This window comes from Macaca thibetana, chromosome 13 (genome assembly GCF_024542745.1).
Source record: "Macaca thibetana thibetana isolate TM-01 chromosome 13, ASM2454274v1, whole genome shotgun sequence".
NCBI classification, from domain to species: Eukaryota; Metazoa; Chordata; class Mammalia; order Primates; family Cercopithecidae; genus Macaca; species Macaca thibetana.
The window spans coordinates 105,578,825-105,696,603 of record NC_065590.1 but is presented as its reverse complement, the minus strand read 5'-3'; the positions used below and the strand labels follow the sequence as shown (position 1 = coordinate 105,696,603).

The 117,779-nt window shown below is 49.1% G+C and overlaps 1 protein-coding gene across 6 annotated transcripts; it reads left to right on the top strand.

Moving 5' to 3' along the window:
* The first annotated feature begins 889 nt into the window (after positions 1-889).
* On the top strand, positions 890-112,811 carry TPO (thyroid peroxidase). Of its 6 annotated transcripts, none has more exons than XM_050753198.1 (17): positions 890-971; positions 1,837-1,931; positions 9,061-9,145; positions 18,490-18,659; positions 20,962-21,094; positions 34,472-34,601; positions 36,826-37,032; positions 56,441-56,959; positions 64,466-64,724; positions 68,561-68,731; positions 73,863-74,100; positions 75,897-76,105; positions 76,490-76,660; positions 83,945-84,076; positions 96,789-96,888; positions 110,752-110,881; positions 112,577-112,811. In XM_050753198.1, exons 2-17 carry the CDS (start codon positions 1,838-1,840, stop codon positions 112,628-112,630), a joined length of 2,802 nt encoding a protein of 933 aa, XP_050609155.1. In that variant the 5' UTR covers positions 890-971; position 1,837; the 3' UTR covers positions 112,631-112,811. The 6 variants fall into 6 exon arrangements, with proteins under 6 accessions (XP_050609155.1, XP_050609156.1, XP_050609159.1 ...); XM_050753199.1 differs by having other exon boundaries at positions 890-976; XM_050753202.1 differs by lacking the exon at positions 68,561-68,731.
* Positions 112,812-117,779: the final 4,968 nt, after the last annotated feature.

The following is a 117,779-nucleotide window of genomic DNA, read 5'->3' as shown; positions in this document are numbered from 1 at the left end:
GACTTAATATTTGGAAGCCTTTGCATCATGTTTTAGCATTTACTTTCAAATTACCTAGAGGAAGCATCAGTCACATTTGGAAAGGGGGAAAGAGAAGAGAAAGATGAAGACGATGTTCACAAAGTAGACACCCAAAGGACTTCTGGACGCGTGAAGAGGCTCAGAGTCTCAGGAGCGGGTCATTGAAGACACATGTTATTTTATCATTTTCATGATGAGATACAGCCTGAAAGCAGATCAACTGTGAAGACACGTCATCTCCCAGTGTTGAGAATGCAATTGTGGTGACCTTCCTACTGGGTATCTCTGTCTTTGTGGGGACTCTTTTGATGGGTGTGTGATGTGGATTAAGGGGAGAATGTCTGTGTGCTGGTGAACACAGGCTAGACTGTGCTCATTTTTCACCTCAACAAATTGGGAAAAAGTGTAGTTTATTCACCTCTTAATGATAAGAAAACTGGTTTTCAGGGACAGAAAGCAATAGGCTCAGAGCTGTAGAGTGAGTCATTGGTGGGCCTGGGAGCTGCACCCAACCCAGTCCTCGGGAGATTAGCAGCCCCTTTTTTACAGGGTATTTAACTGCGAAAGTAAGAGGGAGGAAAATGCGAGTGTCACAAGGTTGGATTTAGTTGGTTTATTCTTTCTCCCTGTATAATTTTTTCCCCTCTTCTTCCTAACTCATACGGCCAGAGGTTGGACCACCTGTGCACCCCGATGACATGGCAGTTTGTTTCTGACCAGTCAGGACACACAAGAAGCCTGGTGCAAACACAACAAAGCCCGCAGACATTCTGTTCCCACGAAGAACGGGCGCCACTCCACTTCCTAGCATCTTGACGGGGTATCAGAGCGTGGAGTCGGTTTATAAGGTGGGTAACCAAGTCCCTGGAAGGCAATTGAGGCACTCATTTCAGAAGAGTTACAGCCGCACAAAGTGCCCAACACTGCAGCTGGCTGAGAAGAGAAGAAAGGTCAGGTTGTAAAATTTTTATGTTTCCATTTTCTAAGAGAAATCCATCACTGGAACTTGTAAACTGGTCCAAGAGAGGCTGTAATTTGGGCCATTATGGCAGGTGCGGGTGGCATCTCCCAGCAAGGCGGACTGACTGACTGATGAGTGCTGTTTGCAATGACCTCCGCTGGAACATGTGGGTCCCGTAGGGTCAATTCCTAGATCATCGTCTGCGGAGACACGTTCCCGCCAGCACAGACTCACTGGTGCTATCCTGCTTAACGAAATTAGTGGCTCAAAAATAGTCACAGAAAGCCTAAGAGAAAAAAACCAGGATTTGAAAGTAGAAATGACGAATTTTGAATCTTCTGTTTTGTCTTAACAACTATAATTCTGAAATCATTTTATGGACATAAGAATGCTTCAAGAAATTCAGTAGGCATCTAGGGGTTTTATTTATCACTTTTATAAAGGCTAGATTTCTAATAGTATTCACTTTTTGCCAGATAGATACATTAGGGGAAACAGATTTTTTTCATTCCCAATAATTATTCCCAGTAATGTTATACTATTTGACATTACCAAAAATTTAAATAGGTTGTTACTGAGATATTTTGGCAACTGGAGCTGCCAAACATAAAAATTCTGTTTTTGAATAATCAGGGCCTGGGGAGGCCTGCTCAGCACTGCAGCTTCTGTGCACCTCCTGACATGAAGGGCGGCTCTGGCCTCGCAGACCCCAGGCCTGTAAGGGTCGCTCACCGCCATACAGGCTGTGTGGAGTCAGCGGCGGGAGCCTCTCAGCAAGGAGACGCAGACACAGTGGTTCCCATGGCCTCATTGGTGCTTATGTTGCATACTCTGTTTCCTTCCCTTAATTTTAGAATGAGAGCGTGGGCTGTCCTGGCTGTCACGCTGATTATGGCCTGCACAGAAGCCTTCTTCCCTTTCATCTCAAGAGGCAAAGAACTCCTTTGGGGTAAGTAGCAAATACATTGTGGTCTTCTGGCCTTATAAAGTTATTTTTCACACTTACTAAAATAGAGGGCATGATGGTAGCTCCCGAGAGTCAGTTTAGGCCCCTGTAGCGTATGCTTTGTTATACTTAGAAAAAAAATTGTAATTCTTGATTTTAGAAGGATTAAAATACTGTACATTTCTTTCTTTTAAAAAGAGCTGATTTTCCTTGGATAACACAATAGAAAATTTTCACTTTTACCTATTCATATATTTGAAAAAAAAATTTCTTTGGGAGTGTTTTTCTTCCTTTGCTACAGAATCATTTTTTCTTAAATAACTTCTGTGATGTATTTTCTGGAATCAGTGTGCTACTATATGAAAACAAGTTAAGAAAGCTACTGAGATGCAGTGGTTAAAATAATCACAGATCAAACTCTTTGCTTTTCTTTTGATAAAATAAATGAAGTCCCAAACCCTGAGAACAGGTTTCACTGGAGCGAACACTGCAGGGGCGTTTGCCTGGACATTTCACCCCACAGACACTCCTGGCCCCGCGAGCGGGTGACACCTCACTGGGCAGGTCCCTGGGCTTCTGGACACAGTCCTGAGACACCTGGAGCAGGTGACACCTCACTGGGCAGGTCCCTGGGCCTCTGGACACAGTCCTGAAGCCCCTGGAGCAGGTGACACCTTGCTGGGCAGGTCCCTGGGCCTCTGCACACAGTCTCAGGGCCGTGGCACAGCACTAGCACCTCTGCCCTCGCCGGCCTTTCCCAGGACTGGAGACTTGTCTGTAGTTCAGGGTCACAGACTCTGGAGTCCTCACTGCTCCCAGCCACACCCAGCCCAGCCTTCTGCTGGGGGCCACATTTTATCCCAATGTTTCTGCATCTCAGGACTTCACAAACCATATTAGGAGCTGCAGTGAAGTCCATAACAGACTCGTAGACTCCTTAAAGCACTCTCCCTCCACAGCTCCCAAGAAGTGCCAGTCACTGCCCACTCTGAGATCAGGGAAGCCGTGGGGCCTCTCCCTGCCAGCTTCCATCCATGCCCCAAGGATGGGCTACTCACCCCCAATTCCTGTCCCTCACCTGCAAGTGGAGAACGCTGGAAAATTACCCATCACAATCGTTATTCATGAGCAAGAATGAGATACTCCATTTAAAGCAGCGAATGCAGTGCCCTGGCAAACACACACACACACAAAAACTGAGTCACAATATAAAGAACCTCAGGAAAAAGTGATTTTGCATCTTCCAATAATAAATCAGTCACTCTATCACCCAGAACATGCTAGATGTTCAGCCAATGGTTTGTAAATTAATTAATTTGTTATTTTATTTCATACTTACTAAGGACCTGGTTGTATAAAACCAAAGTAAAATATGTTAGAAATCAAGAGCTAGTTATGAGCAAGTCGTTATACATGGGAGCTGTTCAACGAAATATTTAAAACTCTGTAACATGTTTTTTAATTTAAAAAATCACATTTAAAAAGCTATCAGGAATGCAATATCCACAACTTTTGCTAAAGCAGTTTTTAAAAATTATTTTTCCATCTCTGAGAGATTTGACCTTTTCCTTTTGCTTAAACTTTTGGTTGATACGTCGCGAGTGCACAGGATGGCAGCTGCCGGCTATGCCACACACTGGGCACATCGTTCTGCCCGCTCCAGTGTTTCCACGCTGACTTATTATTTGCTTGACATGTAAATGAGTTACTGAAAAAACATGTGTCTCACAGTACTTCAGTTTTCCATCCTTTAATAGTTGTTTTGCAGCTTTAAATCCGTTTGGAAAATGATGATACCCAATGATTGCGTGTGGGTTTATGTCACCTGTGCTCACAGCCATGTGAAGCAAAAACCTTGGCCTGCTCCCCAGCCTCTGTGCAGGACAAGCCAAAGAGCAGCCAGTGGCAGGGCCAAGAGGATCCAGGCTTCCCCGGACCACACATGGTCACACCATAAGCAGATGGTGCCCGGGGGACCCCGGGGGGTCCTGCTTGGTGGGTGGCTCACCCATTATGTGTCAGGCACCCCTTTTATGGATCAAAACGTAGAAGTCTGGAAGTCTCAGAAGCAGCAAGGCTGTGGCCACTCAGCCTCAAGTCCCAGGTCTTTACAGAGAACCAACACACATCCTCATACTTGAAGCTTGATGATAAGTACTCAGTGAAAAGCATCAGGCCAGTGCCATGACTCACATCTGTAATCCCAACACTTTGGGAGGCCGAGGCAGGAAGATCACTTGAGGCTAGGAAGGAGTGCAAGACCAGCCTGACCAACATGGCAAATCCCCATCTCTACTAAAAACGCAAAAAAAATAACAACTAGCTGGACGTGGTGGTACCCACCTGTCATCCCAGCTACTTGGGAGGCCGAGGCACAAGAATCAGTTGAACCCAGGAGGTGGAGGTTGCAGAGTCGAGATCACATCACTGCACTCCAGCCTAGGTGACAAGGTGAGAATCTATCTAAAAAAAACAGAGAGAGAAAGAAAAGCATCAGTCCTGGATAGAGTTTAGGTTGTATCAACTTGTCTGTGAACCTTAGGAAGGTGGAATAAGAAGGGAACGATCTCGGCGGGTGCTCAGACTGGGTGGGTGCAGGAGGGACTCTTGCTCCAGAGCAGGATCCCCTAGGGTCAAAGCACAAAGAGAAATAAACTTCAGCACCTGAAAATTCTGTAATCAGAGTCTTTGAAATTGGAAAAAGATTTCATTTTCCCTCCAAAGTCTGTGCATGACCATTGTTGTCTAAGAGAAGTTTGCTACCAGTCCCTCCTCTAAAACCCTGAACAGAGTGTTCATCACCGGAGCCCTGTGTATTCATCCCCTCGCAGGCTGAGCGGCATTCCAGCATTTGTGCAAAATCAAGATTTATGTGCAATTAGCTTTATGGCAAATGTTCCACAAGTTATAGCTGTTAAAAGAAAACAAGATGCAAATGAACAACGGGAAGCAGAGGCGCTGCCTGCAGACTGGGAAAATTTGGGAAGCTAGCCTAATGAGTGGATTTGTTTTAAAAGGAAAGTTGGCAAACCTTATTCCAGTTCATTAAATTTCAACAGACAGCAATGATTAAAGTGAGAATCAACACACGACTCTAAACAGGAATCCAGCGCTTAGAGTTAGGGGCAAAGCTCTGGCCCTGGGGGCTTAGGGTTTTGGAGAAGAATTTTGGCTTTCATATAAATATAGATATGTATTTATATATATATAGGTTTTTTTACATAAACAGCCTTTGGAACAAGGCAACTTCCTTCTTCTTTCTGAAATATAGTATGTTCTTGCCGAATGTGTCCCTGAATCCCACCTCTTTTATGAACAATATGAATATGCGTAAAGGAGAATTTGGGGGAACCGTGCCATGCACCTCTCAGAACAGGAGCAATCTCGAGAAGGCGCAGGCAGAGAGCAGTGGGCAGCTTCTCCAGAGCAAGTAATTAAGTCCCGTGACTCCCTAGAATTCAGTGTTCAGTTCTGAAAAAAATAAAGTTCAGGTTCAGACTCCCTAAGTCTATGGTCCTTGCATCCGACGCCTCTTCCCTGGGACTGCTGGGAACCGAGGAAGGAGGGGCAGCTGCAGAGCTAACGATGGCAGGGGGGTCAGAGCCAGCTACCCCTGCTCCCTGGTGGCAGGAAAGCTAACGTGAGCTGATGGAAACTGAGAAGCAGCAGATAAAGGAAAAGCCATCTGCCCTCCCTCTGTTTGGCTAAAAGTAGAACATAAATCCTTTCCCTGTCCAGCAGAGAGGACAGAAATCACCATGGGGGACCCGAGGCCTCAGCCTGGGACCAGTCCCAGAGGCATCTGTGTGGCAAACCTCTGCAGCCCTGGCCTCCCTTCCTGTAGCTGCCCCAGAGAGACCTCCTCACAGTATGTTTCCCGGGAGCTCAAAGCCCTTTGCTTTGGTCTTGCAGCTTCTTGGAAAATGATTGTCCTTTTGTTGAGGGGCTGTGTGGCCGAGTTCTAACTGTCCGTTCAAGTTTCCATCTTGGGGCGCTCAGGGGGCTCCCTCGTGGAAGCAGGAGGCCAGGTTGATAACCCCCTGTGTGTTTTCCCTTGGGACTCTGCCTTTTGTCAGTATAATTTACAATGCCCCAGAAAATTAACCTAAGATGCAGGGAGAGAAAAGGTTTCTTCCTCCCCTACAGATGGATGTCAGTCACCTCTATTCAGCCAAGAAGTAGTTAACCTAAACAGTGAAAGCACTACCGGTTCCAGCAGACACTTAGGACCATCTGATGAGAATTATGTGTCTCTGATGGGAGTTTTCAATACAAAAATGGATTTATTTTATGAAACTTAAAAGACAATAATAATCTGCAAGCCTATAAAAATGTTTTAATTTTGTGAAATATTTCACAATAAGAAAAGAAACTAGAGACTAAGCAACATGTGATCAGTTAAACTTAAATAACAATATATTAAATTTGTCAATAACAAGGAATGATCTCTCTAGAAACTGCCATTTCCAAGCATAGTAGGGAAAGATAAGCATGTTTCTTTATATTTCATCAGTTGGTTCTTAAATAATTGTCAAGTTGCCTGCTGAAAACCAGCCTTTGGTCTTGGCTGTGAATAGCGCAGAAGTTTGCAGAGTCCTGAAGAAACTCTCAGTGACAGGTGCATAAACACAGGTGGTGTGAGTGACAGAGCTAATTTGTTTTTCTGGTACCTAAAGATCAGCAGGATCAAAATTTCATAAAGGAAGAGCTGGGAGCTTGAGATTGACAATTTCATGAGATGAAGGATAAATTGCATTTTACATCCACAGCTCTGCAACATGGAGATGGGTTTTGGGCGGGTTGTGGAAGTCCTGGATTCTGAGGAGGACCTGCACGCAATTCCGTGGGCATCAGGAGCCTTCAGATGCTTTCATCAAAGGCACAGGCACAAGCAGGCCTTGTTTTAGAAAGGTCACTTGGGTGACAGCAGGAGGGACAGAAGGCTGGGGGAGAGATCAGTGCCGGAGACAGTCGAGAGTTCCTTCTACTAAGGCAGTAGAAAGGGAGACTAAGGCAGTAGAAAGGGAGACTGGCAAGGGCCAGGCAGGAGCAGAACGTTCTACCAGAGATATTATGGGGAAATCAGCACAACACGGCGAATGAAAGGCAAGGAAAGCCGTGGCTGGGTTTCTGGCTTGGGGACCTGAGCTGGCAGGGTGGTTATTTCAGGTTGTTAATTCCCCCGAGTGGGGAACAGAGGAGGATGGCGTGACTCGGGAGAGAAGTTCAAGTGAAAACGGGCATTTGGGTGAGGACGAAAGGAGGGTGAGAGGAGACGGCAAAGATCAGAGGAGCCAGAAATGCACCCATGGTGACATTCACGGGAGGGAGACCGTGGAGGGAAGAGAGCCACGGTGACCGAGGCTGGGAGAGGGAGCGGCCAGAAACTGAAAGCAGAAGGCACGACGGCTGGGAGCACTGAGGCTTGCCAGGCCCTCAGCCAAAAGCCGTGCGAACTTCTCTCTAAAACCATCCTAAGACGTAATTCTGCGCACTTGCCAGGCCCTCAGCCAAGAGCTGTGCAAACTTCTCTCTAGAACGATCCTGCCAGGTAACTCTGCCGCTAGGAGAGAAAGCCGCGCCAGGTGAAGGGGTCCGCTGCGTCACTCGGAGATTGATTTGTCTCACTCCAGAGCTCATGGCCGTCACCCCTCTGCCACCTAAGAATGCCGGCAACATCCCAAAAGCACCAGAGTCCTGGGGGGTGGTTACTGTGTTTGGCAAGTGACTGACCTCAGAATACTAAATGTGAGTTGAGTTGCCCAGGCAGTTGCAGTGGGTTTAGAAGGAAATACGAGGAAAATAAACGAAAATTCCAAGTGTCTTATATCTCAAGCTTTTGTGGGAACAGGAAGTTCCCTTGCTCTTGAGAGCTGAAAGAAATCTCCATAAAGCCCAGAATGCTGGTCCTTGAGGTCCACACCTGCCACTGGTCCTGCGATGCCCAGGCCGCCCCTCCTTTTTCGGCTCCTACTCACTCCCACTGGCATCTGTTCCACATCGCACTTTCCCAAGCATGCACATGCTGGCGCGAAACCGGGTCCCCTGTTCAGACTCCACACCCAGAGCCCGCAGCTCTGACGACTGTACTGCGTGGCCCTGGTGGAGCTGTGAGCCCATGCTGGGTGCCCCCCTCCCTCCTGCCCTGGCCCCAGGGAGCCCCACACCAGGGGGGCTCTGTTCATTGCTCTCTGCCCAACCCTGAGAGGTCACCCTCTGCCCCAAGTGCTTAACCACTGGTTACTCATCCCAGAACCCAAGAGAGATCCATCATGGAGGTTTTCTTAACTTTGTTGTATCGCACTGTAAGAAACCGGGTAGACAACGGAACAGACGGAGCAGGGCAGAGTGAGCAGGAAGAAGGGATGGTGGGGAATTTGTGTGCTCCTTGGGTGGGGACGAGCATGGAAGGCACTTGGGGCTGAAGCCTTGAGAGGCGCTGCAGTCGCCTCTCCTGGACTGACCTCGTGCAGGTTGGGCCGTTGGGAGAGTGAGAGCCTGGTGTCCCCTTCAGGGACTTCTATTTGCTTTTAGGAACCAACGCATTCCTTTGGTGGAGTATTGATGCTACACAGGTGAATTTAGTGACAGGACTGACGTGTGAACATGGCCGGAAGCACTTGCCATCTTCTGTTACCCGTCTGGAACTTCACGTTGTTACCCAGAAATGGGATTTTAACCTCTTAAACATTCCAGGTGCTAAAACAAATAACACAGGAGTGTTTTCATTGGAAACTGCTGGTATATTGGAATTATTTTATCTTTTATTAAGTACACAAATTAAGATAGGCAAATTATTACCAACTTTACCACTAGCTCAGGCGACCAGTGATAAATGTTCAGAACGAAAGTTATTCAAAATCATTTGAAGTGGTTTAGACAAGAGAGAAATTAGGTGAGCAGCTCTCTCATCCCATTCTCCAGGCAGCTTCATGCAGGGGGGTGGACACTTCTCCATAGCAAGGAAGTGAAGGCCCGTGGAGGAGAAGCCTCCCGCAGACCTGGTCGCCTGCCTGCCCTGGAAACCACGTGGGCATCACCACAGCCAGATGGGCTTGAGCGACAAAGCAACACCGTCAGTGAATCCCCGAACCGTCACTGTGCTCTGACTGTGTGGTGTTCTCTTCTGTAGGAAAGCCTGAGGAGTCTCGTGTCGCCGGCGTCTTGGAGGAAAGCAAGCGGCTGGTGGACACTGCCATGTACGCCACGATGCAGAGGTGAGCCCTGGGGAGGGGCCACCGCCCCGAATGCCACCTACGGGCACGTCCTCTCCGACATCCGCACACGTGTGGCCTAATATTCACAATTGCAAATGAAACCCTGAAGCTTCCCATTGTTAATTTACTTCCCCAGTGTCATGTGCAAGCAGAGGATAGAAATGGTATTTAATATCCAATTCTTTCTTTAGCAAGACACAGAGGAAAAGCACCATGATCCAGTCAGCAATTACATATATCCTGGTTAAAAGACAGTAGAGGCTGACGTCCTGATAGTGAAACCAGACTCTCTCCTCAAGGACTAGGACAGATTAAAGAGGAAAAGGGAGACCTAGATCCCAGATCTTTGGTGGTGTGATGTAACTGTAACATAACCTGGGGCATAGGATAAAGAATTAAATGGGGCTCTCCTCCATTTTTGAAATAATTAGCATTTGTAATTATATAACAGACACCACTATTAAGAATATTGTGGTCTCATATTACCTGTCTAGAAAAAGAAAAGTAAAACAAACCTGTAAAGCAGTTTGTCCTCCCAAGCTTATTATTTTGTAGGAAGTTGACTAATAATTATATAAGTTCTCAAGATACAAAATATCAAAAGACAGCAGTTAATTTATTCCAAATTTCTATTATTCCAGCCAGAAAAATACCTTATTGTTCATAGTGGCTGAAAACAAATTATTATTTATTTTCTAAAAATTGAATCAAAGGTAAAAGAAAGAGAATCACTATTTCTTATAAACTCACGCACACTTTAGTAAGTCTAAAATGGACAGGAATTCCTGGAAAGACATGGCAGTGGGGGTGGATACCAAGTGCGTAGTAACAAGTGTGTGCTGCTCTCTCAGTAACAATTTGTGAACCCAAGTATCTAAGACAGATCTCAATCCGTGTAGAACGTTTATTTTAACAAGGCTAAGGATGTGCCTGTAACGCAGTGTCAGGAGGTCCTAAGGACACCTGCCCAAGATGGCTGGGGCACAGCTTGCTTTTACACATCTTAGAGAGACAGAGGACGTCCGTCAAAACGTGTCAGATTTGCATGGTGGGGAGTCTCTGGGTCATAAGTAGATGTAACAGTTTTCTGATTGGCAAAAATCAGTTGAAAGAATTATTATCAGTGGGAAGGAATGTCTGGATGATGTGAAGGGGTTATGGACACCAGAGTTTCATGAGCTTCATAGAGAAGAGATCGTGAATGTTTCTTATCAGACTTAAGGTCTGTGACGATGTTGATGCTGGAGGGGCAGAAGGAGGCGTGTCTGACTCACCACCTTCCATCACCGTCTGAACCAGCTTTTCAGGCTAACTTTGGAATGCTCTTGGTCGAGAGGCGGGGTCCACTCAGGTGATTAGGCGAGGACATTAGAATTTTACTTTTGGTTTACAAATTATATGTTAACAGGACCCTTTTGAAATCAATGCCTTGATCCTAAGGATGCATTAGAGTGAGGGAAGCCCAGGAGAGATGTCAGCTGGGGACACTATTGGAAAAATTTGCCTTTTGATATCGCTCAAAAAATACACTATACACCTATTCCAACTATGTTTCTTTCCTTAAGAAATACTATTTCTACTGTGGAACAGTCATTGTTCTGGATGCCGGGATACAGAGATGAGTTAGATTGTTTCATATTCTCAGAAGTCCGTGCTCCTTCTGTAAAGACAGATACCTGAAGGGGACACCTCATTTAGGGATGAATTTATTATGGATCATCAGGAAATACAATGGTTGGTTGGTTAGAGAACTGACTTTGAGTAAAAGTTTTAATAATAATAAAATACTTTTATCCTTCAAAACACATCTAGTTACTTTAGAGCCGAAAAGAAAAAAAAAATAACTTCTCCAAATCATAATATCAGAAGCTAGAGTGTGCCTAAGTCATTTCTTCCACTCACTCATGGGCAGTGGTATGGCCCCAGGCTTTTGGAAAGTGATAGGAAAGCACAGAGCCTGCCCATGAAAGTGTTTACAAAAAGGGAGCCTCTGAGACCCCCTACCCCCTCACTCATCACTTCGCTTACCTGGATAGCACGGGGCCAGGGACAAAGGACTTTGCTCCCGAGGTAGATGGAGTCAGAGTTTTAGTGTTTGCACTTGTTCCCTGAGACCACCTCCCACAGAGCAATGGGAAGGAGACCAGGGCAGGCTGCACACAGGAGGGGCTGCGTCTGGGGGGCGGGGGGTGCCCTGTGCCTTGGGACCTGGATCTTTACGCTGTGCGGCGAGCGTGCCCACCCGGGCTCTGGGGAAGGGGGCCCTGTGCCTGGGGACCCGGATGGAGGGGCTGCATCTGAGGAGGGGGGCCCTGTGCCTTGGGACCCGGATCTTTACGCTGTGCGGCGAGCGTGCCCACCCGGGCTCTGGGGAAGGGGGCCCTGTGCCTGGGGACCCGGATCTTTATGCTGTGCGGTGAGCATGCCCGCCCAGACTCTGGGGAAGAGCACCCCTGTTTGACTGGAGAATCTGGAGAATGTGCAGTGTATTCTGGAGGAAGATACAACCTCCAGGGAGGCAGCGGCGGGTTCCCGGGCCTGTGGCCCAGGCTGCATCAGCAACCAGGTTCACCTGCAGCAGCCAGACCCTGTGAAGGAGGCAGGCAGGGGCAGGATCTGCCCATCCATTGTGTCTGGGCCACCTGGCCAGGTGTGGCTGGTAGTGTGGGGGCAGGGGTGAGTGTGACCCATGAGTGTGTGGGGGTGGGGGTGAGTGTGCCCTCGACCTGGCAGGCACCCCTTGGACAGGGCAGTGTGCTTTTCTCCCACCATGGCAGAGAGCAGGCACTGCAGATCTGCCCCCTCCACCTGCCATGAGAGTGGGAGCAACTCCCTTCCTTTCTGCACTTCGTAATTTTATAATTTCGGCATAGATGGAAGAAGTGTCTGCGTGAGGCTCTGGGTCCGGTAGACCAGAGGCCGAGAAACCAAATGTTCCCATCAGTCTCAGTTATTCACCCCAGGGTCTGTCCAGGCTCACATTCCTTGAGCAGTAAACTCATTCCTTTTTAGCATTCAGGGACCGTTTCCAGTATTCACAGTTCGCTGTGAGGTCCAGTGTGTATTCAGCCTGGAATATCTGTACCTAGATTAGTGATACCATTTTAGTCTGTTTACTGTTCACAGTGGAACGCTCTGGGCATTCCTGGGGTGCCAGACAGAACAGCTAAAGGAGTGTTATTATTTAATCAAATGAAGCTACTGGAAGGTGTCCCCGAACCAAGAGCAATCCGCAGAATTCGTGGGAACACACATATGATGCATGGCTCTGTGTGGGCTCTTCACCTTAAGAATGCAAAACCAGCTAGAGTCAAAGTTCCCCTAATTTGAGTTTGATTTTCAGATATTTTGCTGCAGTTAAGAGCCTGCAAGTGTCACCTAGTAATACCTTGCTTATGTTCTGAAGCTGAGCTCTTAAAGTAACATGCAGCCCTGACCTGGGCTGCAGATTGCATCTGTGTCCGGAATGAGCCATGGCTGCGGCCCCTGGGAAATAGCAGCAGATGAACAGAGCAGACTGTGGCTTGTTGTGGGGGTTGAAGCACCTCTCCAGGCTCTTCTGAATGAGCTGCCTGCAGGCTGGGCTCTGCAGAAAGTGGACATGATGGGAAAGTGACCAGCCAGCGAGGGAGAGACCTCTGAGCTTCACGGCAGCTGCAGGGACAGGAAGGGCTGATGTGGGCAGCGTGGCCTGGGGACCCACCCAGGGGACCTGCTGGGCGATACCCTCCAGGTCACGCTCAGGAGCTAGGATCAGTTTCCCAGACCCCTCCAGGTCACGCTCAGGAGCCGGGATCAGTTTCCCAGACCCCTCCAGGTCACACTCAGGAGCTGGGATCAGTTTCCCAGACCCCTCCAGGTCACGCTCAGGAGCTGAGATCAGTTTCCCAGACCGCTGCTTTCCTGATATACCTCTTTTGGGTCCTGATTGTGTTGTCCCATGGGTGCCAGGCAAAAGAAGGGATGAGACAGTGAGCCCTCGAGTGGGTGCAGGTGTTCTAGGAGGCAGGAGTAGATTTCCTCAAAAGGAGCACCCTTGGCCTTCAGATCTCCAGAGAATTCTCATTCTTCCTGTTAACCAAATGTCTTGCTCAGATAGATTTTAGATAAATGTCTGCAAGGAAAGCATGCGTTTTGGGAGGGTTGCTATCCTCTCTACCATGGCGAGTCCTGGGGAAGCTGCACAGGTGCCTACGCTCTGGCTCTGCCACAGCTGCTGCGACTGACAACGTCACTTGCATCTGGGCCAGGAGTCTCCTGTCTTCGGCTGGCATCCATGAACTGTGGCTGGCTAACGTGTTAGTTATAAGTAGCTACAATCTCAGTGTCCTCAAAGTTCATGACTATATACTACCTTTTACAAACATGTCAGCAGATCTAAAACACATATATTGTATATTTTAAGTTAAATATCACATGCATTTGTATGTACATAAAGTTATTTCTAAGGTACATGATGCATGTGTGTAATTTTTGTATCTTACTGTTGTCTCTATCATTTACTGGATGTCGACGTGGTGCAAGCTAGTTAGTTTTCAATGAATTAATTTCCTCACCTATAAAATGGGCGTAATTGTTGTATTTATCTCACAAGCTCATATGGTTTGGTGCGTCCCCCCAAATCTCATGCGGAAACGGGATTCCCAGTGTTGGAGGTGGAGCCTGCTGAGAAGAATCGGATCATGGGGGCGGATCCCTCATGAGTGATTGATTTGCCCCATCCCCTTGGTGATAAGGGAGTTTTTGCTCAGTTAGTTCACATGAGATCTGGTTGTTTAGAAGTCTGTGGCACCTCCCCGACTCTGCTCTCTTGCTCCGGGACCTGTCTACTCCCCATCCAAGTTCTTGCATAGTTGTCAGCTTCCTGAAGCCCTCACCAGAAGCCAGGCAGGTGCAGGAGCAATGCTTATATAGCCAGAAGAACCATGAGCCAATTAAACTTCTTTTCTTTTCTGCATACATTACCAAATCTCGGGTATTTCTTTATAGCAATGTGAAAATGGCCTAACACAGAAAATTGGTACTGAGGAGTGGGGTGTTTCTATAAAGATACCTGAAATTGTAGCAGTGGCTTTGGAACTGTGTAATGGCAGGGGTTGGAAGAGTTTGGAGGGCTCAGAAGAAGACAGAAAGACAAGGGAAAGTTTAGAACTTCCTAGAGACTTGCCAAATGACTGTAACCAAAATGCTGCTAGAAATAAGGACAGTGAAGGCCAGGCTGACATGGTGTCAGATGGAAATGAGGAACTTACTAGGAACTGGAGGTAGAGGTCGCCTGTGTTATGCCTTAGCAAAGAGCTTGGCTGCATTGTGTCCAAGTTGTGGGGATCTGTGGAAGTTTGAACTTCAGAGTGATGACTTGGAGTATCTGGCAGAAGAAATTTCTATGCAGCAAAGCATTCAAGGGGTGGTCTAGCTGCTTCTAACAACCAACCATCAGATATGAGAGCAAAGAAATGATTTGTATTTGGAACTTATATTTAAAAGGGAAGCAGAGCATAAACATTTGGAAAATTTGCAGCCTACCCACATGATAGAAAACAAGATCCTGTTTTCAGGGAAAGAATTAAAGGGAGCGGCTGGAGTAACCATTTGCTAGAGAGATTAGCATGACTAAAAGGGAGCTGAGTGCTACTATCCAAGACAACAGGAAAAGGGCCTCGAAGAAAGCATGTTGTAAGTCCTCAGGACAGTCCCTCCCATCACAAGCCCAGAGATCTAAGAGGAAAGAATGGCTTCAGAGTCTAGACCTTGGGCCTCTTTGTCCTGTGCAGCCCGGGGACACAGATCTCTATATCCCAGCTGCTCTGGCTCTGGGCTTGGCTCAGAAGGGCCCAGGTACTACTCAAGTCACAGCTTGAACAGTCCAAGCCATACGTGTCTACAGCTTTCACATGGTGTTCAGCCTTCAGGCTCACAGAATGCAAGAGTTAAGGAGACTTGGTGGCTTCCCCTAGATTTCAGAGAATGCATGAACAAGCCTAGGTGCCCAGGCAGAAGCCTACTTCAGGGGCAAAGCCCTCTCAGAATGACTCTACTAGGGCCATGCTGAGGGGAAATACGAGGTTGAAGCCCCCACACAGAGTGCCCACTGAGACACTGCTTAATGGAGCTGTGAGAAGGAGGCCCTCACCCTGCAGACCCCGGAATGGTAGATCCACCAGCAGCTTGCATCCTGCACCAGAAAAAGCCTCAAGTGCTCAACTCCAAACCATGAGAGCAGCCAGGTGGGCTGTGTTCAAGGAAGCCACAGGGCAGAGCTGCCCAAGGCCTTAGGAGTCCATTCCTCACACCAGGGTACAGGACACGGAGTCAAAGGAGATTGTTCTGGAGCTTTAAGATTTATCGAATTGTCTACTGAGCGTAGACTGGTGTGGGGCCTATAAACCCTTTCTGTTGACTGATTTCTCCCTTTTAGAATGGAAAAATATACCCAGTGCTGGTGCCACCGTTGTATCTTGGAAACATGTAACTGTTTTTTTATCTCAGAGGCTCATAGGTAGAAGGACCTCATCTCCAGGTGAGACTTTGGACTTGGGACTTTTGAGTTAATGCCGGAATAAATTAAGACTTTGGGGGACTGTTGCAAAGGCATAATTGTATTTTGGAATGTGAGAAAGACATGGGATTCGGGGGAACAGGGTAGAAGGATATGGTGTGGATGCTTTTTCCCTCAAATCTCATGTTAAAATGTGATTCTGGATGTTGGAGATGAGGCCTGGTGAGAGGCAAGTGGATCACAAGGGCAAACCCCTTATGAATGGTTTAGCCCCATTCTCTTGGTGATGAGTCAGTTCTCGCCCAGGAGGTCCATGTGAGACGTGGTTGTTTTACACTATGTGGCACTGCCCGCTTGACCTCTTGCTCCTTCTCTTACCATGTGAGGCACCTGCTCCCGCTGCACCTTCCACCATGATTGTGGCTCCCTGAGGCCTCCCCAGAAGCCAAGCAGGTGCTCGGTCCGTGTTTGCGCAGCCTGCAGAACCTTGAGCCAATTAAATCCCTTTTCTTTATAAATTACCCAGCCTCAAGTATTTCTTTAGAGCAATGCAAAAATAGCTTCACATGTAAGCTTTAACAATTTTTATTTTTGTTGTATATGTTTCAGATTTGCAAAATGATGTTTTGATACGTAATGAAGTGATCACTACCATCAAACAAAATTAACATACCCATCACCTTCCATGGTGATTGGTGTCTACGTGTGGTGAGAGCACTTAAAATCTCTCGTAGCACATTTGTTTTTAGTATTCAATATTATTAACTATGGAAGGAATACAAGTGCTTAGCACAGCACCTGAAACTTTACTTTCACTAGTAAGCACTATGTATTTTGGGATTATTATTAATAAACAAAAATATAAACAATCCATTTAATTATTGGCAGAACAACTGAAGAGAACAACTAGGTCACTTTTCCCAAAGCCACAGTGGGTGATTCTGAGTCCTGAGCCTCATGTCTAACTTGCAGAGGGAAGGAGGTTCTCCTGCCAGCTCCGTAGTTCTGCCTGGCCTCTGACACTCTCACACCTCCCCTGGTCACTTGGGCAGTGCTGGCCTCCTGTCAGCTGGAGAGGCCCCACTGCAGATGACTCAGCCAGGGCAGCTGTCTGCAGCCCCCAGAGCGCAGTCCGCTGTGGTCACTCTGCTTCTCCTTTGGGGCCTGGCCCTGCCAGCTTTGCTGTCAAAGGTGATTGACTCAACCCTCAGGCAAGAAGGATGGTGAACCTGATGTAGTCCTCCCTTGGGCCCTGGGGACTCAGTAATTCCACTTGGCAGGTGCTTGGACAATGCTCTGATCCACCCAGGTGTTGGCAGCATTGTTGCAAAGGTCACCTCTGTCCTTTCTCTCCAGGTTCCCCAGGTTCCCAAATGCTAGTAGGCAGGTCAACTGTGAAACCTTGGATTGGTTCCCTGTAGCTGCTGCTGCTGCTGGGAATCTAAAAAGGTCAGGTGCCTGTGTGGGAGGCCAGGAGTGAGGGGAGGCCTGCAGGTGAGGAGAGGCCTGCGGGTGAGGAAAGACCTGCAGGTGGGGTGAGGCCTGCGGGTGAGGAGAGGCCTGCGGGTGAGGAGAGGCCTGCGGGTGAGGAGAGGCCTGGGGATGAGGGGAGGCCTGCGGGTGAGGGGAGGCCTGCGGGTGAGGAGAGGCCTGCGGGTGAGGGGAGGCCTGCGGGTGAGGGGAGGCCTGCGGGTGAGGAGAGGCCTGCGGGTGAGGGGAGGCCTGCGGGTGAGGAGAGGCCTGCGGGTGAGGAGAGGCCTGCGGGTGAGGAGAGGCCTGCGGGTGAGGAGAGGCCTGCGGGTGAGGGGAGGCCTGCAGGTGAGGTGAGGCCTGCGGGTGAGGGGAGGCCTGCAGGTGAGGAGAGGCCTGGGGATGAGGGGAGGCCTGCAGGTGGGGTGAGGCCTGCGGGTGAGGGGAGGCCTGCAGGTGAGGAGAGGCCTGCGGGTGGGGTGAGGCCTGCGGGTGAGGAAAGACCTGCAGGTGGGGTGAGGCCTGCGGGTGAGGAGAGGCCTGCGGGTGAGGAAAGACCTGCGGGTGGGGTGAGGCCTGCGGGTGAGGAGAGGCCTGCGGGTGAGGAGAGGCCTGCGGGTGAGGGGAGGCCTGCGGGTGAGGAGAGGCCTGCGGGTGAGGGGAGGCCTGCGGGTGAGGAGAGGCCTGCGGGTGAGGGGAGGCCTGCGGGTGAGGGGAGGCCTGCGGGTGAGGGGAGGCCTGCGGGTGAGGGGAGGCCTGCGGGTGGGGAGAGGCATTCAGATGAGGCAGGCTTCACATGTTTCTTATTCTATGAGGGCGTGTTTAGCTCTCACTGTGAACAGCTTTGCTGCCCCATTGTGGGGCTGCACTGAGCAGACGCTCTGCACTGGAGTGGGAAGCGAAGAAGTTGGAGCTGGGACACAGGCAGCCTCGGCCGGCATTGGCTCTGAGATCAAGGCAGGGCCGTGCACTGCCCAGTCTCCTGTTTCATTAGCTGGGACATAAACAAATCATGTCTTGGTTTGGATGTGACGGCCTGTCAGCAATTGTTATGAGAATCCAATTGACTCTGATACGACAGTTTTGTAAAGGGCAAGGATTTGCCATTTTCCTCATCATTCAATACTGAAGCATCACCTACACCCTATTCCTGTTCCTAAACCCGACAACCCCGTGGACAGCGGTGACCCCGTGGACAGCGGTGACCCCGTGGACAGCGACTGCGCGTGTTTTCCCTGTGCACACCCCACAGTGCCCGGCACATTGTCTGGAACACAGTAGTTACTCAATAAATGTCTGCTTAATTAATTCGTAATTAAGTGCCAAAGCTACCGCAGACAAATAATCTCTTTTATATCTTCTTTATGTGCCATAGAAACCTCAAAAAAAGAGAAATCCTTTCCCCACATCAGCTTCTGTCTTTTTCCAAACTTCCCGAGCCAACTAGCGGAGAGATTGCCCGAGCAGCAGAGATAATGGAAACATCAATACAAGCGATGAAAAGAAAAGTCAACCTGAAAATTCAACAATCACAGCATCCAACCGGTAACGGGCTCCCCCTCCCCACTGAGAAGCCGCAACTCCCCAGGGAGGATGCCTTGATTTTTGTCCAGGGGCTGCTTGTTCAGGGCGTGTTTTTTACTTGAGACCGAGCAGGATGGGACTCCAGCTCTTTCAAAACATACAAGCTGCAATTTTTAAAATGCTTACCGAACAGTCTCAGTATCTTATTTTTGTTACTCCGGAAAATAGCTGTTTCTCTCCAACTCAAATCAAATTTGAAAACGAGCTCAATAAGCTAAACATCCGTTTGTATGGTATAAAATAATTTAGGAATTTTTCCCACAGCCCCCCTCTTAGTTAAAACTTGGCAAGCTCATTCATAAAACCTCTTCAATGAAAGGACTTCATGTGTGAGGCAGCATGTTGCAGGGAGCCCCATCTTCCCCGAGTTGCTGTTGCCTTAGCAGAGCTACCTAGGACCTTTGAGAGCCAATTGACTCATCTCTAAAATGAGGACAGTAGCACTGCTCACTCCGCTGGCTATCGGAAGACCAACGCATAAACCAGGAGCAAATGTCATTATTTCTTCAGCTCTAAAGCACTCTATGGACATAAGATACTGAGATGGTGATGCAGGCAGCCAAAAGGCATATTGGTGCTTCTTATGATGGGGAGCGAGTAAGCGAAATGTCTTTTTAATTAATCAATAATTTTTTCTGTGCAGTGCCATGAGCTACTTGGCCTCTGAGTTCTTCCTTCTAACTAGCTATAGATCAATTTGGTGCTGGTTTACTTAGCTTTTAGAATAAGACAAACTTGGCTAAACCAGTATTAACCAGAATTCTCAAATCCTAAACTTAACAGTGAAGTTTAATTAACTTTATAGCAAGCTAAGATTCATTTGAAATGTCCTTTCTTTCAAACCATGTGACTGAGCGATGTTTCTAAGAACTCTTGGTCCACTGTCCTGTCCACTGTCCTGTCAGGCCTCCTATGGAAATAGCAGTTCCTGACGTCAGAAGATATGGGTCTTTCTGGTCCATGCTTTAGAGCCACATGCTCATTGCTGGGTCTGTAGACATAAATGTTTAGGAGAATAGGCTGAGGTATGTGGTCCAGGCTATAACATAGAACTTAAGGACTCTATAATTTAGAATATTTTAAAATGATTTCCATTGTAAACATAGCCCATCTAGAAAATTTAGAATGCGAGGAATGTAAAAAGGTTTCCCATTACTTCATCACCAAGGCAGGACTCCATTAAATGTCAGTGCCTGTCCTTCTAGGCTGCTGCTTCACGTTGGTCTTGTGTATTATGTGACTATAACCTAATGGTTCTTTTCTATTGCACATGATTTGTTGTCTGCAAGCACCTGCTTGAGGACATTCCTGTCAAGAAGAATCTGTGCTCAGCTTTTTGAGGAATGCCTATTCCTGCACTAACTGAATGCACACTGCAGTCCGAGGTTTGCTTAACTGTTCCCGTAGAGCCATTCCCATTGGCCTATTAGTGAGCATTCATGATTGAAAGACTAGTTTGTTTCTCTCATATCTGAAAATGGAATGAATTCCTTCCTGGCTTTTTTTCTATTGAATATCTCAATTTCACTGGTATCTGGTTAATCCAAGTTTTGTAGCATTATCCTCAAAGATTTATATAAACCGTCTTGGAGAAGTAATCCATGATTACCTCTACTAATGGACAGTAAAGTCACTCTCACTTTGATTTGTTGAATAACATATAAATTATAGTGACAGAATTGATCCAAAAAAAAACAGGAAATTGTTTCGTGGGCTCTCGTCTCATCTGGAAAGATTTACAAGGGAACCAAAAATCAATACAAAGGAAAAATAAAAGGTTTTATAGATAAGCGTACCATCTTCATCAAGGCAAGATTTTTTTCTACATTAGGGTTCGGGATAAATTCTACTCCTCACTGTCTTCTAAAGCACTGGGGCCGTTACTAGGCACACATGCCTCACTGTGCAGTTGTGCTGAATGAGCCCTGGAGATGTGCTCAGTGAGGGTTGATGGTAACTGCGAAGTTACTTGCTGGCTTATCCCCCTGGGGGCTGAGAGCTTTTGGATTGCTTTTCTGAAAGATCACAGAGCAAAAATAAATTTAAAAAACCCCACATTTCTAGCAATAAGGAAGCTCAAGAGAATTAAATGAGTGAGTACTTGATGTAAAGGGAGAAAGCAGATTTTCTCAAAAACAATGACTCCAGTTACATATGAATCCCAAATTCAGATGCTGGAGCCACTTTTGAGACTGCCATAGAATATTTATTGGGTGGATTTGTGGTTACAAGCACAGAATTCACGGTTTCCCATTTTTCACAGATGCTTTATCAGAAGATCTGCTGAGCATCATTGCAAACATGTCCGGGTGTCTCCCTTACATGCTGCCCCCAAAATGCCCAAACACGTGCCTGGCGAACAAATACAGACTCATCACAGGAGCTTGCAACAACAGGTATTGTTTGTGGATTTTCTTAATCTTCTCATGAAAGTTGCATCTGAACATGACTAGGTGCCATCATAAAGGAGCCTCTACCATGACTGGTGGATCCGTACCCCCCCCGAGCTCCTGGTTCCTGTCCTTGGCCTCCCTGACGTGGCCTCTTGCACACCTGGTGGTGCCTCGAGCAGCGTGCTGAGCCACACCGTCATTCCCAGCCACAACGCCCCTTCCACAGGTGCTTCTAGGTCACTCTTAACTTCCTAACCCCACAAATTCCACCGCCGTTCACCTAATAACTCAAGCCATACGTTTAGGTGCCATCCTTGATTTCACTAACTCCCCTACCCATTGTTTCCAATGCACCCCCAAGACTGTCACTATTACCCCCAAAGTGAGTGCTCTCCACTCCCTGTCACCTTAGCTGAAGCCAAAATAACCAGCCGGCTGCCATCACGTGGTGGCTCCTCACTGGTTCTCCTAGTTTAACTGTTGCTTTCCCCGTTCACGCTTCCTGTTGTGGCCAACACCATCTCAGCACCCTCCTTCTCAGTGCCCCCCACCCAAGTCCCCACTGCACTCAGAGTGAGTTCAGATCTGCCCAACAGTGGCAACTGCCCACCTCCTCTGGTCCACGGTGGCAGGAGGTAGACAGGAGCTTTGGCCACACACACAGCCATGTGATTCAGTCTGTGGTTCAGACTGGTTTTCTGAAGAAGGTGATACAGAAGTGAGCCAAATCTTAAGGGATGAGTGGGGATTTCTCAAATGGGCCACAGGGTAGAGGAGAGGGTTTTGCAAAGGCCAGAAAGAGCAAGACACGTTTGGGCAGAAACACGCAGCCTTTGGCACACAGAGGGGCAGAGGGAGAGCAGCTGCGACTGTGGCGCCTGTGGGGTCTGGGGGCAATAATACGCCCCGTGGTCACCTGGAGGCTTTGTCAGGATGGCCGCAGGCTTGATGTCCACCGATGCAGGCAGCAAAGGTGCTTAGCATGGAAGAGCTCCTCAAAGGGACTCGAGCTCCTCGCTGCTGGGTGTGCTGAGGCCAGAAGGAAGATGCCCCGTACCCGCTGACCCCGTGAGAGAGGGATCAGCAGGACCCAGGCAGAGCCCTGGCCTGGACAGGCAGTGTCCTGAGACAGAGGGCAGGGGCTCTGGGACAATGAACAGGAATCGGTGTCCTGGGTCAATGATGGTTAAGAACAACAGCTTTGCAAATGGACAGCCCTGGATTTGAGACCTGGAATCACCACTTATCAAAGGGCAATTTGTTTCCATTCTTTGAGCTGTAAGAGCTTGTTTGTAAAGCCCACAGCAGGAACGCATAACCTGGCTATGTGTAAGGACCGGATCTTAGGACCGTGGAGCCCCAGCTGGAAGAGGCAGCCTGTGCTGAACGCGGAGATGGGTCAGGACCACACAGGAGGCTACTGTCCACCCCTCCTCCCCTGAAGCCTGGGGTGCCTGTGCTCACGCATGGAAGCAGGATCAGAGGTGGAGACGGCACGTGTCCTGTCCTCAGAGCTCGGTGGAAGACATAGGTGTAGACAAGGGATGCGCAGGAGATGATGCCTGGGAGTATGGGGACACTGAAGTGGCTGGTGGGATGCATAGCTGGAGGGACCGGGCCTGGATGGAGGAGGGGATGGGGCAGGTGCACTGTTGAGCCAGAGGCCAGAGCAGAGATGGCTTGGACTACACGGGGAGGAGCAGGGTCTTCAGCAGGGCAGGGTGGGGTCTAACCTGCAGATGCACGTTCAGGGTGGGGATTCCTGGGGACAGTGGTGTTGGAGATGTGGGGGCGGGGCTGCTCTCTGAATGGATTTCAAAGCCTGCCCCTGGGTCCTGCAAAAGAGCCTGAAACTTTCTTTGGTTTGGTGCTTCCTCATGCATAAATCAAACAACAACAACAACAACAACAACAAAAACTCTTTAAAAAATATATTGTGCTTCAGTTTACAATTTAACAACCTCAAGACCAGAGCCTCAGCCAGCACCAATGAATTCCTGCTCGGCCCTTCCTAGAGGCCTTGCTGCTGTCTCGGGCGCCTCTGCCCCTGCTGCTGGGCGAGCTCCACTGATGCTCCTGGGAGAATCTCTGTTGACCGTACAACGACGTTGGCACTGGCAGCCGTGATCTGGGGACACTTCGATCTGAGCTGGTTTCTCTCTTTCTGTGGTGACGGCTACAGTTTTCATTAAGAATGTACAGCATCTGGATCTAAAGTCCCCTATGTTCAAGGCTTCACACATTGTATTCCACCAAAAATAAAACATCTGCTCAGAAATCGTTAGTGTCTCACTTGTTGTTACAAAAGTGAGCCACAGAGGACCCCTGCCCCTTGGCCCCTGGGTGGTTTACTTTTTCTCTGCAGGCTGAGACCTGTTAGTGCCAAAGCCTCCTAGGATCAAGCTCAAATTTATTCATGCCCAGTTGTGAAAAAAACAACCCAAACGAGCAGATTTTTAGCCACTTGGAGCCTACCTCTTTGTGTCTTCCACAAAACTTCTCCCAGTATCTCAGGTCATTGGTAAGATACAGCCTTGTGGTCATCAGACCCCAGGTCGCTGCTGCCGCTGGAGTTGCCTGGCCAGAGACTCCCCCTCCACCTCACCATGTTGCTGAGTAAAGTCATCAGACACAGAGACCCTCTGATGCCCCACCGTGAGTTCCTCACCATCCTCCCCATCTGCGTGGCGGTCCCTCACCTTAGCCTCTGGATGGTCCCCTGCCTTGAGGGATGTCCCCTCTTCTGCACCTGTGCCCAAGAGCCACCCTAAAGGCATGTGTGTGTCTCTGCCTCCCCTGGTCCTAACTTTTGCCTTGCTCAGCCCTGAGTTCCCAGAGCTTCCCCACACCCAGTAAGTTGCTAAGTTCCCCTCCAGTGGTCTCCTAAGCCACGTTAGCGTCCCTCTCAGTCACCAGCACCTGGTTCCCCACCCACACCTTCCCATCCTTGCCTGGGCTGGTGCCGACTCACTAGGACCCTCCCTGCCCAGGGGAGGTCACCTGGCCTCTCCAGAGAGACTGTGACCGTGTCCTTGCATGGCACTAGCTCTCTGGCCTGGGTTTGGTTGCGTTTCTCTTTATTGTTTCTTGACTAGTGTGTCGGCCATGTCAGGTGAAATTTTCAGATTAACAGCTTAACACTCCATGCAGGAAGTCCCTACTCAATATTCTCAGCACATCACCATATGGCTGTCCTGATGGTCTATATTATATCTTATAGAACACATTAATCTTATAGACCGTATTAATACGTGGGCTTCATTACGTGATCCTAAAAATCCAAGTATGTTTTAGAATTGTCATTGCAACTTCCAGTCAACATGTTTAGCATTTGTTTTGGTTAGGTTTGCTTTGGTTTTTCACATATGGGATTAAAGAATTAAGGCAGATATTTGTTTCTGATACATCATTTTTAATTTAGAGAATTTATATTCCTTTTGATTAATTCTGGTGATTAAGCTGTGCCTCTACATCCTTGCTGGGTCAGATGATGCAGTTTTTATTCCAATTATGAAGGGCATGTGGGTCCTCTGCAGTGAGTTTGGATTTTTATGTTCGAGGCTCACCAACATTCCTCAAAAGGTTTCGGATAACTAAATCTCGCATTAAGCATTTCCCTTTTATTGTCTAAAATTTCACCCATGTTTCTTTCTGATCGTGTTTGGCTTTTGTTTTCGTTTTGTTTTTTCCTTTTGTTTCTAACTTGAAGGCGCCGCGCTTTCTTTTCCTGCTCGCTTGTTCCTTCCTGAAGGTCGTTTCTTGTCCCTCACCCACCACTGCTGCCCACCGTGCTGTATTTCCAAGCAACCTTGGGGTGTTGGCTGCAATGACATATCTAAGACAAATGTTATTTGGAATTAACTTTTGAAATTCTAAATGTCGAAACGGTAGATTTTAAAACTCATTCATTTCTACTAGTTCTCTTGCTTTATGGTGTGATGTCTGCATGTCACAAATGGATGGCAGGGTTTCTAAGGCTTGCTTTTCCTTTGTTGGTATTTTCCTAATTGCTTAGGACATATCACATAAAATTACTTAACAAGTAGTGGAAAAGAATGATTTTTCTTTTGCCATTTCACCTGGACTTTTTGTTTGTATGGTGTAGTCGGTGCTGCAGGAACTACCTTGTTGAAAGAGGAGGGGGCAGGTTGCTTCTCGTTTGTGTGGTGTAGCTAATGCCACACCCGGACGTCTTGTTTGTACGATGTGGTCAATGCCACACCACCTACCATGTTGGAAGGGAATGGGGCGGGTTCCTTCTTGTTTGTATGATCTACTCACTGCCGCAGGAACTACCATGTTGTAAGCGAATGGAGCAGGCTCCTTCCTGGTTTTATGGTGTAGTCAGTCCCGCAGGAGGCACTACGTTGGAAGGGAACGGGGCAGGTTCCTTCTTGGTATGGTGTGGCCAGTGCTGCAGGACGTACCATGTTGGAAGAGAATGGGGCAGGCTCGTTGTGAATTTTGAGTCTTTTTGTCTTTTCACTTTGTCCTAAAGGAAATTATCAGGTCTCTGCATAAGCCCCGATTTTTTAACAGGGAGGGGGTGTGTGCATGCATGGCAAACTAGTCCCTTTAAAAATTTTAGAATCTCTAAATATAAAGCTTAAGATATTAGTAATGCTGTTGATAACTGTGTGTTTGGGGTGATGATGTTTTTGTAGTATCATTTAAAGGATTTCCAGCTTCTTTCTGTTTCTGTTACCAACCTGTGGAGACCTCTTCATCATCCTGGACTCAGATCCAGTCCTCAACACTCCTGTGCTCCCAGCCAGCTGAGGCTGTTGTTCCCGCCCGTGTGTTTTTATAGAAGTCTAGGAGTTGGGGGTAGGAGGTGGGTGTGGGCAGGGGTCACGTCGCTTACAGGTTACGTTTGCTAGAAGCAGTCACATTGGCTGAGAACAGAATCCCCAGGGCCTGAGGATATCATGCAGGAAACTGGGTTTTAGTTTGTAGCTTGGCATCAGCCTAGAGATCAGACAAATTCTGATCAGACAAATTTATTTTAAAAATCAAGTGCTCTGGCCGGGAATGGTGGCTCACGCCTGTAATTCCAGCACTTTGGGAGGCCAAGGCGGGTGGATCATGAGGTCAGGAGATCGAGACCATCCTGGCTGGCACGGTGAAACCCCATCTCTACTAAAAATTTTTTTTAAAAATACAAAAAACTAGCCAGGCGAGGTGGCGGGCGCCTGTAGTCCCAGCTACTCGGGAGGCTGAGGCAGGAGAATGGTGGGAACCCGGGAGGCGGAGCTTGCAGTGAGCCAAGATCGCGCCACTGCACTCCAGCCTGGGTGACAGAGCGAGACTCCGTCTCAAAAAAAAAAAAAAAAAAATCAAGTGTTCCGTGGTGGGATGGTGATATGGTTGGCTGTGTCCCCACCCAAATCTCAGTTGAATTCCCATGTGTTGTGGGAGGGACCTGGTGGGAGGTAATTGAACCACAGAGACAGGTCTTTCCTGTGCTGTTCTCATCATAGTGAATAAGTCTCACGAGATTTGACAGTTTTATAAGGGGGAGTTCCCCTGCACATGCTCTCTTTCTGCCTGCTGCCATCCAGGTAAGACATGACCTGCTCCTCCTTGCCTTCCACCATGATTGTGGGGCCTCCCCAGCCACGTGGAACCATAAGCCCATCAAACCTCTTTTTCTTCCCAGTCTTGGATATGTCTTTATCAGCAGCATGAAAACAGACTAATACAGATGGAGTAGGGGAGGGCTACTGAAGAATTGAAGCCTCTTAGCTGCTGCTGGAAATAGATGCAGTCGAGGTGCAATTACTCATGGCCAGTCCTCCACAGGCAGCGGGGTCATTGTGAAGACCTGTGTGCCACAGTATCTAGAAAACAAAGGAGCCATGAGCCACTGTTTGCTTGTCGTCTAAATCAATGGACTATCTTATCACATGCAATGTTAGACAGTGTATTACATACGAATATTCATAAGCAGAAATATAAATATAGACTGTATACTGTAAGATAGTATTCATTATACAATATGATTAATTCACCTAGATACTTCACATAGAATTTGCCTTCAGTTTTACATTGATACGTGTGATAATAACTGCTCTGTGTGTTCTTGAGAAAGTGCTCACATTCCTGTACATAATGGAAACGCCATCACATTTTGAAATAGAGCATGAGATTCTGGCCACCACGTTGTCAGTTACAAGCTGCTTAGACTTCATGTCTTGCTTAGATTCTCAAATTCTCTGCATCTGGAAAATGGCAAAGATAGTGATGCGCATTTCTAGGGTTGTCATGAGGCTGAAGTGAGATAATGGCAGCAGAAATACTTAGTGAGCAATAATGCTGCAAAGGTCAGCGACTGTGTATGTAAATAATGGGCACCTTTGAAGCCCCTTTCTTCAAAGAGTCTCAGTCTTGATTCTTGAAGAGGTGTAATTTATCTCTGAAAAACTGCATTATTTCTTGCTGGGCATGTTGGCTCACGCCTATAATCCCAGCACTTTGGGAGGCTGATGTGAGGGGATCGCATGAGCCCAGGAGCTCAAGACCAGCCTGGGCAACAAAGCAAGACCTCATCTCTAAAATTAAAAAAAAACTATGGTATTTCCTGAGTTTTGACGTGATGAACTACTGCGGTAAACCGCTGTGTCTCACAGTGTTGTAAGCGAATGGAGCAGGCTCCTTCTTGTTTGTATGGTGTAGTCCATGAAGCAGGAACTACCATGTTGGAAGGGAATGGGGCAGGCTCCTTCGTGCTTGTATGATCTAGTCATTGCTGCAGGAGGTATCATGTTGGATGAAGTACCATGTTGGATAAGTGGCACAGTGGATAGAATCCATCTCCATTGTGACCATGAGTGGATTTCTGCTATTAAATTGGAGTACGACTTATGTAGGGCTTGGGGGTGAATCTGGAGGCACAGGTGGCCAAGTCTCCCATGGGCCTGCACCCCCAGATGAGGGGCCCCCAGATGCAGATCAAGGACTTTACACCCCAGAGGGCTGCCTTCTGGCCCCTCCCAGATTGTGCTGTCTCCCCAGAGGTGACCACTGTTTTGATCTTCGTCACCATAGTCAGTTTTCCCTGACCTGGCTTTTATAGGAAGGAAGTTAGATGGTAACCCCTGGGCCTGGCTTCTCCACCTCCACTCACCTTGGAGATGTAGTTGCTCCTGCCTTGCGGAGGGAGACACTCATCGTTACAGGACAGGCAGGGTGAGTGCTGAGCGCTGGTCAATGCTCCCGAGTGGCTGCTCTAATCTGCACTCCCAGGAGCAAAGTGTAAGGGCCCCACGCCCTCCCCAATCCGCGCACTGCGAGCCCTTTCATTTTAGCCCTTCTTGAGGGGAGGGTGGCATTTCCTGTGGTTAACTTTATATTTTCCTGGTGACTAAGCACTTTTAAAACACATTCATTGGCCATTTGGAGACTTTTTGGGGGGATGTGCCAGTTCAAACATTTTTGCCATTTTTGATGAGTCTTTTTTGATTTATAGACGCTCGTATTTTCTAAATATGTCTTCAGTGAGAAACGTTTTACAAATGTCTTCTCCCACCCGAGATTGGCCTTTTCACTCTCCATGCTGTCTTTTGGAGAAAAGTTGTTCATATTTTTAATGAAGTCCCATTTATCAATTACTTATTTCGTGGAAAGAAAACTTTTTTTGTTGTGTTTAAGAATCTTGGTTTCTCTGAAGGATGTGAAGGTATTTTTCTTGTGTTTTCTGCTGAAAATGTTATTGTTTTACATGTCACATTTAGATCTGTGACCCATCTCATTTAATGTTTTGTGCAATATATGAGGTGGCAACCATGGTGTGTGTGTGTGTGTGTGTGTATGTCTGTGTCTGTGTCTGGGTGTGTGTGTATATATTGTAAACCAAAAATAAAATTCTAAGTCCTGCGATCATCTGAATTGACCCCTCCTCTCAGCAAGGGCGTTCCAAAGCTAACCTGAAAAACTAATTCAGACCATGATGGGGAGAGCGAGGTCAGATGTGCCTCATGACACCCTCCTCCCTTTTGGAATTACTGCTAGAACAGACTTAACTCTAGAAGAAACATTTACAATCTATTCTCTCAGAGGTCTGCTGCCTGGAGACTTCACCTGCATGATGAAACCTTGGTCTCCACAACCCCGTGTCTTAACCCAGACACTCCTAAGTCCTTAGACAATAACTTTACTCTTTCAAAAAATTGCCAATCAGAAAACTCTTGAATCTACCTTTGACCTGGAAGCCCCCTCCTCCGGATGTCCTGCCTTTCTGCACTGAGCCAATGTACATCTTACATGTATTCGACTGATGTCTCGTGTCTCCCTAAAACATATGAAACTAAGCTGTGCCTCAACCACCTTGGACACGTTTCTCAGGATCTCCTGAGGGCTGAGTCATTGGCCATTGGTCACTCATATTTGGCTCAGAATAAATCTCTTCAACTATTTTACAGAGCTTGACTCTTTACTGACAATATCTGTAGGTGTGTATGTATATATAGAGGCATGTATATGTAGGTAGATTTGTATGTGTGTGTGTATATATATAATAGAGAGAGAGGTCTGTATTTATAGAGGCATGGGTGTGTGTATGTATAGATGTGTGTGAAAGCATATGTATATGACATTTAATGTATTCTGAACCATCCTTTACCCAGTGAACTGCACCAGTGCCTGTATCATGAATTGAGTAGCCATATGTGTGTGGGTGAGGACTGCTAGACTCTTACCATCATGTATATAATTATGAGAGAGAGGGAGAGAATGTGAGTTAGGCAATTAGCCACACTCGTCTTTACGCCTGCTGAGAAAACGACATAGGGACCCAGCGGCATCAGAACACCTTGTTGGGGCAGCTCTGCACTGGGGCGCAGGTGACAGAAGCCTCACGGGATTCTGTCCAGCAGGAAGAGAGGCCGGCTTCAGCCCCTCCCGCCTGACAGCGCATGGGTCCTGCCTCGCCTGGGAGGAGGAGCCCAGGATTGGAGGCAGGGGCTGCTCCCGCCTCCAGAGGTTTCCAGGAGGCCACATGTTGTGCCCTGCCGGCATCCACGCATTTGGGTTATACCCACTCCCAGACAAGGACACTCATGGACTTGAAGACACTTGGTGTCTTAGGAAATCGCAGAACATACAATGGGTGTAAATGACGCCAGAATAAACAAGATTTTCAAAGTTTTTGGAAAAAGCTGAGCTCATGCCGATTATAGAAAGCATTTGCATCTTTTGAAGGGCTTTCCTCTGAGGGTTCAGATATCCCTCAGGGATCGTGCTGGTGACAATCCCAGCTTTTTGCAAACTATCTGGTCTTAATTGCCTTCAATCAAGTCGCTCCAACCGAGATGGGAAAAATCACAGCTGAGTTTCCTCATACTTCCGGCCACCTGACAGGGCATCAGGCGTCTTTGGTGACAAGCTGGATTCTCGGGCACCTGGCCCAGCAGGACTGCAGGGTGTCGGCTGCTCCTGGGTGAGCACCTCCCATACAGAGAAGCAAACCCCCTCATCCCATGTCCCGCCGCCGCCCAGCTGAGAAAGAGGTGTGGTTGCAGAGGAGTGGAAAGCTGACTTCTTCCACTGTTTCTCTCCCAGCGTGTCACACTGCATTGCTGTGTGCTTCTTTTCACGGGCGGCACACGCCTCTGGCACTGAGCGTGCCTGTGTGCCGTTACGGGACGGCCACACCTGGCAAACATATTGACCCGTGTCTCTCAGCCTCAGGCCGCAGCTTCACGCTCCAGCTCTCTTCAAGATGGAAGTTTAGAATTTATTTTCTCTTTGGAATTCAGAAATCACAAAGTCTCCATTGCCAGGTGCCTGGGAGAGGGGAGCTAGTGTCCCAGGGAAACCAGAGTGACTCGGAGCCTCGGTGGGAGCACAGACCTCGGTCTCCCTCCTGAAACTCTCCTCCAGAAATGTTTCTCTTTGCTCATTTTGTCAGCTTTATGATCCTTTTTCCCATGCTGCCGTTAATCCAGATCTAATGAAGGAACAGTGTGGTGCAATAGGTGTCCACTGGGAAAGGGTCTTTCCAACAGGAGCTGAGCAAAGTCTCAGAGGGACCCTCTCAGTCCTGCTGACCTGCTGACCATGAAGGTGACACATCTGCGGAACGTCCACAACAAACATCTGTGAGTGCTCTTGGGCTGTTGTGATGTCCTAGTGAACTGCTGAAATAGAAAAGTCAATCAGCAAAAAAAATCACCACTTAAGCAGTTAAATTAGCATTTCATTATTTTTAATTGAGTGATCTAGCACCTCTCTATGAGCCACACTTTATGGAATTTCAATAAAGACCAACCAACCGTAAACGAATCTGAACACTTTATGAAAGCGATCTTTCCAGTCTCCAGATGCTGATGTATTGCAGCTAATTATATGCATTACTCTCCCACACATTTGTGCAAATTGAGCCACTTTGGTGTGCTGGAGATTAACAAAGTATTAATAATAGAATTATTCTCCCCTTACGATCCTTGTAGACATAGAGAAGTAACCATGTCCCCAAGCCACCTGCCGCTGCTGACCACTCATCCTCGAAAGTGTCCTAGATGAGGTAGCAGCAGGTGCACGACAGTAGGAATAAAACCTCCTCTCCTCTAATGTCCGGAGCTGCACGGTGGCCTTAGAGGCTTTTAAACCGGAAGTCTCAGCTCTTCAGTCTACCTCAAGGACAAAACGAATCTTTCCTTCACACATGTTGCCCAGGTTACAAACAGTTCTGAGCAGAACCTTGGTCCCTTCATTCCTGTGCAGAACATCTAAATCAGTCACATTTAATATGAATGACTAATGTATGTTATAACCATAAAGGCAATGGTAACTTAGTGACAAAACCACAACTAATTTTTAAATATTTATATTCCCAAACACTCCATATGTTTTAAAAAGTTGCTTATCTTGTCATGATTCTTGTAGACTTCACTCCTTGTATTTTCTAAGTGCGTACACATCAGATACATGGAAGGATTTTCAAAGCCTGCATCCTGGTCACGCCTGACTCTTTCGTCGTGTGCCTTGCAAAGTCTTCCAGTACCAGTTGTCCACGATGCAGCTTCAGACTCTGCAGACTCAGCCCTGCTTGTGTTGCATGACTCTGCAGCTGCCACACACAGAACCCCAGTGCCGGTTATTCCCACAGGGCTTGACTGACAGACACCAATGGAACCCGGATATCATGACAATGTTAGACCCAAAACAATCTGTATTTATTTTTAACAAAAGGAACCTACTTTTTTCCAACAAAAAATTTCTGTGTTTTTCTCTTTGAATTGACTTTTATATTCTAATTCCTCCATATTTCCTTCCAAATCCAGAATAATTTATGCCTTGTAAATTGAGCCATTTTATTCCAAATGTTGAATATTTTATACTTGAAAGTCCTTTATTTTTAATATGTTTTACATAGTTCTTTATTTTACCTATCCTCTACAGATATTTATGCTCATGTCATATATTTGGTACATTCATTTATATATTCTTCACATTCTTATAGTCTTACCATACATTTACATATTTGAATATGTATTTTATTTTGTATGTTACATTTTTATATATGTTATAAATTTAAATTTCATATTTAGAAAATGTTCAGTGAGGGCCGGGCGCGGTGGCTCAAGCCTGTAATCCCAGCACTTTGGGAGGCCGAGACGGGTGGATCACGAGGTCAGGAGATCGAGACCATCCTGGCTAACACGGTGAAACCCCGTCTCTACTAAAAAAATACAAAAACAAACTAGCCGGGCGAGGTGGCGGGTGCCTGTAGTCCCAGCTACTCGGGAGGCTGAGGCAGGAGAATGGCGTGAACCCGGGAGGCGGAGCTTGCAGTGAGCTGAGATCCGGCCACCGCACTCCAGCCTGGGTGACAGAGCGAGACTCCGTCTCAAAAAAAAAAAAAAAAAAAAAAAAAAAAGAAAATGTTCAGTGAGTACAAGGGTCTCAGTGTTCATGGTTTTCTTCAAGATTGAGTTATTTTGTACACATTATTAGAACATAATCGATTTAATCAGCACGGATCTATGACAGATGTTGGTAATTATTATGCATAGAGATAAATATTTGATGGAATTAGTTTATTGATGAGATGGGTGGAGTTTCCATTAGTTTCTTCAGCAGTTGGCTGAACATCAGCTGTTGGCCGAGGGGCCATGCATGCTGGTTACCCGAGATCCTTCCTATTTATGCCTTCTATCCCAGGAAATTATTAATAATTAACAGTGCTCCTGTCTCCTCAAAAGTATTCCACTGTGGTTAGGAATTATATGATCGTCCTGCGTACTATAGATCAGACAGTTCAGCCGCAACCCTGTGATTATTTTTACCTTCGCAGATGGACATGCCTAGAAACCGACCGCGTGACTATGTCACTGGGAAAAGCTCTGCCATCTGGCCCTCAAAACCCCTTCTGAGATGTAGAAGAAAATGAACATATGATGAGCTATCATTAAAATGATTTTTATTCATGTATCAGCAAACAATTCAATAACATTGTCCTCCAAATTTCTAAACAAAATATTGGAAAATACCTGATTCACACAAGGACTAGTTACGAATCTTTAGTCTTTTATTTCCTCAATTTCTAGAAAATGTTCCAAGACACATCAAGTGACTGTTAATTGTGCCTACATCCCTTCAACTTAGGGGCACCTTGCTTAACACAGTACACTCGGAACTAGGTGTGAAATCAAAGTGTTCAACACACCTTTACCTTATCATGCACTTCAAATACATTTTTGTCAGAATATATTTTGACCAGTGGAAAGAAACTGCAAACCAGCCTACTTATGGGAAACTTCACCATCTAGCTTACTGGCTGAATCCATTCTCATCCCCAAATCAAACAGCCAAATACAACCGACTCTCTCTCTCAGGAGAGACTTAACTTTATTTTTAACTTATTTTATTTTTAATTCATTCCCGCAAGCTCGCCTGGACAATCACACGGGGCAGGAACAGGCATGACACCCTGGTGGCTTCATGGTGCTTTGATTAAAGGATGTTTTATGCCACAGGATTTAAATGCTCTCTTTGTTTGGAGCACCAGAAGTTTCTGTCCTCCCGAGAACTGCCGCTGGTGCATTCTAGAAGGGTGGGAGACCCTCCTTCAGAAAACAGTAGGAGAAGCTTTCCTGAAGGGCAGTGGGAAGGAACCCTGTAGGCAGCCACCTCCAGACAGCATGTGCCGCGCTCGGGAGAGGGCGCCTGTGGGAACCGAGCCTCTGGGATGACCTCCCTGGAATCCAGCCATGACCTGGGCCTCCAGGAGGCATTTCGGGTCTTCTGGGGAGCTGTGCCCCTTGGGCCTCCGGAGAGACCCCACTTATTCTCCCTGGGAATGGTTCCTTATACCTGGGACTCTCTGCTTCTGCGTTCTTCTCCGCCATCTCAAACACATCCTTGCGTTTGTCTCCGCAGAGACCACCCCAGATGGGGTGCCTCCAACACAGCCCTGGCACGATGGCTCCCTCCAGTCTACGAGGACGGCTTCAGTCAGCCCCGAGGCTGGAACCCCAGCATCTTGCACAACGGGTTCCCACTGCCCCCGGTGGGTACTCGGGACGCTGCTACCCTGGACGAAGATTGGGTCCTGTGATGCTGAGGGAGGGAAATAGCCTTTTACTGGGTTCTTGCTCGTGCTGGGTGCCACGTGCAACTCCTTCAGATCCTCCCGCCCTCCCTTTGGTGTAGCAATCACTGTTTCTGCCCTATGGCTTAGGAGCCAAGGCTCAGGGAGATTAAAATCTCTTAGTGAGTGGAACCCTGCAGATTTAAATTAAGTTTTATCAACCCTAACATTTCTGTTCCTGAAAATCACTTCAGTGTTTTCAGATAAGTTCCTTTACCCATCATGTGGGCTCGGTACATCCCAAGATGCCTTTGAGTTCAGCAATCCACTCACTGATGTAAAGATGATCACTTTACTCCCAGAGGTGAATTTATTTGCTGAACAGTCATAGCCTAGTAGAATCTACTGGTCTATGTGGTCAAAAAATGGGTCATTTTGCTTGTAATTTAACTACTCATTTCAATGAATCAGCCAGTCTGTTTGCTCTTGTGCCATGTTCAGTGACGAAATTATGTAGAAATACAGCAGTGGATGTTCTGTTTAGCCCAAAGAGGCCAGGTGGTAGGACTCAGGTCTGACTCAGACCAGCCGTGGGCAGATACACCAGCACAGAGTTCCCCTACGAAAGCCAGCAACTTTACCTCGGCAATTTTCCCAGGCGGGCTTTTAGTAAGAGGACCCGGTGTGCCCAGAAGCCATGAGCAGCCCTGGGTAGAGCTGGAGGCTGAGTCACTGAGGACGGCTCAGTGCTCCCAGCAGCAGGGACGAGGGGATTGGGCTCACGCTCCGCTCCCACTGGCTTCCTGCAAGTCACTTGCCTTCTTGGCCAGTGACAATACTTAAAATGGGATAACACTGTCTTACCCACCTTGTGCTCAATGGTAGAGACCAGGTCAACCCCCGAGGCTGCTTAAACGCTCAGTATTAGGAGCCTGTGATTCTGTAAACCCATATTTGCTCAGAATTATTTCACTGTTGAGAAAAATCAGAGTTCAAGTGTCCTTAAATGTAAATTGTGTTAGTTTTCTCCTCAGCTGTGACAAATTACTCCAAATTTAGTGGCTGAAAACAACATAAATGTGATCTTCCAGTTTCGTAATCAGTGTCTGATGTCTCACTTGGCTCAAATCCAGGTGTCGCAGAGCTGGTTCCTTCTAGGGGTTCCAGTGGAGAATCCCTTTCCTGGCAATTCCAGTCCTGGAGGTGCCCGCATCCCCTGGCTCGTGGCCCCTCCTTCAAAGCCAGCAATGTTGTGTGTCTGTGCCGTTGTTTAGAGTCACAGCTCCACCTCCAGTCAGGAGAGGGCCTCCAACTTTAAGGACTCAGGTGATTGGACTGGACACTCGTGGAGACCCAGGACAACCTTCCCATCCAAGGCCCTTAATGTAATTGCATCCGCAGGCTCCAAGGATTCGCGAATGGATGTTGTGCGAGAGGCATTTTTCTGCCTCCACAAATGACCCACTGACCCTCAAAGATTCATGGCCTGTCCTCATGCATAACATACTCACCCCATCCCAAGGTTCCCCCAAGCCCCATCCCATGACAGCACCAACTCCAGGCCCAAAATCCAATCCAAATCTCACCATATAAATCATCCACATCAGGTAGGGCAGGCTCAGGGTAAGATCCATCCAGGACAAAATTCCTCTCCATCTGGACCTAGCCTGTGAGACAGGGAAGCCTGTCGTCTGCTCTCCAGATGCCCTGGCAGAACGGTGTTAAACGTAACAGCAGCAGACATCTGGGTGGAGAAAGGAAAGGAAAGGGAGTCGCTCCTCCCAACCCACGTGGAAATCCAGCCAAGCAACATCCCTTAGGCTTCAAGGCCAAGGAGTAATGCCTGTGGCTGGAGGCTCTGCCCTCTGAGTCATGGACTCAAAATAGACGACTCTTCACTTAATCCTGACAACAACCCTGAAAGATCAACCTTTCTGTATTAACTTAAAGATGAGGAAGCCGGGGCTGAGGGAAGTTAACGCCAGGCCCTCCAGCCACCACAAATCAAGGCAGGGGTTCGAGTCCAAGGGCCTCTGTCTTCAAAGCTCACGCTCCTCCCGCCCTAACTCCAGGGCACAGATCTCCTAGGGGTACCTGGAGCTCTGTGAACAGGAACCACACCAGGAACTGCATGATCCCAAAGGTCATCTTTCTTCTCCCACAGGGTCTCCTATATCCTGACCAATGGTCTCTTCCTACCCAGGTCCGGGAGGTGACACGACATGTCATTCAAGTTTCAAATGAGGTTGTCACAGATGATGACCGCTATTCTGACCTCCTGATGGCATGGGGACAATACATCGACCATGACATCGCGTTCACACCGCAGAGCACCAGCAAAGCTGCCTTCAGGGGAGGGGCTGACTGCCAGGTGACTTGTGAGAACCAAAACCCATGTTTTCCCATACAAGTAAGTTTTAGAAAACGTTTTTATGTTTATTATGAAACTAAGTGCTATTTAAAATGTCAAACAGAACAGTATAAAATAAAATGTGAAAGTCTGTTTCTGTTGTCCTAGTCCCAGGGGTAACAGTTGTGAATATCCCAAGCATCTCACTGGAAATTATCTGGATACACATATATATAGCATATAAGATAGCGTGTGGGCAGATGTGTATATGGCATATATGATAGTGTGTGGTCACGTGTATATAGCGTATAGGATTACGTGTGGGCACGTGTATTAGCATATATGATCGTGGGTGGGCATGTGTGTACATAGCATATATGATAGCGTGTGGGCACTTGAGTATATACAATCATGTGTGGGCACATGTGTATATAGCATGTAAGATAGTGTGTGGGCACGTGTGTATATAGCATGTAAGAGTGTTGGGCACGTGTGTATATGGCATATAAGATTGTGGGCACATGTGTATATGGCATATAAGAGTGTGTGGGCATGTGTGTATATAGCATATAAGACAGTGCGTGGGCATGTGTGTATATGGCATATTGGCATATAAGATACTGTGTGGGCATGTGTGTTTATACATATAAGAGTGTGTGGGCACGTGTGTATATATCGTATAAGATAGTGTGTGGGCACATGTGTATATAGGATATAAGATAGTGTGTGAGCATGTGTGTATGTGGCATATAAGATACTGTGTGGGCACATGTGTTTATAGCATATAAGAGTGTGTGGGCATGTGTGTATATATCGTATAAGATACTGTGTGGGCACGTGTGTATATAGGATATAAGATAGTGTGTGGGCACGTGTGTATATGGCACACAAAATAGTGTGTGGGCATGTGTATATGGCACATAAGATAGTGTGTGGGCATGTGTGTATATAGCATATAAGACAGTGTGTGGGCACATGTGTATATGGCATATAAGACAGTTTGTGGACTTATGTGTATATGGCATATAAGATACTGTGTGGTCACGTGTGTTTATAGCATGTAAGTTAGTGTGTGGGCACGTGTGTAAATAGAGCATGTGATCCCATGTGTACCTGCGCTTTTTCTCATCCTCTGTGTCACATCATGTGCATGCTCAGTGCCTGGTAAGGACCACTTAGCAATAGTTCTTACACATGTCTGCATAACATTAAGTGAACAGAAATGTTAATTGTTTGTGACTTCTTAATATTCCATTTGTGTGTGCATTATAATCTGTCTAACCACTTCCCTTATTAATGAGCATGAGTTGCTTTCTGCTTCATTGCTGTTTTTATGCTGTCACAAATAATGAAGCAAAGAGCACACTTGGCCCTCAGTCTTTGTGCACATGTGTACACCTGATGGATCCAGGGGTAAGATTGCTAAGTCATGGTGGAGGTGCCTGTGGAATTTTGATAAATATTGCAGAATTACTCTCCATTAATATTGCACAAATGTTCACTCTTACCCAAAAGAAAGAGACAATATAGGTAGGATTTTAATTTTATTTCTCTCTGGAAGCCAACCTTGAAGTTAACAAGGGACATTTTCTTTATTTTCTTTTTTCTTTTTTTTTTAAAGATAGGGTCTCATTCAGTCACTCAGGCTGGAGTGCAGTGGTACAATCTCAGCTCACTGCAACCTCTACCTCCCAGGTTCAAGTAATTCTTCTGCCTTAGCCTCCCGGGTAGCTGGGACTACAGGTGCATGCCACCACACCTGGCTAATTTTTGTATTTTTAGTAGAGACGGGGTTTCACCATATTGGCCAGGCTGGTCTCGAACTCCTGACCTTGTGATCCACCTGCCTCAGCCTCCCAAAGTGCTGGGATTACAGGTGTGAGGCACCGTGCTCAGCCAACAAGGGACATTTTCTACTTAAGAGCACAGGTGGTTTCAGGCTCATGTCCTCTCTAACATTCATTCAATAAAACTTCACTGGTAGTTATTCTGTGCCATGCTGTGCTGTGTGCTGGGCAGACTGAAAAGGAAGACAGGCTGGTCCCTGGAAGATGGGCAGGACAGTTACATAAACCAGCAGTTATAAGATTCTGGGCATCTGCAGAGGAAGTCCCAATGGGCAAAATCAAGGTATTTAAACCAAATATCCCAAAAGGAATAATATTGGGGGAAAGGAGGAAAAGGAGCACCATAAAGACTGTGTCAATCATAGAAACTGAATTTCAACCAGGTCCAGCCTGTCCCTGGGAGGAGGTCACACTCTCTCTCACATGCTGGGGCTCAGACCCTGGATGACGGGGGGGTCCCTCGCTCTTCTCTGCAGAGCCTCCTCACCAGCCATCCCTGAAGTGACCCCCGCTGCAGCATGTCCCTCTAACCTGGGGGTTCATTCTTTTTTTTTTTTTTTTTTTTTTTTTTTTTGAGCTGGAGTCTTGCTCTGTTGCCCAGGCTGGAGTGCAGTGGCACAATCTCAGCTCACTGCAACCTCCACCTCCCAGATTTAAGCAATTCTCCTGCCTCAGCCTCCTGAGTAGCTGGGACGACAGGCGTGCACCACCATGCCCGGCTAATTTTTCTATTTTTAGTAGAAACAGGGTTTCACCACGTTGCCCAGGCTGGTCTTAAACTCCTGACCTCAACTGATCCACCTGCCTCGGCCTCCCAAAGTGTTGGGATTACAGGTGTGAGCCACCGCGCCTGGCCCTAGTGTTCATTCTTCATACCCAGGACCCCAAAGTTCTCATCTGTTAACATTGGAGCTATCAGATCTTGCAGAAGTACCTGTATCTTCAGCAATGAACGGTCCGCCAAGCAGAGGCCCTCATTCCCAGCTAAGAGGCTCCCGAGCAGAATCTCTGCAAAAACGACTGAGTTGTGCAGCCTGGAGAAGCAGTGGAGACGGGCACCTGTTATCTGTCAGGTCTTGGGTTCCAGGCTTGCCTTGTAACTTATCAGCTGCTTGTATATAGGTTTGTTGTCTGTAAAAAGAGTCTATTTCCCACCTAATAGTGTAGCAATTAAAATGAAATGAGATCGAATTTGCAAAACCAGGCTCGGAGAAGGAATTCGATGAATGTGCATTGTAATTGCTGTGTTGCTGGAAGCCTAGCTGGAGGGATGTGAGGTGATTAGGGAAACTCAGCAAGGAGGGAGCACGTTGGGTGGGGAGCTGCACTGAGAGAACCACTCTGTGTGGGGGTTCCACCTTTGGGGCTCCCCTGGAGTTTAGCTGGTTTGGGCAAGAGCTGGTCAAAAGCAGCCTGGAAGAAGGAGGGGTTGTTCGTGCAAGTCTGCAGCTGCCATTGGGGTAATCTGTGTTTGCCCGTCCAGACAAGTGGGACAGTTGGGGGCCACCACCTGGGTGGGAAGGACACGGGTGGCACTGAGGCCAGACAAGAACCCCAGGAAAAGCCCAGCCCTTCAGGGCCACACACACTGTGGGGGAGGTCGGGGGCCTCCAGCCAGGGCATCATCCCAGGCATGTTCCGCTGATATCCAGGGCCACATGATGGTTGGGGTGAGCCCCACACACCTGCCCACAGGGGCTCCTTCCTCCATCCACAATAATCAAAGCTACGTGGATGGCTGTGTTCATATAGAGATAAATATATTAATGTAGGTTAAAACTTTTTCTTTGGCCTAAATGTTTCTTATTTTCTTCTGATTTTAAAATAAATTAAGCATTTTACGAGCACACTTACTCCTGTAGCCGTAGGCACTGTAGCTATGGTGCCTCCTGGATAAGTTGGCCTTGGGGAAACTGGACTTCCACCCACTTTAGGAGAGAAATTGGCCTGTTGTCCTAAGAAAAGTCTTCTCAGAAGAACCTGAGCGGGAGTGAAAAGCAAAAGTGAGTTGGGCCCCAGGGCCCCCCGCACGACCAGGCATAAACATACCCACGGGCACATGTGACCACCCATACACCTGTGTGTTCACTCTTGTGCATACATACATGCACACCCACCCACACCCACCCACACCCATACACACACGTGCACACACGTGCACACAGGCACATGCACCTAATCATGCTCATGCACACACAGACCCACACACACACCTGCACACACCTCACATGCACACCCACCCACACCCATACACACCCATACACACACGTGCACACAGGCACATGCACACACCTCACAGGCACACAGCTGCTCCAGGCTCCTCCTGCTGCCATGGGGTTCTAAGAGGACCCTGTGTAACTCAGGAGTGTGTTGGACAAGGGCAGGGGAGGCCGTGGAGAGGAGCAGGATGCTGTAATGTCCATGGAGATCCCCGCAGACGTTCTGGGGGGTCCGGGCACTGGCTCCTTGGGGGCTCCCTACTGGATCTCAGGGAAAGGCGGGTGTCCTCATCAGCCATGTCACTCTCCAAGCTCCTCCTTTCTTTTTAGGGCTCAGTTATAGTGAGCCCAGTCACACCAGGTACCATCTCTCTGCCCTGTTTCAACTTTCTGTTCTGGCTGTTCTGGGCCAGCCTATCTTCCATGGTGCAGGACTGGTGTTGACGGCACTTCCCTTCCACACGGAGCACATGCCTGTGGGGCCCTGAAGGCAGAGAGGCTGGGGCAGGTGCTGTGGGCAGCAGGGAGGGAGGGGCTGGACCATCTCAGGTGGGAGCCTGCAGGGCTTGTTCCAAGGAGCTAAGGAGCTGAGACTCCAGACCTCAGGGCTGTGTGCTAAGGGCTCTGGACACAAACTCAGTGCATGGACAAGAGGCAAACCCTCGGGACAACTTGAAAATACGGAATGACAAGGAATTGTTATCTTCATTCTATAACGAGCTCTTATAAAGCAACGAGAAAAAATAAACACCCAATGGAATAAACCCCTGATGTGAACAGGAAAATTACAAGAAAACTCAAATGTGTATGTACACACACACACACATAGATATAAATGAAAGATAAATTAACAGCAAGATGCTGTTTTTAAACATACAAACTGGAAAGAAATTATGAAATTTTAATTTAGTGTCGTTGAGGGTATTGAGAAATGATTTGTATCCATACATTGCTGTGCAAATGTAAATTGGTGAATGCATTTGGGACACGATGTGACATAAAATATGAAATGAAATCAAGCCCATTCACACCACCACAAGAATCTTTCCTAGGGACAATGTCAAAACTGCCCATAAAAGTGGGTGAATATATTTGTTTGTCACAATTTTTATATCACCAAAATACTGGAAAACTTTAAACACTGATCACAGGCTAGGAGCATGAGAAACACAAGCAACTTTAAACAATCATGTTATACAGTGACACTATGGAAATGGTGAAATGTTTCCCGGGTTAGTAAAATTTTAGATGATATTCTCCTTGTCACTTCTTATTTCAAAATGTTCATTATTGAGCATATATTATCTTTGTACTTAGAGAAAAATAACAATTAAATTATTTGTAAACAATTTTTAAAATAAAAGGCAAGACCACATCTGGCAGAGAGGACACCTGTGTGCCTGTGGGTGAGAATGTGGGAGAGGCCCCAGGGTGGGTCTCCAAGGCACTTTCCAGGGCTCTTGGTCTCGGCGCGAGCCTCCTGGCTTGTAGTTAAGAGTGTTCGTCAATTATCCAGATCCTGTCCATCCCCAGGGCAGCCTTCAGTAGTTGAGTGATTGAGCTAATAGTCACTCCAGTGAGATGAAAAATATATGGTATACTCTAGGAGTAGCTCCGTAAACCCAGTAGATGACACATCATAAATCAGTGCTTTTAAATGTTTGATGTCCTTTGCACTGAAACCATCCAGTTTGGTCTCTGAGTATTTACGGTGGAGTGTGAGGTTAAAAGTTCTTAGTGAGCTTGGAGCAAGTTAGGACTTTAGAATCTCAAAGCAAAACAGAAAATGATCCACACAATTTATCATATCTATGTTTATTCAATTTTCCTTAGAGAAACATGTTTCCAGCAACTGCATGAGACTATAAATTAAAGTGTTTTGAGTCTCTGACTACTGCCTCACTCAGCCCAGTAGCTTCTAGGGAGCTGTGAGAGCTTCGCAGCATCCTCTATTTTAGGACCAGGCTTTTCTTCATGCCCTCGCTCCTTCTGGTCTCAGCTAAGTGGGGATGCAGCCAGCCCGATGATTTCCACTGGGTGCTGCAAACCCCCCATCCACTGCAGAAAACATGTAGCTATGAATGTATCGAAAACCTAAAAGCTACCCAAGCCTTCTCGTGCACACCAATGTGTATCTCTAGGTACATAATACAAAGTGGAGTTAGTGGATGATGAATTATGTTCAGGATGGAATTTTGTTATTTCCATAAGTTATTGGGAACAGGTGGTGTTTGGTGACATGAGTAAGTTCTTCAGTGGTGATTTGTGAGATTTTGGTGCACCTGTCACCTAAGCAGTATACACTGAGCACAATTTGTAGCCTTTTATCCCTCAGTCCCTTCCCAACATTTCCCCCTGAGTCCCCAAAGTCCACTGTGTCATTCTTAAGCCTTTACATCCTCATAGCTGAGGTCCCACTTATGAGTGAGAACATAAAATGTTTGGTTTTCAATTCCTGAGTTACTTCACTTAGAATAATAGTCTCCAATCTCAACCAGGTAGCTGCAAATGCCATTAATTCATTCCTTTTTATGGCGGAGTAGTATTCCATCATATATATATAATCATATATATATAAAATCATATATATATATAATCATATATATATATATTTATATATTTCACAGTTTCTTTATCCACGCATTGATTGATGGGCATTTGTGCTGCTTCCACAGTTTGGCAATTGTGAATTGTGCAGCTATAAACGTGTGTGTGCCAGTATTTTTTTCATATATGACTTCTTTTCCTCTGGGTAGATACCCAGTAATGGGATCGCTGGATCAAGCAGTAGTTCCACTTTTAGCCCTTTAAGGAATCTCCATGGTGTTTTCAGTAGTGGTTGTACTAATTTACATTCCCACCAGCAGGGTAGAAGTGTTGCTCCCTTTTCACCACATCCACACCAACATCTATTATTTGTTGATTTTTTTTATTGTGGCCATCCTTGCCAGAGTAAGGTGCTATTGCATTGCGTTTTGATTTGCATTTCCTGATGATTAGTGATGTTGAGCATTTTTTCATACGTTTGTTGGCCATTTGTGTATCTTCTTTTGAGAATTCTCTATTCATGCCCTTAGCCCATTTTTGATGCGATTGTTTGGTTTTCCTTACTGATTTGTTTGAGTTCATTGTAGATTCTGGATATTAATCCTTTGTCAGATGTATGGATTGTGAAGATTTTCTGTGAGGTGTCTGTTTACTCTGCTGACTGTTCTTTTTGCTGTGCACAAGCTCTTTAGTTTAATTAAGTCCCAACTATTTATCTTTGTTTTTATTGAATTTGCTTTTGGGTTCTTGGTCGTTAAATCCTTGCCTGAGCCAATGTCTGGAAGAGTTTTTCCAATATTATCTTCTAGAGTTTTTATAGTTTCAGGTCTTAGACTTAAGTCCTTGATCCATCTTGAGTTGTTTCTGTATAAGGTGAGAGATGAGGATCTAGTTTCATTCTCCTGCACATGGCTTGCCAGTTATCGCAGCATCATTTGTTGAATAGGAGGTCCTTTGCCCACTTTTTGTTTTTGTTCGCATTGTTGAAGATCAATTGGCTGTAAGTATTTGGGTTTATTTCTGGGTTCTCTATTCTCTTCCATTGGTCTATGTGCTTATTTTTATACCCATACTATGCTGTTTGGGTGACTATGGCCTTACAGTATAGTTTGAAATCAAGTTATGTGATGCCTCCAGATTTGTTCTTTCTGCTTGATCTTGCCTTGGCTATGCAGGCTCTTTTTGGGTTTCATATGAATTTTAGGAGTTTTTTTTTCTAATTTGGTGAAGAATGATGGTGATATTTTTGATGGGAATTGTGTCGAATTAATAGATTGCTTTTGGCAGTATGGTTGTTTTTACAATATTGACTCTACCCATCCATGAGTATGGGATGTGTCCGATTTGTTTGTGTTGTCTGTAGTTTTTTTCAGCAGTGTTTTATTTTGTAGTTTTCCTTGTAGAGGTCTTTCACTTCCTTGGTTAGGTATATTTCTAAGTTTTTCTTTTCTTTTCTTTTCTTTCCTTTTTTTCTTTCTTTTTTTTTTTTTTTTTTTTTTTTTTTTTTTTTTTTTTTTTTTTTGCAGCTATTGTAGAAGGGGTTGAGTTCTTGATTTGATTCCCAGCTTGATTGTTGTTGGTGTATAGAAGAGCTACTGATTTGTGTACATTAATCTTGTATCTGGAAACTGCTGTATTCTTTTATCAGTTCTAGGAGCTTTCTGGTAGAGTCCTTAGAGTTTTCAAGGTAAACGATAATATCTTCAGCAAACAGTGACAGATTGACTTCCTCTTCGCTGATTTGGATGCCCTTTATTTCTTTTGTCTGATTGCTCTGGCTAGGACTTCCAGTACTATGTTGAAGAGGAGTGGTGAGGGTGGGCATCCTTGTCTTGTTCCACTTCTCAGAGGGAATGCTTTAAACTTTTCCCTATTCAAAATTATGTTGGCTGTGAGTTTGTCATAGATGGCTTTTATTACATTGAGGTATTTCCCTTGTATGCCTATTTTGCTGAGTTTTCATCATAAAAGGATGCTGGATCTTGTCGAATACTTTTTATGCATCTATTGAGACAATCATGTGATTTCTGCTTTTGATTCTGTTTACATGGTGTATCACATTTATTGACTTGTGTATGTTAAGCCATCCCTGCATCCCTGGTACGAAACCCACCTGATCATGGTGGATTATCTTTTTGATATGCGTTGGACTTGGTTAGCTAGTATTTTGTTAAGGATTTTAGCATCTATGTTTGTCAGGGATATTGGTCTGTAGTTTTCTTTTTTGGTTATGTCCTTTTCTGGTTTTACTATTAGGGTGATACTGGCATCATAGAATGATTTAGGAAGGGTTGCCTGTTTCTCTGTCTTGTGGAGTAGTGTCAGTAGGATTGGTAACAATTCTTTGAATGTCTGGCAGAATTCTGCTGTGAATCTGTCTGGCCTGGACTTTTTTTGTTGGTAATTTTTGTGTTACCATTTCAATCTTACTGCTTGTTATTGTTCAGGGTATCTAATTCTTCCTGATTTAAGCTAGGAGGGTTATATCTTTCCAGAAATTTATCCATCTCCGCTAGGTTTCCTAGTTGATGTGCATAAAGGTGTTCATAGTAGCCATGAATGATCTTTTGTATTTCAGTGGTGCCAGTTGTAATATCTCCCATTTCGCTTCTAATTGAGCTTATTTGGATTTTCTGTCTTCTTTTCTTGGTTAACCTTGCTAATGGTCTATCAATTTTATTTATCTTTTCAAAGAACCAGGTTTTTGTTTCATTTATCATTTGTATTTTTATTGTTGTTGTTGTTTCAGTTTCATTTAGTTCTGCTCTGATCTTGGTTATTTCCTTTCTTCTGCTGGGTTCGGGTTTGGTTTGTTCTTGTTTCTCTAATTCCTTAAGGTGTAACCTTAGATTGTCAGTTTGTGCTCTTTCAGATTTTTTATGTAGGCATTTAGGGCTATGAACTTTCCTCTTAGCACGGCCTTTGCTGTATCCTAGAGGTTTTGATAGGTTGTGTCATTATTGTCGTTCAGTTCGAAGAATTTTTTTTTTTTGAGATGGAGTTTCACTCTTGTTGCCCAGGCTGGAGTGTAGGGACACAATCTCGGCTCACTGCAACCTCTGCCTCCCGGGTTCAAGTGATTCTCCTGCCTCAGGATCCCGAATAGCTGGGATTACAGGCTTCCACCACCACCCACCACCACGCCTAGCTAATCTTTTGTATTTTTAGTAGAGATGGAGTTTCACCATGTTGGCCAGACTGGTCTGGAACTCCTGATCTCAGGTGATCCACTGGCCTCGGCCTCCCAAAGTGCTAGGATTACAGGCGTGAGCCACTGCACCTGGTCCCAAAGAATTTTTTAATTTCCATCTTGATTTCATTTTTGACCCAGTGGTCATTCAGGAGCAGGTTGTTTCATTTCCATGTATTTGCATGGTTTTGAAGGTTCCTTTTGGAGTTGATTTCCAGTTTTATTCCACTGTGGTCTGAGAGAGTGCTTAATATAATTTCAGTTTTCTTAAATTTGTTGAGGCTCATTTTGAGACCTATCATATGGTCTATCTCAGAGAAAGTTCCATGTACTGTTGAATAGAATGGGTATTCTGTGGTTGTTGGGTAGAATGTTCTGTAAATATCTGTTAAGTCCATTTGTTCTAGGGTATAGTTTACACTGTTTCTTTGTTGACTTTCTCTCTTGATGACCTGTCTAGGGCTATCAGTGGAGTATTGAAGTCCCCCACTATTATTGTGTTGCTGTCTATCTCATTTCTTAGTTCTATTAGTGATTGTTTTATAAATTTGGGAGCTCCAGGGTTAGGTGCATATTTATTTAGGATTGTGATATTTTCTTGTTGGACAAGGCCTTTTATCATTATAATGACCCTCTTTGTCTTTTTTAACTACTGTTGCTTTAAAGTTTATTTTGTCTGATATAAGAATAGCTACTCCAGCTTGCTTTCGGTGTCCATTTACATGGCATGCCTTTTTCTACCCCTTAAGTTTATGTGAGTCCTTATGTGTTAGGCATGTCTCTTGAAGGCAGCAGATGGTTGCTTAATTCTTATCCATTCTGCAATTCTGTATCTTTTAAGTGGAGCATTTAGACCATTTACATTCAATGGTAGTATTGAGATGTGAGGTATCATTCCGGTCATTGTGCTATTTGTTGCCTGTACACCTTGGGTTTTTGTGATTTTGCTGTTTTTCTAAATTGTATTTTTGTTTTATAGGTCCTGTGAGATTTATGCTTTAAAGAGGTTGTGTTTGGATGTGTTTCCAGGATTTGTTTCAAGATTTAGAGCTCCTTTTAGCAGTTCTTGTAGTGCTGCCTTGGTAGGGGTGAATTTTCTCATCATTTGTTTGTCTAACAAAGATTGTATCTTTCCTTCGTTTATGAAGCTTAGCTTCACTGGATACAACATTTTTGGCTGATAATTGTTTTGTTTGAGGAGGCTAAAGATAGGGCCCCAAACCCTTCTAGCTTGTAGGGTTTCTGCTGAGAAATCTGCTGTTAATCTGGTAAGTTTTTCCTTTGTAGGTTACCTGGTGTTTTTGACTCACAGCTCTTAAGATTCTTTTCTTCATCTTAACTTTAGGTAACCTGATGACAATGTGCCTGGGCAATGATCTTTTAGCAATGCATTCTCCAGGTATTCTTTGAGCCTCTTGTATTTGGTGTCTAGGTCTTCAGCAAAGCCAGGGAAGTTTTCCTTTATTATTCCCCAAAATAAACTTTCCAAACTTTTAGATTTCTCTTCTTCCTCAGGAACACTAATTATTCCTAGATTTGGTCATTTGACATAATCCCAGACATTTTGGAGGCTTTCTTCGTATTTTATTATTCTTCTTTGTCTTTGTTGGATTGGGTTAATCTGAAGACCTTGTCTTTGAGCTCTGAAGTTCTTTCTTCTGCTTGTTTGATTCTATTGCTGAGAGTTTCCAGAGCAGTTTGAATTTCTCTAAGTGTGTCCAATGTTGCCTGAAGTTTTGATTTTTTTTATTTATGATATCTATTTCCTGGAATATTTCTTCCTTCACTTCTTGTATCATTTTTCCGATTTCCTTACATTGGGCTTTGCGTTACTCTGGTGCCTTCCTGATTAGCTTAGTAACTAATCTTCTAAATTTTTTTTCAGGTAAATCAGAGATACCTTCTTTGGATCCATTGCTGGTGAGCTAGTATGATTTTGGGGAGTGTTAAAGAGCCTTGTTTTGTCATATTACCAGAGTTGGTTTTCTGGTTCCTTCAAATTTGGATAGTCTCTGTCAGAGGGAAGGTCTAGGGCTCAAGGCTGTTGTTCAGCTTCTTTCGTCCCTGGGAGTGTTCCCTGGATGTAATTAGTGCACTTCCTGTTTCCTAGGGAGGTGGTTTCCTGAGAGCCAAGGTGTAGCGATTGTTACCTCTCTTCTGGATCTAGCCACCCAGTTCAAATTGTTACAAAGTTCGCTGGAGGTTTCCTTCTTCCTGTGGCCTTTTTCAGGTGCCTCTGGCAGCCCTCCTGAAGGATCCCTGTGAGGCAGGGTGGAAGTGGCTACCTACGGGACTTGGAGAGCTCACAGGGCTTTTCCCACTGCCTCCTCTACCCCTGTATTCCCCTCGGCTCTCTAAATTGACTCAGCTCCAGGTGAAGTCAGAATCTTCTCCCGTAATCTAGACCTTCCGGTTCCCCATTGGGGGTACGTGTTCAGGGTGGGTGATCTCTCCCACTTCTGCAGTTTGGGCATTCACAGTATTTGGGGTGTCTCCTGAGTCCTGCAGGAGCCATCCGCTTCCTTTAGAGGGTTTGTGGGTTCTCTTGGCTTTCCTAATGTATTCCTGCCGTCATTCTGGAGCAAAAGTTCACGACATGAGCTTCCACACACCGCTCTGTTTGTCTGAGTGAGAGCTGAAATCTAGTCCTACCTCTTGTCCTCCATGATCTGTCACAAAAAAACCTCCTCATGTTGGAATTTTAATAGTTACTCCCAAATTTCTCTGCAGCAATGAGATGGCAAATTGTATTTTCTATGATTATTTGTCTGCAACAATTATTCTTACATAATTCCTATTATTTTCCAATGCACTAAGGAAGAAAATCTTCAATTTTCATTACTGGCATTAAAGCCTCTGTCTATCTTTTGTTGACCTAAAGCAAGAAGCTGAGGCACAAAATATCATTTTAAAGAGTTTACTTGAACCAAAATGAGAATAGCTGCCCAGAACACTTAGACCCAAATAATCTTGGACATGAGCTTTGTTAGATCTTTGTTGCAAACAGGTTTCAAAGGCAAAAAAGGTGGACAAAGAGTGAGCCTTGGTCCTTCACTCTATATAATTGTTTGGCTTTTCATTTTGTTTACAGTGCCATTATTCATAAGATTTAAATTTCGGTCGATTTTAGTCAATTTTTTTCCTTCTTTATGACATCTAAATTGTTATCTTACTGAGCAGGTCTTCCTTATCTGATATATATTATAATAATATATATATAATAAATAGATTTTTCTATATTTTATTTTAAACATATTAAAAACTGGGTTTGATATACAACTTTGTTTTATTAGGAATCAATTTTATGTACATAAAATACTGCTTTAGCGAGTAACATTTTAAAAAGCCATGGTGAGAGCAGTATCCTGGCTCTGTTTCTTAGGTAAAGGGCATGATTCTGATGTTTTTCCTCCCATATTGTGTCTACTAGGAATTTCTGCTAGACAACTTCAGTTAGAAAATTGAAATTTTTTTATTTGTGATTTCCCAAGAATTTCAGTGAGGCTCGTGGGTTCCAGCTTTACTCAATGTCGGCGGAGGAGGCCACAGGGCTTCCACTTCACTTCATTACTGTGTGAGCTACACTGGTAGACTTCCAACGCAGTGCCACCCTTACATGGCCTGCAGGATGGTGATGCAGGTTTTCACTTATTCTTGGATTGAATTTGCTAATATTTGATTTGAAATGTTGCATCTCTCTTCATAAGCAGAGTAATGCTACAGTGCTCTTTTCTGATGCTGCACCCGTTTGGGTGTTACAGACACACCAGCATCTGACAGTGATCAGGGTTGCCCATTTCTTTCACTATGCTCAGGATTACCTTGTCTAGAATAAGATTTGGGTTTTTTGTTTTGAATAACTGGTAGATCTTATTTGTGACTCTGGTCCTGATAACCTCTGGGGTGGCAGATCTTTGGTTATGGGCTCAGTTCTGGGTGCAGTTAGTCTATTCGGGCCCATAAGTCTTTCCTGTTCTTTGTTTTCTACTGCCTTCCTATTATGCCTTTTCATCTGCTTCACATTTCTCAACTTCTTATGGTAAAAGCGAATTGAGTTACGTTCACTGCCTCATACTTTTCGACAAGTGTAGTTAAGACTATTTTCCTATGACCTGCCCCCGCCCCCACAAATTTTGATGCATGGTCCTTACGTTGATGCTAGTTCAAAATAGGTTTTAATTCAAATAAGAATTTCTTACATTACACTGGAGCACCCACATGTAAGTGTAATTTCACATAAATGTAAAACTTAAACTGTGCCTGACTCTCCTGACATGTGGCTTTTCCTCTCCCTCCCTTACTTGCTAGACTCTCCTGCTTCTTACTCCCATGTTCTCCACTCATGCCCCTGTCACTTGACTCCCAAATGTTGATATTTGAAGTGTGTGTGTAAGGGGAAGGGGGCGTGATAAATGAAACTAGAATAGTGAGAAGTTGGTGTAGACAGCATAGTGGGCTCAAAGGGATTCACTGGGCACCCCGTTTTAATCAGCACGCCCTTGCTGTGATCTGAGCGCTCATGGCATGGCCTTGCCATGATCCTGATGCTCATGGTGTGCCCTTCCCATGATCTGCATGTCCATAGCATGCCCTTCCCATTATTTGAGTGCTCATGGTATGCTCTTCCTGTGATCTCAATGCTGATATCATGCCCTTCCCATGATGCAAATGCTCATGGCATGTACTTCCCGTGATCTGAATGCTCATAGAATGCCCCTCCTATGATCCAAATGCTCATGGCATGCCCTTTCCATGACCTGAATGCCCACGGCATGCCCTTCCTGTGTTCTGAATGCTGATGGAGTGCCCTTCACATGATCTGAGTGCTCATGTGTGCCCTTTCTGTGATCCAAATACTCATGCTATGTCCTTCCCGTGACCCAAATGCTCGTGGCGTGTCCTTCTGATGATCTGAGTACTCATCACGTGCTCCTCCCGTGATATGAGTGGTCATGGTGTGCCCTTTCCATGATTTGAATGCTCACTCGGCTACACCTAAAGAAGTCACGCACAAGCATTTTCTTTTGAATGTTGTTAATAAAAACAGGACTCTGCTGAGTACACGTTCTGTATCTTGGGTTCTCAATCAATAGTGATACATCCTGGAAATCCCCCCGATGGAGCTCCGAGCCCTCCCTGCTCACGGCTGGACTGTTCCATGCTCCAGGTCACAGCCATGGGTGTGCCCTTCCGTGTTGCAGCCTCTGCCCCAGCGTGGATCACCAGAAGTGACACTGCCAGGTTGGAAGGCGGCTTTAGCACTGCTGTGCTGGTACTAAAATGTCTAAAAATTCTGTGCCCTCACAGCAACAACTGAGTTCACCCCTTACCCACATCCACCATCCACACTAGTAACAGCCTTAATTGTTTTTTTTCTCATTTTTTTCTGCTTGTTTGGCAGCAAAAAAGAGATAGTTCATTGTTACATTAGTTGCTTTCCCTGAATGTTAGTAAATTTTAAACTTGTCCTTTTTTTTTTTTTTGGCAATTTGTATTTGTTCAATGAATGATCTATTCATAACCTTTGTCCATTTTTCTACTATTTGACTGTTAATTGATTTTAATTGCTCCTTTCCACTCTAGATGTTAACTCTCTCTCACTTTTCTTACAAATATTTTTCTCCAGCCCCATCAACCCAGAACTCTCAGCATGGAGCACTTTTATATTTTATGAGGCCAGGTCTCCTTATGTGTTGATGGCTTCTAGGCTCAGTTGTGGTTCAGGAATCTCCTTTGCTCAAAGTCAGCAGTGACCTCCTGGGTGGGACTGCAGCACGGGTTTCCATGCATCTTGCACAGTGGACAGTCGGGTGCGTTTTGTTCCCATCCAGATGGAAAACCAGCTGGTTCCACCCTCCTTCTCCCCATAGGCCTAGATAACGCTTTGTCACAGGAGAACTGGTGTCTGGTTCTGGGCTCTCTGTCTTCCTTTATTAACAGATGCATCTATTCTTGTTGACAATACTGTGTGGACTTGATCATAGCAGCCTTATAGTGTATCCTATTGTCTGTCAAGTCAATACTGCGTCACTATTCTTTTCCCTAGTTGATTAAGGAATAGATAATGGAATTGGTGTCTTCATATAAACTTTAAAATTAATTTATCCTTTCAAAATGAAAACATACTATCATTATTCTAAATGAAATTGCATTTAATGTATACACTCATTTAGAGAGAAATGATCTTTTCTCAGATTTTCATATATTTAATGATGTTTTATGATTTTCTTTTTGTATGTCATGTGATTATTTTGTTAAATTTACACACCTGATTTTGATCAACTTTTTTGTCATTATGAAAGGGATATTTTTTCTCCATTACCATTCGTGGTACTTTGCTAAAGAACAAAACAAAAAGAAAAAAAGGAAAAGAACAATTTTATACTTTTCCACAGATTGAAGACACTTTTTAAAAAATTTGATCAAATTTTTAGAATTTTTAGATGTTGTAGACATCTAACATAGCATTAAGAAAAAAGATAATTTTATTATGGTTTAAATCTTATTTTCTCTTATAGTAGTTTTACCAGCTCTTGTTTAATTTCTAGACTTTGGTCTAACAGAGATAGTACTAAGTACCAACAATGATAGTGGTTGTTTCTGCTAGTCCTTAATTTTAAATTAAATTGTTCCATTGTTTAACTGCTCAAGATAATATTTGTTATTGCTTCTACATTATATTTTAGCAATTCCAATCTACTCTATTCCATTTCTATTTAACCAGGAATGGTAAGTAATAGTACCTTGTATTATTGCATTTTAAGTACCTGTGATATTAATTTTTCTTCTTTAATTTGTCGACACCCTGGATAATATAACCCTATCCAACACGGAACCATTCTGTGAATAGATTCTATTTGACTCTGGTAATTGCCTTTTGATTGGCTGCCCTATCTTTTATTATTTTATTTAGAAGGGGATACTGACCTGTATGCCCCATCCTTGTCCTGTTTTCATCAGAGGCCAACACAAAAGTTTCGCTGACTCTGTAGAACGCACTGGGGCCCTTTCCATCTTTTCTGTGGCTGAAATAGTTTAAGCAACCTTGGAGTTACCTATCCTTTCGAGATTTGATGGAAGTTCACTGTCAATGCCATCTGATCCCTGGATTTCTGATCACCTTGTCTGTCTCTTCCATCCTCATTGTCCTTTGGGGTTTTACATTTCTTCTTGGAAACATTGTGGTTATTTCCATTTTGTTAGGGAGTCATCCATCGGCTCTTCAGTTTCCAGTGTGTTGCCATGAAACTGCATAGACAGTCGCTCCTGATTCTTCTCGTCTCTCCTGCGCACCTGAGCCCTGCTCCTTTCTCCTTCCAAATCCTGCCTCACTCTGTGCCCTTTCTTTGTTTTCCACACTGGGTTGTGAAGCAGAGCTTTATGTTTTCTTCCCACCAGTTCTTTTATTCATAGTTAATTTTAACTTCTGCGTGTATTAATTTAACTTTCTCATTTACTTTTGCTTTAGCTCTCTGTTCCTCAACTAAATTCTTAAAATAGCTACTTAATTTCTTTGTTTTTGTTGTTTTGATGAAAGCAATTTAAAGACTATAAATTTTCTTCTGAGGGAGGCTTTGCTGGTGTTCTTGAATTTTCTTAACAAGCAAGTTAACCTTTCATTGATTTCTAGAGAGACTTTCAGTTCTTCTTAAGAGTCTCTTTGAATCAGTTATTAGGAGAATTTGCAGCTCCTTGTTATTTATTTGTAATTTTATTATTATTTGTGCTCCTCAATTTGATTCCTCTATTTCCTCTTATTCTTGGGGCCGCTGGGCCTGTATAATCCGAAGGGCGTGCACTGAAGTTCCCGCTATCATGATTTTCTTGGCTTTCTTACTCTCTTGCTGAATTTCAGCTCCTGCCTGGGTTCCCTGCTGGCCCTAAGTTCTCACATCCTCTGCTCTGAGCCTTGCAGGCCTCCCTAAGGGCTCTCAGTAGAAGCGCTTTTTTTTTTTCTTTTTCTTTCTTTTCTCTTTTGAGACAGAGTGTTGCACTGTCACCCAGGCTGGAGTGCCGTGGTGTGATCTCAGCTCACTGCAAGCTCCACATCCTGGGTTCACACCATTCTCCTGCCTCAGCCTCCCGAGTAGCTGGGACTACAAGTGCCCACCAGCATGCCCGGCTAATTTTTTGTTAGTAGAGATGGGGTTTCACCGTGTTAGCTAGGATGGTCTCGATCTCATGACCTCGTGATCTGCTCACCTTGGCCTCCCAAAGTGCTGGGGTTACAGGCGTGAGCCACCTTGCCCAGCTGGAAGTGCATTTTTTAATGCACGACCTGTGGATCCTGTGCTGTCTCTGAACCAGGGCTGGGGCGTCCTCGCTGCCCCCACCCCCCACCCCCACCTGGCCTTGGGCTGCACGGCTGCCAGGCCAGGGTGCTGCCCAGAGGGGTTCTCACAGCATCTGCTTTGCTGCTTCACCACAAGGCTGACTCCCTGTCACCTGCATTCTTTTCACTGCACCTCCTGTGCCTGAGTCCATCAGGGGCTGGGCCTGTCTCCCTGCACAGCACTGCATGCCACGGCTAACTCCTGAGTGGCTGCTGCCTCGCTGGGTGCATTCCCCCACGTGACCCCAGGTCCTCTGTTCCTTCCTACTCCTCAGTGCCTGGGCTGCGCTTTGCCCTGAGAGGAACTTTTCCCTTATTTTCACTGGTAAAAATAATGTCCTATTACAAGAAGACCATGATCTTCAGGAAGAGTCTCTTTCGGGGTCTGTCCAACCTGGTCGATCTTGTGATTCTGGATGAGCGATTTAACCTCCTAAATCTAATAACACCCAGAGTAAGCCCTGACCCTGTGACACCTCCCCAGGGAGGAAGAGTTGCCAGGGAAAGGGCACGTGCTCTCTGCAACCCACAGAGCTTGCCCGACATCCAGCACAGGCGACTCTTCCCAAGAAACCTGTAAATCTGGAAAAATGTTTTAGATCTCCATGTTGTAGAAGAGAAGATGGAAGCTGGCCACAGCCAGAGTTGGAAGCCCACCCAAGGTCTCCTTACTCCCCTCTATCTGCCTTTACACTAAACAGTGATGCCCACAAAACTCTGAGACTGTTTGCTCATTGGGCTCCTAAACCAAGTCCATGGCACTGGAAAGAAAGAGGTCAGCCCTTAATTAGCAGGGCGCGGTGGCGGGCGCCTGTAGTCCCAGCTACTCGGGAGGCTGAGGCAGGAGAATGGCGTGAACCCGGGAGGCGGAGCTTGCAGTGAGCCGAGATCGTGTCACTGCACTCCAGCCTGGGTGACAGAGCGAGACTCCGTCTCAGGAAAAATAAAAAGAAAAGAAAAGAAGAAAAAGAAAGAAAGAGATCAGCTCTTCCCAAAGTCAGAAGGTAAATCAGACCGGGGAGTTCATGAGCAGCTAGAGCAGGTCTGAGCAGGAACGAGACTGGCTCAGGCCAAGAGCATCTGAGCTTTAGGGAGATGTGGACTCCTAGGATGTGGGGTGCATCCTCTGGGTTCAGCCTCTTCCCCAGGCAAGAGACCACTGGTGAGCAGGCCAGGGGGGAGGTCGGGGGACTGGCTGGACCGACCCCTGCAGAGAGGACTAGAGGGGCAGAGAAACATGCGGCGCTGCAGGGTCGTCGCTGGCCTCGAGCTTCTAGAGTCTTAAAAAGGGTGAGCGGGGCCCTGGGTGACCTTGAACTCCCCTTGCCCGCAGCTCCCGGAGGAGGCCCGGCCGGCCGCGGGCACCGCCTGTCTGCCCTTCTACCGCTCTTCGGCCGCCTGTGGCACCGGGGACCAAGGCGCGCTCTTCGGGAACCTGTCCACCGCCAACCCGCGGCAGCAGATGAACGGGCTGACCTCGTTCCTGGACGCGTCCACCGTGTACGGCAGCTCCCCGGCCCTGGAGAGGCAGCTGCGGAACTGGACCAGCGCCGAGGGGCTGCTCCGCGTCCACGCGCGCCTCCGGGACTCCGGCCGCGCCTACCTGCCCTTCGCGCCGCCACGCGCGCCCGCGGCCTGTGCGCCTGAGCCCGGCATCCCCGGAGAGACCCGCGGGCCCTGCTTCCTGGCCGGGGACGGCCGCGCCAGCGAGGTCCCCTCCCTGACGGCGCTGCACACGCTGTGGCTGCGCGAGCACAACCGCCTGGCCGCGGCGCTCAAGGCCCTCAACGCGCACTGGAGCGCGGACGCCGTGTACCAGGAGGCGCGCAAGGTCGTGGGCGCCCTGCACCAGGTGCGCGGGGTGGTCCTGGGCGCCCTGGGTGGCCGCATGCAAAGCGGGGGGCGCCTCATGTGGGTGCGCAGAATCGTGGGTTCTCTGTCCCAGGTACTTGCACAGCCATCAGGGGCGCCCACATGGGTGAGCCCGAGGTCGTGGGGCCCTGTGTGGGTGCGCAATCATGGTGGGCGCCCTTCATGGGTGTGTGGAGGGTCATCGTGAGCTCCTGTGCAGGGGCCGAAGGGTAACTCCAGCGCTGGCGGCCCCCCGGGGCCCCTCTGTCCCACCTGCTTACCCTTCAGCTGGCTGGTGATTATCCCACCAAGACACCAATAACCACAGCCCCCTAACAATGGCAGCCAGGTCACCCAGGTTTCCCTGTGCCCGCAGCCAGGCAAGGTGCTTTACAGATTTCAACTCATTTAATAATTCCCAGAACAACCCTTGCAGGTGAGTGGACCAGGGCTGCTGGTGTTTTTGTATTTCAGAGACAATGCAGAGAATGAAGAACTGACTCTGTGAGGTTTCTGAAGTAGCAAGTTAGAGTCTATTTGAAACCTTTCTTCATTTTATGACTCTCTTAAGTATTGCATGAGAGGGTCTTGAGACTCAAGTTGACCTTTTATTAATTGTGTGATGGAGAAAAGCACTTGCACACCTAGAAGTGCAGTCCCTGACTCTGGGGGTCTCACGGGGTTGTTATGAAGAAGGATGGGCTGTTTTACATTGAGAGTCACCATGTGCGCGTCTGTTGCACCGGGCCCTGTAGCGGCCTGGGCATCGTCTCTGCAGTTCTTGCCCTGAGCCTGCGGGGAAGGGCGCGTCAATCCTGTTCTAAAGGAGGCACTGGAGCTTTGTCCAAGGAGGCACAGGGGCTGTGCGTGGCACCGACCACCCCCAGGCAGCACACACCCCTGCCACTTTCTGGCCTTTGCTGCCCTGGGGTCCAGGCCCCAAAGGTCAGAGCAGAGGGCCTGGGAAGCCCCCATGCGCTGGGCGTTAACTCTTAGTTCCTGGGTGATGAGGGAACCTGGAGCTTCCTGGAACAGGGGCTGGCAGCAGCAGGCCCGCAGGCTTCTCCAGCAAACACAGCAGACGAGCTCACTGTCCTAACGCGCGCATCCACACAGCAAACACAGCAGACGAGCTCACTGTCCTAACGTGCGCATCCTCACAGCAAACACAGCAGACGAGCTCACTGTCCTAACGTGCGCATCCTCACAGCAAACACGGCAGACGAGCTCACTGTCCTAACGTGCGCATCCTCACAGCAAACACAGCAGACGAGCTCACTGTCCTAACGCGCGCATCCACACAGCAGTGCTCGGCTGGGAGCATCCGCCGGACGGAGGAGGCTTGTGTGAGTGAGAGGAGCGGAGTTAGAAATGAAAGCAGGAACCTTGTCACCATGTGAAGTAAAAATCATCAGGCACCCACGTCGCTTTCAAGCAGCGACTCAGACACTTTCCTGCTTCCCTGTGCAAAGGGGAATGTAAACCCAGGAGCTGCTGAGCGGTGGAATCCAGGTCCTCGTCTCCGTGAGCCTGGACTTCCCACCACACACCTGGAGAAGCAGGTCCCAGAAGGCCGCCCTCTCCCCTCTGCTCATCCCCTGAGGCCTTCGGGGCTCCTGTTTGCTTCCTTGCTGCTTCCGTGCCGCTTCCCTGACTGCGAGCTCCACAGAGGGATGTTCATCTGTTTAATTCTTTTTTTCTCAGGACCCACAATTTGCCAGGTTGCTTCGTAAATGTATATTGAATTTGTGAATGAAGTAGAAATTTCAAAAATAATTCTGGAAATCCTGGCCCTGCTGTAGCCTCGGGAGCAGGATTTGGTTTGAACCTTCTTTGAGTGAGAACCTCATCCAGCCCAGGGAGCTGTGAGAAAAGAGGCTGCCTCGGATCCCTGGAGCCCGTTCACAGGGCCAGAGACGCCCAGTTGTCACACATCCTGCTGTCTTTCTTCTCCATGGAGTTCTGGAATTATTTAGAGGTGTGAATTGTTACCAGGCCCTGTCATTATAGATTAGAGATAGTTTAATTCCAAATTTCTGAGAATCCCACTGACCTGGAAATAATGACATTTGGTTGCCTCCTGCTGCTGCTGCTGCTCCTCCTCCTCCTCTTCCTCCTCCTCTTCTTCTTCTTCTTCTCCTTCTTCTTTCTTTTGTGTGTGTGTGTTTTCGTTTTGTTTTGTTTTGTGTTTTTGAGACAGAGTCTCACTCTGTCACCCGGGCTGGAGTATAGTGGTAAGATCTCGGCTCACTGCAACCACCGCCTCCCAGGTTCAAGCGATTCTCCTGCCTCAGCCTCTCAAGTAGCTGAGACCACAGACACGTGCCACCACTCCCAGCTAATTTTTGTATTTTTAATAGACATGGGGTTTTGCCATGTTGGCCAGGATGGTCTTGAACTCCTTTCCTCAAGTGATCCGCCTGCCTCAGGCTCCCAAAGTGCTGGGATTACAGGCCTGAGCCACCATGCCCAGCTGCCTATTCTTATTATTAATGAAATAATAACAACAGAAAACAATAGGAAAATGTTCTTCTCTGTTTCATATTTACCTTCCTCAGTTCATTTTCTGTGTGTTCTGCTTTTTTAAAAAATGTGAACGTTCTTTTCTTCTTGGTTTTACATTTCACCTTTGAATTTCCTTTTGTGTTTTTTTAGTTAATAGGTCCTCTTTGGTGCTTTTTGCAAAAACCTTTGATACATTAAAATAATAAGTTGTGTTTAACGCGTCAGTAGAGCCGCTGCTGTAACTTCCAGCCATATTTGAAAGATCCGCAGTGGCCTGGAAGGCCCATTTTTCTCTCCCTGGTTCTATCGACTCATAGTTTGGTAACTGTGTGATCTGAATCTCTCTTCTTCTGAAAAGCATTAGATAACGAAAAGAAATGCCAGGGCAACTTTATGAAAGAGAAATAGCATCCCCCTTCTATTATTCCCCCAAACCCCCTACACACACACACACACACACACACACACACACACACGAGCTAGCCAGGGCCAGGATAATGCACACATCAGCAAGAGGCAAAAAGGCTTAACTCAGAGCTGGGAGTCACAGCTTTCTCCTCCATCTGTCCACACCACCTCCCGCCTCCTGCATCCGTCCACACCACGTCCCTGCTGCTGTGTCTGTCCTCACCACACCCACTCTGAGCTGTCAGGGCCCAACCCCAGCCACCCCCTGTCTGAGGATCTCGGCTCCTCTAATTTATTTTGTAGACAGCTGAGAGCGATCCCCTCCCTCAGCCCTGGGGCACAGGACTTCTGCCGTGGGTGTCTTTGGGAGGCATCTGCAGGCTGCCCTCTGTGCTGGTTCCTGGGAGCCGGCATCTCCTGGGGGACTCGCACATAGGAAGGGCTGATGAAGTTGCTCTTGCTGGCTTGAGATCCCACAGGACCCCAGTTCCATAAGTCGTGCTTCCCGCCAGGAGGAACCGAAGCTCTTGCTCTTCCATCCCAGCAGTCCTCAGCTGCTCTATGGTGTGTCATAAAACAAGAACTCACAATCAGATGCTCACTTTGGCGATAACTTTTGTGTTCTACAGACAAGAAAAGAATGAGAAAGGAAACCCTTCCCAGCACAGGTTGAGGGAGGCAGAGAGGAGGTAGCCATCCTTGGTGAGTCTGGGTGTGCCGTCCAGGCTGTGTGGAGTTTGAGATAAAGATCCAAACATCTGGCGTGGGTCTATGCCCCGGCCATCAGATAGCAGACCTGGTTCTGGAGCACAGCCTTGATTTCCCCAGATATCCAGGGACCCACAGAAGCTTTGCTTTGGATGTGTGTGGAGGTACGACCAGACCCCGGAGGGACCACAGATCTCCCCGGACATCCCCATCCTAGGCAGGCGGATCCACGTCTCAGGGCAGGGGCTGCTTCCCCGGCCACTCGGCTGCTGGCCTTTGCTGTGGCTGAGTACTTTTTCAGATTGGCTGCTCTTCTAGGCAAAGGAGCAGATGGATAAAGCCATGCTTCCAAGGCTGGAAAGAAAGAAAAAGGCCGCTTCTCTTACCTGATTGCCCTGGCCGGAACTTCCAACAGTATGTTAAATAGGAATGGTCAGAGAGGGCATCCCTGTCTTGTTCCAGTTTTCAAAGGGAATACTTCCAGTTTTTGTCCATTCAGAATACTTAGGTGCTGTTGCTCCCCACCCAGACCCCTTTACCGGCAGGGCCCCATTCCCCAGCAGCCTCCAATGTTGGCTGACAAAATCTCCCAGTCGTTCCTCTCCAGGGGTTCCTCTGCAGGGACAGCCAGTCCCCTGCCTCAAGGCTGGACCAAGCCCAGGTGTGCCATGCTGCAGGGCTGCCTGTGGAGGAGCACAAGCCCAGGTGTGCCATGCTGCAGGGCTGCCTGCCGAGGAGCACAAGCCAGGCCTGGCTGTGTTGCATCCTTGGGGAGCTGGGTGCTGGCTGGGTGCCTGCTCAGCCTCCTCCCCGGAGCACCCTCAGCAAACACATGGGAGCCTCTTGTTGGACTAATAGGGCATGTTTGAGAAAATAGTGAGTGACATTGTTCTGTGGAGAGCAGGGTGGGTGACGTTGAAAGCAGTCAGGAGGTTCAGAGGAGCCTGTGCCAGGGGCTGCGTGGCTGTTTCCCACCGTCGGTGACAAGCATCGCATCTCCAGGTCTCTTAGTCCTGGCCTTTGCTGCCCTGGGGTCCAGGCCCCAAAGGTCAGAGCAGAGGGCCTGGGAAGCCCCCATGCGCTGGGCGTTAACTCTTAGTTCCTGGGTGATGAGGGAACCTGGAGCTTCCTGGAACAGGGGCTGGCAGCAGCAGGCCCGCAGGCTTCTCCAGCAAACATGGCAGACGAGCTCACTGTCCTAACGTGCGCATCCTCACAGCAAACACAGCAGACGACCCGTATGCTGGGGTCCTGGCTTCCCGCCACCTTCACACCCACCATTTTCCCAAGTGTGGACCTTTCGGTCATTCCCACTGGTGAGTTGTGAAGGCCAAGAAATGGAGAGTGGCCACAAGTCAGCGCCTGGCAGCTTTGGCAGAGGCTGTGGGGAACCAGGAGGCTGGATGAGAGCAGACATGGAGGAGCAGCTTGAAGCCGCTTGGGAAGGCAAGGCCTCTACACGGCACTGCCAGCAGCGAAAGAAGACGGGGCCCACCTGGGAGATGGGCAGGAGGGGCACCCAACAGCAACAATGCCCAGGTCTGACAGTATGGCGTCTGCCCAGGTCCAATAATTCAGAGTAACCATTTTCCCTATGTGACCGGGTAAACAAATACCAGAAGCATTTTCACAAGAATTGCCATGAAAATTCCAGAGAGCTGTTTACAAGGTTCAAGGTTTTCTTTTTCTCTTTTTGAGAAGGCACCTCCTCTATCACCCAGGCGGAAGTGCGGTGGCACAGTCATAGCTCACTGCAGCCTCCACCTCCTGGGCTCAGGCATCCTCCCACCTCAGCCACCCGCATCTCTGGGACAACAGGAGTGCACCACCCCGCCTGGCTAATTTTTAATTTTTAAAATATTTGTAGAAACAGAGTCTGACTGTGTTGCCCAGGCTGGTCTCGCTCTCAGGCTCAAGCAGTCCTCCCACCTTGGCCTCCCAAAATGCTGGGATTACAGGCGTGAGCTACCACACCCGACTCAAGATTCAAGTTTTAAGGCCCTATTGGGTTGAACAAAGGGTGCTTCTGCCCAACCTCGACAGCTCCCAGGGGAGGCTGCACTATCTGAGCCCAATCACTTACCAGGGACATTTCGGATCAGATGAGGAGCCAGTGGGGAAGAGGAGAGACACTGTTCAGAGCTCTGGCAAGGTCAGACACCGAGGAGGCGCAGTGTCTGCGAGGCTCGGATGAAGGGCACGGGTTTGCTCTCTGTTCGTAGCTGGTTGGGCACGGGTGGAGCTGGGAACCTCAGGCTCAGGCCTCAGGAGTTCCCTGTCTGTACTTGCTGCATCCCCTGGCTCACGAGTCAAACTTCAGGTAGGCAAGAAGGGAAAGTGGTGTCTTCCTTAAAATAGCTTGCACTTGAATTTGAAATTGTCTCGGCCGGGCGCGGTGGCTCACGCCTGTAATCCCAGCACTTTGGGAGGCCAAGGTGGGTGGATCACGAGGCCAGGAGATTGAGACCATCCTGGCTAACACGGTGAAACCCCATCTCTACTAAAAATACAAAAAATTAGCTGGGCGTGGTGGTGGCGCCTGTAGTCCCAGCTACTCGGGAGGCTGAGGCGGGAGAATGGCGGGAACCCAGAAGACGGAGCCACTGCACTCCAGCCTGGGCGACAGAGCGAGACTCTGTCTCAAAAAAAAAAAAAGAAAGAAAGAAAGAAATTGTCTCAGTCTCGGGGCTAAAGAGAGAGAGGCCTTTTCCTTTCTATTGTAGTGAGAAGAAACCAAAGAATGTTTCAGGGAGCAGAAGGTGCTGCCTGAGTTCTGAACGTGGGAAGAACACGGACCTTCTCATGTGGCTAGGAGGAGCCCCCAGGACACCTGTGTGGTTCAGAAACGTTGTCACATAAATTGCGCCTGAGGTGGAGAGGCTGTTTGCAGGATGAAGTCAGAACTACTCTCTGGGATGCTGACCCATAGCACGGTGCTTCTCACCAATGGATGAACTAGCACACGGACGGAAACCCCACTGGGGAACTTTTGGATGCCGCCTTTTCCTTCTTGTCTGTCCAGGTCTCCGAGGTGGAGCGGGACAGCGGGGAGCAGGTGCGCCCTCAGTAAACGCCCAGGCCACACAAGACTCATAGCTCTCCCTGGTCTCCCTGAAGGGCCAAATTACGTGCTTAGGAAATGCATTCTGGCGCCTGGAAGGAACATATTACAAGTGTGTAAATAGTATTGGTTATTTTTAAACAATCTGCTTGCCTTCCTAAACTGGTAAGCTAAAAGAGAAGATTCATATTCTAGAATTATGCCTATTATGCTTCATTTGGATGTAGTTTATTGACCAAAATATTCCCCTTAAATACCAAAACAATTTGAGACTGATTTTTCTGTCTGAAAGAAACACTGTTAAACCTGAAAGTAGAATCTTTGTACGTAATTCTCCTGGGGCCATGTGTCAAATCATAATTTCCAGGCCCTGCGATTGCACTGTAATTGTCCATTGACAGACCTCTGTGCCAAACAACATGCTTTGATTTAATCCTCACAAAGGCTCTAGGAATTAGGTGTTGTTGCTTTGTAGAAAAAGGAACTGCTCCCTGCTGTCAGTCATCCAGCCAGGAGTCGAGCTGCCCAGCCTGGCCCGGTGACCACCGTTGGCTCGACAGAGACGCTGTCTCTTGCCACTGCCAGCCCCATCACCATCCTGGGAAGGAGGCTCTCCAGTCAGCCCTATAAACGCACCTCCTGAATATTCATGAAAAACGTCAACAAGAACGCCTTTCTGGGAAGTTCAGCTGAGGCCTTTATTGCAAGGCGAGAAGAGTCCAGCTCCCTGGGGATGTCGAGGAAGATGCTCTTCTCCACTGCCACTTGAGGCGACCCTCCTCTGGTATCCTGGGCCTCACTGAGACGCTTTTCCTTTCTGCATAGATCATCACCCTGAGGGATTACGTCCCCAGGATCCTGGGACCCGAGGCCTTCCAGCAGTACGTGGGCCCCTATGAAGGCTATGACTCCGCCGCCAACCCCACTGTGTCCAACGTGTTCTCCACGGCCGCCTTCCGCTTCGGCCACGCCACGATCCACCCGCTGGTGAGGAGGCTGGACGCTGGCTTCCAGGAGCACCCCGGCCTGCCCGGGCTGTGGCTGCACGAGACCTTCTTCAGCCCATGGACGCTCCTCCACGGAGGTGAGTGAGTGCAGTCCCTGCAGCTGGTCCCTGTGAAGTCGCCCTTCTTTTTTTATATTTTTATTATACTTTAAGTTCTAGGGTAAATGTGCACAACGTGCAGGTTTGTTACATAGGGTAGACATGTGCCCTGTTGGTTTGCTGCACCCATTAAGTCACAATTTACATTAGGCATTTCTCCTAATGCTATCCCTCCCCCTGCCCCCACCTCACGACAGATGGGGTGTGATGATCCCTGCCCTGTGTCCATGGGTTCTCATTGTTCAATTCCCACCTATGAGTGAGAACATGCGGTATTTAGTTTTCTGTCCTTGTGATAGTTTGCTGAGAATGATGATTTCCAGCTGCGAACTTATCCTTTTTATGGCTGTATAGTATTCCATGGTGTATATGTGCCACATTTTCTTAATCCAGTCTATCACTGATGGACATTTGGGTTGGTTCCAAGTCTTTGCTATTTTAAATAGTGCCACAATAAACATACATATGCATGTGTCTTTGTAGTAGCATGATTTATAATCCCTTGGGTATATGCCCAGTAATTGGATCACTGGGTCAAATGGTATTTCTAGTTCTAGATCCTTGAGGATCACCACACTGTCTTTCACAATGGTTGAACTAATTTGCACTCCCACCAACAGTGTAAAAGCATTCCTATTTCTCCACATCCTCTCCAGCATCTGTTGTTTCCTGACTTCTTAATGATCGCCATTCTAACCGGTGTGAGATGGTATCTCATTTTGGTTTCAATTTGCATTTCTCTAATGACCCGTGACGATGAGCATTTTCTCATGTGTCTGTTGGCTGCATAAATGTCTTCTTTTAAGAAGTGTCTTTTCATACCCTTTGCCCACTTTTTGATGTGATTATTTGTTTTTTTTCTTGTAAATTTGTTTAAGTTCTTTGTAGATTATGGATATTAGCCCTTTGTCAGATGGGTAGATTGCAAAAAATTTTCTCCCATTCTGTAGGTTGTCTTTTCACTCTGATGGTAGTTTCTTTTGCTGTGCAGAAGCTCTTTAGTTTAATTAGATCCCACTTGTCAATTTTGGCTTTTGTTGCCATTGCTTTTAGTGTTTTAGTCATGAAGTCCTTGCCCATGCCTATGTCCTGAATGGTATTGCCTAGGTTTTCTTCTAGGGTTTTTATGGTTTTAGATCTAACATTTAAGTCTTTAATCCATCTTGAATTAATTTTTGCATAAGGTGTAAGGAAGGGATCCAGTTTCAGCTTTCTACATACGGCTAGCCAGTTTTCCCAGCACCATTTACTAAATAGGGAATCCTTTCCCCATTTCTTATTTTTGTCAGGTTTGTCAAAGATCAGGTGGTTGTAGATGTGTGGTGTTATTTCTGATGCCTCTGTTCTGTTCCATTGGTCTATATCTCTGTTTTGGTACCAGTACCATGCTGTTTTGTTTACTGTAGCCTTGTGCTATAGTTTGAAATCAGGTAGCATGATGCCTCCAGCTTTGCTCTTTTTCCTTAGGATATTCTTGGCAATGTGGGCTCTTTTTTGGTTCCATATGAACTTTAAAGTAGTTTTTTCCAATTCTGTGAAGAAAGTCATTGGTAGCTCGATGGGGATGGCATTGAATCTGTAAATTACCTTGGGCAGTATGGCCATTTTCACGATATTGATTCTTCTTGTCCATGAGCATGGAATGTTCTTCCATTTGTTTGTGTCCTCTTTTATTTCATTGCGCATCGGTTTGTAGTTCTCCTTTCAGGTCCTTCACATTCCTTGTAAGTTGGATTCCTAGGTATTTTATTCTCTTTGTAGCAATTGTGAATGGGAGTTCACTGATGATTTGGCTCTGTTTGTCTGTTATTGGTGTATAGGAATGATTGTTATTTTTGCACATTGATTTTATATCCTGAGACTTTGCTGAAGTTGCTTATTAACTTGAGATTTTGGACTGAGGCAACGGGATTTTCTAAATATACAATCATATCATCTGCAAACAGGGACAATTTGACTTCCTCTTTTCCTAATTGAATACTCTTTATTTCTTTCTCTTGCCTGATTTTCTTGGCCAGAACTTCCAACAATATGTTAAATAAGAGTGGTGAGAGAGGGCATCCCTGTCTTGTGCCAGTTTTCAAAGGGAATGCTTCCAGTTTTTGCCCATTCAGTATGATATTGGCTGTGGGTTTGTCATAAATAGCTCTTATTATTTTGAGATACATTCCAAGAATACCCAGTTTATTGAGAGTTTTTAGCATGAAGGGCAGTTGAATTTTGTCGAAGGCCTTTTCTGCATCTATTGGGATAACCATGTGGTTTTTGTCATTGGTTCTGTTTATGTGATGGATTATGTTTATTGACTTGCGTATGTTGAGCCAGCCTTGCATCCCAGGGATGAAGCCGACTTGATCGTGGTGGATAAGCTTCTTGATGTGCTGCTGGATTCGGTTTACTGGTATTTTATTGGGGATTTCTCATCGATGTTCATCAGTTCTCCCTTCTTTCTTATGACTCACCACAGCCATGCAGACCTTCCGTATGGGCACACTTGCTGATCCTACACAGGGTTTTTAATATCTGTGGGGAAAATAAATGTGTTTAAAGCATTTTAAAAGGCTAAACTGGGCCCAGACATGGTGGTTCACGCCTGTAATCCCAGCACTTTGGGAGGCCGAGGCAGGTGGATCACTTGAGGTCGGGAGTTTGAGACCAGCCTGGCCAACATGGTGAAACCCTGTCTCTACTAAAAATACAAAAAAAAAAAAAAAATTAGCCAGGCGTGGTGGCGGGTGCTTGTAGTCTCAGCTACTTGAAAGGCTGTGGCAGGAGACTCGCTTGAACCTGGGAGGCAGAGGTTGCAGGTGAGCCGAGATCTCGCTTTTGCATTCCAGACTGGGCAACAGAGTGAAAATCCATTTGAAAATAAAATAAAAATAAAAGGCTAAACCATTCTATAGTTATGATCAGCACCCTCATCTTTAGAATGTTAATGATGGGTTACCTTTGGAAGTTAATTATTTGGAAGAAAATGATTCTATTCCCCCAGTTAGTTTTTTGGAAGGGTTATTTTTAAGCTTCCCCATTTTTTCTTTATGTTCCTTTCCCAGTACTCTGTGTGTCTTTCTGGGAGCTTCTAACCTGACTCAAAAGTTGACCGGCTCCAGGTGTAGTGGGGAGAGGGGAGGGCAGGGGTGCGGCAGTGTGTCTGGCGATGCCTGCTTAGATGAGAGCTGAGTCATGCACAGTGTACCAGAGAGGCAGGGGCTGGCCCGGCCCTCAGCAGGTACCTGGCATTTGAAGACACCCAGGTCATCCCACACAGGACGATGCACGTCGTGATTCCTAAGTCTTCCTTTTGGGCATCCTAAGGCCAAACTTTAAAGACTGGTGGCATGCAGTGGTGGGTTCACACACCACTGAGATAGAGGGACCCTGAAGGCGGTGGGGCCTGCTTTCCACACGGGGCCTTTGGAAATGACAGGAACAGTGGTCCCCAGGCACCCTGGCCACTCCCTCAGCTAAGCTGAGTCTTCCTTTCACTGTTCTGGATGTTAGAATTCAGCAAATGCTTCTTTTTTTTGTAATCTTTCTGTTGCTAAGAAACAAAACAAAAAGCTTTAAAAACTGGTGGACTCCTTCTCCAGGCCCCTTTCTTTCTGAGGGTCCATCCCTCATGAGCCACATCATCAGTGCCAGCCCAGTGGTTCACCCGCCAGCAAGGCAGTGTCCTGAGGACATTCAGGAAACTCTGGAATCACACAAGCGGAATTCATGAACTTACACAAAGATTTGCTAAGGACAAGATTGAAATATTGTTTCTCTAGAACTGAGCCGAGAACTGTCCTTGCTTTGCACATGGTATTTTCCAGGTGGTTTGGACCCACTAATACGAGGCCTTCTTGCAAGACCAGCCAAACTGCAGGTGCAGGATCAGCTGATGAACGAGGAACTGACGGAAAGGCTCTTTGTGCTGTCCAATTCCAGCACCTTGGATCTGGCGTCCATCAACCTGCAGAGGGGCCGGGACCACGGGCTGCCAGGTCTGCCAGTTCCTTCCCTTGCACACCTCACGCAGCTGCTGCAGGATTTGCCGAGTTAGCAACCTGCTGCTAGAGAGACTGATTTAAAGTAAAACAATCACAAATCTAATGCCTTCTAAGCAATGGCTCTTAAAGGACTCCAGTTCATTCAGCTATAGAGGCCACTTCGAGCTTTTCTTAGAGAGAGAAATGGCACAAAGAGGGTGGTTCTGAACCTCCCAGGGACGTATGAGCTAGGACCTTGAGAAACACCCGCTTCTAGTAGAGGGAGGAGGCACTGCACGGGCAGACAATGGCAGGTCTGCGTCTGGCGTCCCGGGAAGCTCCTGGGATGGCTAGAGTGCCCCCGTCCCCTTCTCCTCCCCCCAGCGAGATCCTAGGGCCTGCAGAGATCGTTCCACCACATCAGGACTGCTGTTAGCTAACTGGTCCAAGCTGGCCCCTGGTGGGAGTGGCTGCTCCTCTCAGGCCAGCAGCCCCCTGTGCTCCCTACACCCGACCTGGCTCCTGCCTTTCCCAGGCCCCACCGCGCAGCCTCCTCCCTGACCTGCCCAGTTCCCAACTCCCTGACCTCAGGCCCACCTCAGCCTTCCCTCCTCTGGGCTCCTAGGTGGTTCGGTTGTCTGGTCAACCTGCAGCACCTGTCCAGGCCCGATCCCCTGAGACCTCGTATTCTGTGTGCGGCTCTGTTCTCTCCATGCACCCTGGGAGCTTGGGAGGTGCCCTCCTATTGTGCGTGGGTGACATGTGACACGGACAGTGCTGGCAAGTCTTGTTCTGCCACATCCCTGGGCCTTCCTCTGTCCCCTGGCCCTTCCCCCATTCCTGCCTTCCTTACCAGTGGCACCTGGAAGGGCTGGGATCAGCAACCACACAGGCTGTGAATATCTGGGGACTAAACGTGAGTTGGGAGGATGCAGAAGGGGCCCCATGTGTGTCAGGATAATGCACACTGTCCCCCTCACTCCCTGCACCCAAACACAGCTGCTTCCTTGTTGCCAGAGCTCAGGGAGCACAGCCCACACATGCCTTCACACGCCTGGCACATACCCAGCACATGCCTGCACACGCCCAGCACATACCCAACACATGCCCAGCACACACCTGGCACATACCCAGCACACACCCACACATGTCCAGCACACACCCAGCACATGCCCAGCACATACCCAACACATGCCCAGCACACACCTGGCACATACCCAACACACACCTGTCTATACATGCCCAGCACATAGCCAGCACATGCCCAGCACACACCCGGCACATACCCAGCACACACCTGTCTACACATGCCCAGCACACACCTGGCACATACCCAGCACACACCTGGCACATGCCCAGCACACATGCCCAGCACATGCCCACACACACCTTGCCTCTGGCTGGGACCCCCTTTGCTGCTGGCCCTGCTCAGGCCCCACAGCTTGACCTCCTCATGTTGCCACTGCTGACTTCCCTGAGCTAACTGCGGCAGAGAGCAGGCGACCCCATCCCAGCCCTCACAACCCCCACCTTTGTCTGCTCTACTTTTCACCAACTGAAATGTGGCCAAAGGTGAAAATCCACGTTCCCACTGGCCTGTGGGTCCCCCAAAGATCATAAGCCCAGGAGGAAGGGCTGTGTTTCAGGGCTGTGGTCACTAGCACCCAGAGCTGTTGACTGGCACAGAACAGGCACTTAGGGAACCCTCACTGGATGGATGGATGGATGGATGGATGGATGGATGGATGGATGGGCGGGCAAATAAACGCTGACGAGGACAGAAGGGCCTGGTGGGAAGGGAACAGGAGTAAGACCAGCACACAGCCCGACTTGTGTTCCAAAGACTTGGGTTTGGACCTGAGGAGTTCAATTTTGGATGAATTTCTTAATTAACCTGTGTGGTTCCCAGTTCCTTCCCTGAGTGCCCAGGACAGTAGAGTCAACCTCACGTTTGAGTGTTGGGGACACACACGCGAGAGTGCTTGGTGTGAGCACACAGGAGGAGTCATGACACAGCAGTGTAAGAGCTGCCACGCGGGTCCCTGTGGCCTGCAGTTCGAAGCCCACTGCGTGTGTTAGCACTCTATACCCCAGCCACCGCGGAAGGCCAGACTGCGATCACGTTCTAAAAGATGGACTGAGAGACTGACACACAGACAGTTTAGGCAACGTCCCCAGGTCTGAATTCCAGCAACTGGAGGCATCGATGCACCAGAAAGGCCACAAACCCAGCAGAAGCTTCGTTAGATCTGATTAGTTAGATCTCAGGCTAAATTAGATAAAAGAGAAACGCTCGTGTCTCAGCACGCTGAGCTGGGATGGTGATTTCCGCCACGCCCTGAAATCATTTGTTGTACTTTACTGTGAATATAAAATGTACAACCTTCCCCAAAACACTTTTTTGCGGCCGGGCACAGTGGCTCATGCCTGTAATCCTAGCACTTTGGGAGGCCGAGGCGGGCAGATCACAAGTTCAGGAGTTCAAGACCAGCCTGGCCAGATGGTGAAACCCTGTCTCTACTAAAGATACAAAAAATTAGCCGGGCGTCATGGCAGACACCTGTAATCCCAGCTTCTTGAGAGGCTGAGGCAGGAGAATTGCCTGAAACCCAGGAGGCGGAGGTTGCAGTGAGCCGAGATCATGCCTCTGCACTCCAGCCTGGGTGACAGAGCGAGACTCCGTCTCAGAAAAACAAAACAGAACAGAAACACCTTTTTTGCATTCCCGTTTCTGCGGTGTCTCCCACAGGCAGGGACATCTGAAGTGATGTTGTTCCTTCCAGGCTCTGTGGCCTCCGGAGCTGTGAAGAGCTTCAGCCTCCATGTCTTTACCTCCTTCCCAGACCTTGCACATTTTCCCTCTAGAATTGGAAAAAGATGCAAATATGTTTCCTCTCAGAGCAATAAGAAAGGAAAATGCCCTCCTAACTTCGTTGTTTTTTCTTTTTAAAATTAAGATGTCAATCTCCCACAGGTGTGAAAATGCTTTTATTGTACTAATTAAAACAGTTTGACAGTGGTCTAAATTGTCAGTATAGAAACCTCTCCTCGTTTTAGAATTTTAATTTGCTCATTATTTTTGTTTTTGACTAGTCTGAAAATAAATGCATTCTTTTAGTAAATAAAATAACGGCTGTGTCCCCCAAGCCCTGTGGCAAGCAATGGGCATCTGTGTTTTCTATATAAACCGAGTGTCTACAGGTTGCCTGTTACTGGAGCTGAGACATTCGTGGGGTATGTTTGGGATGGTCTAAAGTAGACTGTGTGATAAAGATGAAATTTTGTTGGAGGGACACAGGTGCCTCTTGACGGGGCAAAGCACCTCCCGGTGGCTTTGATGAAAGGGCCAGGATGGCCCATCTGGAAACAGAAAATAAGAGTGGTTTCTGCAGATACAGGGCAGCAGAGCCACTGCGGACAGCAGGAGTCAGGCTGAGGCAGCACAGCTTCTCATGGGGGATCAGGGGATCCCCTGCCAGATGCAGCAGCACCAGGGCTGTGGGGCAAGCCAAGGGGGGTGACTCTAGGAGCACAAGAGTCAGACACACATGGGTTCCTCCTGATGGTTAACCAGGGAAATGGCTCTCAGCCCGCTAAGAAATGGACTCAATAGCACCTGACAGCAGTTTTCTAAAAGCTCAGGGTGTTTTTATTTTTGTTTTTGTTTGTTTATTTGTTTTGAGACGAAGCCTCACTCTTGTTGCCCAGGCCAGAGAGCAATGGTGCGATCTCGGCTCAATGCAACCTCCGCCTCCCAGGTTCAAGCAATTCTCCTGCCTCAGCCTCCCTAGTAGCTGGGATTATAGACGACTGCCGCCACACCTGACTAATTTTTGTATTTTCAGTACAGACAGGGTTTCACCATGTTGGCCAGGCTGGTCTCAAACTCCTGACCTCAGGCAGTCCATCCGCCTCGGCCTCCAAAAGTGGTGGAATTACAGGCCTGAGCCACCGCACCCAGCCTCTAAAAGCTCAGATTTTGAATGTCGCTCATGCCTTCCTCCTCCAGTTTGTCCGTTCCTCTGATCTGTCTTCCTCCAAGTTGTTCCCACCCCTTGGCTCCATGAGTCTCTTTGTCACGTGGGCATCCCCTTCCCAGACTAACGAGGATGCCTGGCTATTTCTCCCAGTTCTGTTTGGTCTAAACATGAGACACCACAGGCCCGGCCTTCTGTCCCGTGAAAGCCTCACTGCCCCTGGGGGAACCAGCCCAGTGCTCACATGTTGCTGTGCGTGCACTTGTCCGGGACTTCTGCTGGGAGCCTGCGGTGGGCAGGGCGCTGAGGATAGAACCAGACAGTCTTAGCTAAAGCACCACACAGGGCGGGTGGATGAGCAGAGACAGCAGCAGAGGCCCTGGACTGCGCTCTGATCAGACCCCACGGGAGTGAGGGTCGCCCAGCCTTGAGGAGGGAGTGCTTCTGGAGGAGGCGACAGTGGAACCAAGAGGAGTGGATAAGGGACGAAGGCGGATGTAAGGAGCAGGGCACAGGGCACCAGTGTCAGGCAAAGGTACAGCCACAGAGTCAGACCATGAATGAGGGCCTGGGCAGTGAGCAGCTCAGGCGTGGGGCAGCGAGCAGAAGGAGGAGTGAGAAGAGAGGCCAGGGATTCACCAGGGTTCCCAGCAAGAAAAGATCTCTAGTCTTCAATATGGAGATGACTAGCCAGACAGATAAAGATATTTGTGTGTGTCCCTTTGTGTGTGTGTGTGTGTGTGTGTGTGTGTGCGCGCATGAGAGAGAGGGGAGAGAGGGGGAAGAGAGAGAGCGAGAGAGAGTGCTGGCTTCTGTGTGTGCTCCTGATGTCATTGTGGGAGGTAACCTCTAAAGAGGATGCAGAGCTGTCTCGGTTGCTCTGGAGAGGTGAGAACTAAGTGCAGGCTGGGCGATAACAGGAATGCACTTAAATGTCGTGGACTCAGCATTCTTGCTGTCTCCAGCTCCTTTATGAACAAACCCTGCAGAAAGAGCTCTGGCTTCTGAGCTGGAATAGCCTAGCCTGGCAAACGGCTGGGCAGTGTCACAGGGTGGGACGGGACTCTGCCCTGCTGTGCTTCCCGTCTTGGGGACCATGGCATGAGCGAGATGGGCTCAACGAAGGTTCAGGTCTCTGAGAGAAACCGTGCAGCCTCTCCCCTGTGCAGGTTACAACGAGTGGAGGGAGTTCTGTGGCCTGCCTCGCCTGGAGACCCCCGCTGACCTGAGCACAGCCATCGCCAGCAGGAGCGTGGCCGACAAGATCCTGGACTTGTACAAGCATCCTGACAACATCGACGTCTGGCTGGGAGGCTTAGCTGAAAACTTCCTCCCCAGGGCTCGGACAGGCCCCCTGTTTGCCTGTCTCATTGGGAAGCAGATGAAGGCTCTGCGGGACGGAGACTGGTAGGTTCCTGTCCGGAATGTCTTCCTTCTTGTTCTGCACAGAGGCAGGTGCTCTGCATTGGTTCAGAAGCCAGCCAGACCTGCATCCAAATTCTGGCTCCACCGCTCGACTCTTACATAAGCTGATCAGATTGTTTCTCCCACCCATAGTTTCCTTAACCTCGAACCGTGTTTTCATAACAATGAAGCAACTACAAAGCATGTAGCACTTAGAATGGGAGCTAGCACTGATTTTTCCTAGATCCAACCACATGAGCAAACAGGCGCCTAACAAAAACAAATTGTGACACACTCATGACAGCCCTGAGACTGCATCCCATCCCCCACGTCCCCTGACGATGCCCAGGAAAGCGCAGAGGTGGACAGTGACTCAGGCGCAGACACAGGCTATGCCTGGTGCTCATGGATGCCTCTGGGCTGGACAGGCCTCCCGGTCCCCCAGCCCCTGCCTGCACACAGAGGTGCTTGCCGGTAGCAGAAAGCTGAGGTCCCGGTTTGCCTGCCTCGTACATGTCTGCTCCCTCCTCAAGTTCAACCTGGAATGTGGAGGTTTATACTGGAGGGAGTCAGAGCCAGATCCTGTTCCCGTCTGATTCTGAGTCCTTCCCCACTCCCGTAGAAGCAGGTGCACAGGATACCAGTGTTAAGATTTTGGAACAACACAGACAAAAACAATGGGAAAACGTTTTCTTTTGCTTTTAAAGACATCCCTACCTATCCAGCTCTCTCTCTATTTTTGGTAGTCACTGTGCCAAGGTCAGATTTTTGTTGTAAAGGATCTGTGCTCTTTCCAGAGAGTGCACCTGTCACACGCGGAGGCTCCTGTCCTTTCCCCAGTGTGACTTTTGTCTCTAATTTCGGAGATGCAGCATTTCAAAGAGCTACGAACACCTGGGGAGAAATTACCAGATGAACTTGTCTCCCTCATAGCTGTGTCTTCAGTAAACGTGCGTTTGGAATTCTCTGGGACATGGGAAGCCACTCGCTCAGAAGGGGGAAGATTTCACCAACTTGCCCCATATGTGTGTCTCCCAAGCGTGTTTTATGCCACCCATGGCTGAAGCTCCATCTGAAATCAGAGGCAGCTGGCAGATTCCTGGGGTGGTGCCCGCAATTTCTCATCCTGCGTATTTATGACCAAATACCTCCCCAATGCAAAAATGGGGTCAATTAACTTCCATATAATGGGGCCTCTCTTTTATGTTCTAAGAGGAATTCATCCCCGTGATGGGAAGCAGAAGAGCTTTATGTGGCCGGGGAAATGTGTGCTTTATGGCACTCAGGCCAGGAGCTGCTGGCGCTTTGGCAACGATTTTCGTATTTTGAGAGGAAAGTGGGACTTCATTTCTTCACATTGCAATTTTCTTGATTACCCATGGCCTGGAGGAAGAAGCTGAAGGTAGAGAGACCGTGCAGGGCACGCTGACTTCAGACTGGAGAGCAGCACGTTGTAAAGCAGCTGAATTTGCTGTAATTATTCTTGTTTTTAACACAGCATTGCACCCCAAATAACAGCAATGCAGCAAAATAGATTCTCACAGTCAACATGCGAAGTGGCTCTGAGCCCCTCCTCCATCTGACGCCGCTCGTTCAGACAGCCAGGTGCACACCGTGCTGCCCCTCCGCATCTCCTTCAGGTCCTCAGTGCCTGCACCTGCGCGGCCCCGGGTGCTGGGGGTCTGGGCAGGCGCCGCAGGGGAGGCCAGCAGCACACAGCAGTGGGTGGCTGGTCCTGAGTGCCTGCCCTGGGGGTTCTCCAGGCACCGTGAACTTACGCTCTGTCTCCTTCCCTGGAGGTTTTGGTGGGAGAACAGCCACGTCTTCACGGACGCGCAGAGGCATGAGCTGGAGAAGCACTCCCTGTCTCGGGTCATCTGTGACAACACCGGCCTCACCAGGGTGCCCGTGGACGCCTTCCGAGTCGGAAAATTCCCTGAAGACTTTGAGTCTTGTGACAGCATCCCTGGCATGAACCTGGAGGCCTGGAGGGAGACCTTTCCTCAAGGTGACGTTTGGTCTTTTCTCACACCACCTTACAGCACGTGCATCTCATCAAACAAACCTTGTCTTCCCAAGGAGCTGAGTTTAACTTTTCCCTGTTTAGAAAACAGTCGATGCCCTGCCTTACACCCTCAGGGCAGCTCCCGGGGCGGGCGGGACCCTTCTCTAGTGAGACAGGAACTGGGGGCCTAGAAAATGGGATCCAGCGGGGCCCGACCTGGGAAGTGACGGTGTGTGCTGCGTGGGTGCTGAGTGAGTAACCACAGCAGGGCTCCCCAGCCTCGGCACCAGCCCCTCCAGGGCACAAGTGTGCCCGTGACAGGGACGTTGGTATGTGGTTTTCTTTTCTCGCAGTTTGACTACATGTAAACCTGTCCACATTTCACAGACGACAAGTGTGGCTTCCCAGAGAGCGTGGAGAATGGGGACTTTGTGCACTGTGAGGAGTCTGGGAGGCGCGTGCTGGTGTATTCCTGCCGGCACGGGTATGAGCTCCAAGGCCACGAGCAACTCACTTGCACCCAGGAAGGATGGGATTTCCAGCCTCCGCTCTGCAAAGGTCAGTTCTTTCTTCAATAACAATTACAAAACATCTGCATGTTTCCGATATAAATTAACAACGCAATGTCATTGAAAATTTATTCGCCAAAAGATGCTTCTGAAACTGTTATCTTCCCAGCAGCAATTTGGGGGTAGGAAGCAAGGGCTCTCCCTTTGGCTGGCCGTGTTCCCAGCTGGCCTCTTTCTAGGTGGTGAGGCCTCAGAATAGGCACGTGGAATCGTGACCAATGGGGTCACCTGTGAGGGAAGAGAGAGAGGAGTTCATGAGTTCCAGGCAAAGTTGTGGTGAACTTGCAGGGCCACTTTCTCAAAGGAAACACGGCAGCAAACGTCTCCACTCCAGGAACCCATAGAGTTAGTCCCGCCTCCGCCTCCCACAGGTGGCTGATTCCGAAGCCCATGCCTGGTTCTCCAGTCGCTGGGTTTCACTCCCAGCCTCCTGTGTGTTTAGGTGTAGACAGGTGCGGGCTCCTAGCGGTGGCTTGAGAGCAGGTTGGGGAGGCAAAGGCAAAACAGCTGTGGGCCACCTCCACCTCCTCCTCCCATGTGCCTGGCTTGAGCGGGTGTCAGCCCAGGGCACCTGGGAGCAGGTTTGCTGGACAACAGAGCCTCCCAGGGGAAGAGCCATGTACTGGGGTCCCTCTGCGGGGAGCAGCAGAATGAGAGTCCCCCACTGACTGTTCTGAGACAGAAAGAGCCCTCTGGGTGCAACTCCTGAGGCTGGGGCGTTCTGTCGGAGCAGCTCGTGTCCCCCAGCTACTTCAGAAACGCCCTGCAGCAAAACCCGGACCGCTGGCTCTGGTCTCATGGGCCAGTGGGGTCAGGGCAGGCAGGAGCAGGAATGGCTGCTGTTCCCAGAGGAAGGTTGCTCAGACGACACTCACCAGCAATGTTTAGAAGGCCAAGCTGCCTTCAGGGACTGCGTTTTAGGGGAGGAAAACTGGCATCAGACACAGAGCCTCCTGTGAGCTGCTGCTATGAGCTGCACTAACCTAGACCACAGAAGAAAGAGAGGGTCTCGTGCCAGAATCTGGCTGGTTTGCAAGTAGAAATAAAAGCAAAATCCAGTTTTCAGTTTTCTCAGAGTTTTCAGAAGACGAAAGGGTCCTGGAGCCAGTGCTTTGGGAGACCCAGGTGAAAGAATCCTTTGAGGCCAGGAGTTCAAGACCAGCCTGAGAAACGTAGTGAAACCCCATCTCTACAAAAAAAAAAAAAAAAAAAGGCCTGGACGGGGATGGTGGGATAAGTTGCACAAGGTCAATACCATTGAACTGCACATTTAAAAATGGCTGAGGTGGTAAATTTCACATTATGTACAATTTAGCACAGTAACAAAATTTCCATTTCAATTTTGAAAGTCCAAAATGTTTGTCCTTGAAGGGTTGCAGTGGCCAACTGCTTCTAGACCCTCAGTCGTAAAGGGAGAGGCTGAGACCCCGCGTGCACCAGAGACCCAGCAGGACTCAGTGCTAGGGCAGGGGTCAGGTAGGGGTGCGGCTCCCTCCAAGTCTGTGGTCTCAGATGCCCTCCCAGGAGCCATCTTTCTGTTAGGAGAGGAGAGAAGGGATGAGGAGAGGAGGAAACGAAGCCAGCTGGGGAACGGTGCCTCGGAAATAACTTTCAGAGTCGCTGAGGACACAGGGAGCTGCCTGGGCACAGATAGGGCAGAGGCCTGCTACGTAGCTGAGGGAGGATGTCATCGCTGGAAACCAGCAGCCTGGGCTGGAAACCCTCGTCTAAACTGTTAATTGCACGATGCTAGATTTGTAGACGTGCTCCCCTGCTGCATTTTGGGATTGGTCACAAATGACAATGTACAAGGAAGCCACCCAGAGGTTAGACAATGCCCCAGAGAACAGCAGACCAGGATGTTTCTCCCAGGGAACTTTCCGGAAGCCTCGGTGTTCCGAAATACAGCTACTCTGTTGGGTGATGACATCCGTGTAAACTTGTGGCTGCTGTTAACACCACTGCATGGCTCCTGGCTGCGGGCTCTGTCACTGACCCTTCGGTGACAAAGGGATCACGAATCGCGCTTCTCCTGTTTCCTTGGCTTAGAGACTGTGCAAGCTTGAAGTGCCCACTTCACCCCCGTTCCTGGTTTTCCATGTTGGCATCACCGTTAAGGAATTGATGGCAAGTGCTTCAGGGCGCAGCACGTTGCATGTTCTGTGTTAACAAGCCTTCCTGTGGTGCATTTCACTGTACCCCTACGTCCGTCCTTGCCCAAATACCCAGATGTTTCACGTGTCCATTTTAGCTTATCTTAAGTATGAATGACCCCAAAGTGCTATCACAGGGATCTGCAAGGTGCAAATAAAAATGGGCGAGACCTTAGAGTGGATCGGGAAGGGAGACTGCTGGTGTCCTGCAACCTGCCTGTGCAGAGCTGTCCCCTGTGCACGTGCCCTCTGACCTTCCGGCCTGTGACTTTCTCATCTGTCTCCTAAACGAGGAACGCTCCTCCAGCCTCCTCTAGACCATCCTATGCCATCAAAATCACTCTTTTGTTATTGAAGTCTTTTCATTTATCTTCCTTGATTTTTAGTCCAACAGTTAACAGCTGTCTAAAGTTAAGATCTGTTGTTAGAAGGACTATTTCTGAACCAGTCTGGGTACTCCCCAGGGTGTAGGAGTGTTTCTCAGTGTGGTCCGTGCACAGGAGCTGGTGCTCCTGGCAGGTTCCCTGGCTGCAGCAGCAACGTCACCAGGGAGCTTGTTAGACCTGCGGCGTCTGGGGCCCCGCCACAATCCCTGAGTCAGAATCCACACACTTCACAAGACCCCGTTAGACTGTGTATGTGAAGGTCCAAGACACCCATCGGCCAACCCTAACTCATTCTCTCTTCTCTCTGTAGTTCACTGACTCGGGCCCAACTTCATGTTCTCCTGCCACTTCCATTTCAGTAGCCATTTAATCTGTCTCCCAAAATTGCTGAGTCTCTGCGCCTCCAGATTTTCAAACGTTAAATGAGGCATCAATTTAAATTAGTTAGAAATGCACAGTGCAAAGAGTGGGGCGCAGGCCTGTTGTTGACACCGTGTGTGCCCAGGAGCCGTGCTCCAAATGCTGGGACAGCTGCACCCAGAACAGTTACGCTGCACAGTTAGCAGGACGTCCACTGACTTGGAGGAGTGTTGGTGACACGTCACTCAATGAACGTGCAGGCTACACAGCAGTGTGTGCACTGGGAATCCATTCAGGTGTTTTTAAAGCAGTGGGTCACGGGCACACACATCACTTTGATGAGTGTCCTCCCGAATGCAAGGGGAGCGCCAGGCTCTGCTCCAGAGCCTGTTCATACTGGAGACCTCGGCAGCCTGCCATGGGAACAGGGAGGAGGGATTGCTGACATGCAGCAATATGACTCTTTTTCTTGTTTTTTTTTTATCACATCTATAATTAAAATATGTCTTAGAAATAAATGACAAAACTCAAAAATCTGGTACAAGTGCATATGCACAAATATTTTTACCACAGCTATTCCCTGCACTAGAAGTTTCAAAATCAAGAATCACAAGGGAAAAAAATCAAGTATAAGAGAGAGGAAACTTTACATTTACGGTAAATTGACAAGAATGTAAGTACTCAAGCAGGTCCTCAGTGAAATCTCCTCATCAACATGTCTGCGGCTCCAGAAAGGAAGGCTGTGGACTTAACTGAATAATATAGAAAAACAAATAGTATTTGCTGCTCTCTTCTCTATTCAAATTCTACTTATTCACTAAAACTCATCCACATAAAAACTTGATATTAAGGCTGGGCGTGGTGGCTCACGCCTGTAATCCTAGCACTTTGGGAGACCGAGGCAGATGGATCATGAAGTCAGGAGTTCAACACCAGCCTAGCCAAGATGGTGAAACCCCACCTCTACTAAAAACACAAAAAAGAAAAATTAGCCAGTCATGGTGGTGGGTGTCTGTAATCCCAGCCACCCAGGAGGCTGAGGCAAGAGAATTGCTTGGACCCAGGAGGCGGAGGTTTCAGTGAGCCGAGATTGCACCACTGCACTCCAGCCTGGGCAACAGAGTGAGACTCCGTCTCAAAAAAAACAAAAAACAAAAAAACTGGCAAATGCATTGCAGTGAGTCTCCTCTGAGTGCCTTGATGCTACAGATTTCAAATAGATAAAAAGCTATGAATCAGTGGCTTTTTACATCAGTTATTGTCAGGAGGTTATACAGTAAACGAATATACATAAATGCTTTGTGCGTATTACGGAAAATATGGTTCACAACCAATACTAATTTGCTTAGAGAAATGGAAACATCCGTGCACATCTGCACTCACTGTGCATGGAGACTGTGGACGCCACGGCCACTCTTCTTGAAACTCAAGGTGAAGCAGCCAGAGAGCACAGTCTCGGCCTCTGTGCAGGTTGCCCTGGTATCTGGGGACACTGCGGCTGAGGCTGGTTTCCTCCTCTGCTGGGGAGAGTGCTGCTCTTCAGACAGGGCCGATTTGTCCCCCTCCTTCCTGTCCATCCTCGGGAAGGAGACCTGCATGGCACTGGCCCCTGACTCAGGCTTCTGCTTAGAATAAACTGACCCTGGGTGGAGCATTGTGGGCCAAACTGTGCCCCCCAAAAGCTATGCTCAAGTTCTAGCCCCGTGTACCTCTGCATGTGGCCTGAAGAAGAGGCAAGGCCTTTGCAGGTGCCATCAAGTTAAAATGAGGCTGTCGGGTACGTCCCGATCCAATGTGCAGTGTCCTCGTAGGAAGAGGAGACAAGACACAGAGAGATGGGAACATGTGAAGACCCAGGATGGAAACAAAGCATCTGCCAGGCATGGGCCCCCCAGGACCCACCAGGAGCCAGAGCATGCAGGAAGGACCTCCTCCCCCGAGAGCCTTCTGAAGGAGCACCGCCCGGCCGACACCCTGATTTCAGACCTGTGACCTCCAGAACTGTTGGAGGATGCATTTCTGTTGCTTGGAGTCATCCAGTTTGTGATGATTTTTCCCAGCAGCCGCAGTGAACTCATACCTAGGATAAGTCTGAGCTGCAGGGAGCGGGTGAGGAGAGGGGCGGAAGCTGCTCCAAGGGAACTCCCCGAGAGGGAGGTAGGGATGTGTTGGCGGCTGCCGTTCCCACTCTGAGGGCCCCATGGCACACCCCGGGGGTGAAGAAGAGAAAATGGGCTTGCAGCATCCATGGGTGAGGACCTCGATTTCTCACGCGATCATGATAGAAACACTCCCCTACCCCAGGGGTGGCTGCAGATGCCTTCGCACAGCTCCGGCGCTTCACAGCTCTGCATAGCGGGATGCAGGAGGGGCTGGTTCCAGGGGCAGATGCCTTCGCACAGCTCTGCATAGTGGGATGCAGGAGGGGCTGGTTCCAGCGGCAGATGCCTTCGCGCAGCTCTGCATAGCGGGATGCAGGAGGGGCTGGTTCCAGCGGCAGATGCCTTCGCACAGCTCTGCATAGCGGGATGCAGGAGGGGCTGGTTCCAGCGGCAGATGCCTTCGCACAGCTCCGGCGCTTCACAGCTCTGCATAGCAGGATGCAGGAGGGGCTGGTTCCAGCGGCAGCTTTAGCCAGGAAAGACCTTCTATGTTTAACAGCCTTGACATGGTTACCTATACATAAAACTTTAATAGCTGCTGCAAGATACAGACAATTAACAGTGGCTGATAGTCAATAGCTCCAATCCCTTGAAATTTCTTTACCCTTGTCTTATACTTTTTATTTTTTTGAGACGGAGTCTCACTCTGTTGCCCAGGCGGGAGTGCAGTGGTGCAATCTCTGCTCACTACAACCTCTGCTTCCTGGGCTCAAGTGATTCTCCTGCCTCGGCCTCCTGAGTAGCTGGGATTACAGGTAGCCACCACCGTACCTGGCTAATTTTTGTATTTTTAGTAGAGACGGGATTTCACCATGTTGGCCAGGCTGGTCTCAAACTCCTGACCTCAGGTGACCCCCCACCTCAGCCTCCCAAAGTGTTGGGATTAGAGGCGTGAGCCACTGCACCCGGCTTCTTATACTCTTATAGAGTGGTTGTCATTATCAATAATGTCATTATTAAAGACTGTCCTCTTTAGAAAGCCTGAGATATCCCCAACACCCTGCTAGTTGTCATAAGCACCATCTTTGATTCCAGGCCTGTTTTTCACAACAGACATAATGATACCCATTCTGTAACTGAGAAAACCAGCTGGCACCAAGGCTCCCCCCGACCCCAGAGCCCTGAGTTAGGAATGGGCAGTCCCACCCAGTGCAGCCCCTCACCCTGGGGAGCAGGAGGGCAGTAGGCCACCCCAGCTGACCTTCAAGGCCTTGCAGGTCTCCGGCACTGGGTCGCCTGAGTGCTGCCCAGGTTCGCACATTTTCCTCGTCCTGGGGTGGCCGAGTCGGGGGCCAAGTCCCTGTGGCCTATGTGGACCCCGGCTCTTCCACTCAGCGGTGAGATTGGGGAGAGTCCCTCCACCCCTCCCAGTACCTTTGCTCTGTCTGGGGGTGTCGTCGGCACCAGGACCCCAGGAGCGCAGACAGGTTGCTGCCCCCAGCCTGGCCCTCAGCAGAGACTGCACCCAGGCCAGCTCTGTTCCCTCCAGACAGAGCAGCTCCTGGAAGAGCACGTGTCCCAGCACTGACAGCACCTGTGCCATTCAGAGAACACACACTGGGCGTGTGGAGCAGACCTGTGACACGCTGCTGCTTGTTTTCTAAAATTGGCCAGAAAAGGAACATTATTTGAACAAAATGTACAGCAGGTTATCTGGAAATAGAAGCCTAGGGGATGATGTACTAGATGTAGGATTCGCGTGCAGGGAGAGCAGGAGGGGACGCACCATCCTCACTGGCGGTGGCAGGTGGCCCCAGTCCTTGCTCTCAGAGGACCTGGAGCATCTGGGCCAGCTGGGAGTCTCTGCTTGGGTGAAGCGGACCCTGCCCTACCCTCCCCCTGGCCCCTTCCTGCCCCTGTGTCCTGCACTTGGCCAAATTCCACATTCCCCTATCCCAGGCAGACCCTAATTTCCTCCAGGAAGGCTCCTGTGACTTGGGCCTGAGTGAACCCCAGTGTGTGGACTCCCTGCAGGCTCAGAGCCCACGGCCAGCGTGTGTCCGTCTTCTCCTCATCACCTTTTCAGATGTGCAGGGAGCAGGGGGCGGCCACACAACAGCAGAGGTGGTGCCTGGTTCCCCCTAGACCGGGTGGGGTGTCAGGCAAAGGGCTGACCTCCCCAGACAGAAGCATCTCCCAGAACGGGGGTCACACGGGAGAGAAGGGGGTGTGGCTGCTTCCTCTCACGTGTGTGGCCTTGTGTGTCTGGCAGATGTGAACGAGTGTGCAGACGGTGCCCACCCACCCTGCCACGCCTCTGCGAGGTGCAGAAACACCAAGGGCGGCTTCCAGTGCCTCTGCGCGGACCCCTACGAGTTAGGAGGCGATGGGAGAACCTGCGTAGGTGAGTCTGCCCCCCTCCCTCTCTGTCCATCTACTTGCAAGTTTTTGTAAAATGAAGAAAAGTGTGTTCAAGTTAGGCAACTGTCAATCACCATCTTGATTGGGAAGGGCAGAGATGAATAAGACACCAAGCCCAGGTGCCCGAGGGGCGTCCGCGCTGTGCTGGGGGCAGAGGATGCATTTCATATCTGCTGTCTGTGCAGAGACCCTCGGTGCACGCTGAGGCTGGGGGCGGCAGCCAGAACCCATTTCCAGACAAGGTCCACAGGTGCATACCCAACCTAGATCACCCCCAAGACACAAAACTTATGAAACAGGCAGCGTTCAATACAGACCCATCCATCACCTCTCCTCCTCCTGGGCCCCCTCCAAACGCACCCGACTGCACCCTGACCAGGGCCAGCAGCACAGCTGCCTGCCTGTCGCCCACCCCCACCTCTGGATGTCCCCGCCCTGCATGGGGCCTGGGTGCTCAACATCCACCTCGGATGGCCTTGCCCAGTCCCCCAGCTCTGCCCTCAGATCAGGGACAGTGTCTTCCCCACCGCTGCCTCCAAGTCAGGCGCCAGATATGCCCAAACTTTGGACGAATTTACTCCCCTGAAAATTGTGGCTCTTAAGTAAGCATTATCTTTAATCTTCATTTTATACAAAAGGACACTAGTGATAAGAGGGCGAGATGCTGCCACTCACACAGCCACTCTGTAGCTGGCCAGGAATTTGTGTTAATAGTTGACTTCCAACTCTTATAGAAAGATAATTATTCACCAGACTCGCGTTACAGACAGAATTCCTTTGAGCTACTGTCATAGGGGAGTGAGGTCTCCAGAAAGAACCAAGTGCAAGGCCCAAATGCAGCAAAGGCAGCTGGGACGTCCAGCCAGGACAGAAAGACGTCAGTGCAAAACGCTTCATGACTCAACTTCATTAAGGGGATTCTGATAAGCTGGAATAATAGGATTCTTGCTGAAACTCAGCTCCTCAGGCGAAGGACACAAGGGCCAAGGTTAAGGCCAGTCAAGAAGCGAGTGAGTCTGAAAAAAGATGGCCAGAACACAGCTGCGTGGGGCCTTCAGAGGCCGAGGATGCTCCTTCTGGTGCTCTGAAGCTACATCCGCCTGACAGGCGTGTCCTCCCTTCCTGTGTCAAGCACACCCCCCTCCTGTGTCAGGCACATCCCCCTCCTGTGTCAGGCACATCCCCCTCCTGTGTCAGGCACACCCCACCCTCTTGTTTCAGACGTCCTCTCTCTGCACAGCATTCCCCCCTTATACTCATTGTTTTATCAGCCTCTGGTTTTATTCATGTTTTTTCTCCATATGAAATCATATCTTCTCTTCATTTCAAACCAGACCACTCTCAGTCATGGAAAACTAGAAACAGCAGCTCTTGCATTCAGGTTTTTAAATAAAATGTTTAAATCAACGGTTCAGATGTGAATTGCAAAGGTAGCCAGGTGGCGAAGCTGCCACGTTCACAGAGAGGAGCTCAGCTGCTTTCCGCATTGTTATTATAAACCCACGAAAGCCGATTCAGAACCCTGCTCAGGTGAAGCCGGTGGGACATTTACATCACGATTGCAGTTTTGCTGCACTGCAGCCCAGAAGCACTTGCTGTATTCTTGGTAATATCTCACTCCGTCAGATGGCTCCGTGGGGCCCCAGAAAACACTTCTACTGCTGTCCTCCAGCTGAAGCCACCGCCCTCCGTCCTCCCAGTGTTTTCTTCTGGACTCACCCACAGAAGGATGGAGAAAGGAGGCCCAGTGGAAGTCAGGAACAGCCCTGGGAGAGCACAGAGATGAATTTGTGCCTAAGAGGGCTCACCCACTATCTCTCTTCCTCTTCCCGGAGAGCACCCAGAGATGAAGTCGTGCCTAAGAGAACTTGCACACCACCTCTCGTCCTCCTGGGCCCCCTTTGAACACCTGCACCATGACTGGGGCCAGCAGCACATGAGCCTAAGACCATTTTGTGCACCAGGGCCCAGGTCTGAGAGATTAATATGCAGGTGCTCAGGGCTTCTTCTGTCTCCACGGTGACTTACAGACTTAGATTTAGATACAGGTGTGCATATAGATATTGATTATGGATATAGACAATTGTAGATATAGGTACAGATGCAGATATATAGATATAAATTCACCTATAGGTATAAAAGAATAGATTTAGATTTAGGTATAGGTATCCCTATATATGTTTAGATGTAGAAACACACATAGATTTCGGTGTCAATATAATTATGGAGGGAGCTCTGCTTTTGTTGTGTTTTGTTCCTAACGTTGCAATTAAGGGAACTGTATTGATTTCCTGGGGGTGCCATAGCAAAGCCCTGCAGACTGGGGGTGCCATGGCAAAGCCCTGCAGACTGGGGGTGCCGTGGCAAAGCCCTGCAGACTGGGGGTGCCGTAGCAAAGCCCTGCAGACTGGGCACTTGAACAAGAGATTTATCTCTCAGCGAGTCCTGGAGGCTGGAATCCAAGATCAAGGTGAGAGCAGGGCTGGCTTCCCCTGAGGACTCGCCCCTTGGCTGCCACACCACTTCTCCCCATGTCCTCCCAGGGCGGTCCCTCTGTGTGTCTGAGGCCTCATATCATAAGGATATGATATGACATAAGGATATGTCCCACCAGCTTCACCTGAGCAGGGTTCTGAATCGGCTTTCGTGGGTTTATAATAATAATGTGGAAAGCAGCTGAGCTCCTCTCTGTGAACGTGGCAGCTTCGCCACCTGGCTGCCTTGGGCCATGGCTCATAGTGACATCCCCATGTCGCTGCAATTACCCCCTCAAATGCTCCATCCCCAAATCAGCCACATTCTGAGGCCAGGGGCATTGGGGCTTCAGCATGAGAATCTGGGAGATCCAGTTCAGCCCACGACAGCACATGGCACACGGTGCCATCTTTTAATCTTCAGAATAAAACCTTAGAAGAAGTTCATACACAGGAGCATAAGCTAATTTCCAACATTTTGCTTCAAATGTCTCATTTTAGTTTTTTTCCTGAGAACAATTACAACATATATTTATCTGTTTCCTACATCTTAAGGACTCTTTTCTATAAACCTTGAAGTCAAATGTGTCTCTGGAGTTGAGACGTTCCCTCCCAGTGCTACCTCTTTGCTAAGGAATCCCCCTGCCTGGACGCCATCCATCTGCCTCTCCAGGTCTTGCCCCCATCAAGGGCGTCCGAGAGAACCCCTGAGCCCAGCCCGGACCAGCGCCCATGCAGTGCCCGTGCTCAGGGCAGCTCTGAGCTCCGCACTGCCTTCTGGTTCTGTGCGGTGGATGTGATGATTGCATGGTGCTGTCCCTGCCCCGCTCTGCCCCTGCTGGGCTCCTGGCTGCCGAATGTGAAGTCAGGGTCTACCGCAGAACACTTGTCTTCCTGCTGAGCCCTGCAGCCCCTCAAGCAGCTGGCTGCCTCCAGGAGTCTCCTCTCCAACAGCTGCCCTGTGCCTCCCTGGCCTCCCTGGCAGGACCCAGGCCCTCTGGAGGCACTGGGCCGGGCCGCCGGTGGAGCCTGATGGGGAGCGATGGTGGACAGTGACCTTCTCTTTCTAAGGAAGAGACTGAGGGAGGGAAAGTGCCCCCAGGGCATCTCAGGAGCTGGGAGGTGAACAGCTGGGGATGCAAGCTTCCCCCACCAGCAGCACCCTTGTAATGACACTGCTGCCCCTGCAAAATCGTCCGCGGAAAATTAGGATGCTGGGCATGACCTTTCTGCATCCCTGATGCACAAGCCTAACTGTTGTTCCACGGAGGCCACATATGTCCCTGTTGAAAGGGCCCTGCTCCCACGCAAGCAGCCATCAGTGCCTTCTCCGTACAGACAGCGCAGGCCAGCAGGACCCAGCACCATCCCTGGATGCACCAGCTCTGTCACTGCTGGACAGAACACCCCAAAAGGTTGATGGACGTGGCTGTCCCTCAGCTTTCAGAATGACAGCTTGAATCCCGAGCCTGCTTCCATGAGGAAGGGTGGACACCAGGAGAGAAGCAGAGGCCCCGGCTGGGTGGACATGCACTCAGGTGCTGAGGGCTCAGAGTGAACCAGGAGCAACAGCTGAGCCATGTTTACAGCCCCTCATATGAGCCCTGGCTGGAGGCCAGAGGTTCCAGAGAAGGTGGGCACCAGAGCCCGTGTCTGAGAGATTAATACACAGGTGCCATGGCTGCTGCTTCTGTCTTCACGGTGACTTACAGACACGGACGCCGAGGCCTGGGAAGATGAAGCGTAGCTGTGAGAGGAGCTCACATTCCGCTGGCCCACGAGAGCTCCAGCCCCGGCCAGCCCGTGTGCTGGTTGTCATATTAGATGGACTCCCCAGAGGAACAGGAGCAATCAGAGATGCAGATGTGTGTACAGAGATCGTTCTAGATTAGACACAGACATCCACAGAGACACAGTTTGTAGATGTGTGTACAGAAATCGTTCTAGATTAGACACAGACATCCAGAGACACAGTTTGTAGATGTGTGTACAGAAATCGTTCTAGATTAGACACAGACGTCCACAGAGACACAGTTTGCAGATGTGTGTACAGAAATCGTTCTAGATTAGACACAGACGTCCACAGACACACAGTTTGTAGATGTGTGTACAGAAATCGTTCTAGATTAGACACATCCACAGAGACACAGTTTGCAGATGTGTGTACAGAAATCGTTCTAGATTAGACACATCCACAGAGACACAGTTTGCAGATGTGTGTACAGAGATCGTTCTAGATTAGACACAGACGTCCACAGACACACAGTTTGTAGATGTGTGTACAGAAATCGTTCTAGATTAGACACATCCACAGAGACACAGTTTGCAGATGTGTGTACAGAGATCGTTCTAGATTAGACAGAGACATCCACAGAGACACAGTTTGTAGATGTGTGTACAGAGATCGTTCTAGATTAGACACATCCACAGAGACACAGTTTGCAGATGTGTGTACAGAAATCGTTCTAGATTAGACACATCCACAGAGACACAGTTTGTAGATGTGTGTACAGAAATCGTTCTAGATTAGACACAGACGTCCACAGAGACACAGTTTGTAGATGTGTGTACAGAAATCGTTCTAGATTAGACACATCCACAGAGACACAGTGTGCAGATGTGTGTACAGAAATCGTTCTAGATTAGAGACATCCACAGAGACACAGTGTGCAGATGTGTGTACAGAAATCGTTCTAGATTAGACACAGACATCCACAGAGACACAGTTTGTAGATGTGTGTACAGAAATCGTTCTAGATTAGACACATCCAGAGACAGAGTTTGCAGATTGTGTGTACAGAAATCATTCTAGATTAGACACATCCACAGAGACACAGTGTGCAGATGTGTGTACAGAAATCGTTCTAGATTAGACACAGACGTCCACAGAGACACAGTTTGCAGATGTGTGTACAGAAATCGTTCTAGATTAGACACATCCACAGAGACACAGTGTGCAGATGTGTGTACAGAAATCGTTCTAGATTAGAGACATCCACAGAGACACAGTGTGCAGATGTGTGTACAGAAATCGTTCTAGATTAGACACAGACGTCCACAGAGACACAGTTTGTAGATGTGTGTACAGAAATCGTTCTAGATTAGACACGTCCACAGAGACACAGTTTGTAGATATGTGTACAGAAATCGTTCTAGATTAGACACATCCACAGAGACACAGTTTGCAGATGTGTGTACAGAAATCGTTCTAGATTAGAGACATCCACAGAGACACAGTTTGCAGATGTGTGTACAGAAATCGTTCTAGATTAGAGACATCCACAGAGACACAGTGTGCAGATGTGTGTACAGAAATCGTTCTAGATTAGACACAGACGTCCACAGAGACACAGTTTGTAGATGTGTGTACAGAAATCGTTCTAGATTAGACACATCCACAGAGACACAGTTTGCAGATGTGTGTACAGAAATCATTCTAGATTAGAGACATCCACAGAGACACAGTGTGCAGATGTGTGTACAGAAATCGTTCTAGATTAGACACAGACATCCACAGAGACACAGTTTGCAGATGTGTGTACAGAAATCGTTCTAGATTAGACACATCCAGAGACACAGTTTGCAGATGTGTGTACAGAAATCGTTCTAGATTAGACACAGACATCCACAGAGACACAGTTTGTAGATGTGTGTACAGAAATCGTTCTAGATTAGACACATCCAGAGACACAGTTTGCAGATGTGTGTACAGAAATCGTTCTAGATTAGACAGAGACATCCACAGAGACACAGTTTGCAGATGTGTGTACAGAGATCGTTCTAGATTAGACACATCCACAGAGACACAGTTTGTAGATGTGTGTACAGAAATCGTTCTAGATTAGACACAGACATCCACAGAGACACAGTTTGTAGATGTGTGTACAGAAATCGTTCTAGATTCGACACAGACATCCACAGAGACACAGTGTGCAGATGTGTGTACAGAAAACGTTCTAGATTAGACACATCCACAGAGACACAGTGTGCAGATGTGTGTACAGAAATCATTTTAGATTAGACACATCCAGAGACACAGTTTGCAGATGTGTGTACAGAAATCGTTCTAGATTAGACACATCCACAGAGACACAGTGTGCAGATGTGTGTACAGAAATCGTTCTAGATTAGACACATCCACAGAGACACAGTGTGCAGATGTGTGTACAGAAATCGTTCTAGATTAGACACATCCACAGAGACACAGTGTGCAGATGTGTGTACAGAAATCGTTCTAGATTAGACACAGACGTCCACAGAGACACAGTGTGCAGATGTGTGTACAGAAATCGTTCTAGATTAGTCACATCCAGAGACACAGTGTGCAGATATGTGTACAGAAATCGTTCTAGATTAGACACATCCACAGAGACACAGTGTGCAGATGTGTGTACAGAAATCGTTCTAGATTAGAGACATCCACAGAGACACAGTGTGCAGATGTGTGTACAGAAATCGTTCTAGATTAGACACAGACATCCACAGAGACACAGTTTGCAGATGTGTGTACAGAAATCGTTCTAGATTAGACACATCCACAGAGACACAGTGTGCAGATGTGTGTACAGAAATCGTTCTAGATTAGAGACATCCACAGAGACACAGTGTGCAGATGTGTGTACAGAAATCGTTCTAGATTAGACACAGACGTCCACAGAGACACAGTTTGTAGATGTGTGTACAGAAATCGTTCTAGATTAGACACGTCCACAGAGACACAGTTTGTAGATATGTGTACAGAAATCGTTCTAGATTAGACACATCCACAGAGACACAGTTTGCAGATGTGTGTACAGAAATCGTTCTAGATTAGAGACATCCACAGAGACACAGTGTGCAGATGTGTGTACAGAAATCGTTCTAGATTAGACACAGACATCCACAGAGACACAGTTTGCAGATGTGTGTACAGAAATCGTTCTAGATTAGACACAGACATCCACAGAGACACAGTTTGTAGATGTGTGTACAGAAATCGTTCTAGATTAGACACATCCAGAGACACAGTTTGCAGATGTGTGTACAGAAATCGTTCTAGATTAGACACAGACATCCACAGAGACACAGTTTGCAGATGTGTGTACAGAAATCGTTCTAGATTAGACACAGACATCCACAGAGACACAGTGTGCAGATGTGTGTACAGAAATCGTTCTAGATTAGACACAGACATCCACAGAGACACAGTGTGCAGATGTGTGTACAGAAATCGTTCTAGATTAGACACAGACATCCACAGAGACACAGTGTGCAGATGTGTGTACAGAAATCGTTCTAGATTAGACACATCCACAGAGACACAGTGTGCAGATGTGTGTACAGAAATCGTTCTAGATTAGACACATCCAGAGACACAGTGTGCAGATGTGTGTACAGAAATCGTTCTAGATTAGACACAGACATCCACAGAGACACAGTGTGCAGATGTGTGTACAGAAATCGTTCTAGATTAGAGACATCCACAGAGACACAGTGTGCAGATGTGTGTACAGAAATCGTTCTAGATTAGACACAGACGTCCACAGAGGCACAGTTTGCAGATGTGTGTACAGAAATCGTTCTAGATTAGAGACATCCACAGAGACACAGTTTGTAGATGTGTGTACAGAGATCGTTCTAGATTAGACACATCCAGAGACACAGTTTGCAGATGTGTGTACAGAAATCGTTCTAGATTAGACACATCCAGAGACACAGTTTGCAGATGTGTGTACAGAAATCGTTCTAGATTAGACACATCCAGAGACACAGTTTGCAGATGTGTGTACAGAAATCGTTCTAGATTAGACACATCCAGAGACACAGTTTGCAGATGTGTGTACAGAAATCGTTCTAGATTAGACACATCCACAGAGACACAGTGTGCAGATGTGTGTACAGAAATCGTTCTAGATTAGACACATCCAGAGACACAGTGTGCAGATGTGTGTACAGAAATTGTTCTAGATTAGAGACATCCACAGAGACACAGTGTGCAGATGTGTGTACAGAAATCGTTCTAGATTAGACACAGACGTCCACAGAGACACAGTTTGTAGATGTGTGTACAGAAATCGTTCTAGACACATCCACAGAGACACAGTGTGCAGATGTGTGTACAGAAATCGTTCTAGATTAGACACAGACATCCTCAGAGACACAGTGTGCAGATGTGTGTACAGAAATCGTTCTAGATTAGACACAGACGTCCACAGAGACAGTTTGTAGATGTGTGTACAGAAATCGTTCTAGATTAGACACATCCAGAGACACAGTTTGCAGATGTGTGTACAGAAATCGTTCTAGATTAGACACATCCACAGAGACACAGTGTGCAGATGTGTGTACAGAAATCGTTCTAGATTAGACACAGACATCCACAGAGACACAGTGTGCAGATGTGTGTACAGAAATCGTTCTAGATTAGACACATCCACAGAGACACAGTTTGTAGATGTGTGTACAGAAATCGTTCTAGATTAGACACATCCAGAGACACAGTTTGCAGATGTGTGTACAGAAATCGTTCTAGATTAGACACATCCAGAGACACAGTTTGTAGATGTGTGTACAGAAATCGTTCTAGATTAGACACAGACGTCCACAGAGACACAGTGTGCAGATGTGTGTACAGAGATCGTTCTAGATTAGACACAGACATCCAGAGACATAGTTTGTAGATGTAGTTGTATAGATTTAGATATAGATATCGATTTAAATATATATGGATATCGATTGAGATATACATACATGCATAGATTGACATAAATTAGACATACATATAGATAACAAAAATGTAGACATGGATATAGTTATACCAATTTAGATTTGGATATAGATATTGATTATGGATATAGATATAGTTTTAGACTTAGGTACAGATGCAGATATAAAAATATAAATTTACACATAGGTATAGAATAGATTCAGGTGTAGCTATCCCTATATAAGTTTGGATATAGGGCCGGGCGCGGTGGCTCAAGCCTGTAATCCCAGCACTTTGGGAGGCCGAGGCGGGCGGATCACGAGGTCAGGAGATCGAGACCATCCTGGCTAACACGGTGAAACCCCGTCTCTACTAAAAAATACAAAAAACTAGCCGGGCGAGGTGGCGGGCGCCTGTAGTCCCAGCTACTCGGGAGGCTGAGGCAGGAGAATGGCGGGAACCCGGGAGGTGGAGCTTGCAGTGAGCTGAGATCTGGCCACAGCACTCCAGCCTGGACGACAGAGCGAGACTCCATCTCAACAACAACAACAACAAAAAAGTTTGGATATAGACACAATATAGATTTGGTATAGATGTAATTACAGCGGCAGACACCCATACACAGACGCAGTTTTAGATGTGCATCTAGCTCTATGTATAGATACGTGACAGCATCTCTATCCTGCAGAACTGGTCATGGAATTAGAGAGGCTGAGGAGTCCCAGATCTGCTGTCTGCAAACTGGAGCCCCAGCGTTGCTGGCGGAGTAGTTCCAGTCTGAGGGCAGACGAAGCTGCCATGAGATGTCCCAGCTCAAGCAGCAAGTCAGGAAAAGAGAAGTGAAGTCCTTTTCCCTCCACTTCCTGCTCTACTGGGTCCCTGAAAGGATAGGACAGGGCCCACCCATGTTGGGGAGAGCCGTCTGCTTTTCTCAGACCACAGATTCCAGTACCGATCCCTTCCAGAACCTATCTCAAAAACACAGCAGGAATAATGTCTAATCTGGGCCCCTGTGCTCCAGTCAAGTGGACACATAAAATTAACCATCCCAGTCATTATTCTGACCTGAATGCTCCAAAATCCCGATGCCCTCTGTCTGCCCAGGGCCTGCCAAAACCTGATACCCTTTCTTTCCAAAGGCCCTGGAAGGCCTTCACCCAGCCTCAGGGAATCCCCCCTCGCCCAGCCCCACAAGAGGGGGCACCCACACCCACGCCCACAGCAGAGAACTCCAGGGCTCCCTGGAGTGGCACTGAAGAGGTCAGGAAGCCACTCTGGCAACAGCTGTGACCTTGGCGATGCCCCCGTAGGACATACAGGGGCTTCGGGGCCTGTCTCAGCCGGGAATCCCCCAGCAACACACAGCCTTAAATCTGGCTCCAGGCGCAGTTACTGGTTCTTGAAATTGCAAATGCCAAGAAAGAAAAGTTTGGAGCAAAGAATAAAGGAAAAGTTTCTGCTGTGCGGCATCTGGCCTTTCCTTGGCCCGGGCTCATTTCACACTTTCGCGTAGACATGGAGCTGCTTACGTCCCTGCTGTGCGTCTGCCGTTTGCTGGTGTGAGGTGGGCTTCAATCAGATGCTCGCCATGGCCCAGCACGTGGCTCCTCCTCTTACTCAAGGCTCTGATGTCAGATGCTTGGCTTTGCCAATTTTTGAGGTTCCACAGGTGGCCCCTGAAAACCTCTAGCCCAAGTTTCTCAGAACCAAATCCAGCAGGAAGGGTGAATCCCCCTCCCAGAAATGTCAAACATCAATTCCAGAACGAATTTCCATGGCTGCGCTGTCCTGACTGCCCTCACCTGGTCTGTGCTTACCTGGAATCCCCACCCAGGCCTCGATCGGCTCAGCCTTCCCCGCACAGCCAGCCCCAGCAGCACAGGCGGAGCCCCCACCTGTAGTAGCCATGGGGGTGAGAACATGAACCCAGCCTCTTTCCGGATGTGGGAGGAGCGGCGTCCCACGGCCAGCAAGCTGCTCTGCTCTCCACGGACTTTTAGCAAGAGGCCGGTGTGCTCAGGTTGCCCTGCAGACTCTCCTGCGTCTGTGAGAGGTGGCAGGAAGGAGATCCTGGAGGCGGGAGGATGGTTAGAGGAGCCCAGGAGGAAAAGTCATGAGGTGCAAAAGCTAAAAGGACAGGATCGTTTTGGAGAAACAGTCAGGATGTGCATTTAGGATTTATTCATTCATTCTTGTGTCCACCAAATACTTGCTGAGTGTCCAAGACTCATGCTAGGAAGACAGTCATGGACACTACCTGTGTCCGGGCTGGAAATGAGACATACCTGCAAATCATGCCCAGGCGCTAAGTGGCACAGGGAACTGCCGCCACCCACAGACGCATTCATCACTGACTTTAAAAAATCCAGTGTGAGAACTAGAACCAAACCAAGCACCCAATTCCCCCAGCCACTGCCTTCGTCTGGTGCCTGAACGCGTTCCCTTAGCCCCAGAGCCTTTCTTCAACCACACGTGATGATATTTATCCAGGGCGACCCATGTTTGTTTTAAAAAAAACACTGATTGGTAGTATTTAAGTTCTTATTTAAAAGTCAGTTTTCATTTCATCTTGGGTTTCTCCTTGGCCACCTCGAATGGGCACCTAAACAGAAAAGTCAGTAATAAAACTGTGGTCAAAGGAGGTCTGAGTTCAAAGCCGCACTGGCCCCAGGCTGGTATCTCCTTGCAGAGAGCATAGAAGCCAAGGGCCGGACCCAGGAGCCCTTACTCAGTCCCTAGCTTTTTCAGACGAAGACACAGGTCCAGGTGGGAGGCACTTCCTCAGGCCCCTCACCAGATGCTCTGGGGCCGGCTCCCGGGCTGCCTCTCTCCTCTGTCCCGTCTTCAGGGCCTTCTGCACTTCTCTGTCTGATTCACGCTGACCCTGTTCGGTTTATTTCTGGAATGGGCTGATGAAACCCAGCATGAGCTCCAAAATCTGCTGCCATCCCGTGCCCCTGTGCCCCCAGGGCTCCAGCTCTGCAAGGTGCAGACCACCTTCCCTCGACCACAGTTTCACCTCTAGGAGGCGTCTGGGAAAAATAAAATGCAGCCAAGGGCAAACCTCATGGTGTTACACCACATCCCCTACAGACCACTTTGTCCTACTTTCCTGCCCCGGTCAAAGGCCTCACAGGGCTCCCTGGGTCCTGCGGTCCACTCAGAGGGCACTGAGAGTCCTCCCTGGTTTGGGCAGCGAGGTGTACTTTCTGTCCTGCAGGACAGCGTCCATGCCAAGCCCACAGTGAGGCTGCCATAGAGAGCGAGCCAGCTTCTCTGCCTTGTGTCCCCTGCTGGCTCTCCCCACGTCCCATTCGGCTCTGGACTTAACGGTCTATGGCTTTTCTGGGCAGATAAATGACCCTCCCTCCCTCCCTCCCTCCCTCCCTCCTTCCCTCCCTCCCTCCTTCTGTACATCGTGCTGTGGGGTGAAGGCAGCTGGCCCAGGACAGGGTGTGGCCCAGACTCAGGCAGGACAACGTGGCTTGCCCAGGCCCTGGAAGGTTCTTCTAACCAGGCCTCTTTCTGTGTCCCAGACTCCGGGAGGCTCCCTCGGGCGACTTGGGTCTCCATCTCACTGGCTGCTCTGCTGATTGGAGGCTTGGCAGGTCTCACCTCGACGGTGATTTGCAGGTGGTAAGTCCTTCATTTTTTGACTGTTACTTAGACACAACACAATCTCCTTTCCTCTGGACATGGTTGCAGTGAAGCTGCTTTATTTTCCTAAAGCTAACATAGGTTACTGGTATCTCAAAGGCATTGATCTCAGAGCTATTTTGTACAACGTCTTAGACTCTCCGGATCATTCTTTATGCTTTAAATAATGAAAGTGGAGTGATCATTTGTACACCTTAGGTGGTGTCAGGTATCTGTGGATGAAGATTCAGCAATATGGAATACTTTTCTAACATTAAGTGATTGCATTGAAGTAGTCTCTTGTTAGGAGTAAAGATTCTTCTAAAGGTTTCTCAGAGAAAAAAGGTCATCCATGAATGAAAAGTTTTATTCCTCAGTTTTATTTCCTCCCTTGAGGGCAGAAATTGAAAGTTGAACTTTCATGGTAAAAATGGCGCTGCTGTTGAAAGACTCAGACCCGAACCTGAGAGAACCTGAGAGTTCCTGCCCTGTGAGAGTGCTGTCTGCAGAAAGAACCCCTCAAGGCTGCCTCGGGTGGGGCAGCTGGTCCACGTCCCTAGCCCCGAGGAACCAGCTCTGCGCCTTGCTGCTGCCACTCACCTTGCTGCTCTTGAGAACCAAACTTCTTGAGCATCACTTCATTTTTAATGCACAATTGTTCATTTTATATAGAAAGTGTTAAAAATAACAGCAAACACTATAAAAAGTCATTGCAGCCCCAGGCTGGGCCCCCAGGGCCATGCCCAGAATACCTGCAAATAGAGGCCACAGTTACTCGGCCTCTGCTCTCCCTGAGTGCCAGGCTCAGCCCAACACAACCTGTGCACGCTCCTGCTATAGCCAGCCCTGCCCTCTGCCAGGATGACCCCTGCAGTCTCCTTTGCCTTCACCTTCACCCTCCACCCCGGCCTTCAGAGCTCCTCACTGGCCAAGCCCCCAGCACCATCCCATACCACACGCATGGATTATCCAAGCCTCCTGGCACCACCCCATACCACACATGTATGGATTATCCGAGCCCCCAAACATCACCCGACGCCACATGTCTATGGATTATCCACGACTTTCCCACCCTAAGGCCATCTTCCAGGCTGTTTCTCATCTTCCCAATAATAGAAACTCAACATTCTAGCACACCTTCATTTTTCTAGCAACCTCTCGGTCCACTGAGGAACGTCTGTGCCTTGAACAGGAAACCTTTTTCTCACAGTTTTTGCACCTCTACAGGGACTGGTTTTTTAAAACTTGAAAGCTTAGCAACCAGAAGTTACCCAGATCACTGTCGTTTCCAAAGGGCCTTGTCAACAATCCACAGCAATGGCCTCTTTTCTGTTGTTTTTGTTTTCGTGGGCACTTGTAAGGGAAGCCCCTGTGCCTGCCATCTGCTCTGCATGCTGTTTCTCTGCTACTGAGACGTGGTAGTAAAGCCAGTTCCCCGTTTCGGTTATTCTGCAAGGCCTCTGGCAACTACTGTGGTTGACCCAGACGCCCACGTTTGACACAAGAGCTTCTGATCCATCCGGCATACGACATTTCAGTGATGTATTTCTGAGTAGCGTCATAGCTTCTGTCAAAACTAACATACACCATAATTCAGACAACTGTGAGAAATTCCTTCCAGTAGAGAGGTGATAGTAACAGCTAAAGCCATGTGTTGGAGGCAAGGCTAAGTCATCCTTAGCCACTGTCTCCTCTGATTTTCTGATCAATCATCTGACTCAGGTGTTTGCCATGGCTTGAACTGTGCGTTGCCCAAAACATGTGTTTACACCCTGACCTTTAGGACCTCAGAATGTAACCTTATTTGGAACTAAGGTCTCTGCAAGTGTAATTAGTTACAATGAGATTGCCCTGGAGTACAGGGGACCCTAATTCAATATAGCTGGTGTTCCTCTAGAAAGAAGAGTTTGCACAGAGTCATGCCCGGCAGGCAAAGGCCGTCTCGATGGGAAGGCAGACATCAGGGTGGGGTTTCTCTAGGCTGGGGCCTGGGAAGATCGCCAGCAGTGACAGGAACTGGGAGGGAGGCCGGGGAGCTGCCTGCAGGCACCTCGACGTGGACTCCTGCCTCCAGAACTCTAGATCATAAACTTCTGCTGTTTAAGCAGCCAGGTCCGTGGCCCTCCGTGACCGCGGCCAGGTCCGTGGCCCTCCGTGACCGTGGCCAGGTCTGTGGTCCTCAAGGTCCGTGGCCCTCCGTGACCGTGGCCAGGTCCGTGGCCCTCCGTGACTGCGGCCAGGTCTGTGGTCCTCAAGGTCCGTGGCCCTCCGTGACCGCGGCCAGGTCCGTGGTCCTCTGTGACTGCAGCCGCAGAAAACTAACAAAGTGCTGTGATTGTGTCCATTTTCCGTGTAGCATGAGGAGGTGGAGCAAGAGCCTGTTACTGGCTCAAAGCTGGTAAGCCCAGAGCAGATCCTTGAACCCAAGGCCTGTCTGGTGCTGGAGGTCGTGCCACAGCTGCCCGGCTTCTCCTCGCAGAAAGATTATATCTCACATGCAGAGGCTGTTGTTTCAAATAATCATTACCAGTGAAGACTGAAAAATCACCTACTCTCTCTACAAGACACTGTATTGATCTGTTTTGGGAAGAGACTACTTTAACGTTTAAATGGTGTCTCTAGTTTTAGATGGGGTGGTGGTAGGAAATATTCCCCATGTTTTATGAATCATTTGGTCTTTAAACCTTAAAAACTTTAATTACTAATAATTAAAACCCTCAGCTAACCATGAAATAGACTAAGCAATAAAAATTGAATAGGCTGTAAATAACTTCAAATTAGCTGATTATATAATTATAACTATTAAATGTGTAATTGTAACAAAAACTGATGTGACTATAATTTCCTGTTCATAAACAATTTTGTATTTCCAAACATCCCTATAGACATCTATCACATTATCATTATGATAAATATTAGTGTCTGTAGTCCACACTCATGAGAAAAATTGCAATTTTCCTTAAGACTGATAGCCATAGATTAAATGAATACCTTTCCAAGGAAACGTGGGAGATAAATATTTGGCTGTAGTTGATTTTAAACTCTGGAGTTCTAAAAATATGCTACCAAGCACCAATTTAGTTTGCAAAGTGCCACTTAGCTGAAAGATATGAAAAAGTGGATGTTAACATGCCAACACACGCTTAAGCACAGAGAACAGGGGCAGTTACAGAGTCAGAGACCATAACGGGAAGACCCTGGGGCTCCAGGGGAGAAACGTCCTGGACAAAAGCCACAGCACCCCCAGACCCGTGATTCGATGAGCTCAGAAGGTCAAGTCACTTATTCAGGAAATGTCTTCCCGTCACCTACCCTGAGACCCCCACGCTGCTCCCAGCAAACGGGCTCAATGCAATCCCAGCCTCGCCTCCCTCTGTGTCTCATTCTTCAGCTTTAAAAACATGGTCTTATTTCCAACTTAGGGCATTATTGTGCGGTGAGGAGTAGGGAGGAGAACAGAGAGGGAAAGGGAGAAAGAGAGATGGAGACAGCGGAGAGAGATGTGGGAGGGGAGAGAACGCAGCACAGTGTGACACACGGAGGGAGTTCACTAGCAGGGTGTCTCCTAGTGAGACAAAGGTGTTTGCTTCTCTCCTCTCCTCCTCATTGTCTACCCACCCAGCTGTCTGGGGTCTAACACTGTACGTTTTGGTGTGATTATTAACAACGTGACAAATTGCTAATATATTTTCACTGCAAATCTGTGATTCAGAGTTAACTCCAGCAAACCTATTCCTTCATCAACTTTCTTGACACCGCATTTAAAATACCTCCAAGGTATTATACGTGTTTTATTGCGTTGAAATTGTTTTCACCAAGTTGAATTCTTTCTGTGCAAACTTCATTCACCAGATCCGTTCTTTGGTCTCCGTACGCTAAAAATTCATTCACCAGATCCGTTATTTGGTCTCCGTCAGTTTTGCCAATTAGACCTTTCGCCATGGAGGCGTTTTCCTCTGTGGTACGATTTCTTCAGGCCCAGCTTTCATAGCTCAGCATTTTAAACTTAAATTTCATGAGGACTTTATCTGTCTGTTGATTCTTACTGTCCAGGGAAAATGTTAAACGTGCAGTTCCAGTCCTTCTCCATTTGCTCTTATTTTTAACAACTCTACTTTTCCACCATCACTTAGTTCTGTGACTTCTGAAATAGTTTTTCAGGTTTTCTTTGTCTCTGGTAAACTGTGCCCTATATCTTTTTGCTGTTTTCAGTTGTATCTTGTATTGATATCCCTACTTACAGTGTGCATTATAAATTCAAAAAAGGTTGAATCATTTGCATTAATTTCCAGCAAATCCATGGGAAAGCCGCGAGGTCCTTCCCTAGCATACAGCCAGGTTTGTCCTCTCTCCAGGGTGTCTAACCCTTTGTGCCCTCTCGCACCTTCCCGCACTGTGAGCTGACACGGTGCTCTTTCTCTAGGCATGGCGCTGGGGGTTCCTGCCGTCTTTCCTCTCTTTATCATTAGATTCACAAGCATGCTGGATGGAGGCCAGCCAGGACTAGGCTGAGAGGCAGCCATAGGGCAGTGGGCAGCGGGATCCCTGTAAGCCGTGGGTGACCTGGTGCCCTCTTCCCCCAGGACCCTCCTCCCCCAGGGCCCTCTTTCCCCAGACCCTTGGGACAGAGACAGCCTGGGTCTCTTGAGATGGCATCTGAGGTTTCTGGTCATCTCAACTGCATGTTGATGACAGGAATTGTCTTCAGGACTTCATTAGGGAAGTCTGAGGGAACTGGCCCTTTGCTGGGGGACAGACGTAGAGTGGCCGCCTGGGCTACACGGCACGGGGGATCCGAACCTGTTGTAGTGGAATCCCTCAGAGTCAATAAGGCATCTGTGAGGCACTCAGGGCCCAGAGGACCTGGGGAAGGACCTGTGCTCCTTAGAGACCCATGTCAGCCCTGGAAACGAGCAGGGGGGGCCGCTCCCAGGCTGGTCACATGTCAGCCCCAGCAATGACAGCCTCCTACCTCCCAGTCCCCCTGTGGCTTCAGCTGAATGCGTTATCCAGTTTCCAGCCCAGAACCCAAGCCTGGCCACCAGGCTCATCTGCTTTCTCTGGGCAGCTCCCAGTCCCTCCCTCTGTGGCTCCACTTTCTTCACCCACTTCTGAGCAAGTGTTGCTGGGAAATGTGCCTTCCTGCCCCTCCTGACCCCAGGCTGTCTACCCTACACCCGCCCTGCCACCGTGCCCTCACAGTCTCTCAACCCCACACCAGCCCTGCCACCGTCCCCTCACAGTCTCTCAACCCCACACCGGCCCTGCCACCGTGCCCTCGCAGTCTCTCTACCCCACACCAACCCTGCCACCGTGCCCTCACAGTCTCTCGACCCCACACCGGCCCTGCCACCGTGCCCTCGCAGTCTCTCTACCCTACACCAGCCCTGCCACCGTCCCCTCACAGTCTCTCGACCCCACACCGGCTCTGCCACCGTGCCCTCGCAGTCTCTCAACCCCACACCGGCCCTGCCACCGTCCCCTCACAGTCTCTCGACCCCACACCAGCTCTGCCACCGTGCCCTCGCAGTCTCTCTACCCCACACCAACCCTGCCACCGTGCCCTTGCAGTCTCTCTACCTCGCACCAACCCTGCCACCGTGCCCTCGCAGTCTCTGTACCCCGCACCAACCCTGCCACCATGCCTTCGTGTCTCTCTACCCCACACCAACCCTGCCACTGTGCCCTCGCATCTCTCTACCCCACACCAGCTGCCACCGTGCTCTCGCGTCTCTCTACCCCACACCAACCCTGCCACCGTGCCCTCGCATCTCTCTACCCCACACCAGCTGCCACCGTGCCCTCGCGTCTCTCTACCCCGCACCAACCCTGCCACCATGCCTTCGTGTCTCTCTACCCCACACCAACCCTGCCACCGTGCCCTCGCGTCTCTCTACCCCGCACCAACCCTGCCACCATGCCTTCGTGTCTCTCTACCCCACACCAACCCTGCCACCGTGCTCTCGCGTCTCTCTACCCCACACCAGCTCTGCCACCGTGCCCTCGCAGTCTCTCTACCCCACACCAACCCTGCCACCGTGCCCTCGCAGTCTCTCTACCCCGCACCAACCCTGCCACCATGCCTTCGTGTCTCTCTACCCCACACCAACCCTGCCACCGTGCCCTCGCGGTCTCTCTACCCCGCACCAACCCTGCCACCGTGCCCTCGCGTCTCTCTACCCCGCACCAACCCTGCCACCTTGCCCTCGCGTCTCTCTACCCCACACCAGCTGCCACCGTGCCCTCGCGTCTCTCTACCCCGCACCAACCCTGCCACCGTGCCCTCGCGTCTCTCTACCCCACACCAGCTGCCACTGTGCCCTCGCGTCTCTCTACCCCGCACCAACCCTGCCACCATGCCTTCGTGTCTCTCTACCCCACACCGGCCCTGCCACCGTGCCCTCGCGGTCTCTCTGCCCCACACCAGCTGCCACCGTGCCCTCGCAGTCTCTCTACCCCGCACCAACCCTGCCACCGTGCCCTCGCGGTCTCCCTACCCCGCACCAACCCTGCCACCGTGCTCTCGCGTCTCTCTACCCCACACCAACCCTGCCACCGTGCTCTCGCATCTCTCTACCCCACACCAACCCTGCCACCATGCCCTCGCGTCTCTCTACCCCACACCAGCTCTGCCACCGTGCCCTCGCGTCTCTCTACCCCACACCAACCCTGCCACCGTGCCCTCGCAGTCTCTCTACCCCACACCAACCCTGCCACCATGCCTCGCAGTCTCTCTACCCCACACCAACCCTGCCACCGTGCCCTCGCGTCTCTCTACCCCGCACCAACCCTGCCACCGTGCCCTCGCGTCTCTCTACCCCACACCAGCCCTGCCACCGTGCCCTCGCGTCTCTCTACCCCACACCAGCCCTGCCACCGTGCCCTCGCAGTCTCTCTGATCTGTCCCTGGATATGCCCAGCCGTTCCCACTTCTTGCCTTTTGTTCAAGCCTCAATCTTTCCATAGAATACCATCTCCTTATCATGTCAGCGCAGCCTTGCATGTTCAGGTCTGACACATCGCTAAGGCTCCACCCAAACACCACCCACTGTGTGCAACCTCCCCAAATCCCCCCACTGTCTGCAACCCCCTCAAATCCCCCACTGTGTGCAACCCACACAAATTCCCCCACCGTGGCAACTTCCTCAAATCCCCCCACCGTGTGCAACCCCCCAAATCCCCCCACTGTCTGCAACCTCCCCAAATCCCCCCACTGTGTGCAACCTCCCCAAATCCCCCCACTGTCTGCAACCTCCCCAAATTCCCCCCACTGTGTGCAACCTCCCCAAATCCCCCCACTGTCTGCAACCCCCTCAAATCCCCCACTGTGTGCAACCCCCTCAAATCCCCCCACTGTCTGCAACCCCCTCAAATCCCCCACTGTGTGCAACCCACACAAATTCCCGCACCGTGTGCAACCTCCTCAAATCCCCCACTGTGTGCAACCTCCCCAAATTCCCCCCACTGTGTGCAACCCTCCCAAATCCCCCCACCGTGTGCAACCACCCAAATCCCCCCACTGTGTGCAACCCCCTCAAATCTCCCACTGTGTGCAACCCACACAAACTGCCCCACCGTGTGCAACCTCCTCAAATCCCCCCACTGTGTGCAACCTCCCCAAATTCCCCCCACTGTGTGCAACCCTCCCAAATCCCCCCACCGTGTGCAACCCCCCAAATCCCCCCACTGTGTGCAACCTCCCCAAATCCCCCCACTGTGTGCAACCTCCCCAAATCCCCCCACTGTCTGCAACCTCCCCAAATTCCCCCCACTGTGTGCAACCCACCCAAATCCCCCCACTGTGTGCAACCCCCTCAAATCCCCCACTGTGTGCAACCTCCCCAGATCCCCCCACTGTGTGCAACACCCTCAAATCCCCCACTGTGTGCAACCTCCCCAAATCCCCCCACTGTATGCAACCTCCCCAAATCCCCCCACTGTGTGCAACACACCCAAATCCCCCCACTGTGTGCAACACCCTCAAATCCCCCACTGTGTGCAACCTCCCCAAATCCTCCACTGTGTGCAACACACCCAAATCCCCCCACTGTGTGCAACACACCCACATCCCCCCACTGTGTGCAACCTCCTGAAATCCCCCCACTGTGTGCAACCCCCTCAAATCCCCCACTGTGTGCAACCCCCCTCAAATCCCCCCACTGTGTGCAACCTCCCCAAATCTCCCCACTATGTGCAACACACCCAAATCCCCCCACGGTGTGCAACCTCCCCACATCCCCCCACTGTGTGCAATCCACCCAAATCCCCCCACTGTGTGCAACCCCCCAAATCCCCCCACTGTGTGCAACACACCCAAATCCCCCCACTGTGTGCAAGTTCCTGAAATCCCCCCACTGTGTGCAACCCCCTCAAATCCCCCACTGTGTGCAACCCCCTTAAATCCCCAACTGTGTGCAACCTCCCCAAATACCCCACTGTGTGCAACCTCCCCAAATTCCCCCACTGTGTGCAACACACCCAAATCCCCCCACGGTGTGCAACCTCCCCAAATCCCCCCACTGTGTGCAATCCACCCAAATCCCCCCACTGTGTGCAACCCCCCAAATCCCCCCACTGTGTGCAACACACCCAAATCCCCCCACTGTGTGCAATCCACCCAAATCCCCCCACTGTGTGCAACACACCCAAATCCCCCCACTGTGTGCAACCCCCTCAAATCCCCCCACTGTGTGCAACCTCCCGAAATCCTCCCACTGTGTGCAACCCCCTCAAATCCCCCACTGTGTGCAACCTCCCCAAATCCCCCCACTGTCTGCAACCCCCTAAATCCCCCCACTGTGTGGAACCCCCTAAATCCCTCCACTGTGTGCAACCTCCCCAAATCCCCCCACTGTGTGCAACCCCCCAAATCCCCCCAATGTGTGTAACCCCCCAAATCCCCCCACTGTGTGCAACCTCCCCAAATCCCCCCACTGTCTGCAACCCCCTAAATCCCCCCACTGTGTGGAACCCCCTAAATCCCTCCACTGTGTGCAACCTCCCCAAATCCCCCCACTGTGTGCAACCCCCCAAATCCCCCCAATGTGTGTAACCCCCCAAATCCCCCCACTGTGTGCAACTTCCCCAAATCCCCCCACTGTGTGCAACCCTCCCAAATCCCCCCACTGTGTGTAACCCCCCAAATCCCCCCACTGTGTGCAACCTCCCCAAATCCCCCCACTGTGTGCAACCCCCTAAATCCCCCCACTGTGTGCAACCTCCCCAAATCCCCCCGCTGTGTGCAACCCCCCAAATCCCCCCACTGTGTGCAACCTTCTCAAGTCCCCTCGTGCAGGGAGTGGCTTCTTCACCCTGTGAATCTCTCCTCCCTCCTTTGCCCAGAAGCATCTTGTGATTAGTAAAGAGTGCAGTAAATATTTCTCATAAATATTTCTCATGTTAACAAGGTGCTCCGACCTGATACAAGGGAAAAATGGTTGAATTCAGAGGGATGGGCACACCCCATCCCTGTTTTTTTTTTGTTTTTTTGAGACGGAGTCTCACTGTGTCTCCCAGACTGGAGTGCAGTGGCACGGTCTCGGCTCACTGAAACCTCCGCCTCCCAGGTTCACGCCATTCTCCTGCCTCAGCCTCCTGAGCAGCTGGGACTACAGGCGCCCACCACCACACCTGGCTAATTTTTTGTATTTTTAGTAGAGACGGGGTTTCACCGTGTTAGCCAGGATGGTCTCAATCTCCTGACCTCGTGATCTGCCTGCCTCGGCCTCCCAAAGTGCTGGGATTACAGGCATGAGCCACCACGCCTGGCCCTGTCCCTGTTTTTAAAGCGTTTATGAAGAAGCTCGAATTCAAATGGTGAAATAGCCATATGTGCAATTGTATAGAAAAGTCAGGATTATTTGACAAGGATTGTTTTCAATGCTTTTACACAATTCAGAACCTCAATGAATATAAAAAATAATTTAAAAAGACGTAAGACCACTCTAGATTGAAATGAGCATAGTGCTTGTAAAACAATAGTGAACAGTGAATGCAAAATATTTTAACTTAAATTTCTATTATGCAGCAAATTCATAAAGTAGGGAAAGTCTTTTTCCAACATTTTCAAGACATTTTCTGTTAAGACATGGTCTTTCTTCAGGTGGCTTTTACTTGGGATATTGAGAGGTAAGATGGCGGAGTGGTGACAGTTCAGGTTGAGGAAGGCGAGGGCTGCCGTAACAAAGAACCACACGTTAGGTGGCTTAAAGCAACAGACATTGATTCTCTCACAGTTCTGGAGGCCAGAAGACCCAAGTCACGGTGTTGGCAGGGCTGTGCTCCCCCGAAGGCTGACAGGACGAATGCTGCCTTGCACACCCCGTCTTTGGTGCCCTGGTCACGGTGTTGGCAGGGCTGTGCTCCCCCGAAGGCTGACAGGACGAATGCTGCCTTGCACACCCCGTCTTTGGTGCCCTGGTCACGGTGTTGGCAGGGCTGTGCTCCCCCGAAGGCTGACAGGACAAATGCTGCCTTGCACACCCCGTCTTTGGTGCCCTGGTCACGGTGTTGGCAGGGCTGTGCTCCCCCGAAGGCTGACAGGACGAATGCTGCCTTGCACACCCCGTCTTTGGTGCCCTGCTGGTGTCCGCTGGCACCACTTGGCCTACAGGCTCATCATGCCAACTTCTGCCTCTGTCTCTACCCCGCCTTCTCCCCTGTGTGTCTGTGTTCAAATGCCCCTCTTCTTATAAGGGCACCAGTCCTGCTGGATTCCAGTTTCCACCCTATCCCAGTATAGACTCACCCTAACTAATTGCATCTGAAAAAACCTTACTTCCAGACAAGGTCACATTCCCACGTTCTGGGTGGATGTGACTTTGAAATGATTATCAAGTAGATCCAGTTCCATTTACAGTAATGAGCAGAGAGTGAATGAGGCATTAATGCACTTTCACATGGCACGAACACCTGACATTCACTGAATTTTAATAGAAGCTGGCATTGGTGCTAACTCCTTACGCACTTTATGTCAGTAGATTCTCACTGAAGGAAGTTGCTATTTTATCCCCCACTTTACGAATGAGAAAACTGAGATGCGGAGAGGTCACCAAGTCAAACTCAAGCAACACCCCAGTCCCCGGTGGTGATCAGGCTGAAGCGATGACTAAATGCCATTTGCTCCTGATGACACCATCACAAGCACTGAAGCCACCAAGGGCTGTTGGGCCTGTGCAGAGGAGAGGCAGACTCAGGCCCTCCCCATGGACGGGAGAGCTGTCTTCCATGTACACCTTGGTCGGAGTCCGCAAGGGTGGGGAGGTGACTGTGCACTGGCCTTTGGTTTGCAATGCCTTTGCTGGCGCTGCTGGAATGGCCTTTGGTTTGCGATGCCTTTGCTGGCGCTGCAGGAATGGCTGTGCGGAGTGCTGTATGGTGCTGGGACTGCGCTCCCTGGCAGGAGCTGCTGGAATGGCCTTTGGTTTGCGATGCCTTTGCTGGCGCTGCTGGAATGGCTGTGCGGAGTGCTGTATGGTGCTGGGACTGCGCTCCCCGGCAGGAGTTGCTGGAATGGCTGTGTGGAGTGCTGTATGGTGCTGGGACTGCACTCCCTGCCAGGAGCTGCTGGAATGGCCTTTGGTTTGCGATGCCTTTGCTGGCGCTGCTGGAATGGCTGTGCGGAGTGCTGTATGGTGCTGGGACTGCGCTCCCCGGCAGGAGTTGCTGGAATGGCTGTGCGGAGTGCTGTATGGTGCTGGGACTGCACTCCCTGCGAGGAGCTGCGGGAATGGCCTTTGGTTTGCGATGCCTTTCCTGGCGCTGCTGGAATGGCTGTGCGGAGTGCTGTATGGTGCTGGGACTGCGCTCCCCGGCAGGAGTTGCTGGAATGGCTGTGCGGAGTGCTGTATGGTGCTGGGACTGCACTCCCTGCGAGGAGCTGCTGGAATGGCCTTTGGTTTGCGATGCCTTTGCTGGCGCTGCTGGAATGGCTGTGCGGAGTGCTGTATGGTGCTGGGACTGCGCTCCCCGGGAGGAGCTGCTGGAATGGCTGTGCGGAGTGCGCTATGGTGCTGGGACTGCGCTCCCCAGCAGGAGTTGCTGGAATGGCTGTGCGGAGCGCTGTATGGTGCTGGGACTGCACTCCCTGCGAGGAGCTGCTGGAATGGCCTTTGGTTTGCGATGTCTTTGCTGGCGCTGCTGGAATGGCTGTGCGGAGTGCTGTTTGGTGCTGGAACTGCGCTCCCTGCGAGGAGCTACTGGAATGGCTGTGCGGAGTGCGCTATGGTGCTGGGACTGCGCTCCCCGGGAGGAGCTGCTGGAATGGCTGTGCGGAGTGCGCTATGGTGCTGGGACTGCGCTCCCCGGCAGGAATTGCTGGAATGGCTGTGCGGAGTGCTGTATGGTGCTGGGACTGCACTCCCTGCGAGGAGCTGCTGGAATGGCCTTTGGTTTGCGATGCCTTTGCTGGCGCTGCTGGAATGGCTGTGCGGAGTGCTGTATGGTGCTGGGACTGCGCTCCCTGCGAGGAGCTGCTGGAATGGCTGTGCGGAGTGCGCTATGGTGCTGGGACTGCACTCCCCGGGAGGAGCTGCTGGAATGGCTGTGCGGAGTGCGCTATGGTGCTGGGACTGCGCTCCCCGGGAGGAGCTGCTGGAATGGCTGTGCGGAGTGCGCTATGGTGCTGGGGCTGCGCTCCCCGGCAGGAGTTCCTGGAATGGCTGTGCGGAGTGCGCTATGGTGCTGGGACTGCGCTCCCTGGAAGGAGCTGCTGGAATGGCTGTGCGGCGTGCGCTATGGTGCTGGGACTGCGCTCCCCGGCAGGAGCTCCTGGAATGGCTGTGCGGAGTGCGCTGTGGTGCTGGGACTGCGCTCCCCGGCAGGAGTTGCTGGAATGGCTGTGCGGGGTGCGCTGTGGTGCTGGGACTGCGCTCCCCGGGAGGAGCTGCTGGAATGGCTGTGCGGAGTGCGCTATGGTGCTGGGACTGCGCTCCCCGGGAGGACTTCGGAAGTTGTTTGTAGGCATTACAGTCTTGTCTGCCATTGCCACGTTGACACAGGGTCAAGCCACCTCCAGGGCCTGTGTTCCTCTTCAGGCGGGCGGGCAGGAATGCTCAGGACCCGTGATGATGGCGCCATGCAGAGGTCAGGGATGAATGACGCCCAGGCAGGGGAAGGAGTCCAGCAGCTCAGTGTTTGGGGAATGGGGCCGGGGGCAGGTAAAAACTTCGAATCAAGGCAAACAAATAGCTGGAAAATACAGTAGCTGTTAAGTTCTCATGGAAAAGCTGTTTTGTACTTACAGTTAAATCCCACAGTATTTTTGATGCGTTTCTGGGTTACTTGCTCTTCCCTTCTCAAAAGGTCCCAATCTCACCAGAGCGTCCCTTCCTGCTCCGGCCCCAGCTCTCCACGCCTCCCGGAGACCGGGGGCCTCTACCCTTGCTCCCCTGGGACGGCGCTTCCCCCCTTCTTCTCCAGGTCTGGGCTGGGGTCTTCAGGCTCAGGTGGAAGGTGGTTTCGGGCCCTTTGCCTGCACAGGGACGACGCCCTGACCCAGGAAAAGCTTAACGTTGCCTGTCACTTGGACGCATCTCTTGGCAGTGACGGGGGTGGAAATCCTCACCGCAGCCCGTGGCTCCTGCATGATTGTTGTGAGAAAGCCACCGCTCAGCTGCATGCATGGAGACAGGGTCCTCCTGGCTGCGAAATGCTAAGATCGTTTTCCCTATGAAGAGAACGGTGCCAAGTTTTCCAAAATGTATCAGATCATGATTGACTTGACTGAAGTGGGAAATGAAAGTGGGTTGGAGCGTTCCTGCCAAAGACAAGCGTGGCCGCCGTGCCCTCGCTCATGCCGGGCTCTCCCCTCCACAGCCACGGTGCCGGGCCCTCTCCCGGTAACTGGACACGTGTCTCCCACAGGACACGCGCTGGCACTAAACCCACACTGCCCATCTCGGAGACAGGCGGAGGAACTCCCCGGCTGAGATGCGGGAAGCACCGGGGTGCAGGGACTTCACCGCAGGGCGCCGCAGCTCAGGACTCGGAGCAGGTGGGCCTGGACCTCCCTAGGCCACACCACGCCGCATGTTTCCAGCCGCCACCGCAGTGGCTGGACAAGATCTGAGTGTAGGAGCAGCTCCGCCGAGGCTCCCGGCATATTTCTGTGTACCCCGTGGTTCCCAGTCCGTTCTGCACTTTCGTCCTGGAGGTTTTATTTACAAGTTAATGACAATGAGCCAGAATGTGAGCCTGCTTAGTGAGAGGAAGGAAAATGCCTTCCGTTTGTACAAACCGCTTCCAAAACTAAGGGCTGACTTTCAGGCGTTGGCTTCCACTTATTCTGAGGACTGGCTGGAAGCGCAGGAGAGGAAGGAAAAGCTGAAACAAAATGCTGACTTTTAAATTCTGATTTTTAAGTGGAATCGTTATAACCAGTATGGAAAAATGTTTATGTTTTACCAACTTTACCTTGTATGCAGAACCCCAAGTGAGGGCGTATTAAAAAGTCACTTGTGTAAGTGACTGTTGAACTTAGAGAAGCAGAGAGCAGCACAGTGGCCTCCAGAGGGCAGTGGGGAGATGCTGGTCACAGGCACAAAGTCTCCGGCAGGAGGAGGACGCCTCAGATCTGCTGCACCGCATGGGGCACACGCTTTGTCATAATGATCACATATTTCACAATTGCTAAAATAATAGGTTTTTTTTTTTTGTTTTTGAGACAGAGTTTTGCTCTGTCACCCAGACTGGAGTGCGGTGGCACAATCATAGCTCACCGTAGCCTTGACCCTCCTGCCTCAGCCGCCCGCATGGCTGGGGCTACAGACACTCACCACCATGCCTGGCTAATTTTTAAATTTTTTGCAGAGATGCAGTCTCACTACGCTTCCCAGGCTGGTGTTGAGCCCTTAGGCTCAAGAGATCCTCCAGTCTGAAACTCCCAAAGTGCTGGGACCATGCCCAGCCACTAAAATAATAGATTTTAAATGTTCTCACTGCCAAAAAAAAGATGTGAGGTGATATGTTAATTAACTTGATATAATCTCTCCATAATGTAAAGGTATCGAAACCATGCTTAAAACGTAAATATATGCAGTTATTATTTGTCAACTAAAAATACAAATTTTAATTTAAACAAAGTCACTTGCATACAGGAGAGGGCATTGCCAGCATGATCAGGCTCCCTTCTGAAATTCAGTGTGAAGTTAGATCCTGTCCTCGGAGACGAGCAGAGCCCAGGTCATTCTGCTGAGAGCAGGTTCGTCTGCACCTGACCCTCACACATGGAACCAAAAAGACCTGGCCTGGGAGTGAGGCTCTTTGTGAATTTTAATGCACCCAGGATACCTTTGTTAGCCACAGCAAGGGTAGTGCCAGCAAGTCCCCTGGGCCCCTAATGAGCCTGACTGACCCCAGGGGCAAGGCCAGGTATTTTGTGCATCCATGGTCGCAGGGGCCTGCGTGCTCAGCACGCCTTCTTCCTGAAGGACCCGCCTGCGAATCGCAGATCCCGCTCTGAGCAGGAACCTTTGCCACGTGGATCCTCTGTGGCCTCCTGCAAACAAGTGTTCGTCCGGGAGCCAGAAACTTCCCTCTGGCATGACGAGGAAGAAGGACGGTTCATCTTGCCAGCAGTCCTTTGTGAAAACAGCTCCTGTCCGGACCCTTCTGTCTTGTATCAAGTGTGTGCTGTTACCGGAGCAGTCAAAATTCAGATGTTATTAATATTTGTTCTGCATTTTTGCAGGAGAGTGCCGGGATGGAAGGCCGGGATACTCACAGGCTGCCGAGAGCCCTCTGAGGGCAAACAGGCAGGACACTGATCCCACAGAACAGCTTCGTGTTCCCAAAATCACCGTACAACTGTTTTCCAAACACAGGCAAATCCAAAATCACCAGGACGACTGTTTTCCAAACACGTGCAAATCTAGCACCATGTTATAATTACTCTCAGGCATGGATGAATAAATATTGTAACTGCATTTGTCTAGCCTTTTCTTGTAAGCATTGCCTGATTTGTTCCTTCTGGGGCTTTGCCATTAAAATGTATTTACAGATTACACATCTTTATTTTGCGAACCCCGGAAACACTACTCTTGCCATCATCCTATCTCCACCTTCTGGTGTCTCTGACGCTGTGCTCATCTGCATTCTGCCCCGGCGGTCCCTCCGGCACTGGCATTTCCACACCCGCTGCCCATCACCAGGTGTCCGCAGGGCCTGCATCGGGCTTCCCTCTTCTCCTGAGAAGAGCACTCCTGGCTTCCTGCAGGGCCGGTGGGAGGAGGAAAGTGATTCTGAGGGAGAGGCTGGAGCCTTAAGTACCAACAGGGCAAAGTGACTTGTCTCATCCTCTAGAGATTCACCAACATGTCAGCCTCAGACCCCAGGCTTCTGCCTCCAGCAGCCGCCCTGCCGCGCACCCCTCTCACCCCTCCTCATCCCCCTCACTCACAGGGAACACAGCCCAGTGATGCCGGAGGAATCCCCCTCCTTGACTCAGCTAGGCAGCCTGGGGGGCACCGTTAGCCACGCTGGCCCTGTAAAGCTGCTGTCCTCATTTCACGTGTGAAGCAGCTGAATTCCAGAGTGCTGGGTCCCAGTCCAGGCAGCCCGCAGCCTCACCCAAGGAAATAGTCAGGGGTCCTTCAGCATTGAAAGCAAACGCAGGCGCATCTGACCTGGAGCTCTACCTCCACTAAGAAGAGAGTAGTAACTAATCATGGATGAAACAGGCCGTCTACGTAGCACTTAATGGTCTCACCCACGGATGCCAACAGTGGCCTGGGAGGGCTGTGAACGTTTCGCTTCAGGATGTTTTATTTCGCTGGAGTGTTCTGTAGAGAATGCGTAGTTTGCTTTTTATAACTTTTGTAACCCAAAAATACCAGACTGTTGTTTTCTCTAGGTGCTAGGCCATCCTGTTCTACGTGTTCCCAAACTCTTAGTTGTGTTCATGTAAAACTCATTCATGATCTCAGAATTAAAACAGTATGAAAAATATCCTGGCAAATGTCACAGATTGCCCTTATCACACCTGTAAGCAGTCCATTCTCACACTGCCGTAAAGAACCACCCGAGACTGGGTCATTTATAGAGAAAAGAGCTTTAACTGGCTCCGGGCTGCACAGGCGGGGCAGGTGGCATGGTGCTGCCATGTGCTCGGCTTCCGGGGAGGCCTCTGGAAACACAGTCACGGCGGAAGGGGCAGGGGCAGGAGGCCCATCACAGGGCAGGAGCTGGGAGCCGCGAGGGAGAGGAGGGAGAGAGGCAGCCACACACGGAGGCCACCAGATCGCAGGAGACTCACTCCCTGCACAGGACCAAGAGGGGTGGTGCTGGACTCTTCCTGAGAACCCACCCCGTGATCCCATCACCTCCCAGCAGGCCCCTCCTCCAACACTGGGAATGACAGTCCCACATGAGACTGGGTGGGACACAGAACCAAACCGTATCAACACCCAGGGAAGGGACACGACGCGGCTTCTGCAGAGGAGCTGCCGAGAGTGACCATCAGCGGCTGAGGAGAGACGCAGGGAACCGCAGCAATGCACAACGCATCAGCTCCTGCTCTGGGCAGCAAAGCGGGGCGGCCGCCCAACCTCTGGATCGTTTCCACCAAGGGAACACAGGCCTCCTACTTCAGCCGCCGCCCTGCCACGCACTGGAACACACTGACTGGGGAGCGGTCTTCCCTTCCACCTCGGAGCCTCTTGCTGACACCAAAACCAGGAACCCTGGCCTGATGCGGTGCCTGTGTCACCTCCACCCTCTAGGATTAGCCAGAAGAAGCAGTGCCATACAGTGATGGTTAACGTCAGGCCTCAACCTGGCTGGCTGGAGGGAGGCCCAGCTGGCTGGTGAGGTCTTGTCTCAGCCTCAGCTAGATGGACGGATAAGAGGATAAGCTGTTTTGGAGGAGACTGGCGTGTGAGTCAGCAGACTGAGGGGAAGACCTGCCTGAATGTAGGATGGGCACCATCCAATCCTGGATGGAACTAAAAGGCAGCTCTGTCTCTCTCCTAGAGCTGGGACACTCTTCTCCTCCTGTCCTTGGACATCAGCACTCTAGGCTCTTGGTCTTTAAACTCTGGGCTTGCAGCAGCACTCCCTGCCCTGGGCTCTCAGGCCTTCAGCCTTGGACTGAGTCACACCATTGTCTTCCCTGGCTCTGAGGCCTTGTGACTTGGGTACTGAGTCACACGACCAGCATCTCAGAGTCTCCAGCTCTAAGACAGCCTGTCACGGGACTTCTCAACCTCCATCATCACATTTCTCCTACTGCATATCCTCTTTCCATCCATCTAGCTAGCTATCTGTTTGTCTATCATCTATCTATCTGTCTGTCTGTCTATCTATCTAATCTATCTATCTATCTATCTATCTATCTATCTAATCTATCTATCATCTATCACCTATCATCTATCTATCTATCACCTATCTATCATCTATTTGTCTGTCTATCTATCTATCTATCTATCTATCTATCTATCTATCACCTGTCTCTCTATATAGCTACCTACCTATCTATCCAGCCTATTGGTTCCGTCTCACTGCAGAATGCTGACTATAGTGATACACGTATTTTAAGAGTCCCGGCATGATTACGCACTGATGGCTCACAGCCTCGACAATCCCCAATGATGGGATCAGCCTTAATTTGTGTGCACCATCTTCACAGGGCTACAATCCTGACACTGCTTGGAGTCAAGGGGTTTAGGGTATTAGTTACTTTATGGGTCTAATGATCTTGGTTGATATGCTGCCAGGATTTGTAACAAGTTTGCCAAATCTCAATCTATTTAAAGATCTAACTGAGAAGGCTGCGCCTGGCTAAGTATCCAGGGAGTCGGTCCGCTTGCTTCCCAGGCCTTTCTGTGTTTGTCACACCATCCACTCACTTTCATTATTTCTGTTGGGCCATTCACAGGAGAATTTCAGGCAAACTGGCCGCGGCTTTGGCCTCTTACTGGGATGATTGGCACCATGTGATGTTAACCCTGGAGACCACCACAAGGTCACTCTATACGGCCCCTTGATTTTGGAGAGGAACTAGCTGAGCCCCAGGCATTGGAAGTGAATTGCTTAGAGTCACATAACAAATTTAAGTTCAGGAAGAGATAACACACTTCACCATCAGCACTTGGTAGGACTGCCTCACCCCTGCCATGCTAACGGCCCCATCATCTCTACCCAACCTCGATGTCCCCAAATTGTGCTTGCTATTTGGTTGACTGCTTCTTCCTTACTAAACATTCTGCTATTCGTGAATGACTCTGGCCAAATTAATGAGAGCCATACGGCCTACTGGCCTTGTAACACCCATTCCTTGTGAATATGACACATGTGGGAACACACCCAGCCGTCCCCTGGGAGCGGGGGTTCGGAGTGTGTGGGGTCCTACAAGTCATGGATCTCTCACTAAGGATGTAATTTCTGAGTGAATTGGTCTTTCCTTGAAAAAAGAAAGAGGGAAACTGTATCCCAGCAAATGCGGGTTTCCATGAGCAGACAGCGCCACCTGCTGGGTGACTTGGGAAACAGCAGAATCACCATTTTTCTGGACCTGCATCTTCATTCTGCTCAAAGAGCACACGTGTCTATTTGATTCCAGGGCGCTGGATATGTGCGTGGCACATGGAAGCCTTTATTTTACTTTTTGGGTTTTTCATGCTTGTAGTTAAACATCACCACTTTCTCACTCAGCTGTGACTGTCAAGAGCCTTGCGCCCTGTGGTCTTACTGAGATCTGGAATAAGGGAGAGAACCTCAGGACGCCCATGTCAGCAATAGCTTTGCAGACGCCTTCTCAAAAGCCACAGACCCCAGACATGCTAAGGACAGGCACTGCTCGTTGCTTACAGACTCACGTACTTACCCGAGCGTCCACTTAGGGCCGCAGATGGGAGGATTGACGGGAAGAAAGGCCGGGAAAGGACAAAGGCTGGAAGGTGCATGTCCTCTGCACCTGTAGGCAGCTACTAGGTTCAAACAGTGAAGGGCGTCGGGCCCAGGCAGAGCCCAGAGCCTCTGTGAACCCAGAGCTTTCCTAATAAAGTCTGCTCCCTGGGCAGTGAGAGTTTCCATAGGATGCATGGTGTAGCCTTGGACTCAGGGGTGTGCGTCCTCCCTGTGAACAGATGGGTGAAGCAGAAACTCCACACACAGGGAAGCACAGTCTATGAAGAAAGCTCACCCAGGACACAGCACACGTGGAGATGTCAGCACGTGTCGGGGGTTGGGAGAGGGTCACGGTCTCTTCGCTCATGACTTCCTGCAGCCAAGAATGCAATCTGCAATTAGGGCACCAGACGGGGGGTCGTGGAGGAGCACTATTCCTGGGGTTAGGGGGAGCACCATCCCTGAGGGCAGGGGGACCGTTATCCCTGGGAGTCAAGGGGGAGCACTATTCTTGGGGTTGGGGGCAGCTCTAGGCCTGGGGGAAGTGGGAGCACTCTCCCGGTGGGGCGGGGAGGGAGCACTTGGCCTGGGGCTGGGAGAGACAGGTGGAGTCTTGGGTTTGGGTGTCAGACCCTGCAGGTTTCTGTCCTCTGCCTGTGTTGGTTTCCTGGGGTCGCGTCACGGACTCCCACACACGGGGTGGCTCCACACAGGGAATGGACGCTCTCCCCATGGCGGAGTCCAGCACTCCCAGATGGAGGTGTCTGCAGGGCCATGATCCCCCTGGAGACTCTTCGGGGCCCTTCCTTATCTCTTTCAGGTTCTGGGGGCTCCAGGCAAACCTGACCGGGGCTGCCCCGATCCAATTCCGCTGCCTCTGCGTCTCCTTTCCTTCTGTCTGTGGAAAACCCCTCAGCCTCCCTTTGGAATGGGCATGGGTTTGGCACTCAGACACCCGCAGGTGGCCTGGGCAGCTCTCCCACTCTCAAGGCCCTAATCTTTTCCCTCTAAAGATCCTTTTTCCTTCTCCACGGAAGGTCTCATTCACA

Coding starts and splice junctions, on each gene's coding strand:
- TPO (XM_050753198.1), top strand. CDS start 1,838: ATGAGAGCGTGGGCTGTCCTGGCTGTCACGCTGATTATGGCCTGCACA. Junction 1,932..9,060: donor AGGCAAAGAACTCCTTTGGG/GTAAGTAGCAAA, acceptor TCTCTTCTGTAG/GAAAGCCTGAGGAGTCTCGT. Junction 34,602..36,825: donor ACGGGTTCCCACTGCCCCCG/GTGGGTACTCGG, acceptor CTTCCTACCCAG/GTCCGGGAGGTGACACGACA.